At 37.5% G+C, this 144,179-nt stretch overlaps 1 protein-coding gene and 1 long non-coding RNA gene across 2 annotated transcripts; one reads left to right on the forward strand and one right to left on the reverse strand.

Annotated features, from left to right (window-relative positions):
* Nucleotides 1-5,385: 5,385 nt before the first annotated feature.
* Nucleotides 5,386-92,333, forward strand: LOC131050431 (serine carboxypeptidase 1). The gene is made up of 9 exons (XM_059211535.1): nt 5,386-5,448; nt 5,605-5,703; nt 6,182-6,259; nt 6,365-6,616; nt 7,212-7,280; nt 91,316-91,437; nt 91,538-91,651; nt 91,897-91,942; nt 92,086-92,333. The coding sequence occupies exons 1-9, from the start codon at nt 5,386-5,388 to the stop codon at nt 92,179-92,181; spliced, it is 939 nt and encodes a 312-aa protein (XP_059067518.1). The 3' UTR covers nt 92,182-92,333.
* LOC131876123 (uncharacterized) lies at nt 63,858-73,911 on the reverse strand. Its single transcript, XR_009372489.1, has 2 exons — nt 73,364-73,911; nt 63,858-64,113 (listed from the first exon to the last, which is right to left on the reverse strand). It is a non-coding gene; the product is annotated as an uncharacterized LOC131876123 (long non-coding RNA).
* Nucleotides 92,334-144,179: the final 51,846 nt, after the last annotated feature.

The following is a 144,179-nucleotide window of genomic DNA, read 5'->3' on the forward strand; positions in this document are numbered from 1 at the left end:
TATCCCGGATTCCTTCAAATTCAGTTGTGGTCCTCTGCGCCAATGCCGTTGGGGGAATATGGGATTCAGAGGGGTTGTGTAGTGGCCGTAGGAGCTTATCGATGTATCCCTCGGCTTGTTCAGCACGGGCTCGATACATGTCCTTTTCAGCCGTGATTTCCTCGAGCTGTCTGAGTATGTTTTGTACCGAGTCCTTAAATTCCTCTTTTTCTTGCTCTTTTGTAGCTCGTCCGATGGGGACAGTCGTAATGCTATAATCTGCCAGGGTTATTTGATCTGCTAGCTTGTTTACGGGCGGGGTAGCAATATGAAGAGTGCGGTTCCTTTGCCCATCCTTGGTTATCTTAGAGTATGTTCTCGGTTTCTTCTTCCCTTTTGCTTTTGTTTGATCCATTCGCGAGAAGATGTCTTCAAGGTCGATGGGCGCCTTGGTGGCGGCCCTACGCTGAGCCCTGGCGATCAGCCACTCTTGAGGCACCGTCTGGGTTGAGGATAGGGTTAAGTTAGCACCTTGTGCTCCCATACTTTCAACTGGCTGATCACAAATTAACAGCTGTCCCGCCATCGGAGGGGTGGAAGAAGGAGGAAGCTCTTTGTTTGCATCTGAGTTCTCCCCTATCTCACTGAATAATTGTCTGATATCTTCCTGTGATGGTGGCTCCTTGGTTCCCTCGAGCTCATGGATCTTGTCTGTTCTTTGTTCCCCTTCGACAGTTGAGTCGTCCTTGGCTGCATGGAGGAGTAGTAATTCATGGCGGCTCTGCTGGGTAGGTTCATGCACTTCGATCCCCTGGGTGGATGGGATTTCTCCTTCCTCTATCTGGTCACCCGGCTTGGTCGAATTGGGGCCCTTTTGCTCGGTGTCCGGCATATCTGGAGCAGGAGGATCATTGGCTTGGAATGCCTCTATGTCGCTCTGGGAAGGCGGAGCAGGTATGCAATCCAAATCTATGGCACCATCGGGCGAACTGGGGTCTGAAGATGAAGCGGTCTCTGGCCTTCTTATGGGAATCTTCTCCCTCCTTGTTCTCTTGGACGTCCGAGTCCCTCTGCAAGCCTTAGTTTTCTTCCTTTTCTCTGGTTTTTCAGCTGATGTCCTTTCATCTTCGGAAGACTGAGAGTCGAAATTGCCCATCAGATGGTAAGTAAACTGGACCCCTTCATGGACTAGCCTCTCGATCTGGTGTTGTAACCATTGATCTGTGTATCTCGCCGGGGCTGTCATGACTGCTTCGAAATCCGTGATTGGGTCTCGAGACCAATCGACGCCTGGCAAGAGATGCCTCACTGCTTCGAATTCCCGGACTTGGAGACAATTCCCCGAGTCTGTGAGCTGATCCGGGACCCGACGGTACTCAAAGAGTCGCATTTGCTGCACACTCAATCTAGAATATTCCCGTCGCCTGACTTCGTAGTCATCGGAGCAATTTTTCCAGTAATCTTCAATTGACTCCTTTGCTCTGTAGCGCCTACCGTAAGCTCTCTTTGCCAAATTGTCATGATCAAAACATTTTCTTGGGAAATGTTCCTGTAGGCCATAAGAGGCTAGCTCTGCAAGGGACTCTTCTGCTAGGGTGGGAGTTCTCAATTGGACATCATGGTTGCCTATGATCATTGGAAATGCGAATCCAGCCTGCTTGCTTTCTCGTAATAATATGCCGGCAGGGCGTGATTGCCTTGGCACTTCCATGAGGACTACTTTATCGGTTGGGTACCGCGGAAGTCGAAGGGGGGCACCTTCGAAGCCAGCAATTCGGATGTAGGAGAATCTTGGGAACTGAATAAACCAGGCCCCATACCTCTGCACTAAAATGGTAGCTTGCTCCGAGAGCCTTATGTGTAACCCTCCCTGCATTAGCCTGACTAGGCGCATTGTGAAGGCGTCGTTGACACGTTCGTACTGTCCAACTGCGTAAGCCGGGCTGCTCTTTTCCCTTTGAGCTATATCCTGGTAGTGCAGCTGCGGGTAGCAATCATAAACCTTTACCTGACCAGGCCCATTCCCGATCTCACCTTTCATTATTAATCCTGGCAGTGGCTGGTTCTTTGCGAACATATAGACCAAATAGGAGGTCATGGTGAAATACTTCTTTGTCTCAAGCTCAATCAGCTGAGCATGGATGTTATCACTTATGATCTGAGCCCAGTCAAACTTAGACTTTCCGGCAAAGACCTGTTCTGTAAAATAGAACATCCATTCTTCAAAGTAGTTGGACTTAGGGAGTCCCATGACTCGGCTAAGTAAGGTGACCATATCGCCATGTTCATTATGAAAGTCACTTCTGGGGGTCTTTTTCACAATCCTGGTGCTTGAAGCCCTTTTTTCTTTGAACCATTCTTCGTTAATTAGTGCCCTACATCGAGCTGGGTTCATATCATACGCCCCCTGTGCCTCGTCCATTGTTGTAGCTATGGGATTATTTGGAAAGGGGATATCAAATGCATCGCCGATAGCCTCAGGGGAGAAGTCGGCAATAGTGATATCTTCCAGAAGCACTAATCTGGACTTTGGCTCGTAATGCCGAGCAGCTTCCACTACTAATTCATAGTTCTGGATTGCTGGAGGAAAACCTGCTGCTTGGGCGATGCCACTTTCCAGCATTTGCCTAGGCCTGCCATATGCATTGGGTGAGAAGACCCGATCCCTGAAATCCTGAATATCAATGTGGCCAAGGTCGGTGTCACCAATGTTGTCCCAGATACTCTGGACCTTTGACTCTCTTAACCCTCCCCTCTGATACTGATACTTCATTCTTTCAACTTTCCGTGGGATGTCTGATTTGGATGCTCGTGAGGTTTCTGCTGCAGCGGGTGTTTTTGATGATTCTGCCGCTGATTTAGGCATTTATCCTGCACAGCCAGACACGGATTACAAGGTGACACGAGAATGACGATGCGGGTTAGAAAATAACAGAAGTGTTTCAACAGACCGAGATTAGCTTAAATGTCACTCTGGGCTAACAATCTGATTAACTTCTACAGCATCATATTCCTGAAGATTTATGACTAAGCATTCTTACTCTCGAATTTTTTGGATTAATTTTAACAAAGGCAGAACATGAGAATTTTGAAAAGAGATGCAGTTTTCGGCCAAACTCCGGGAATAAGTCCTAAATTTTGGATGCTCGAATGATGGAGATGCAGACTCTAAGCATTTCAAATTTTGCGTATTTGCGTATTTGATTCACACATTTTAAATGACCGTACGCGATAAGGCGTACTTACCTGATCGGAGCGAATGATGGGTGATTGCCCGACCTTGTTGCGCGGGGCGAGCGGATGATCCTCCTTGTTTTCGGATTTAAGAGTTCCTTTCGAATTTTGAATTGGAGGTTCTCGAATCTAACCTTCGCGGGTGTGCTCGTCCTGACCTCCGCGTTACACACTGTGCCTTCTGCGTTTAATGTTTTGCTTGCTTTTTGGACTTCGTTTTTAAACTTTCATCTTGGAATTTCGGACGCTTAGGGTCCGAAAACGCTGCTTGCCCGACCTTGTTGAAGCTCGAACGCAGGGGTCCGAAATGGATGCTGCGCTATGTTTTTAAAACTTTATTTGCCTTTGTTGAAGTTCGGACGCGGGGGTCCGAAATGCGCGTCGTTCGCACTATGTTTTAAAACTTAACTTCGCCTTGGTTTAAGTTCGGACGCGGGGGTCCGAAATGCGCGTTTTGTTATGTTTAAAAAAACCAACTTTGCCTTTTTCGGAGCTTAGGGTCCGAAGCGCGTGTTTAATATGGTTGCTTTTAAAGCCTTGCTTCGCCCCTTTTATTCGGAGCTTGGGGTCCGAAGTATGCGTTTTGTTGTGCGTTTTTGCTTTTTAAAACTTACTTCGCCCTTTTCAGAGCTTAGGGTCCGAAGTATGTATGGTGTGCGTTTTTGCTTTTTAAAACTTATTTCGCCCTTTTCAGAGCTTAGGGTCCGAAAACGGTGTTTATGTAGCTTTTTTAAAAAAACTTTAACTTTGTCATTTAGGGTCCGAAATGCGATGTTTGCACAATGTTTTAAAACTTCACTTTGTTGAAGTTCGGACCTAAGGTCCGAAATGGATGCGCAGCGTTACGTTTTAACTTGATTTTGGATATTTCGGACCTGGGGTCCGAAAATGGATGCGCAGCGTTACGTTTTAACTTGATTTTGGATATTTCGGACCTGGGGTCCGAAAATGGATGCGCAGCGTTACGTTTTAACTTGATTTTGGACATTTCGGACCTGGGGTCCGAAAATGGAATTCCACCTTACGCTTTTAAATTTTGAATTTTCACTTTCGGACACTTAAATCCAAAAAGAGGAGCGCATAACGTTTTTTTACCTTAACTTGACTTTCGCCAAGTTCGGACCTGGGGTCCGAAAAGGAGATGCATTATGTTAAGTTTTGAAATTTTGGAACAAACTCTCGGTATTTACGCCCGAAAGCCAGATCAGTCAAAAGGGCTCATTGGTTCACTACTCCAACGTTGATCAGCTTACGGACTGATCACGAACTCGCTCGAGGAGATACGAGAAACTCTGATTCAATTCTCGGGATGACGATCAAAAAACTCAAAACTGGAAAGGGGGACCCTGTCGGCGACAGGGGGCGTGTGCAACGCACAACAACTTCCCACCAAACATTCAAACTGTCACAAAGACTTCAAAACATATTCTTCAGCAAGAAGGGGAGGAGCACATGATGGCTCTAATACCACATCAAAAAATATGATAATAGTAAAAAAACAGAGAATGAAACTGTTGTATGATTCATTTCATTTTATTAATTAACATATGTACATATTTATATTTCCAATAAACCCAACAACTTTCCTATAAAAGCTAATATATATGACAACTAACTCGTGTATTCAACAACAAAATATAAACTGATGACATCAAATTGTGATTATTGACAACAACCAGAGAAGACTAGTGATGGTAACAAGCTTAACCAACACCTCTACAAATCTTTATTGACACGCACACAACACTATTATAATTCAGTTTTGAGATGTTCTCTAACACTTGCTTCCTCTTACATTTCTAAAACATGCTCAACAAGGATCACCTATGAAATAATCACTTCAAAATGCCTATCATGCCAAGATGCCACTTGGGGAGGTTATTTAGCTTTTTATTTTATCTTTAATTAAAAAAAATCTAGAAAATACTTAAAATAATGAATTAGCGAGGAATGGCTTAGTTGAATTTACATGTAAAAGATTTAGTGTAGGACATAAATACGAAGTTCTGGGCTGGGATGTCCCATCAGTATTGTATTTTGGAGAAATATGAGATCATGAATGGTGTATTAGTTGTGTATAACATTGTTTATGTTGCCAACATAGCTTTATTCAGTAAGAGAAAATTTGTTGCATTTTTTTTTCGATTTATATTTACATGCTTGCATTCTACCATGTATTTCCTTTTCTTTGTGACAGGTATTGAAGTCGGTGCAAAGCCAATCCTAAATATTAAGGTCAAATTATTTGATAGAATTAAGTGAAGGCCAAAGTTCTTTTGTTCAGTACCTCCAATTGTGTTTTTGGCTGTGGACCAACTATTTTTCTTGCATTACCACTTCTTCAAGATTAGATGGTTTCATAGACTGATGTCTTTAATTGATATATTTCAGGGCTATCTGATTGGTAATGGGATGACAGATAAAATATTTGACAATGCACAGGTGCCCTTTGCACATGGAATGGCCATCATACCAAATGAAATATACGAGGTTTCTATACATGAGATCCATTGAAAGCTTAAAAGCTGTCTGTAATTTATACATTCTTCATGCACAAATGCTAATTACAAGGCAATTTTGTGGTACAAAATGAATATTATTTTGAAATGGACTTTTTTGGATAAAGATATATTGTATCATTTATTTGCTTTTGGATTTGATTGTGTGAATTTTTTTGCATCAATGTTTCGGATCACACTCCATTATCCATCATCACGATGATAGAGAGTGCGAGGAGATATATAATTGTAAGTGACCAATAATACATCTCCTAGCACTATCTATCATCTTGATGATGGATCATGGAGTGTGATCCGAAAAATTGATGAAATCAAATCTAAAAGCAGCTAAATGATACAGATATGAATTGTGAAAATATGATAAATTTAAAGATATATTGTAATGCCTCAAATATTTCAATCATTTATTATTCTAGGAAATACTTGATATGACATTTCTGACATGGCAGGCAACCAAGGGGGCTTGCAATGGTAATTTTTCATCCCCAAATTCTTCATGTCAATCCAAAATACGCTCAATATTTGAGGTGAAGTTCACAACCCCTACCTTACTTCTATGACTACTACATTTTAGTAATCCAAATTTCCTGGTATCTTTCTAAAACTTGTTTTAATATTTTGTTTTGAAACAGCAATTTCTTTCTCATCTCAATGAAGCTAATATCCTCAACCCATCTTGTTACGCCATTTCCATGAAGCAAGAAAATGTAAGTGGTCAGAAAAAACCAGCGAAGAGATACGAGAAGTTGGAAGTACTAGATCAACTTGAAGAAGGAAGGAGAAGAATGTTTTCCCAAGTTTGGTCCACAAGGTTTGCAGCTCAAGATGGATCTCTCCAAATTCCCCTTCAACTTGGTTATGATGACAAGCCTTGCCCTCCTCTGGTAAATCAAAATCATCCTTCTTTGATACATAAAACTGGAAGCTTGAATAATAACTGTAAATGGTTTAATGCATCTTTGCAACACTTATATTGTCAACAACTTTGAGAATACATATTATAACCTGCAATGAAGGTGGAAACTTACATATTGGAATCCAATAACATGGTGCCTTCATTTATTTATTCTAGAAGCACTAGGAGATCTAAGAAAGCAAAATCCTTGTTTGAACAAATTTTCAACCTATTGCATAGTGCACATTGCACTCAGGCATATATTTCAAGCATATTGTATTTGCAATGTTGCAAGAATTTTGATCTCCAGTTTTATTTTGTGCTTCTTGTATAGCTATCCAATACAAGAAGAATCTAATCTTTGTATACACTTACTTTTCCCATATATGTAACCTTCAGACTGTAGTTGTTAGTTTTTCATAAAGATATCCTTAACAGAATTGTTTTTTTTGGTTTGGAATGATAAACAAAATGGAATTTTTTATCCACTTGCCATATTGATAGGAATTGTTTCTGCTAGATGTTTAATTACAACCAAATATTGTATACATTCTATTAATATAATGCTTCATATTGTGAAACAGGACAAATATAACCTTTCAGATATCTGGGCAAAAAGTCCTTTCGTCAGAAAAACAATTCATGCCCTACCGGTAGTCTCTTTAACTCACTTCCTCCCTTGACAGATGAACCAAATTTAATTTCCTTATTTCCACATTGTTAGAATTATAGGATTCTAATACCCTTGTGAATTATTATTTAATATGTTGAGTTATGATATAAAATGCAGGAAAAATTATTTTAAAAAAAATCTAATCTACAATGTGTACAACAAAAATATATAAAAAATTATTGCTAATTATTCATAAATACAAAGAAATCATGCAAATGTTTATATATAGGCATTACATTTTTTGTAAAACTTCTCAAACTACCCTACGAGAAACTAATTCCCAACTGATTATTGTTGACATGGCTACAATCGTATTGCTACAACTCTATCCGGCCAACACAGAATAGAATTTACTCGCTGAGTATCCTATCCCCTCTTGTATAAGGAATCCCTAATGCTGTTTTAGTTGATCAAAGGGGACAACCTCAAGGTTCCAAATGTCAAGTCATGACTGTGGGATAACTCAATAGTTGATGTGTTTTGCTGGGAGCACAAGGGGCCTTACATTTGTGTAATGTCCCCATTTGGCATTTCCCTTAATCTAATCCTGAACTTAATAACAGTTCTAAATTGATCTGCTGCTCTTATTGAGTGCTTTCCTATGGAGTAAGAACCTCCATCTTTGATCCATGTCCCCAATCGTATTACTTCTATATATTCATATAGATTACTCCGGTCCATAATTGTTCTTATCACTTTAATAGTAATGATTCGTTTGACTATGTATAGATCTTCACTAGTCTGCATCAAATAGTAACTACAATACATTCTCCTGGGTTGTAATCGACCACTCCTTGAGCATTGTAATTGCTATTATCCCTTATTGACCGCTGCTTTTGGTCAATGATACCACCATTCTAGTTTCTGATGTTATTCATATATTCCTCCTTTCGCCACTCCCCACTCTTGCGATATGACATAGAAACGTATTGCCATTATTAGGTGTCCCACCTATAGTGACTCATTTAAGAATCGCAGTAGCATATAGATCTCATCCTTTGTAAAGATAATCATTTGATTGGTCATATGATCCATTTCATTGGATCTTCCTGGTTCAATTCCGGTATTCATTAATTAACAAATTCTATCAACTCTGCTCAACAGCATGTATTCTTGTTTGTGGTACTAACGTGTCGATGTCTTCCATGGAGCTATATTTATATCGGTGGTTATGATGTGCCTTCCTCCTACCGACATCCCCAATGGTCAATGCTTACCAAAGATCTAATAAGGCGATGTATATGTCATAAATTTCCCCTTCTTTGCAAATGGATTCCGGATGTATTAATATAATTTCATGCCTCCTTTGAAGATGTGGGAACTCATCATTCCATAGGTCGTGCCTCTTCTTCTTGACAAGTCCGTTGCAATTCTATTACTTATTCAATCACGATCTTAACTATGATCGTATCTTTTCACATAAGAGGTCGATTTGTTATCTTTTCATAATTGATATAATAATGAGTGTTACTAAACCATAACCGATATTATAATGAGACCTTTATGAATAATGTTTATTATCTTAGCGGATAACATATGTCTTGTGCGTGCGATGGGTGTCCCATGGGATGGTGTCTCGGCTCTCAGCTTAATGTTCTATAGGATTATCTCCACCGATGCCTTGTTGACTGCGAATAAAAATCGGATCAGCTTGTAATCATCTGTGTTCAGGTATATATTTAGTCTTCGCCCATGAGTGATCTATCTATCAGCATAATGGTATTCATGTCTAATCTTGAGAATATGGATGATGGACTGGTAACGGTCTTGATGGTTATGTGATATCATGCTTGTTCTTTTAATAATAAGTTTAAATCTTTAATTAAAACTTATTCAATCATATATTGAGTCTTATTGTTCTGAGGTCTTGAATGGGGACATGACAGTTTGCAACAAGCTGGTCTACTGCGATTCTCAAGCTGGGAAATAAAAGCAAAGGAGAAGGGTTAAGAGACCTAAAAATTAACAAGAACTAAAACATCCTGACTTCGCACACTAATGCTGGGAAAAGCAAACATACCCCTACAAAAAATGACAAGGAGACAACCCCTTCCAAAAGGACACCTACACTACGGAAAGCAAACTAACTAAAGCAAAAAAACAGGGAAACTAAGCTAAGAACAAAAAACAAACTACTCTAAAAACAGAAAAGAAAACCTAAACTAGCTATGTATAAGGAGAAACTGACTTATAAAAGGTGGACTATATGAATGCTTTCCCGACCCAAGATGATCTCTCAATACGTGCAGCAGTAACAGGGTAGCGGGGCTAGTTCTTAGTTTGGCTAGTTTGTCTTTATATTCTGAAAAGAAAAATTTCAGTTGGCCACTCTCGGGTTTAACCAGGATGTCGGGTAGTATTATCAGTTGGGGAAGTTCATTAGGTCTGTGGTTAATCCATTTACAGGTTGTTTTCCCAGAATACTCAAAATTAAACTGAAATTTTTTAGAATTAATAGTAGGAGGGAAAGAAACAACATGGTGTGTATCTGAGTCATGCGGGTGTTGTGCGGTGGAAAAGCTTCAGCAACTTCAGGAGGTCGCCATTGGTGGTGCAACATCCCACTTGCGTCCGGCTCGTGCAAATCAACATCAAATTCTTCAGCAGTTTGCACAGGCTGAAAACCAGTCTCAAATTCAAATTCAAGAAAGTGGAATGCATCATCCACTGGTGTATCTTCGGGTTGCATGAACCATGCGGTCTTATGTGTTTCTGTCAACATATCTTCAAACAACAGGGACTCTTCAATAGCTTGGTCCTCAAAAATACCTTCAACTAGATCGCGGACTATATCCTCCATTGGTAGGGCTGTTGCAAACTATTCTTCAGCTTGTGGCAGATCCACGGGGTGCACTTGATTATCCTCTTCAGCACTATCTTCCTCAGGTGCAAGGACAACACACTCATATGATGCCATAGTGCAATTGACAAGTTCATTTTGGTCAGCACTTGGCAACTCCGTCCTTTCATCCTCAACAAGTGTGGTGTTGCAACAATTTTGCATCCTTCGGTACTCGTCTGCAGCATGGTAGGCACTCCACACTTTGCTGGTGATAGGCTCCTCCGATTCTTCCGGCAATCTATACTGGGCTTTGACTTGGTTGATTACCTCCATGCATAATGAGAAGTAAATTCTAAGTGTGGGTTGTGATGAATTCTGCACCACCAAGGTGATAGCACGCTCTCCAAGCACAATTCTTCATTGAGACCAAACTGGTTCTCAATCCAGTCCTTAAATCATGTAAACTCCTCGATGCTTGATGGAGGACTAGGGATATTCGGTTGTATGAACTCCTCCGGTTTGGGAATATCCCAAAAGAATATCTACCCCTGCAATGCTAACTCGACTCTAGACAGAAATGTCAAGCAATTCAACTCCTCGTGCTCTGTCGTGCCATGAATTCTACAGTGACCTATAGATGCGAACTCGGATAGCTGCCTGGGATATAGCTGCAAACTCAACCTTTGCTGGAATTGGAAAATGTCAGTGTGTGGACAGTCTTCATGAAGTGGCAGTTCGACATTTTGACTCGAAATTTTTTTGTATTTTTCAGATTTTTTGGTTTTTCTGGTTTAACATGGATCTAGCATATCCCAACTATAACATTGAAAAGGTCTAATAGACTCAACTTGCTACAAGGAACCTAACAGGGGGCCCTCCTTCTAGCGCCAATTCTGTTGAGCACGGAGGAGGGTCAAAGAAAAAGGCTATAAGGTTACTCCTCACAAATATGGATTGAGATGATTTGGGTTTAGCTGTTTAGACATTCATCATATCATGCCCTCTTTCCAGCGCCAATTCTGTTGACGTGGCTAAAATCGTATTGCTACAACTCTATCTAGCCAACGCAAAATAGAATTTACTCGCTGAGTATCCTATCCCCTCTTGTATAAGGAATCCCTAATGTTGTTTTAGTTGATCAAAGGGGACAACCTCAAGGTTCCAAATGTCAGGTCATGACTGCAGGATAACTCAATGGTTGATGTCTTTTGCTGGGAGCACAAGGGGCCTTACGTTTGCAACAAGCTGGTTTGCTGCGATTCTCAAGCTGGGAAATAAAAGCAAAGGAGAAGGGCTAAGAGACCTAAAAATTAACAAGACTGGTATGCAGGTAGACAGATTCGAGATAACCAATCCTTGCTTGGCCAGAATAAATCACAACCTCACAAGAACAGTGCAATCTTCAAGGGGACTTAGAAGATTTTCAGATTGCGGGTGCATGCCTAAACACCCAATTCAAGCGCAGCTCAGGCGGACACCTGCAATTGAACTAAACACAATTTTAAAGGTTCAGACTAACCATACACAGGGACACACAATCAGCATATCCCCAATGGTATGAACTCGAATCCATCAAATACCTGCACACCAAAAATAATCTATCTAAACCCGTTGAAAGAAACCATGCAAACAGAATAAAACCAAGATGATAAACACCAAATCAATGTCCATTATATTGATTTTAGTTGCTATTACAACAATTTCTGTAGCAGTTCTACTCTATTCCTAACTACTAAAATCTAACTTTCTACAAAAACTCTAACCATCTAACTAGAATCTAACAATCTAACCCTAAAAATCTAAACCTTTACAAGAGAAAGGCCTCTGCCTTTTATAGATTTTACAATTTGAATCGAGGGTCAGGATTGACTGCATCGAAGGGCCCTGATCTGCTCTCTAGAAGCTTGGTAGCTTTAACCCATGCCCATTCAATCCTCAGTTATCCTCCCAACCATATTTCCAACTACCTACAAACGTTTGGCTTTAACCTGGTCAATCAGGTAATTGGACATAACTGATCTGTGTCCCTTTGTTTGAATACATTAGGTAGGGCCCACAGGCAGTTGTCTTTTTACAATAAACAATTTCAGTTTTAAAACTGATTTTTTGGAATTTCTTCCAGCAGTGCATTTTTCTGAGAATGCACATTTTGTAGCATTTTGTGTTCTTGGTCTTCAATCTCGCTGGTGGACTTCAACTTGTCGTCCGGTGGTGCGCTTCCCCGTACTTTGCCGCTTCGACCTTGCACCCTGCAACACGTTCCTCATTCTTGCTTATTGGCATCGCTTGCAATCATGTCTCCAATTTACGCTTCAGGTTTATGCTTTAGTTCTTCCCGACATCATCTTGCAAACAATGAATTCCACTTTTAATAATCATTTTGAAAAATTAAATAAATTAATTTAACAATCATATTAAATTTTAAATGATGTCGGACTTCTTCGTTTTGATGAAGACAAAAGATGCTTCAATTTAAAATCTCCCCTTGCATTTCGAACATTTGGCTAAAATGCAAGATTTTATTATCTTAAGTTAAAATGCCCCTTAGAACTTGTGACAAAAATCGGCCATTGTGGTCAGAATGTGTGAACTTTACCCTTGATGAAATGTGTGATTAAGTTCTTTTTAATTGATTTTCGGCTTGTGAGGATCATTTGTGTGATGTTAAACTCTTGACCTTATTTCAGCTAAATGACCCTATTTGTGCACTTTGGCCCCCTTTCACATTTTCGGCCCTTTAAACGATTTTGCGAACTTGTTATTTCTTTTGAGTAATAAGCCATTTTTGAGAGCCTTACCTCACATTTCGGCCTTTTAGGCCGAATTGTGAGCTCTATTTCACATTTCGGCCTTTATGAGGTTTTTGTGTGAATTTAGACTTTTTGGCCATCTCGAGTATTGAAGTTAAAATGCAAGATTATGAACTTTCGACTAAATGGCTCCATTCATGCGACTTAAGATTTCATTTTAGCAATTTGGTCTTTACGATTTTCGGCTCATGGAGGCCAATTGTGCGACTTCATGTCTCTTTCCCTCATCTCGGCTCAAGAGCCCAAATTGCATATTTTAAGCTCTTGACTTGAGGCTCATTGAGCACGACAAAGTCTTTTTTATAGTATTTTCGGCCAAATGATCCCTTTTGTGCGAGTTGGTTCTCATTTTTGGGTTAAGAAGTCATTTTGTGCGATTTTTATTTCATGACTTCGGGCTTTCCAAGGCAACTACGCGATTTAGTTCATTTTGTTCATTCTCGGCTAAAATGGGGGTTTGAAATGCGACCTTTTTCACTTGATTTTGTCATGATTTTTTAGATTTTCGGCTTACCAAGCCGAATTGCATGACTAGAGCTCCTTTGTCATTTTCGGCCAATGAAGACTTACTGCGCGAACTTGGGTTTAGCATGTTATGCTCTGCATGAGGGCCTCTTTTTCTTTGCCAATGAAAGTCATTGACTTAGGCTTAGATGATACTCGGGTTTAGCAAGGAGAATGTGTGATTTTTCTGAAAGCGTTTGACTTGCGATTTTTATTTGCCCTCTCTGCACACCAAACTCGGAGCTTTAGGAAAGAATGTGAGTTCGGGGTTTACTTCGGCTTTGCAAGGCAATTAGAAAGGCATTTTGAATTTCCTTGGGGCTTTCTCTCATTCATCGAGCAGACTTAAAAAAAACGACGGGGGTCCCCTGGAACAGGGGTGGGGTGTGCATAACGCACAACAATTACTAACTTAAGTCACTACTGTGACTTTATTAAAATGTAAACTTCAAGTTTTCCAATACCCCCATCCCCCCTTAAGGTTTACAACATTACAAAACATAATAATTTAAAAAACACAAATACATATTCTTTGGAAGTTTTTTTTTGAAAAAAATTGTTGGACCAGGTAGAACTCCATCAAGTTGCCTCGTAACTCTCATAAAGGTTTAGCTCAAAGGTTAATTTCCAAGTTCTCTGGTTACCAACCTCCCAAAACTCTAGAATCATAGATCTCCCAAATTATTGTCCACAACAATCCATGTTGAGCTACATCCATAGTTCTCTGTTAATTTGTTTCATAACTCTTGTCAAGATCTATGATTCCCGAGATCCTTAGTCTTTTGAACTATTTGGGCAACAATACATGTTCATTTAATCCTAGACTCCTTACTATCTTCAAAATATAAACTTCATAATAGATTAATTCTTCAATACTATTAGCATCAAAAAATAAAAATAAAACATATGCTTCCAAGTTCTAACAAGCACCATCTTTGAGCAAGAAGCTAGCTTGAGATGATGAGACTCATGTAGCGTCTAGTGCCCCCAACCTCCTATTTGGCACTTGTTAGTCTTTACCCTCCAAAGGTAGCACCAGAGGTAGTATTACAATATTTGAAAGCCCAGTCAACACAATCCATATTTTCAAACATGTTTGTAAAGCTTATAATAGAATAGGATGTTGGGTTCAATTGAAAATGTTTCTATACAATGACTATGTTTCCAACAAGGAAAAAAATAACCTCACAAATGATCTTTACAATACATTTTAAAATGACAAAAAGATAAACCTTATATCTTCAAAGAAAATAAGCCTTCACCTATTTCAATGATGCAACTACACCCTTATTTCTCAAAATAAATAATATTTATAAAAACAAAACATGCCACTTCAATTTAAAAATAAAAATAACTCTCTTACCAAAACCTCCACATTTCCACATAGGCATCCATCATAGACATGAGATGAAAACACTTAAATGTAAAAACAAAATTTACCACCAGCCTCTAAACCTAGTAATAGGACCTCCCATGTGCTCCTCTGTAATGTCCCCTTCTCCGCAGTGATTAGTTCAGTGGTCCATTAGCCTATTCTGGAGACCCATAGGCTATTTGGAAAGGAAAATTAGGGTTTCCAACTTTTGTGGAGTTCTGCACGATATTTTTAGGGTTTACCAGGAGGGAATTCTTCAATTCTATCTATGGTTTCCTTTTGGGTTTTTCATGAGCTCCAAGGTGGCATAACATCCATTTGATTCTTTGGTGAAGTGAGAAATTACTATTTTTAGTAAGTTAGGGTTTGGCTGTTTGGATGATGCTATCTTACTGAGCTTTCCAAGCTTTTTCTCCGGGTGCGAAGATCATGTTTTTCGGAGGAATATTTCATGACTTACTATTTCTAGTAAGTGGCAGTATTGAGCAATCATATTTTTTAACAGTTTGGATAGGGTCCTGATCCTATAGCAGTTCAGTGGTCTTCATTGCTCAACTTCATCCTGGTTTTTGTTGATAATCAGTATTGGAATCATAAGTGATTTAATTAAATATTATTTCCTTATCCTAAGGTTTAATATTTAATTATTTTATTACTGATTAATGTTATATTGGGTGACTTAGGAAAAGATATATTTATATCTACTATCAATGTTATTTTTTCCTAAGTTAGGCGTTGAAATTTGAAGAATGCATTAAGTTATTGTTGAAGACTTAGGCAAGTTCGAACTTGTTTAATTATTGGATAAAATGCAACTTGGGCGCCCACCTTGGGAAATTAAATGAAACGTCATTTGGATGCCATGTGATAGTGAAATGAAATATTGGAGATGTGAATTTGGGAGCATTTATATTTGAATTTTAGAGGGAAAAAACTATAAATACAGGTGCTTGGACTCCCATTTGGATATCTTATGAAATTGCATTGTTATGCTACTGGTTTGGCGATTGAAAATTTGAGCTTCGAAGTGTGGCTTCCTAGCTAAGTCTCAGTTTTGTACTTGGAAGATAATACCTAGCTAGCTGTGTTCCTGTAATTCCAGTGTTGTCCGTGAGTGTTTTGGTGTTTCCGGTAGTGGCTGGATAGTGTGTTTTTCTAGCTTGCAGAATTAGAACAGCAGTAGTGTTCAAGTGTAGTGTGATTTTGATAGTGGATTGTTTGAGATCAACATTAAGCTTCTTATCTTATCTCATATCTTTATTTTGTACGATTGTTTCAGTAGTACTGATCAATCATTCTAGCTGTTCTTATTTGTAATTCCCACTGCATAAGTGGAAGAGGCTGGCTTAGCCGCCTTCTTGCTTTGTAACTCAATTTATGTACTCAATCCTCCCACTGCATAAGTGGTTGAGTGATAAGTTTTATGCAATTGTCCTCCTGCTGAAATATGCGGTAGAGTGATAGCTTAATGTAATGTCCTCCCACTGAAATATGCGGTAGAGTAATTGAGTTTCAATTCTTGTTATTTCCTTTGGCTGGTTTACCGCCAAGAGTTCAGTTTCTATCCTGTTGGATAAGCAGAAGGGGCTGGCTTGCCGCCCATGCATTGTAATTTCAGTTTGATTTATGGTGCTAACGATCCCCGGAACACTGTATGCTCTCACCCTCCCAGATTGGGCTCTCAGTGAACAAAAGGTGGAAGGGTTCCCTTTCAGCAGTTTGGATTATTTCTCTAACCTTAACGGGTTATGGTGTTTGCTTGTAACTCTTATTGCTAAAAAACAAAAAAAAATTAAGGGGAATATTACATCCTCATGGTTATTAATTGAAAAGGTTGACTACATTTGAATTGACTGAGAATTCACCACTCAACGCCTCTTACCAGCAACAAATTAATTGTTTTCAACATTTGAGTCGTTATTAATGCCTCTATAGAAACTTAAACACAGCTATAGAAAATAAAAAATGTCAAGTCATTTTAATTGTAGCCTCTAACATAATATAAGAGCAAGAAAAAAAATTAGAAGTTCAACACTACTACCTATGCACTCATAAAAATGAGTTGAACAACAATATAGAAGAGAGGATTTTTTTGGAAAACAATAACTAAAATAAAAACGATTTATTATAGTCATTCTGCCTATTACATTCGTTAGATTGGCTTTATAAAGCCATTATTTTCCTGTTTGAGGAACAACTCCCTACTTTACTAAAAAACTAACTAACTAGATTCTTAAATGTAAACCTTATTTCCTATCAACTCCCTTTAAGGTTTACATTATAAAAAATAAAAATAAAAACAAAAAAAAAACTGTATCATTAATTACCTAAACTTCTCAGTCTAGGCAAATGGCCCGATTATCCAACTCTACATCAACATTAACCCAAACTTCTTTGTCTAGGAAAACTTCTTGACTATCTAACTCTACATCAACATCAACCCAAACTCCTCATGTCTAGGCAAATATTTTGATTATCCTACTCAACATCAATATCAACCCAAACTCCTCATGTGATGCAAGAGCACCCATGGTGTAAGGGCTATCCTTGTCAACCAAAACTATGTTTTATTTTTAATTTCCTATAGTTTAGTTGAATAAATGTTTTAGGTGAATAATTTGAAGCAATAAGGCCAAATATTTTTAAAAATATTTTGGTCACATACTAACGTTGCAGTCTTATTATAATTTGAATTCATTTTGCAAGCAATTTTAAGGCAAATATTCAAAAATGCCTTTCTTGGTGCGGATTCCGAGAGTTACAACTTGCCACATCTCACATATTTTTTCCTTTATGGATAGACATTTAAAATAGGCACCCAAGAATGAGTGGGTCTTGTTTTTCTATTTTGGGGTCTTGGTGAGTTAAGTGGGTGTCATAGTTGACTGAAATAAACCCCCTTTTTTTTTCAAATTTTAATACAACATTCAACACCCGTTAGCATTAGCAAAATAACATTTACAAATGAAGAGTTTGAGCTTTATATAGAGAGCCCATTACAATGAACCACTAACTATTCCTTCTATTCTATTACTATTCTATTAACCTTTACAAATGAAGAGCTTGAGCTTTATATAGAGAACTCATTACAATGAACAGCCAGGATTGAATCTCCATCAATGGCCAAGATTTTACAATGAAATCCCTAATTAAGGTTTGTTACAACAAACTTTATTCTGGCCAATGAAATATTTACATTCAGATTCAATACTGAATGTGAACCAATAGAAAACGGGGGTAGATGCCTCAAAGTTTGTGCCTCCATATGATGAGCTTGGTTCATTGAATCTGGACATGCTGATGTGAGACCTTCTGATTGTTGGAATGGTGACAAGGATGCCACCTCAATTTGCTTGTAGACTTGGTAGATCATCATGAAGGGATGTTGATCCTCTAAGTAATATCTCTTGATAATCAACATCTCAAGCTTCAGCAGTGATGATGATGAACGCACACTCCCAAATTATATCATGTTGTTCAAACCGATCTTCTAACTTTGATTAACTCTTCTGACTTGATCACACCTGCATTTCCATCCTCTTGTTCGAGAATCCTAAACTAGTTCACTTCTTGATAAGTTCAGTTCCAAATTGTTTTGAAATCCTTTACCTTAGAGTACTAACAATGATTCTTGGGTTTCCGGAGGAAATCCAAAATTGCAAACATTTTCCTCTCATCTCCATTGTGTATTTGAAGAATGCTGGAGTGTTCATTTTGTGGAGCAATCTAATTCCGTGTCCTGTATAATATTTTGAAACCTTCCCCTTTGAGCAGCTTCCTTGTAGGTTTGTAGCTGTGGAATATCCTTCTCTATTACTCGTTCATCAATCCACAATCCTCCTTTGCAATGGTAAATTCCATAATGCTGCCTGAGTTTGATGTTCCACTTCTTGTCTTAGACCTACAAGCAAAAAGATACTGAATTAAAACATTGTGAAATGAACAAAAGGAAGAGCACATAGCAAATCATACATCTTAAACCGTTAGTATGAAATAAGAACTCAGAAAAAATCTGGTCTTTCGTTTTGAATTTGTGTTCCTTTCCAGATGTGATTCAGTTTCTAATCTTTATTGATCGAAATTCTACTCTAAAATCTTCCTATCTGAGGCAATAATCTGCTCTGATTTTATTTCTGCCCCTTCGTTTTGCACTCCAATCTACTCCTTGAATTACTTTAAAATGAATTTGTGTGATAATTGAATGATGCTTAACACCCTCTATTATATATGTGCATCCTTTAATTCCATACCCCGATTCATGGTGATGGCCGACCTTGTCTTGAAATGTTTTATTTTGTTTTAAAAAACTGAATTTTCACTTCTTTAAACTTTAATACGATGTTCCTTGTTTAGGTCCACGTAGGCATTTCTTTCCTTGTTAGCTGACTTTCTATATTGGTCTTAATTCTTTTCCATCCTTATCGGGTGCTTTGGGGTCAAAGTGTGATCCGCCTTATTTTTAAAATAGAACATTTCTTTATTAATATGTGGGCCCCAGTATACATCCTTGCTGGCACCTCATTACTTTTCATTGCTTGGCATAATCAAAGGAAGTGGGGATCGCTCTCCTAAGAGGGCAAAGGAAGTACTTTTCGCTCTCTTTAGAGAGCAAAGGAAGTACTTTTCGCTCTCTTAAGGAGGCAAAGGAAGTATCTCAAAGAAATTCTCTCCAATTCTTAAGCAATGGAAATGCATCAAACATAATTCGCTCCAAATCAGAAGCAAAGGAAAGAACCTTAATAGGAAATCGCTCCAAATTGATGGCAAAGGAAGTGGCTTGAAGATCGCTCTTCAACTTGGTTTAATCATCTTATACCTTAAGTTTCTTGTCCTCCATGCATAAAAGCTATCAACTCACCTTCAATAAATGCCTTTGGAAGTGATCTCGCTCCAATTTCATGGCAATGGAAATATAATTTAAGAGGATCGCTCAAATTTTAGAGCAATGGAAGTACCATCCAGCAAAGATCGCTCAGATTGGGAGGCAATAGAAATGGTCTAAAAAGCATCGCTCAAAAACATGAGCAATGGAAATGCTCTCTCAAAGGCATCGCTCTGATTTGAAGGCAAAGGAAGTGCCTCAAGATGGTATCGCTAAAATTATGCATTTCAAGAAGTTCGCTCCAACTTGGGAGCAATGGAAGTTCTTCATCACATAACCAAGCTTTTCTCCATGCAACTCTCCTCTTTATGAGATGCAATCAATTCCATCTGATGGCATAAGAAGAAATTCGCTCCAAAATGGGAGCAAAGGAAATACACACTAAAATAATTCGCTCCAAATTGGTAGCAAAGGAAGTCTTTTTCGCTCCCATGAAGGAGCAAAGGAAATAATTTTCGCTCCTATTAAGGAGCAAAGGAAATGATTCACCTCTTGCAATGCCTTGGAAAATTTGATTTACATTCATTATTTAATTGGTGGGACCCAAGCAAGGCTACGGTGGCAAAGGAAATTAGAGGAAATGCTATGCCTTGAAACAAACTTTTAAATCTCCATTTCAAATTTTATGGGGCCCAGCAGGTATGAGAGGAATGCGAGGCGGAAGGAATGTGAGGGAAGTGGTAAGGGGAGCTGCTACGTGGGGAAAGAGGAGGAATAAGATGTTGAAGGAAAGGGAGACATAAGGGATATGGATGTAGGGAAATGAGGAGTAAAGTGAGTGCTACGGTGGAGTAAGGTTGATTTAGGATGTGGGAGGTATAAGGGGTAGTGGAAGGGGTTAGGATAGAATAGGGATAGGGGTAAGGTGGAAAGGGAGTGTGGGTAATGTAGGAGATGGGATAGGATAGAAGGTAGGAGATGGGATTAGATATGGGGAGGGATGGAAGGGTATGTTTAAGATAAATAGAGGGTGCTTTAGGATAGGGTGTAGTCTAGGAAAAAGGTAATTAGGGATAAAGATGGGAAATGGAAATAGTTAGGTGGGGTAGGCTAGGATGGAATGAGGGTTGCGTAGGGTGGAAAGGGAAGTAGAGCGGTAAAGGGGTGTGAGATCAAGGGTAAAGGATGTAGGTGTAGGTAGAAGTAGGTGTAAGTGTAGGTGTGGGTGAGGGCACGAAGTAGAAGGGTGGAAGGGTAGGGAAGTGAAGGAAGTTAAGGGGTAAGGGTATGAAAGAAGGATAGGAGGTATGGTGGTAGGGGAATAAGATAGTGGATGGGTAGGATAAGGGAGAGGTAGTGGGTAAGGAAATAAAGGGAGGTCTAGAGAATGTGGGTGAAGGTAGAGGTAGGTGGAAATGTAGGTGAAGGGTAGTGAATGAGTATACTAGGATGGGAAGAGGGTTAGGTAGGTGAGGGCATAGGTGAAGGTAGGGAGGTATAGGAAGTGGAAGGAGATGGAAGCTAAAAGAGACGAGAGTGAATGAGGGAAGATGGAAATGAAAGGGGAGATGGAGGATAGGAGAATGTGGTGAAGGTGAGGGATAGAAATGCGAATGAATAGGTTTGGGCACCCACTGGCAATGTTGGGAGAGGAGGAAGTGATTATGCTTTGGTTGGACAAAGGAAGTGTTGAACCTCACTTCATCCTCAAGAGAGAGACTTGATCAGTTCCTGAGCAACTACAAACAAAAGGTTAATAGCAAAGACTCGAGAACAACCAACAACTAAGCTAAGACAACCACCCTAGAAAGCGAAAAAGTGGGGGTCCCCATTTGCAATGAGGCGATGTGTGAAAACATCACAACACACCTGTGTTAGCCTACGAGGGTCGGGAATAGGCTAAACCGACTAAAAATGAGATCATGCTAAAAAGGGGACATTACAAGACTATTGATGGGAATGGAATCCAAACAGATCCTCATATGACAAGACAGGAACCTCACGTCTTTGTCAAAATATGCGAATATGGATTCTCTTGATTCTAGATGTCATGCAGTTTTGCATCATGTGCATGACCACCGCCAATCCCCTATATTGCCACAAATGGATCTGGCCACAATTAATACAAATCACTTGGTAAGCCAATTTAAATGATACTTTGATATGTCGACTTACTTCTGCTTCCTTTTTCTGCTCACATCCAAGATGGTAGTGATTTCTAGATTCAATGCACCTACAAATATCTATCACCCAAAGAGATGTTTGTTTGGTACCTTGCAAATACCTATTTTTGATATTTCTCTTCAAGGGTGATTGCCCCACAAGTTCTCACCGCATAAAATATTAATGAGGCAAAAACAAATATTGGATTTATACTTTGATTGAGCAGATAGGCAAGCACCTTGCAAATCATATATAGATCCTTTTATTAAAGGCAATGACTAATATGGAACAAATTCATCATAGAATAATATCGAACTTGAATATCTACAAATGTCTCATTTCTACAAATTTATCTCCAATGGAGACTTCACAAATTTGCTCGATAGTACTTGCCGCCTTACAAACACTCGATGAGAAGGATGGGTTTTTGTCCACTCCTTCAACTTCTAGGGTTTTCATCCTCAGAAGTCCATCAAATATCCAATCCAAAAGCATTTGAACCTCCCCAATACAATGCAAACCCTTCCTTATAAAGAACTCCATGAAATTTCTAGAAGATTAGGGCAACTTAACAATAGGAGAAATTTATTTAATAATTTGACATTAATAATATTTTATTATATAATAGTCATCATTTGAATATTTAATTCATTTTTTACAACTTAATAACAATCAATTTAAATAATTGTCAATTTAATAATTGGAGACATTACAATCCTCCTTGCCCAAATATTGCTTGTCGTCAAGCAATTCTCTATTGCACCACCAAGATCCCAAACCAGTCGCATGAAGAGCACTATATTACCCCGTTGTGCTACTCTAATATAAATGCCAAAACACCACAAATTGTGAAACAAACTGTTGTGACCATTTCACACATCGCCCCATCAAAATGGGGACCCCCCTTTTTTTGCTCAAGTTCTAGTCTCTTAGTCTAATGTCTCCCTTTCACAAGTGAGATGAGTGAGTTTGTTAGCCTCTAGTAATGTCTAGATCACATGAAAAGTCAACCCCATCATGAGTTCAACCAAAGAATGGATGAGAGATAGCTAGTTAAGGATGCTTCAAGTGCCCCTCTCTTAGAGTGAATTTCACTCTTGTTGCCTCAGGTTGAAGGTGAAATCATATTCAAAGTGAGTTTTGAGGTCTTATAGTATATAGAGGCATAAACTAAGGCATGAAGTAGTGAGATGCAACTTAAGAGTGCGTTTTCAAGTTACTTCAAGTGCTCAAGGTCAAGGGCGAAAAACTTCAAGTGCTCTTCTTGAGGAGCGAAATTCACTACAAATGCCCTTAGTTGAGAGTGAAAATGTTTCTAGAACGCACTATGACCGTAGTATCAACAAGCTTGAATGAATAGAATGAAGGAGAGTAAGCGAGAAATCATTGAGTGTCAAGTTTCAATCTACTTCAGGTGCACCTCTCTTAGAGCGAACTTCATGTGCACCCTTAGTGGAGTGAACTTCATGTGTCTCTCTCTTTGAGCGAAATTCTTCCTAGAGACCTCATGTTGAGCATGCTATGACACATTAGAGTTGAGAAAATGAGTGTGAGTGAGCGAAGGAAAGTTTAGAATGTTGATTTGAAAGCCACTTCAAGTGCGGTGCTCCTCCTCAGGAGCAAATTTCAACTTCATGTGCTCTTTGATAGGAGCGAATTTTCCTTTTAGGCCTTCTATGAGGTGAGTTTGACATGTTTTCATGATTGTGTGTTCGAAAAACCTAAGGTTTGAATTGATGAAGCAAAGTAAGATGATTAAGAGCAAGTTCATTTTTTATTCGAAATTCACTTCAAGTGCATGGAAATTGGAGCGAACTTCAAGTGCATGACCACAGGAGCGAACTTCAAGTGCATGTAAGTTGGAGTGAACTTCAAGTGCATGACCACATGAGCGAACTTCAAGTGTATGTAAGTTGGAGCGAACTTCAAGTGCATGGATCATGGAGTGAACTCAACTTCATGTGCTCTTAATTGAGAGTGAATTTCCCTCATTTGCCCAAGAGATGATGTGAGATTGCTTATAAAATCATCGCTATGAGCCGATTTGATGCTTAGAAAAGAATAATTTTGAGTTAAGGAAAGGCAAGTTTTGAAGGTCACTTCATGTGCATCCAAATTGGAGCGAACTTCATGTGCACACCATTTGGAGTGAACTTCATGTGCTCACTGTTGAGAGCGAAATGCATTCATTTGCTCATGAAAAGGAATAAATTGTGTTTGAATGCACTTGCATGCTTATGAAGAGTAATTCAAACACATTTGGCGCCAAAATACAAAATTCAAATTTCAACAAAAATGTGTTTAATTGTCAAAGTCGGCCAGCATTCAAAGTTAATAAAAAAAATTTCTTTTTGCTAAACCAAGTCGGTCTTCACCTCAAAAGACACAACTTTTGCCCTAAGCGCCTATAAGAATGTATTCAAACAATCATTCAAACATCAAATCAAAACATTTTCTTCCTCTCTAAGCAGCGAATTTCATCAGCAAGTAGCGAATTTCATCAGCAAGCAGCGAATTTCATCATCATCAAGAGCGAATTTTAGCATTGAGATTGCAGATTCAAGGGCGAACTTCATCATTGAACAACGAAATTCATCTAGAAAGAAACGAATTTCATCTGCCAGAAGGAATATCACCAACAGATTTGTCCTAAGGAGCAACGAATTCATCTCTACAAGGGCGAATTTATTCACTCACACTCAGCAACAGCAGGTTCCTCAATCACATCATTGGATCAATAGCACTCATATCAGGTTGAATCATCAAAAATCAGGGGTGAAGAATGGCGGCACCTAAACCTAGTGGAACTGTGAACCGTCAAGCACTCATCAAGGAAGACTCAAGGAGTGGTGCATTAGAAACCAAGATCACGTCTCATTGGAGCAAATTAGGAGACACCAATCTTGATAATTTCGACACCAAGAAGTTCTAGAGCCCGTTGTACACAAGTGAGCCTACTGCTACTACAAAGAAGATGATGGATAGCAGGATTATGAATGCAGCTAGCTTCCCTCCTGCAGTGTGATGCTACAAGTTAATTGTCGAATGTGCCAAACACTACAATTCCACTCAAGAAGAATAGTGGAGAAGGATGGAAGAGTACTTGCATATCTCTCAGAGATAGCCATTAGTGAAGCATTTCATTTACCTGAGCCTAAGGACATGATCTACATGAGTATAGAAGGAGCTAAGTCAGCCCATGATGATGATCCAGAAGCTTGTGTAAGGATCATCGACAAATTTTGGTTATCAAAGAGTAGAGGTGGTAAGAGCAGAATGCCCGACAAATTACATAGAATGGACTTCAAAGATGAATTTAGAAACTTCATCACCTTACTTCATCATGTGGTTGGTGCACCTGAGGCTTCAAATTTTGAGGACTGGATGTTTTTCTTCATAGAGACAGTCACTCATGGCAAGAACGCAATCAATTGGGCGAGACTCATCAGCAACAATATCGATGTGCAGCTAAGAAGACTGATGTGCACTCAGACATTCTACATGAGTTCATATGTTATATACTCTCTTGCAAGGAACAACGAGTATCCTAGATTGGTGTATAGAGGCATAGTCGAAAGAGGACTAGGAGAAACAAAAGTGTATGAGTGCTATACACAGCTTCATCATCTGACTAAACAACACTACAGGAGAGTGAATGATACATTCACTATGCAAGTCACGAGGTCGCTTCAAGGTGCACTTCATCAAGGACTCTCTCCAAAAGCACAAGCATTGGTTCAACAGTATGGTGCACGGTTCATCCAATTCCCAAAATTCACTTATTTCAGAGTTCAAGGATGTCCTTCTCCTCCCTACACGTTACCACACTACCCAATAGACAAAATAGCGCTACTGGAGGTGGTGAGACAATTAGTGGCATATGTCAAGGTATATAGGCACAAGCACAGGACCAGTATCTCTTTTCCTATTTCACTTGAAGACTCTATTGAAGCGTGTCTTTCTCTTCAAGCAGCTGAGAACGCCAAAGGAGAGTTAGCCCCACTATTCACTCAAGCCATTCACTCCTAGAGATCACTTTGATCCATATGACAATATAAAAGAGATTATGGGAAAGAAGTATAGACACCAGTGGCAACTAGAAGACTATTGGATGAACATTCAAGATGATTTAGAAGTGAAGGAAAAGATGTATCCCAGGCTACCTCTCGATTTCATTAGGAAGTGTAAGTTGTTTAGTGTTGCTGATCAAGTGTAGGATAGTGGCAAATATATTGTAATATCCCGGATAATTTTTTTTGTTTTTTAAGACCAATAAGAATCATCAACCAACATATACCCGTTAAGGTTAGAAAGCATAAACTCAAAGCTTGCTGAAAAAGCAACCCTTCCTCTTTCTGATCACCAAGTGCCCAATGTGGGAAGGTGAGAACATACAGTAAAGATGGGATCGTTAGATCACAAATCTGCTGAAATGATATAGGTAATACAATACTGGGCGGCAAGCCAGCCCCTTCCGCCAGCGGGAAAGCAAGAGACTTGGTGGTGAACCAGCCAAGAGAACCATACAGCAAACACAAATCACTCAACTACAGTATTTCAGTGGGAAAACTGAATTACAAATACTCAATTCGATCACTTATGCAGCAGAAGGAACATTACAACCAATCATCACTCGACCGCTTATGCAGCGGGAGGACTGAATTACATTTAAACTGATGTAGGCGGCAAGCTAGCCTTTTCCACTTTTCAGCAGGATGAGAGATTACAAGCCAGAATGGGTTAGTAGTACTACTACTTAACCTTACAATAACAGAGAGAGTGAGAGTAGAAGAATAATGCTGAACAAAAAAGATAATAAGCATGAAACTCTGCTAACATCAAAACTGCAGGCTGGAAATGCATAACCAACAGCCTATAAACCCACTAAATCACTCATATCTCTCTCAATACTCACTCAAAATCAATCCTAAACCAACGCTAGACCAGCACCGATGAAAACAAACCAAAGGTAAGCTATCAAAACCCCCCCACATTATTTGGCATGCATCCCAATGCACCTTCAAAACCCCATGCCTAGCTAAGGAATTTCGATTTGCTTTAATAAATTCAATACTCAATAAAAGGTGCCACAAACTTACAGTGTGAATCGCCAGTAGCAGGAAGGATGAATGAAATGGTACCCAGAATGGCTAGACACTCGGGCAGAGAGGTGTGATAAAAAATGTGCTTCAGCCACAGGTAAACCAGCAACTCCAAAAATCGCTCCAAACACCAAAAAGACTAAGATATGCACTGAAAGTGTGGTAGATTACAGCACACAGCTGGGTACTATTTTTCAAGTACGAAACTGGAAAGCAATAGGGAGCCGCACTCCAAAGCCTCAAAGTTCTGACGTCGATTCAGCAGCATCTGCATAACAATGCAAATTTTCAAGATCTCCAGAATGAGAGCCCAAGGCTCATATTTATAACTCCACGCCTTCCCAAATGCAAATGCAAATGGCGCCAAACTTCTTTCAAATTCAACTTCATTTCACCTTATGTCTCCCCACTAACTTGGCACCCACTTACCTTTCTTAGGTAAGTTCGAACTTCCTCATGGGGGTGTCATTTTTGCAAAAATAACATTAGACCAAAGATGTTTTAATCCTCTAAATGGCCACCACAAATTTACCCTCTAACTTAGGAGATAATCAAATGAATATTACTTAATTATATTTTCCTAAGTCATCTCCACAATTAATCAGTAACTGCAAATATTTAAATATTAAATCTTTGACAAGGATATAATATTTAATTAAATTACTTATGACTCCCATACTGATCATTAACAGAAACTACGATGAAGAGGAGTGAAGAAGACCAAAGAACTGCTGCAAGACTAGGACCCTGCCCACTGCCAAAATTAGAAATACTCCATACTGCCACTTACTAAAAATAGCAAGTCATGAACTACTACATCATCAAGAAGGGGGCATTACAGTCCGCCCTCCCCAAAATTGCTTGTCCCCAACCAACTGTAAGGCTAGATGCAGTAAAATCTCCTCATTTTCCCATGCACATCCTCTGCTGGCAAATTTTTCCATTTGATCAAATAATCCTTGAGCACCCTTCTCCTCAAAGAACGTTCCCTGGAATTAAGGATAGCTTCAGGAACCAAAACTAGCTCTCCCTCCTCATCAAGCGGGGGTAACTCAGCTAAAGCAACAACATTGTGTCCCACAACCTTCTTGAGGCGTGACACATGAAATACATTATGAATCCTGCTGCTTGCCGGTAATTCTAGCTCATACGCCACTTCTCCAATTCTTTTGTTGACTCTGAAGGGCCCATAGAATCGTGGCTTCAATTTCTCAACCCCACTCTTCTTGAGAGTAGACTGTCTGTAGGGTTGGAGCCTCAAGTACACCATGTTGCCCACCTCAAAGGTGCGCTCTATTCGCTGTTGATCAACATACAACTTCTACTGATTTTGTGCATGCTGGAGATTGTCTCTCAGAATCCTCAGAATATCCTGACTCTGTTGCATCATATCCTTCGCCTGAGGGGTTCTTCTATCACCAAATACTAAGTCAGCGAAGCTAGGAGCTTCATAACCATATAGTGCCATGAATGGTGACATCCGGATGGACATGTGATAGGAAGAATTGTAGCAATACTCTCCGAGGTGAAGCCATCTCACCCATGCATTCTGCTGCTCCAAGACATAGTTTCTAAGATATCCTTCCAACCACTTATTCACTATCTCAGTCTGCCCATCAGTTTGTGGGTGATAACCTGTGCTTGGAGTTAGCACAGTACCACATAATTTGAAAATCTCTTGCCAAAACGCACTTAGGAACTTGTTGTCCCTATCACTCACAATGTTCTTCGATAACCCATGTAACCTGAACACCTCCCGAAAGAACACTTCAGGAACCTGAGCTACTGTAAAAGAGCTGGTGATGGCAAAAAAATGAGCAAACTTAGTCAGTCTCTCCACCACCACATAGATACTGTCCTTCCCTTGGGCCCGTGGCAACCCAGTGATGAAGTCCATGGAAAAAATTTCCCATTTTTGACCAGGAATGGGCAAGGGTTGTAACAAACCGGCTGGCAGAGTGTGCTCATCTTTATTTCTCTGGCATGTGTGACACTCCTTGATGTACTTCAAGACATCGTTTTTAAGTCCCTTCCAAGAAAATCTCTCTCGGATCTGCCTGTATGTTTTGAAGTAACCTTGGTGACCAGAAAGGGGAATATCATGGAAAGTCTTCAAAATCTTCTCCTTCAACTTAGATTCAGCCACAATGAAGATCCTTCCTTTGTATAGGATCAACCCCTCAACCAATTTGTACCTTTCATCATGAAAAGTACCTTCTATAATGCTGGTTGCATGATTTTTGGCATAATCGGCAAGCAACAACTCCCTCCAATCAGCAGTAAGCTTGCATAGTGAGCCCAAATGGGGTCTTCTGGACAAGGCATCAACCACAACATTGCTTTTTCCCTTAATGTACTCAATATCAAAGTCGTAGGCCTGTAGCTTACTCACCCACTTTTGTTGTCTTTCATTCAAATCCTTCTGATGCATGAAGTGTTTAAGACTATTATGATCAGTCTTAACAATGAACTTACTCCCCACCAGATACTACCTGAACTTCGCAAGGGCATGCATTATGGCAAGCATTTCCTTGTCATATATCAAATACAGCCTTTCAGGTCCTTTCAACTTCCTACTTTCGAAGACTATAGGATGCATATCCTGCATGAGGACAGCACCAACACCTTCTCCAGATGCATTGCACTGCAGTTCAAAAGGTTTGGTGAAATCAGGTAAAGCCAAAACGGGGTAGGAACTCATGATCCCCTTAAACTGATCAAAAATTGTTTGTGCCTTTTCGGACCATTCAAAAGCTCCTTTCCTTGTAAGATTTGTGAGGGGGGTAGCCAACTGAGAGTATCCCTTCACAAATCTTTGATAAAAACCACACAGACCCAAAAATCCCTTCAAGTGTGTTATGTTTTTAGGAGGAGGCCAATCAATGATGGCTCTAATATTTTCAGGGTCTACCTTCACACCACCTGCACTAATAATGTGACCAAGGTAGAGCAATTCTTCCATTCCAAATTCACATTTGGACTCCTTGGCAAACAAAGATTCGGATTCTAGTATGCTTAGCACTTCATCCAAGTGTTGTAAATGCTCCTTCCAAGATTTGTTGAATATGAGTATGTCATCAAAGAATATCAATACGAACTTCCTCAGCTGTTTTTGGAAGATTTTGTTCATGCATGACTGAAATGTGGCAGATGCATTCGTCAAGCCAAAGGGCATGACTAGGAACTCAAAATGCCCAAAGTGGCATCTGAAAGAGGTCTTCTCCACATCTGAAGCTCTCATCCTAATCTGATGATACCCTGACCTGAGGTCAATCTTAGAGATGAACACTGCACCATGTAGCTCATCAATTCTCGGGATAGGATACCGATTCTTGATAGTTTTCTGATTCAGGGCCCTGTAATCCACGCACATGCGCATGGTCCCATCCTTCTTTCTCGCCAAAACAACAGCCGAAGCAAAGGGGCTTTTGCTTGGCTGTATGTAACCCATGTCAAGCAATTCCTGGATTGCTTTCTCAATCTCATCTTTCTACTTCTTAGGATATCGATAAGGAGTAGTTATAACTGGCTTAGCTCCTTCTTCAAGCTCAATGATGTGTTTTGCACCTCTCTCAGGGGGTCTGCCAGGAGGTGGGTTCTCAAACACCTTACTTCTCGTGGTTATCAAGGCTTGAAGAACTTCAGGATAGTTCTGATTCTTTTTTAGTGGTTCTGAGGGCATGACCAAGACCTTACTCCCATCCGTGATCAATGCTTGAATGTCTGTGGAATAGCTGCCCTTATCTACCAATGGATTTGAAGGCATTATCAAACACTTTGCTTCCCACTCCACCTAGTTATGGCGGATCAGCCTCTCCATCCTTTTCAAAGATACAACTCTAAGTCCACCATGCGACATTCCTCTCAATACTACCTTCTTCCCCTCAAACATGAATTTCAGCTCCATGGTTTGCAAGTTTAATGTAATCTCACCAAGAGATCTCAGCCATTGAATCCCGAGGACTGCATCATCAGTCCCACCAATGCTAACCACAAAGAAATCATCTTTGATTTCATGATTCCCCAACTTCAGAGACATGTTGAAAATCATCCGGTTGCAGGATATAGTGGAGCCATCTGCTACCATGACTTTGAAGCCCTCAATTTCCTCTGCCACTAGTCACCTCTTAGCAACAATCCTTTTATCAATGAAATTGTGAGTCGCTCCTATGTCAATGAGAGCAATGACATGATGCTCTCCAATCACACCCCGAACTCTAAAGGACTCATTCTTGTGAATGCTCGAGAGTTGAGCAACCACTCCTTTGTCTTTTGACCCAATTTCAGGCCCTTTAGGAGCCTCTTCATACTCATTGTCCTCGACTTCAGTTTGTTGTTCCGAAATTTCAGAATCTGATCCATCTGCAGAAGAGCACTCCATCTGATGCAAATTGCCCTTTCCGTGACAATTATGTCCTGGGGCCCAAGGTTCTTTGCAAGAATAACAAAGATTCTTCCTTCGAAGCTCTTGATGGAGCTCATCATCCATTCGCGAAGCGAACCTCTTGGCCTGATTTGTGAATTTTTTTTTATCCTTTCTGAAAGGAAAAAGCTTGGACTGAATTTTGTTCATTGGGGCAGCCAACTCCATGCTTCGAGATTTCTTAATAGCTTCTACCAAGGTGGGCGGATGAAATGCTTTAACCCAACCTCTCAAAGGTTTCTCAAGTCCTTCAGTGAAAAGGACAACTAACCGCTTCTCAGAGATGCTACTTACCATAACTGATAGATTTTGGAATTCAGTTACGTAAGTGTCCAATGAACCTTGCTGTTTGAGTTGAGCAAGTTCTCTAAATTTCACCTCTGGATCCTTGGTGTCGAATCTCTCAATCAGCTTGTTGGTGAAATCAGCATAGGTGGTGATCAAGTTATGACCTAGAGTGACCAATCCATGGTACCACTATTCGTGGGCCACTCCATCCAGGTGCAAGGTAGCAAACTTGATGGCATCTTCTTCCGACATAGGCCTCAAGGACAAGTAATTGTCCAACTTCTGCACCCATGCTCTAGTTGTGCTCTCAGTGCTTCCATCAAAGTGTGCTGAAGTCACTCTTCCAAGAGCTTGCTGATAATCTCTTGGGGCAGAAAATCTATTGTCATTCCTCCTTCCTCTCTTCATTTTCTGATTCATAAATTGATCCAAAGTGAGGATATCTCGGATCTCACGAGGGAGAGAAGCATACTCCATGTAGTTGTTCCTTATTTCATCAGTTGTAGGTATCTCCATTTCAGCTTGTTGTGCTTCTCTTGGCAGGAATATAGGTTGTAGAGGTCTTGGTGCTGAACCTCCACTATTAATCCTGTTGTTACTCCCATTTCCATTGCCTACAAGAGCATTAGAAGTGTTGGCTTCCGATCCATTGTTGGGTTGGTTAGGGGTCCCAACAACATTCTAGTTAAGTTTGGCTAGCAGTAGAGACATCATGTCCATCATGGCATTGAATTGTCTCTCAGCCTTCTTATCAGGTGCCACATTCTGTTTTGTAGCCTTGTCTGCCATTGAATCCACTGAATCTGCAGAGTCCAAATCCTTCCCTCTGTTTCTCAGTACATCTGAAAATGTATCCTCTTCCGGCACTACCTGAATCTGAAACTGTTGTCTCTTCTATTCTCGGTTGTAGTATTGGACATCTTTGTCACTCATGGAGAATTCTGAATCCTCTGAAACTCACAGGCTGGCAGGAAAACCAGCTCTGATACCACTATAATATCCCAGATATTTTGTTTTTGTTTTTTAAGACCAATAAGAATCATCAACCTACATATACCCGTTAAGGTTAGAAAGCATAAACTCAAAGCTTGCTGAAAAAGCAACCCTTCCACTTTCTAATCACCAAGTGCCCAATGTGGGAAGGTGAGAGCATACGGTGAAGAGGGGATCGTTAGATCACAAATCTTCTGAAATGATAAAGTAAATACAATACTGGGCGACAAGCCAACCCCTTCCGCTTATCCAGCGGGAAAGCAAGAGACTTGGCGGTGAACCAGCCAAGAGAACCATACAGCAAACACAAATCACTCAACCGCAATATTTCAGAGGGAGGACTGAATTACAAATACTCAACTCGATCGCTTATGCAGCAGGAGGACCATTACAACCAATCATCACTTGACCACTTATGCTCTGAGAGGACTGAATTACAATTAAACTGATGTAGGCGGCAAGCCAGCCTCTTCCACTTTTCAGCGGGATGAGAGATTACAAGCCAGAATGGGTTAGTAGTACTACTACTTAACCTTACAATAACAGAGAGAGTGAGAGTAGAAGAATAATGCTGAACATAAAAGATAATAAGCATGAAACTCTGCTAACATCAAAACTGCGGGCTGGAAATGCATAACCAGCAGCCTATAAACCCACTAAATCACTCATATCTCTCTCAATACTCACCCAATTCACCCAAAATCAATCCTAAACCAACGCTAGACCAGCAGCAACGAAAAAAAACCAAAGGTAAGCTATCAAAACCCCCCACATTATTTGGCATGCATCCCAATGCACCTTCAAAACCCCATGCCTAACTAAGGAATTTCGATTTGCTTTAATAAATTCAATACTCAATAAAAGGTGCCACAAACTTACAATGTGAATCGCCAACAGCAGGAAGGATGAATGACCCGGTACCCAGAATGGCCAGACACTCAGGCAGAGAGGTGTGATCAAAAATGTGCTTCAGCCATAGGTAAACCAGCAACTCCAAAAATCGCTCCAAACACCAAAAAGACTAAGATATGCACTAAAAGTGTGGTAGATTACAGCACACAGATAGGTACTATATTTCAAGTATGAAACTAGAAAGCACTAGGGAGCCGCACTCCGAAGCCTCAAAATTCTGACGCCAATCCGACAGCATTTGCATAACAATGCAAATTTTCAAGATCTTCAAAATGAGAGCCCAAGGCTCATATTTATAACTCCACGCCTTCCCAAATGCAAATGTAAATGGCGCCAAACTTCTTTCAAATTCAACTTCATTTCCCCTTATGTCTCCCCACTAACTTGGCGCCCACTTACCTTTCCTAGGTAAGTTCGAACTTCCTCATGGTGGCATCATTTTTGCAAAAATAACATTAGACCAAAGATGTTTTAATCCTCTAAATGGCCACCACAAATTCGCCCTCTGACTTAGGAGATAATCAAATGAATATTACTTAATTATATTTTCCTAAGTCATCTCCACAATTAATCAGTAGCTGCAAATATTTAAATATTAAATCTTTGACAAGGATATAATATTTAATTAAATTACTTATGACTCCCATACTGATCATTAACAGAAACCAGGAGGAAGCGGAGTGAAGAAGACCAAAGAATTGCTGCAAGACCAAGACCCTGTCCACTACCAAAATTAGAAATACTCCATACTGCCACTTACTAAAAATAGTAAGTCATGAACTACTGCTCCGAAAAGCATGATCTTCGCACCCAGTGACAAAGCATGGAAAGCTCAGTAGGACAGTATCATCAAAACAGCCAACTCCTAACTTACTAAAAATAGTAAGTTCTCGCCTCATCAATGTTTGAAACCCTAATTCTTCATTCCACATAGCCTACGGGTCTCAAGAATAGGCCAATGTTCCACTGGAAGTACATCATTGAGAAGGGGACATTACAGTCCGCCCTCCCCAAAATTGCTTGTCCTCAACCAACTGTAAGGTTGGATGCAGTAAAATCTCCTTATTTTCCCATGGAGCATCCTCTGCTGGCAAATTATTCCATTTGATCAAATATTCCTTGATCACCCTTCTCCTCAAAGAACGTTCCCTGAAATCAAGGATAGCTTCAGGAACCAAAACAAGCTCTCCCTCCTCATTAAGCGGGGTTAACTCAGCTGAAGCAACAACATTGTGTCCCAGAGCCTACTTGAGGCATGACACATGAAACACATTATGAATCTTGTTGCTTGCGGGTAATTCCAGCTCATACGCCACTTCTCCAATTCTTTTGTTGACTCTGGAAGGCCCATAGAATCGGGGCTTCAATTTCTCAACCCCACTCTTCTTGAGCATAGACTATCTGTAGGGTTGGAGCCTCAAGTAAACCATGTCGCCCACCTCAAAGGTGCGCTCTATTCGCTGCTAATCAACATACAACTTCTGCTGATTTTGTGCATGCTAGAGATTATCTCTCAGAATCCTCAGAATATCCTGACTTTGGTGCATCATATCCTTCGCCTGAGGGGTTCTGCTATCACCAAATACTAATTACATCATCGAGAAGGGGACATTACATATATCCAATCCGCATATGCCAAAGAAAGCAAGGAGACCCAGATCAATTGGGTTGACTTGGAGGTCACGGATTTGAAGGAGTTGATAAAACAAGTCTTGGAATACACTCGCATATGGATAGACATCCAACATCAGAAATTTAAAGAGAAAAATATAACAATGACATTCCATTCAGAAGCAAGGAAAGGCAATGAAGATGATGCAAGCGCTAGTGGAAGTGCTTCCCAATCATCTCACTCAAGAGGTTTGAAAAGAAAAGATGATCATGGAGAAAAGGAGTCATCAAGGAAGAAGCCTAAATCCAATTCCTATCATCCTTCGAGTAATTCCTCCAGGCGTGAAGAAGAGTTGAATCAAGATGAAAGACATGAAGAACAAAGGGTAGATAAGGAATTGAGTCAAGGAGGAAATGAATCAATGGAATCTATAGTTCAAAATGATAAAGGCATCACAAGAACAAAAGGATCTCATTCCTCACATTCAAGAGATTGATGAAGATGAAGAGGAAGACAATGATGAGACCACTTCCCCACCTAGAGAAGAGCAAATGCTTGAAGAAACACAAGTTAAAGAAGGGAGATCATCTATTCCTGAATGGCTCAAAGAAGGGCTAGCCAGAGAAGTGAAAGTAGTTGATGAAGAACCAACATATGACTTAGAGAGCCTTCTAAGTTGGACTCAAGTAAAAACCGAGAAAAAGAAAGCTACGAAGATGTCTAAGGTGATCAGAGATGATTCAAGTCCTCGAAAGTTACAAATAGCTACTCCAAATGTTGACAAGTATGAAGATGAAATCACAGCAAATGAATATGATATGGAGACTATTGATTTGGGTCCACTCACCTCCGAGCAAGCCATAGGTGATGCGAATGATTCATTAAAGGCAGTTAATGATGTGCTTAAAGAGGAAGTAGAGAAGAATAAAAGGTTAGAGAAGGAGAGAAGTGCATGGAGAAACTACTTCCAACAATTCCAAGAACCATTGAGACAGTAGAATCTAGTAGCTACACCTCCACCTTTGCTTCTTGCAGAATCAATTGATCATATGGAGAAGATGAGGAATTCAGCACAATTGATAGACTCATGGATAGAAGACTCTTATACCAAAGTTAGCAAGTTCATGAAAGGTATAATGATGAAACTTGATACAGTCATAAAAGTCCTTGGAAGGACTCGTGTTCTCATAGAAGCCTTTGAAGCATTTGCTCATACCAAAGATGTTATCATTTCAGTCTTGCAAGTAATAAGGAAAACACCCAAGGAAGTCTTAACAATATTTCTACATTGGAGTAGTCTACTTCGCACAAAGAAGATTGTTTTTGAAGATATTGGAAACAGATGCAATCAAGTTCAAGATGATATGCATCTTATTCATGATAAGATAGTGGAAGTAGCACAGATCGTCTTGGAGAGGAAGATTGATCCTGGAATGATTATAGAAGCCAAAGAATTGGAGGAAAGAATAAGAGTAATCTTTCATGGAACTGATGGAATGATCACCGAGAGACAATTGGATGATATGATTGCACTCGTAGTCTTAGCCAGCAAAACACAAGAGCTTGAACCTGAATGGGAGAATGCTATTGTCAAGGCCTTCGAGGAAGTCATGCACATGGAAGAACAATTGAAAACTCTACCCAAAGTTCCGATGACTGAGATAGAGGGCATAACGACCAGATTCATTGAATATGCCAAAAGGGAAAGAGGGAAAGGAAACAAGATTCTAGAACGTTTGTTATGATCCTACTTGGAAACTCATTTTCTCATTGGAGGATGCTTCCTCGATTTTTGTGCCAGCACATGTTATTTTCTCATTGGTTGATTTCATGATAATGTTTATCTAGATAGGGTTTCATTTGTATCAAACCCTAATTAGGGTTTAGGTGGCAAAATCTTGGCCCTTGATCTTCATTTGATCTTGGTCCTTCATTGTATTTGGGAGTGATATATAAACTCCACTTATTTCATTTTGTAAGAGTTAGAGAGATGTTGGTTGATTTCATGATAATGTTTACCTAGATAGGGTTTCATTTGTATCAAACCCTAATTAGGGTTTAGGTGGCAAAATCTTGGCCCTTGATCTTCATTTGATCTTGGTCCTTCATTGTATTTGGGAGTGATATATAAACTCCACTCATTTCATTTTGTAAGTGTTAGAGAGATCAAAAAGAGATTAGTGATATTAGACATTAGAATTCAAGAGAGATAAGAGGACTTGGAGAATTGTTGTTACTTTGCTTTTGGATTAATAAAACATTGAAGTTATGGTGTTTCTATTCAATCCTTGAAGCTTCTTGCATGTTTTTTCATCCTCTCAAGTCAATCTTTGATATTAGTTTAAGTATTTAGATTGAATGATGGAATGTTGTACTGTATTTATTGTGAAGCTCTTAATCTATACCACTAGCCTCCTGTTGATTGTAAGTGCGCCTTGCGTAGTCAACTGGAATTATTGAAAGTGCTTAAGTTCAGTTGTTGCTTAATTATGGATATGCATCCAAGTGATGGTGTCTATGCTTAGTAGTGATTTGAAAATCTTCAAATGTCCTTAGAAGATTGCACTAGTTTTGGTGGAGTTGTTCTTGTATGGCAATACTAAGACTAGTAGAGTTTCACCTAGATCGTCCATCATCCATCCATTCTTAGGGTAGCTTAGTATCCCTCAACCCTCATCTTTTGCAACTTTTTTGGATAAACATTTAGTAGTAATAGGAAAGAACTTCATCGCATATCATCCGTAAAGCACTTCATAAAGTCTTCTCATGTGTAAGGTCCCTTGATGAAACAACAACCACTCGTTCTTATCCACACATCGTGACCCAACATATCAGAACCTTGGAGTTATCTCAAGTGATCCTTATGCGAATCTTCAACATTTGAGTAACTTTGTTCAAGAGAGGATAAGATACTTTTGGGTATTTTATTTTATGTTCACATGTGCATAAAAAACACATCAACACAACCCTTTAGGATCCATGTGTAATAATACACCATACATAACAACACCTAGATCCCAAACCAATCAGTCCATCCTACCATATGGGATGAAAAAGAAATATCCCATCAAGTCACCATGAATCACTCGTCCATGAAAGCTGACCAACAAGAAAATGTAAAAATGAACTCCCACGTGCCAATGAAACAACACAAACAGCCATCCAACATTGCTATTATAACTCAGACCAGGAACATGAATTATGTCATAGGTGTCAACATACCAATCCAAACCAGAGAAATCCATCCCATACTCGATGTCCATCAAGTAGGTATGGCCCCACACACTCTCGTGCCACTGAATAGCTGATGTAGACCATGCAATTTCAGAAAATGTAATGTAATTCCAAATGGGACAACCACTAACCCTTGAGGAATCAATGAAGATTAAGTCACCAATCGATGAATAGATATTTGCCATAACATAATAAATGGGTGGCAAACCCAAAGATGTAGTGTAGATGCCCACATTGCTCACAACTTGAACGCCAACATGGAAAGACTCAATAGTACCATCATCCTCATGTGAAAGAGTTGTTACCTCATGATGATGTAAAGAAATATGACTGCTGTTGTAAAAATCAGAATTGTTATTATACATTTGTGTTATGTCTTCGAGCACCTCTTCATGGAAACTTTATGGCCAACACTTGCACTTTCAGTGCCAACACTTGTAGACTCCTCTTCATTAGTTATTCCATGTGTAAAGGCTGCAAGCTCCTGCGAATGTGAAGGTAAAACTGCTGTCCCAAATCAGAATTTTGGGCTCCTCTATACTTTTTTCTCTAGGAATAAGTGATTGAAGGTAAGTTTCTCTTTGTCGCCTTGCTTGATCTATGTTATTGCAGCATTCCTTGACCTCTGGTAAGTGTTGTTTTGTTTGGGCAGCCAATAACTTAGCCTCCTTAGCTTTCTTATTCCATCGATCACATAGACTTTGGGTCTTCAATACATCATCCATGCTGTGATAGATTATATCAAACCCCTTGTAGATTGAATCTAGATTAAAAACATCATGTCTAACTCTTGAATATTGAGAGCCATCATTGGGAGACTCGGTAACATGCATAGGAGTTTCATGGAAGCATCAAGATGATTCATTTCTTCAAATGGCTTATCAACCATGACCTCTAGGTCACCCACCAAGAAACTCTTGCACTCCCTACTTTTACCAACAATTGATTCTTTCATTATCTGAACACTACCGTACCCATCTGTGATAGGAGGAGGACATGAAGGAGACACTTCATTTTCAGATTTTTCAATTTGATGGGCAGCAAAGAATTCATCTTTACTGATAGAAGCACTTGCAAACTTAGCTTCCATCCTATGTGCTGACACTACTCTAGACTCGCCAACTGATAAAGCCTTCAACACTATCTTCTTCCCATTAGCTAAGAACTCCAACTGAATCTTGCGGTGATCTAATATGTATCTACCAATTGTTTGTAACCACTACATGCCTAGAATCACATCAAGTTGTTCTAGCTTGATCACATAGAAATCATTAGTCAATGTGCAGTCTCCCAACTGAATGCTAAGTTGAGGAACTCTCATAGTGCAACTCAAGGTAGTGTTGTGCTTTGCCCACATCCCCATCTCTGACAAGGACCCCTGTTGCCTCCAGCTTGCTGTTCGCGTGAGAGAGTGAAAGAGAGGGAGCTTTGAGTATGTAAAATCAAGCTTTCTTTTCCCTTCCAATTACTTGGGAAACACCGAGGTCTCACTTTGAAACGATGAAGGGTCGAAACACTTAATGAAGGAAAGTTCGGCATTCTTATGTGCAATGCCCTTGCCAAAGGCATGTAAAACACCAAAATTGCGTTGGCACTTAACATTTAAGCAATGCAAATAAAGTTTGGTCTTTTTGTAAGTCATCGCTTCATTTCCCTCTTAATATTGCCAATAAAAATGACTTGGTGTGATGGCATTTTTAATAGCTAAAATTGACTTGTTCTATCACGTGGCCTTGATGTTTATTGATGCTATTGTTTTCAACGAACATAACCCTGATTTTTGTTCAGCTCTTTTTCAAGTAAAGTCCGAACTCAAAATTTTGTATTTTCAAACCAATAAGATGAAACATTCTATTCCTAAAATGATCGTAAATACCAAAAAGGCACCAAAGTTTTAAAATAGAGCCAAAGTTCAGCACTGAAATAAAATCATTTCTTTTAACACCCTTGAAATGGCTAAGAATAATGCCGAAGTTTTGTTTCAAACATTTAAAAGTTGAGTTTTAGCATAACATGCCTCCAAGCTTTGGTGTTTGCAAAAGCAAAATGAGCTGTTTTCCTTTTTGATCCCTCTAAGATGAGATAAATGCAGAGCTTTATTTAAAAGAAAACCAAGTTCAGATGACATCACTGCAAACCTCGGCTTTCTCTTTTGTGATGCAACAAAATGCGCATGGTTTTGAAAGATGTTTAAAGCAAACAAAGGCAGATCATGTATCTTGGACCTAAGGGAGGACGATTTGCAACAAAGGAAAGAAGCGTTACACAACAATCCAATCACGCCAAAGTGAAAGGAAATGGACATAATGCAAAATACCATTTGTCAATGCCAATGATCTTCAGTCCTCTTGGTTCAGAGTAATTGGGCCCAAGTGGCTGGGCCGTTTTCTTTACTCGGTACTTTTGGAAAATTAAACCTAGGTGGTAATTTGTTCTTTTACAAAGGCGGCCTTGAAATGTCTTTATGAAGCATTCTTTTGGTCCGTCCTATTTTGTGGTAGGTATTGGGAAGATAATGGTCGGTTACAATTGAGTGCTCTGGCTAGTAGTAATTCCCATGGGTTTCATTTGAGAGATGCAATTAAACTCTTCTAGCCAAATTTTAAAAGAATCAAAGATGCTAAGGCTCGTTAAAAAACAAAAAAACAAGGCTTGGCTCGATGGAATAAAGGGGGAGTGGCAAATTTCAAAAGAGAGCATAACCTCAACAGATGTCACTAAGCTAAGCTTTTGGAAGTATAAATTCTTTAATGAGTAAAAGCTAGAGCTATCGTGAGCGCAATCATTATGACCCGAATTCCCTAGCACGTGTACACTAATGAAATCTTGTGACCTGTGTTAAGTGAAAATTGTGCACAATTTTGCACTTGGGAGGTTCCATTTTGTGATTTTGATGATTTGGATTATGATAGTGCGCATGATATTAGCTCTAATTATTTAAATACTCCAAGGTAATTGATTTAGGTTGAACTTATTCTTGCAAATTAATACCACTAAGGAGAGCTAGGAGGAAGGGATCATCTTTAGAAGAGTGAATGATTTGTTCACAAAATGACTCTAATGGTGGGTTCATAAATTTGCCAATGAAGAGCGTGCTACAAGGTTGAAGGCAAAGTATGACAATGGCGAGGAACAATTTGATCAAAAGAGAGAGACAACCACAACCTAGAAGGGACAAAGTGATGCCATTCCAAATCTCTAGAAGGCAGCAGAACACATAGAATGCTAGGAGACGTGCAAAAACAAAAAATGAACAGCTGGAAATAACAAAAAATGAATTGGTTTGTAAAAGCAATTGCTTTATTGTAAGATGACTACTTTTGGGCCCTGTTTAATGTAATTCAAAAAAGAGGACACAAGTTAGTTATTTCCTAGCTACCAAATTTACCCTTCTGGTGCCTCGAACCCAATGCACCTCTGTCTTCTAGTAAGGTTAATTTTAAATAGTTGCATGTAGCTGAAAAGATAGTTGGAGGTGGTTGAAGTCATTAACCAAAAAGATGTCAGAGCTTCTAGATGGTAAATTAGAGCCATTGGATGGATTAATCCTGGTCACTGATTCAAAATGATCTATAAAAGGCCAGTTACTCTCTAATTATAAGGAGTTGGAATAGTTAGATAGTTAGGATTATAGGCCAGTAGTTAGAATTAGGAGTATAAGTAGAATGGAGTATAAGTAGAATACAGTAGAAGCTGCTGGACAGAAATTATTGTAATGGCATTTGAAGCAAGTGAATAAACATTGAAGCATGGTGTTTTGCCATTTGTTTTCTCCTATTGGCATGGTTTATTTTCATCAAATTAGCTAATGTTTAGTGATTTTAATGGTGAAATGTGTTAATTTTAAGCAATCAGATGTTAATCTTAAATAATCAGGTTATAACAGAACAGTAATAGCAATAAAAACACAAAACAAGACACACCAATACCCTGGGAAAACCTCCCTCTTGGAGGTGAAAAACCCAACCACAAAGTACAATGTGTATTATCTCAAATGTAGGCAATTACAAGGCAAGTGTGCTTATCTCAGATTGATGTTCAACCAGCAAGATAGTAGATCTGAATTCCTCTTTATATGATAATGGAGATTGCAGCCCTTATCATCAGCATCAAATTCACTCAATGCAAGTCTTCATTAGCTTCGCAAGATCTTGATAGCATCACCTAACAGCCAGCCTTCACACAATGGATGAGGAGCAAGTTCACACAAGAGAGAGAGAGAGAGATCGCCAAATGTTGGAGAGCAGATTACATGTGTTGACAACCTTAAGAATGATTCACCTTGTATGTGAATTGATTCATTATGTTGTGCAAATGACTTGCTTATATACTTGATTTGTGCTGTCAAGTCTCAAGTCGGCCTGCCTTGTTAATTTAATAATAATATTATTTAGATTGTCCAAATAGGTCTTGACCTATTAAGACGTTATTGCTTGATTGCCTTTACCACACGCTACATGAGTTTGGGCCCAGCCCAATTACATAATCGCTCAAAATACATATTGGGCCTACCCTATCTACAAGTTACATTCAATATAGGACCACAAGTTACTATTAAAGCCCAAAAGTGCACCCAAAACTAAGCTATTAAAACCTAGCACTTTGGGTAAACATGGGGACAATCACAAGTCTATGGGTAAACTATTACTATGATTGAACCTCCGGATAGGCCGGTTCCTGATAATGATGGATCACTTACTCTAACAAGACCTTAAGAAAACCTTAGGGGAAAAGGGAGAGGAAAAAAAAAGGAAAAATTACAACTTAAATAAGGTGATACACCATACAATCTGAAAAATGACAGGATAACTCCTTTAAATCCACCTGTTTTACACATATGACATCTTTGAATTCATATCACATAAGTATTTCATGCAAAAGACCATTGCAAAAAAAATTTGAAAGGAAATGACTTTCACAAACAATTTAATTAATAAACCACAATGCATCACCTGTGATTCATGCATGAGACAGAAAATTCAAGAAAGGTTATTTCACAAATAACACAAAAATGAAAAAAATTGCTCTCAATCACACATGAAAAATAATTCAAAAATGAGAAAAGGCATAAACTGATATCTATATTGAAGTTTACTGTCAGAACTGCAAAAATACCAGGGTCAATACCAAGGTAATAGGCAACCATATCAGAACAATAATGCTGCTGGAAATAGGCAGAATGTCAATCAAAGACCTTATAGGCCTTATGCACCTACACCTTTGAATGTAGTCAGAGATATCGTCCCTACTCAAAACAATCTAGCCACAGAATTTGACTAGTGCTATCCTTGCAATCAGCCTCACAATCAATCTACGTGTTCAAATGGAATTATAAATAAGGGTCTAATGGTTCAAGGTACTTCAACTTCACAGTATGTGCCTGAGACTGAACCTGAGCAACAACAGGATATAATCCCAGCTGATGCTACTTACATAAATTGGCAAGGAGATGAGTTATGTGCTATAGGCAAAGATGATCCTCCTGTTGTTGTATACAACAGAGCTAAGAAAAGAGCCTTAGATGATGATTATGCACACAAAAATAAAGATACAACAACTGTAGACTCATCTGTGCCTAGAGTACAACATATTCTACAAAAAACTCATCCCGTGACAACTCATGAGCAGCAACAACAGCAATTACACCCTGCTGTTGCTAAGGTCCAACCAAAGGTACACGCTACTGTTCCGTTCAATATAGTTGAAAATATGAAAAAAATGGATGTGACTGTCTATGTGGGATTCTTTAGCTATTCCGGGGCAGACTAACTTGTTGAAGCAAACCTTATCTGATGAGGTAGGTTCTAAACAAGTTGCAAATGAACCCCGCAAGGTAGTGTTGACCAATCAAGAAGCTACACCTTAGAACAGTGACAAGAAAGGGAGTAAAATACAAGGTAAAGATGTGAAACCTCCTCCATTTTATGTCTCTTTGATCATTGGGGATAAGCTGGTTCATAATTGTATGGTTGATAGTGGAGCTACAAGCTCAGTAATGCCAAAAAAGGTAGCAGATCAGTTAGGATTAGAATATGAACCTCTTGAGAAAGGAGTAGTGCAATTAGATGGCTCATCTGTTAATACAGTTGGTCTCATAAAAGGAGCAAGTTTAACCCTTCATGCTTGCCCCAATTTCTCCATATCTCAAGACATTTATATGATTGATTTACCCCCATACTTTGCTCTTTGTTTATCAAGGGAATTCACAGCTAAAATTGGGGGATATCTTTTGTCAGACTAGTCTCATATGCTTTTTTGAACCAGATATGGTACAAAGGTCACTATAAAATCTGAGGTTCTTGCTAAGGATAATATTGAACCTTATGTGCCCAACCCAATTAATGCTAACTGTTTAGCCTTTGAACATGATGATCTTCCTGCATCGTCTCCTAATACACAGATTGATGGTATTCCAGACATCCTTTTGGATGAATGGGTAGCTGAAGATGCTCATAATGCACAAAACAGCAAGGTGGAAGATGCTGGTTTTGGGATTTATATGATTTGTGAACCAGATTCTATAATGCCAAATCTTGTAAAAGATACAAGTGAATTTTCAGAACAACATAATCAAGTTTGGCAGTTGTTCTTTGATGGATCAAAAATAAAAAATGGGGCAGGTGGAGGTGCAATGCTTGTATCTCCACAAGGTGAGAAAAATTTTTCAGCCAGGAAAAGGCAAATCAAGTGTTTGCAGGTCTTTGGTGATAGTGAGTTAATTGTCAATCAAGTCAGAGGTTTGCAAACTGTTAAGAATGATGTTTTAAAGTTATACAAGAATAGGGTTTGGGATATTATTGAAGAATTTGATGCATTTAATCTTATATCCATCCCTAGAAGCCTAAATCAGTATGTTGATAGACTTGTTGCTGTAGGTGCACAATTCAATATTCTAGAGAGTATGGAAAATATGCAACATCATGTAAAAGTTGTTGTTAGGCCATCAATTCCTGATAACAAGTTTAATTGGCAAGTTTTTGACAGTGATGAGCAGATTTTGAATTTCCTCATGGAAGAGGATGTGTTTTCAGTTGCTGATCAGAACAAGTTGAATCAGCAATTCAGCGATCAGATTATACAATTGAAATCGAATAAGTTGCGTAGAGGATTGGTCACTTTGGAAACAATCTTTAATCCATATGACCAAGCAAAAAGGAATAAAACCAGCATACTGATCAAGGAGGAGCACTATGAAGAGATTGAAATATTCAAAAATAAACTCCTCAAAATTGGTAAGATTTACTCTCATAAAGAAAGAGAAGCTTGCATTGCTTTATTTCAAGAATTTAATGATGTATTTGCTTGGGATTATTCTGACTTAAAAGGATTTGATCCTCAACTTACCCAGCATACCATTGAGTTAGAGCCAAATGCCAAGCCAATTAGGCAAAAGCAGAGACCCATTAATCTGTAATATCCCACTAATTTTTTATTTTTTTTTCAGGCCAATAGCAATTCATCCACAACAATTAACCCGTTAAGGTTAGAGTAATAAGCAAAACAACTGAAAGGGAACCCTTCCACCTTTTGTTCACCGAGAGCCCAGACTGGGAGGGTGAGAGCATACGGTGTTCCGAGGATCGTCAGCATCAATAAACAAATTGAAAATTACAATTGCATCGGCGGCAAGCCATCCCCTTCTGCTTATCCAGCAGGATAGAAACTAAACTTCTTGGTGGTGAACCGACCAAGGAAAAGATTACAAGAAACAGAAGTTCAATCACTCTACCGCGTATTTCAGTGGGAGGACATTACATTAACAATCACTCTACCGCATATTTCAGCGGGAGGACCAAAAACATTGAACTTATCACTCGACCACTTATTCAGCGGGAGGACTGAAAATTACAAATTATTGCATATCAGGCGGCAAGCCAGCCTCTTCCACTTATTCAGCGGGATGAGAATTACAAAGAGAGAACTGGTTAGTAGTACTACTATCTAACCTTACAATAATAGAAATGATAGAAGGAGAGTAATGCAGATTTCTATAGTAAGATATAAATTTCTGTTACAACCAAATCTGCAGGCTGGGAAAACAAACCAGCAGCCCAGATAAATGCCAAAATATTCATATCTCCCTCATTTTACATCTGATTTAGCTCAAACCAGTCCCAAACCCACCGTACAACATATGCAATGCTAACCAATCAAAACAACACCCCAAAAAAGACCCTTATTTATTTTGCACGCATCCCAATGCAAGGTAGAAAACCCACGCCTAGACTAGGAATTTCGATTTTGCATAATTAATTCAAAACTCAAACAAATGTGCTAAAAACTTACAAACTTATTCGCAAGTGCTGGGAAGGAAGATAGGATTGATACCCATAACTGTCAGACGCTCCAGCAAAGAGATGTGAGCAAAAATATGCTTCAGCCATAGGCAAAACCAGCAAGTACAGAATCGTTGCAACACCAAGATGTCAATGGCAAAGCTCTGAAAACAGTAGAGGAATACAAGGCACAGCTAGGTACTGTATTTCAAGTACGAAACTGGGTAGCACTAGGGAGACGCACTCCGAAACCTCAAGTTCTGTCGCCAATCCGGTAGCATAACATTACAGATTTTCAAGATCATCCAAATGGAAACCCAAGCCTCATATTTATAACTTCATTCATCAAATTCAAATGACATCCTTCCAAATTTCACACTTGCATTTGAATTTCATTTCCACTTACATGTGGACCCAAGTGTAGCGCCCATTCTCCTAAGTCAAAACTCACGCCCAAGAAGGGGGAGGACCCACGTTGGACACTTAGGCACAAAATGGCGATGTAAAGTGAAATAATATCCCTTTTAAAAATATTTCACATCCCATAAAACAACTGAATTTCGCTCAAACTTAGGATTAAATAGGCATTAATCCCAAATTTAATAAACCAGTAGCCAATAAATAGATTAATTAAATATTAACCTTAGGAAAGAAAATAATATTTAATTATGTTGCAAATGTCTCCCGCACTGATTATTATCACCTCCAAGATGAAACTGAGCCCAGATGACCACAGACTGCTGCAAAATTCAGACCCCTGTCTACTGCCAAAAATAGAAATGTGCCACCCGGCCACTTACTAAAAATAGTAAGTCAAGAATTAATGCTCAGAAAAATATGATCATCGCGTCCAGAGGCAAAGCAAGGAGTGCTCAGTCGGGCAATGGCACCAGAACGGTCATCCCCTAACTTACTAAAAATAGTAAGTCCTCGTTTCATCGATGCTAGACCCTGATTACTCATTCCACGTAGCCTACGGGTCTTAGGAATAGGCTAATGGACCACTGAAAGAACATCAGTGAGAAGGGGACATTACAGTCCGCCCTCCCCAAAGTTGCTTGTCCTCAAGCAACTGTAAGGCTGGATGCAATAGAATCTCCTCATTCTCCCACGTAGCATCCTCTGCTGGTAGATTCTTCCATTTGATCAAGTATTCCCTGATCACTCTTCTCCTCAAAGTTCGCTCCCTAAATTCAAGGACAGCTTCCGGAACCAAAACCAACTCTCCCTCCTCATCAAGTGGAGGTAGCTCAACTGAAGCAACTACATTATGTCCCAAAGCCTTCTTAAGGCGAGACACATGAAACACATTATGGATCCTGCTGCTTGCTGGTAATTCCAACTCATAAGCCACTTCTCCAACCCTCCTGCTGACTCTGAAAGGCCCATAGAATCGAGGTTTCAATTTCTCAACCCCGCTCTTCTTGAGAGTAGACTGCCTATAAGGCTGGAGCCTCAAATAAACCATGTCGCCCACCTCAAAGGTGCGCTCAATACACTGCTGATCAGCATACAACTTCTGCTGATTCTGTGCATGTTGTAGATTGTCCCTCAAGATTCTCAGAATATCCTGACTTTGTTGCATCATATCTTTCTCCTGAGGGGTTCTGCTATCACCAAATACCAAGTCTGCGAAGCTAGGAGCTTCATAACCATATAGTGCCATGAATGGTGACATCCGGATGGACATGTGATAGGAAGAATTGTAACAATACTCCCCTAGGTGAAGCCACCTCACCCAAGTATTTTGTTGTTTCGAGACATAGTTTCTGAGATAACCTTCCACCCACTTATTCACTATCTCGGTTTGTCCATCAGTTTGGGGGTGATAACTAGTGCTTGGAGTGAGCACAGTACCACACAATCTGAAAATTTCCTGCCAAAAGGCACTTAGGAACTTGTTGTCCTTATCACTCACAATGTTCTTCGGTAAACCATGCAATCTGAATACCTCTCGGAAGAACACTTCAGCAACTTGTGCTGCTGTAAAAGAGCTAGTAATGGCGAAGAAATGAGCAAACTTTTAAGTCTGTCCACCACTACATAAATACTATCTTTTCCTTGAGCCCGAGGCAGCCCCGTGATGAAATCCATGGAAATACTTTCCCATTTTTGACCGAGAATAGGCAAGGGTTGTAACAAACCAACAAGTAGAGTGTGCTCATCCTTGTTCTTCTGACATGTATGACACTCTTTAATGTACTTCAAAACATCATTTTTAAGCCCCTTCCAAGAGAATCTCTCCCGGATCTGCCTGTATGTCTTGAAATAACCTTGGTGACCAGCAAGGGGAATGTCATGGAAGGTCTGCAAAATCTTCTCTTTTAACTTAGATTCAGGTACTATGAAGATTCTTCCCTTGTACAGTATCAATCCTTCAACCAATTTGTACCTTTCATCATGAAAAGTACCCTCTACAAGACTGATTGCAAACTGATTTTTGGCATAATCAGCAAGCAATAACTCTTTCCAACCAGCAGTAAGCTCGCAGAGTGAGCTCAAATGGGGCCTCCGTGATAAGGCATCTACTACCACATTGTTTTTCCCTTTTACATACTCAATATCGAAGTCGTAAGCTTGTAGCTTACTCACCCATTTCTGCTGTCTCTCATTCAGATCCTTCTGGTGCATGAAGTGCTTAAGACTGTTGTGGTCAATCTTGACAATGAACTTACTTCCCACCAAATATTGTCTGAATTTTGCAAGTGCATGCATTATGGCAAGCATTTCCTTGTCATAAATGGAGTATAGTCTCTCAGGACCTCTCAACTTTCTGCTCTCAAAAACTATAGGGTGCTTATCCTGCATGAGGACCGCACCAACACCTTCTCCAGACGCATCACATTATAGTTCAAATGGCTTGGTAAAATTGGGCAATGCTAAAACTGGGCAGGAGCTCATGATCCTCTTAAACTGCTCAAATGTTGTCTGTGCCTTCTCGGACCACTCAAAGGCCCCTTTCTTGGTAAGATCTATAAGGGGGGCAGCCAACTGAGAGTATCCCTTTACAAATCTTCGATAGAACCCACACAATCCCAAAAATCCTCTCAGATGTGTTATGTTTTCTGGAGTAGGCCAATCGATGATAGCCCTAATCTTTTCAGGGTCTACCTTCACACCACCTGCACTGATGATGTGACCCAGGTAGAGCAACTCTTCCATCCCAAATTCGCACTTGGATTCCTTGGCGAATAGGGATTCAGATTCTAGTATGCCCAACACTTCATCCAACTGTTGAAGATGCTCTTTCCATGATCTGCTGAAAATCAGGATGTCGTCAAAAAATATCAACACAAACTTCCTCAACTGTTCGTCGAAGATCCTGTTCATGCATGACTGGAATGTAACAGGAGCATTCGTCAAACCAAAGGGCATGACTAAGAACTCAAAGTGCCCAAAGTGGCAACTGAAAGCAGTCTTCTCCACATCTGAAGCTCTCATCCTAATCTGATGGTACCCCAATCTGAGGTCAATTTTGGAAAAGAACACTGCCCCATGTAGCTCATCAATCCCCGGAATAGGATACCGATTCTTGATGGTCTTCTGATTCAGCAATCTATAATCCACACACATGCGCATGGTCCCATCCTTCTTTCTCACCAGAACAACAACCGAAGCAAAGGGACTTTTGCTAGGCCGGATGTAACCCATGTCAAGCAATTCCTAAATTGCTTTCTCGATCTCATCTTTCTGCTTTTTGGGGTATCGGTAAGGAGTAGTCATGACTGGCTTAGCTCCTTCCTCAAGCTCAATAATGTGTTCAACACCTCTTTCAGGAGGTCTGCCAAGAGGTGGCTTTTCGAACACCTTGCTTCTCTTAGTTATCAAAGCTTGAATGTCTTCAGGATACTTTCTGTGCTCTTGTTGTGGTTCTGAAGGTATCACCACAATATTGCTCTTATCTTTGACCATTGCTGAAATGTCTGAGGAATAATTGCCCTTATCCACCAATGGATTGGAAGGCATTATCAAACACTCCGCTGCCCACTCCACCTGATTATGGCGGATCAGCCTTTCCATTCTTTTCAAGGATACAACCTTAAGTCCCCCATGCGACATTCCCCTCAAAACTACCTTTTTCCCTTCAAACATGAATTTCAGCTCCATGGTTTGTAGGTTTAGTGTGATCTCACCAAGAGATCTCAGCCATTGAATCCCGAGGACTGCATCATCAGTCCCTCCAATGCTTACCACAAAGAAATCATCTCTGATTTCATGATTTCCCAACTTCAGAGACATGTTGGAAATCATTCTATTACAGGATATAGTGGAGCCATCTGCTACCATGACTTTGAAGCCCTCAACTTCCTCTGCCACTAGTCCCTTTTTTGCAACAATTCTTTCATCAATGAAGTTGTGTGTTGCACCTGTGTCAATGAGAGCTATGACACGATGCTCTCCAATCACACCCCGAACTCTAAAAGACTCATTCTTGTGAATGCTCGAGAGTTGAGCAACCACTCCTCTATCTTCTGACCCAAATTCGGACCCTTCAGGAGCCTCTTCATACTCGCTATCCTCAACTTCAGTCTGCTGTTCTGAAATTTCAGAATCTGATCCATCTCCAGAATAGCCTTCCATTTGATGTAAATTCCCCTTTCCATGGCACCTATGCCCGGGAACCCAAGGTTCTCTGCAAGAATAGCATAGATTCTTTCTCTGGAGCTCTTGACGGAGCCCATCATCCATTCGCGGAGGGAACCTCTTGGTCTGATTAGTGAACTTCTTCTTATCCTTTTTGAAAGGGAAAGGCTTGGACTGAATTTTACTCTTAGGGGCAGCCAACTCCATACTTCTGGATTTTTTTATAGCTTCTGCCAGTGTGGGCGGATCAAAAGCTTTGACCCATCCTCTCAATGGTTCTTCAAGTCCTTCAGTGAAAAGGACAACCAGTCGCTTCCTTGAGATGCTACTCACCATGACTGACAGGTTTTGGAATTCAGTCACGTAAGTGTCCAAGGAACCTTGCTGCCTCAATTGTGCAAGTTCTCTAAACTTCACCTCTGGATCCCTGGTGTCAAATCTCTCAATTAGCTTGTTGGTGAAATCAGCATAGGTGGTGACTAAGTTGTGACCAAGGGTGACCAACCCATGGTACCACCATTCGTGGGCCACTCCATCCAAGTGCAAGGTAGCAAACTTGATGGCATCCTCCTCCGGCATCGGTCTCAAGGACAAGTAATTGTCCAACTTCTGTACCCATGCTCTAGCAGTACCCTTAGTGCTCCCATCAAAGTGTGCTAAGGTCACTCTTCCAAGAGCTTGCTGGAAATCTCTTGGGGTAGCAGACTTGTAGTCATTCCTCCATCCTCTTTTCATTTTCTAATTCATGAATTGATCCAGAGTTAGGATATCTCGGATCTCACCAGGAAGGGAAGCATACTCCATGTAGCTATTTCTTATCTCATCAGCTGTGGGTATCTCTGTTTCAGCTTGTTGTACTTCTTTGGGCAAAAAGACAGGTTGTAAAGGCCTTGGGGCTGAACCTCCATTGTTCCTCCCGTTATTGCTCCCATTTCCATTGCTTACAGGAATGTTAGAAGTGCTGGCTTCCGGTCCATTGTTGGGCTGATTAGGGGTCCCAACAACGTTCTGGTTGAGCTTTGACAGCAGTAAAGACATCATGTCCATCATGGCATTGAATTGCCTCTCTGCCTTCTTGTTGGGTGCCTCATTTGTTTCTGTAATCTTATCTGCCATTGAATCCACTGAATCTGAGGTATCTAAATTCTTCCCTCTGTTTCTCAGTACTTCTGAAAATGTGTCCTCTTCGGGCACTATAGGAATCTGAAACTGTTGTCTCTTCTATTCTTTGTTGTAGTGTCTGACGTCTCTGTCACTCATGGAGACTTCTAAACCCACTGACTCTCACAGGCTGGCAAGAAAACTAGCTCTGATACCACTGTAATATCCCACTAATTTTTTTTTGTTTTTTTTAGGCCAATAGCAATTCATCCACAACAATTAACCCGTTAAGGTTAGAGTAATAAGCAAAACAACTGAAAGGGAACCCTTCCACCTTTTGTTCACCGAGAGCCCAGACTGGGAGGGTGAGAGCATACGGTGTTCCGAGGATCATCAGCATCAATAAACAAACTGAAAATTACAATTGCATGGGCAGCAAGCCATCCCCTTCTACTTATCCAGCAGGATAGAAACTAAACTTCTTGGCGGCGAACCGACCAAGGGAAAGATTACAAGAAACAGAAGTTCAATCACTCTACCGCGTATTTCAGCAGGAGGACATTACATTAACAATCACTCTACCGCATATTTCAGCAGAAGGACCAAAAACATTGAACTTATCACTCGACCACTTATTCAGCGGGAGGACTGAAAATTACAAATTATTGCATATCAGGCAGCAAGCCAGCCTCTTCCACTTATTCAGCGGGATGAGAATTACAAAGAGAGAACTAGTTAGTAGTACTACTACCTAATCTTACAATAATAGAAATGATAGAAGGAGAGTAATGCAGATTTCTATAGTAAGATATAAATTTCTATTACAACCAAATCTGCAGGCTGGGAAAACAGACCAGCAGCCCAGATAAATGCCAAAATATTCATATCTCCCTCATTTTACATCCGATTTAGCTCAAACGAGTCCCAAACCCACTGTACAACATATGCAATGCTAACCAATCAAAACAACACCCCAAAAAAGACCCTTATTTATTTTGCACGCATCCCAATGCAAGGCAGAAAACCCACGCCTAGACTAGGAATTTCAATTTTGCATAATTAATTCAAAACTCAAACAAATGTGCTAAAAACTTACAAACTTATTCGCCAGTGCTGGGAAGGAAGATAGGATTGATACCCATAACTGTCAGACGCTCCAGCAGAGAGATGTGAGCAAAAATATGCTTCAGCCACAGGCAAAACCAGCAAGTACAAAATCGTTGCAACACCAAGATGTCAATGGCAAAGCTCTGAAAACGGTAGAGGAATACAAGGCACAGCTAGGTACTGTATTTCAAGTACGAAACCGGGTAGCACTAGGGAGACGCACTTCGAAGCCTCAAGTTCTGTCGCCAATCCGGCAGCATAACATTGCAGATTTTCAAGATCATCCAAATGGAAACCTGTTGTGACGTTTTCACACATCGCCCCATTGCAAGTGGGGACCCATATTTTTTGCTTTTTAGGGTTTGTTTTTTTGGTCTTTTAGGGTTTTGTTAGTTAGCCTTTGCATTTTGAGTGCTATCGGGGAGATCAATAGGATAGCAAGTCCGGCTTGAGTGATGTCCTAATCCTGAAATTTGGCTAAGTCTGGAATGTCCTGATCCTGAAATTTGACTAAGTCTGGAAACTGAAAAACCTCAAAAAACTAGATTTTGCAATATAACTCCTGGAGGTCTGAAACCACTCTCAAACATCCTGAAAGTATATATGGAATATAACTTAAAGTATAAGAAATTTCTTTCTTATACTTAAATGTTATATTCCATAAAAATTATCCTAATAGAGAGTTCAAAAAGTCAAATTTCGCTTCTGTCCTTCATTGAGGATCCAGAGCGAATTTCGCTCCTGTCCCTCTCCCAGGGACCAAGGCAAAGCGCTCCTGTCCCTCACCAAGGGTCCAGGGCGAAAAGGCTTATTTGAGTCATTCCTGACCTTGTTTGGTCAAATTTAAACATCAAAGACACAATGAAGGACGAAATGAGCATGATAGAGCATCCAGACTTGACAATGATGATGAAGTTTTTTGCCTAGAAGGTCAAATTCGCTCTTGTCCCTCACTGAAGGACCAGAGCGCTTTTCTTTATATGCACAATTTTAGACCTTTTTTGGACATTAACTTTTATTCATAGCATGAAGTAAGGTGAAATCTTCCCTAGCAAAGGAAATTTGAGATGAAAATTGTAGTGATTTGGCCTTGAGGACAAAAATCGCTCCTGTCCCTCACTGAAGGACCGGAGCTTGAATTCCGAATTTGCATTATCCTCGCAAGATTTAAGTGATTTCGCGATTTGAAGAGGTCAAAAGAAGTATGTTTTGCCCGTTGAATATAACTTGAATAGGCCACAAAGGAGAGAATCAACCCAAGTTGCACTAGGCGCTCCTGTCCCTCTCCAAGGGACCAAAGCGATTTTCTCACAAGACAAACTTCGGGCAAAGGACGAAGCAAGTTTCATGTTTGAGATGAATGAAGGAGGCATAATCGACCCATTGAAGATAATTTTGAAAGTTTGCAAAGCATAGGAGAGCTCATAATTGCCAAGGCGCTCTAGTCCCTCATTGAAGGACCGGAGCTTGAATTTCAAATTTGCACTGTTCTTGCAGGATCAAGACAATTTTATGATTTGAAGAGACCAAGGAAAACATGATTTATCCATTGAATATAATTTGGAAGGCTAACAAAGGACAGATAAGCTTGGATTTGCAAAATCGCCCCTGTCCCTCTCCAAGGGACCAAGGCAAAACGCTCCTGTCCCTCACCAAGGGACCAGGGCGAAAAACACATTAACAAGCCTTCCTCCCCAAATTGGGACGAATCCAGGTCAAGGCACAAGATTGGAGTGATATTTAAAAATGCTTCAAGGAAGAATGGAGTTGCAAGGACCACAAAATTTGATGAAAATGGGCTAAGGCACTCCTGTCCCTCACCAAGGGACCAGAGCGAAGTTAGTGGCATTCACATTTGGGCTTTAATATCTTCCAAATCGTATTAGATGCTAGAATTGCCAAACTTCGAAATATTTGAAAAGGAAAAATTAATTAAATTGGCTTTCAATAAAAAACACATTGGCATTTAATAAATTAATTTTGAGCCTTAGAGAATCGATTTTTTTTTTATTATTATTAAGGCATTTAAAATTAATTTTTATTAAATTAAAATTAAAAAAGAGAGCGCTTGAGGTATCATTTTTATTATTTTATTAAGTCGGCCTTTTCCTTTTTTAGTTTTATTTATTTTTTGGCCTATTTTCATCAAGTCGGCCTATGGGGAGGTGAAATGGTGAGCGCTCTATATATTTGGGGTGTGTTTTTCATTATTCAAATCATTTGCTCATTGTTTCAAGTGCGATTTGGAGAAGCAAGGAAGGAGGTGCGAAATCTAGCTTGTGTGGAGCAAATTTCTACCAAGTGTGGAGACTAAGGAGGGCGAAATTCATATTGAAGGCTATTGGAGAGGAGAATTTCTTGCTAGATTGGAGGATAATTTCCAGATTTTTTGAAGAGATATTGAATGCTATTGGAGAGGAGAATTTCTTGCTAGATTGGAGGATAATTTTCAGATTTTTTGAAGACATTTGAAGGCGAATTTCCAGATCTTGAAGAAGCTAGTGGAAGATGGAGTCCTTTTCCAAGCTAAAGGGGCGCATTTTGCTAAAGGGAGTCTTGATCTACATTTTGCCTAGCGAATTCTCCTATTTTTGCATCATTTTTTAGAATTAATTCCCAAGTGAAGGTATGGCGTAATCACCTTAGCACCATTTTTGAAGATTTAAATTTTGCTTTGAAAATCCTAAATTAGGAAATGATAACTCAAGATTTATCATGAAGTTTCCTAATTAAAATCTTGAATCTTCCTTTTAAAGTTTAATTTTTAGATTTCAAGATATATTATTAATTGTGAAATGTTGTGTAGGTATCAAGATGGCGACTCCAAGCTCGAAAGATCTACAAGTCGGAAGACTCTCCTCAAGGAAAATCAAGCCAGATCAAGGACGATCAAGCAAGGACAAGGACGACCTTCTTCGATCCAGCCTAGCATTATCAAGGGCGACTTCTCCAATCCAGTATTCCAAGGCGAGGTACATCAATCATCCTGCACATCAAGGACACAAGAAGTTAGAACAAGGGTTCGTTGAAGAAGCAAATAGTACCAGATGAATTAATTAAAGCTAGCTTCTCAACAACATCAGGTTGAATATCTACCAAGTTACAAGTGTCAGACGAGGTGGCATCCTAGTCATCACTTCTCCAGTCAGTGTGGTCCACCTCAACATTTCCAGATTCAATGTACCTAACTCATGGAAGGTGGCACAAACTCCGATGTACCTACCCCAGCTATCCATTGGTTGAATTTTCTAGAGAGGACATGTGTCCAAGCAATACAATTTTATCATTGGTCAAGCATTAAATGTTATGTAATGGTTGTAACAAACCCTAATTAGGGTTTTCATTGTTGAATCTTGGCCATTGATCTCGAATTGATCTAAGCCATCGAATTGTATTGAGGGCACTATATAAGCCCTGGCATTTCATTTTGTAAAGGGAGTTAGAATATAGTTGGAAGCAGTTAGAAGACAGATAGAGAGTAGTTAGAAGGTGATTAGCTAGTTGATAGAATAGCAACTAGAGTAGAGTAGAGAGAGAAGGCAAAGATTGTTGCCAAGATGTTGTTGTAAAAGACTTGTAACTTCATTGAAGAAATGGTGAAATTTATGGGTCGATTCGACAATTTGCATGGTCTTTATACTTCTCATGTTTGATTTCATGTTATTAGATGAATGGAAGAAATGTGCTTGATTGATGGTGGAATTCGTATATCCATACTACTAGCAGTTTGTTGATTGCAAACTTGCCTTGGGTAGTCAACTGGAATCATTTAGCTTAAGCTTAACTTCAATTGTCAATTCTTCATTGATATGCATCAACCTGATGGTGTCTATGCCTGCAGTGATGATTTGAACATCATAAAGCTTTCCTTCGAAGATCGCACTAACCTTGTGGAGATGTTCCTGTGATGTCAAAACAAGACTTAATTAGAATTCCATCAAAGATCATTCATTGCTCTTACATTCTTAGTGTTAGGATTAGATCCTTTCCTCTCCCTCTTCTTTTTTCCTTTTTTCAGGTCTAAAGCTAGTAAGAGCCTGTGTTCCAGCAAATATTCAAAGCAGATCAGACGTTCAATCATCAAATGTAAGTCCCCTTGTGATTCCAGCAAATCACATCATACCACAGAGAGCTTATCCACACGTAGAGACCCTACATACAAGAACCTTGAAGTCATCCCGATTGATCCTTTTCGCGACATCTTCAGCATTCGGAGGCTTTACTCAAGAGAGGATAAGGTACCTTTAGGTATTTTATTCTGTGTTTGATAGTGTACAAAATACACGTCAACAAAACCCAAGCCTCATATTTATAACTTCATTCATCAAATTCAAATGACATCCCTCCAAATTCCACGCTTGCATTTGAATTTCATTTCCACTTACATGTGGACCCAAGTGTAGCGCCCATTCTCCTAAGTCAAAACTCACGCCCAAGAAGGGGGAGGACCCACGTTGGACACTTAGGCACAAAATGGCGATGTAAAGTGAAATAATATCCCTTTTAAAAATATTTCACATCCCATAAAACAACTGAATTTCGCTCAAACTTAGGATTAAACAGGCATTAATCCCAAATTTAATAAACCAGTAGCCAATAAATAGATTAATTAAATATTAACCTTAGGAAAGGAAATAATATTTAATTATGTTGCAAATGTCTCCCACACTGATTATTATCACCTCCAAGATGAAACTGAGCCCAAACGACCACAAACTGCTGCAGAATTCAAACCCCTATCTACTGCCAAAAATAGAAAAATATGATCATCGCGTCCAGAGGCAAAGCAAGGAGTGCTCAATCGGACAATGGCACCAGAACGGTCATCCCCTGACTTACTAAAAATAGTAAGTCCTCATTTCATCGATGCTAGACCCTGATTACTCATTCCACGTAGCCTACGGGTCTCAGGAATAGGCTAATGGACCACTGAAAGAACATCAGTGAGAAGGGGACATTACATAATCCCAGATTAGAACCCCTTATGCTTAAAGAATTGAATAAACTCTTGAATAATGGCATTATTTTTCCTATCAAACACACTTCATGGGTTTCTAATTTAGTTCCAGTTAGGAAAAAGAATGGAGAACTCCGCCTTTGTGTGGATTTTAGAGATCTAAACAGGGCTTCTCTGAAAGATAGACACCCATTGCCTTCCATGGAACAAATCTTGCAGTTTGTTTCTGGATCTGAAAGGTTTTCCTTGTTAGATGGCTATTTAGGCTATAACCAAGTCCTAGTAAAGGATGAAGATCAATTCAAGACTGTCTTCACTACCAAGTGGGGCACTATGGCTTATAGAAGAATGCCTTTTGGGCTGTCAAATGCTAGTGCTACATTCCAAAAGGCTATGGATATGGCTTTTTATAATCTTATGTATAAATTTGTGCTAGTTTATTTTGATGACATTACTATTTACAGCAAGCAAGCTGATTGTCACATTGATCATCTCAAATAAGTTCTTCAAAGATGCAGAGAGTTTGGTATTTCTCTAAATCCTAAAAAGTCTATATTTGTTGTTCATGAAGGGAGACTTTTGGGATACCAGGTCTCCAAATATGGTACTACAGTTGATTCTGAGAGAATTCAAGCTATTTTGGATCTGCCTTTACCAAGCCATAAGAAAGGGTTACAAAGTTTTATTGGCAGAATTAATTTTGTAAGGCGTTTTATACTAGATATTGCTGACTTGTTGAAACCTTTGACAGCAATGTTAAAAAAGAATGCTATTTTCAGGTGGTCTAAAGAGGGAAGAAGTACTTTTGAAGAAATCAAGAAGGCCTTATCTGCTGCCCCTACATTGGTAAATCCTAATTTTTCAAAAGATTTCATTTTATATGCTTATGGAGGACTTGATACTATTTCTGCTATGTTGGTTCAAAAAAATGATGATGAACTTGAACAGCCCATTGCTTTTTTTAGTAAAGGACTAGAAGAGTATGAACAAAGGTACAGTTTTGTTGAAAAGCATGTACTAGCAGTTGTTAAAAGTCTTAAGAAATTCAGACATTTGGTCTCTAACAACAAAATTCATTTAATGGTTACCCACCCAAGTGTCAAATATTTCTTACTAAGCAGGGATTTAAATGAAAAGAGGGCAGGCTGGATCACTAAAGTAATGGAGTATGATGTCAGTTTTCATGTTACTAAGCTGGTAAGAGGAAAAGGTTTATGTATGCAGTTGACTGATGGGGAAGGTTCGAATGCAGAAACTGATAAGGAAGTTGTCTTGGTTCAAGATGATCCTGTTGATCAGAATCAATCAGCAAGTTGGGTAACTGATATGACCAATTTCCTTCAGACTAGAGAGTGTCCAGCTGGCCTTGACAGAGTAAAGAGAAGGTATTTCCGTCTCCAATCTTTTCCTTATGTTTTAATCAATGGAAATTTATTCAAGAAAGATTATAGTGGAATGCTTTTTAAGTGTATTGATACTGCTGAAACTCAAAAGATTTTATTTGAATTCCATGATGGATCTTCCGGGGGTCACTTTAATCCAAGAACCACAGCTTGGAAAATTAGAAGGGCTGGTTTTTATTGGCCAACATTATTCAAAGACACCCACTCTTGGGTTAGGAAATGTGGAAAATGTGCTATGTTTGCAGGAAAAAGATTGGTTGCATTCCCTTTGCAGCCTATTTTAGTTGAACAGCCATTTGCAAGATGGGGTATTGATTTTATAGGCCCCATTAACCCAAATTCTAGTGCTGGTCATAAATGGATTTTGATAGCAACAAACTATTTCACCCGTTGGACTGAAGCTATAGCACTTAGGGAGGCTAATGAGTTTGTTGTCCTAAACTTTTATGAAGATATCATAACCAGATTTGGTATACCTGAGTCAATCATATCAGATAATGCCTTCACATTCATTGGTTCAAAAATCACTAAATGGGCTTTAAAAAATGGTATTGTTTTGAATACTTCTTCTAACTATTACCCACAGGGTAACGGGTTAGCCGAATCAACCAATAAGAACCTAATCAGGATTATTAAAAGGACATTACAAGAGAACCAAAGAGATTGGCATGCTAAGCTTAAATTTGCCCTATGGTTTGACAGAATTACTCCTAAGCAGATTATAGGTAATTCTCCTTATATGTTGGTATATGGAAAAGAAGCAAGACTACCTATTTCAACTGAGTTTCCAGCACTAGACCTTGCTAACCAGCTTGTTTTGTTTGAAGAAGGAGATCCCTTGCAACAAAGATACACACGATTGCTTCAACTTGAGGAAGAAAGAGAAAAGTCCTTCAGAACAATGGAGTATCATCAACTCTAGACAAAGAGAGCCTTTGACAAAAAGGCAAATTTCATAAGCTTTAAAAAGGGGGTTCTAGATTTTTTCTCAAGCCTAGCTGAGTTTTGTATCTTGTAACCCATTTTGCAGTTCTGACAAAAAATTTCAATACAAATATCAGTTTATGCCTTTCTCATTTTCTGAGTTATTTTCTCATTGTGTGATTGAGAGCAATTTTCATTTTTGTGTTATTTATGAAATAACCTTTCTTGAATTTTCTATCTCATGCATGAATCACAGGTCATGCATTGTGGTTTATCAAAATAATTGTTTGTGAAAGTCATTTCCTTTCAATTTTTTGAGCAATGATCATTTGCATGAAACACTTTTGTGATATGAATTCAGAGATGTCATATGTGTAGAACAGGTGCATTTAAAGGAGTTTTCCTGTCATTTTTTCAGATCATATGGTGCATCACCTTATTTAAGTTGTTAGTTATCCTTTTTCTTATTCCCTCTCCCTTTTCCTCAAAGGTTTTTCCTAAGGTCTTGTTAGAGTAATTGATCCATCAGTATCAGGAACCGGCCTATCCAGAGGTCCAATCATAATAACAGTTCACCCACAGACTCATGATTGTTCCCATGTTAACCCAAAGTGCTAGGTTTTAATAGCTTAGTTATCGGGATGCCTTTTGGGCTTTAACAGTTACATCGCCCAATTAGGGTCAGACCAAATTACAAGTTACATTTATAGGTCCTGTCCTATCCACAAGTTACATTATATGTAGGCTTTGCCCAAGCAAGACATAATTATAAGTTACATTATATATAGGCTTTGCCCAAGCAAGACATAATTACAAGTTACATGTATTTGGGCCCAGCCCTAAGTTTGATTTACATAATACCTATCTATTGTATTTTAATTTGTCATTGACAACATTAAAATACAATAGATAGGTATCCGAGCTAGCTACTATTTCAACACTCCCTCTTAGCTAGGGAGGATATCTACCACTTGTCATGATCCATTCATGACTTTCATCTTGCATTGCCCACAAGAATGAATGTATAAGCTTCATAGAGTATACCTGCAATAAAACACATAAATATCATGAACTCATTTCATGATTTCCATCTTGCATTGCCCACAGAGGATGGATCCACCTTACATTGCTCGCAGAGGGTGGAAGAGGTCTTACACCTCAGCCTTCTCCCAGAGAAAAATACAATGTCACCTTGCATCGCCCACAGAGGCTGACTCCACCTTGCATTGCCCACAGAGCGTGGAAGAGGTTTTACACGTCAGCCTTCTCCCAGAGAAGAATACAACGTCACCTTGCATTGCCCGCAGAAGGTGACCCCACCTTGCATTGTCTGCATAGGGTGGGAGATGCAAACTAAATTGCATCACTAGGATTGAGACTCCCTCTCAATCAATACTGTGTTCTCCACAATTCCAAGCTTCTCTCTGAAGTACTCAAACTTCACTCGAGGTAGAGGCTTGGTGAGAACATCTGATACCTGTTCAACAGTGCTGATATATTTCAACTGGATGGCACCTCTTTGTGCCATATCACAAACATAGTGAATGAGTTTCCACGTGTTTTGACCAGCCATGAAACACGGGATTATTAGACATTTAATACAACTCTGATTATCATAATAAATAACAGTGGATTCCCAAGATTGTCCAAACAACCCAACAAGAAGCTTGTGAAGCCAAACTGCTTCTCTAGTTGCCACACTTGAAGCAATGTATTTACTTCTGCAGTAAACAATGCAACTGAGGACTGTTTCCTATTGGCCCGAGAGATCATAGCGGAACCCAAGCTGAAACAGATTCCTGAAGTGCTTTTCCTGTCAGTAACACTTCTGGCCCAATCAAAATCAGAGTAGCCTTCCAAATTGATTACTGAGTTGATTGGATACTTCAGTCCATAGCCAATTGTTCCATGCAAGTATATCAGGATGTGCTTGGCTGCCACAAGGTGAACATGCTTTGGCTGGTTCATGAATTGGCTAAGTGCACTCACTGCATAGCAAATTAGTATTGACTAGATACATCTAGGATCCAATCAACTACCTGTACTCTGAAGGATCTGCAAAATCAGAGTTAGCTGCAGAAATACTCAACTTCTTCAAGTTAGTTTCCATAGGAGTAGACATAGGTTTACAATCCATCATACCAAATCTTTTCAATATATCAATAGTATATTTTCCTTGACTTAGAATAATTTCATTAGGTCTTTGTCACGCTTCTAACCCTAGAAAGTAATGCATTAGACCTAGATTCTTCATTTCAAATTCAGTAGCTAATTCTTTCTTACACCTAATGATGAGACTATCTTCACCAGTTAGAAATAAATCATCCACATATAAAACCAGAATTAACATATCACCATTAAATACTTTAAAGTAAATGTTAGGATCAACATCATTCTTATAAAACCCTAAACTAACTAAGTACTTATCAATTCTTTCATACCAAGCCCTAGGAGCTTGTTTGAGAATGTAAAGAGCTTTCTTAAGTCTGCACACATGAGTTTCTGTATTATGAATCTCATAACCTTCAGGTTGTTCAATATAAACAACATTAAGAAAATTGTCTTTATATCTAACTTCCAGCCTACAACATTAGCTATAATGGTTCTAATATTAGTATATCTAGCAGCAAGAGCAAATGTTTCCTTCTAACTACATCTAGCTTCATATTTTCAAAAACTTCCATATGGAACTCTCTTTTGATTCTTAATATAAAATTGTGGTAATCAAGTCTCATGAAGATTGCATAAACTGAGAATCAATCAAGGAAGGCAACCATAAATCAAAGATGAGAAATGTCAATATTTTCCCTACTTCACTTTTACGAAATGGACCTATAGTACAATCATTATGATCAAGGCATACCTTCAAGTGAAGAAACCAAGCTCCCTCTTAAGCTTGAAGGCATGGTAATTCAAGAAACTCTTGAAGAGAAAATATCCCAATAGAATGAATTAACATGTAAAGTAACTTATCTAGACTTCCACCATTGACAACTGTTACCAGATTTTCACCTACAGGCTCAATCAGGTAGAGCCACTAAGTTTTTGAGCAAGTGGTATTTAATGGCCTCTCTATGATTGCATTTTATTACAAAAGAAATAACCTCAATATGCAGAAAGCAAAGATTGCAAAGAAAGCATTTCATTGATATAAATGACCAAGGCATAGAAAGATTAGGCAAGTCTTTCGGAAAGAATGTAATCTTTATTAAAATGATAGAATGCATGTCTCACACAATAAGCCATGAGACTGACCATGTTCATTCAATATGCATGATGCACATGAAAATTAAATTACACATGAATAAGTAAATGCTAAAAATGCATGTCTAGAGGGTGACCAGTCATTGCCTGAATGACTAGCGCTTGTTGGCTGATCCATAAATCTGCTGGTGTCGTCCTGCTCCTCCTTGCTTCCCAGGTCCTCAACGCTCCTTTTTCCTGCATGATCCAATAGGCAATGAGTTAGAACTATGTTCTAAGCAATGAAAGGTCATACACTATACATGAGCATTCACTTATACATGTATCAGTCAGTCCTGATGTGCAAAGAAAGGAGATGCATACTTTAAATATCAGATCGAAGGAAAATCACCATGAATATGCATATTATTGCTAACATGTTTGCTTCATGTGCAGGATTAAGAAAAGAACATCTTGCTGGTCATAAACTTCACAAATGAGTGGGGGTAAATGAGGCTCCCACAAGGGTTGAGCTCAGCTCATATAAAAGCAACAACAAACGTCCCATACAATCAAATTATAACAGAAATCTGTGGCAGCATATAAAGCAGTCGCCAAAGGGACCTAAGTGTATTGCTGTCACAAAAGATAGCAGTTAATTGTTACAGTCAAACAGCGGCAAGATGAAGAGGTTACCATGCAATGCAATAAGTGTAGCATCGAACAGCTCAATGACTTGAAAATTTCAGAAATTCATTCCTAATTAGATGAAATATGGACCATTCCATGCTTCCAGAACACCAATGCTGGAAGGTTCAAAGTTAAATGGTTTTACAAATCACTTGGAGCAATGGTATGTATTGGTAAGGTCCCACAAATGCTAGCTCTAGGAGGACTTAAGATCTCAATCCAAAAGGTAATATACAACGATGAATGACAGTGAGCTAGACCTGAGGGGGATGTGCATATAGATAATACTGAGAAATGAACAAAGGAGGACAGCTCAAGTATAAGTTTTAACAAGTCCTATAGCGTACATTGAAGGCATGACTTATATTGCAATCTTAGACCCTCTATGAGGAACAACTAGATGGGCCACAAAGAGCAGTGAAGGAAAGTTACAGTACTATTTCAAGGGTAACTTTAATCAAAGGGCTCCATTTATGATTGTTCATCACCACTGTGCAACTCACTTGCAAATAGCAAACTCAGTCATTAAGGTACGAATCAGCTGATATATAACAGTGAATAGTCACAGTCAAGTGCTTGTGAGCATATTGATTGAAGAGAGAGCTGGAAATGCAAGGGTATGCAGCAGCAAAGACCAAGTGTGCTTACAGGTTCACTATGAAATGACAAGCAGCGTCAAAGGAGTACGCGGTCATCACTTCAAGGAAAAGATTCATACTCAGTATGAATATAGCTCGTGTATAGTGCAGTCACTATCTTGTGAAGAGATCATCAAGAAGGTATTGACATTCAAAAGGTACCAAAATTCAATAGCTAAAGTAATGGCAAACACAATCATAATAGCATATAGGAGCCAAAGTTTTCGCTAGTGATCAATAATCAGCTACAAGGACAGTTGTAACAGTGATAGAACTATGATAAAGGGTCAAATCATAAACATTCAAGGAGCTTTCTATCATGCGAGAAGGTTCAGCTACATGTCACTGTCAAAGATATAGCAATATATGCCTAAAGGATCAGACTTTTGTTTTACCTTGCCTCATTAGTCATAGAGGTGATTACAAGTTGAGCAAGGAGCAGTATTATACATTAAATTAAAGCCACAGCAGTCAATTTAAATATTCCAGCAGCAGATATGCATTTTACATGACGGTCAGGCAGTTTACAAAAAACAATTATGAATAGCAGTATACACAAAGCAAGAAGGGCATGATACAGCTACCAAAAATTTTGATGAGAAGGAACTGAGTTACAACAGTTTTGTCTTTCAATATATTATGGTTTTTTATGCATATTTCCAGCAGGAGAGAGAGCTGAATTACAGTAGTTCTTGTCTTTCAAAAATGGAAAAGTTTGACAACAATAGGAGCGATATTCTTAATTTCAAGGCAAGATGCATGCATCAAAGGAGCATCTTTATCAAACATTTGACAATGGATGTCAAAGATATCAACAGCTACAGCTATATAAGACAGTGAACAATAAACAATGAAGGTGCAGTAAAAGCATAAGAAGACTAAAGTGCTGCATTTAAAAATGAGAGAATTACATGATGCATATTTACTGTCATTCTAAGGACAGGGAATTCACAATATATGCAGTCATAAATCACAAAGATTGCAGTAGCAAAATATTCCAATAGCAAATACGCAGAGGGTTTGCAAAAAATCACTGCTTACCTCATGGCGCTAAAGGCCAGTTTGAAGTAAAAATACAATAGCACGCAGGGAATGCAAAGGATTCGCCATGAACACCTGCAATATCTTCTAAAAATCCCATGGCGCCCAGCTTCTGAAAATCGCACCATAGCCAAAGGAAAATGGAGACATCAAAAAGCCACGCCCAGTTTTCAGAAAATGCAGAGAATATACAGGAAAATCTCCACGGCGGCCCCCCAAATTGTGCCCAAAATCGGCAAATGCAGAGAAAAGAGACACGCTGGCAACCTTAATGGCGGAAATCTGCAGGAAATCGTCACAAATGCCCTTCTTTTCGACCTCTAAACCCTCATGTCGGCCACCTTCAGTTTCCAACAAAAGAAGATATCGAATGAAGAGGATAATGAAGACTTTAGGTTTACGTTTTCTTCTTTATCATCGAATTGCCTTAAGGCATGTTTGCCTTGTGTTCTTTTTATTTTCTCCTCTCTATGCCACGCAAAATGCCTAAGGGGTCGATGAAATGTTTTTCATCCCCTTAATAAACTTTATTAAGTGATTTATTAATATCACTTAATATTTGTAATAAATGTTAAAATTTATTAAGTGATATTAATAAATCACTTAATAAATTTTATTTCTTTTATGAAGACTAAGCATAAGTTCTTAAATGTAAATAAATAAATATTTATTAAAGTTATCTAAAAATTTACTCCTTAATTAAACATTTGTTTCATCCCTTTTTTATATTTAAAGTATTAAAATATAATAAATATAATAAGAAAAATTATTTATTAAAGTGAATTAAGTTAAACACTTTATTAAATATATTTTTTGATTACATTTATTATTTAATAAATAAAGATAACGAAACTACTTATTAAAGTGATTTATTTTATCTATCACTTTAATAAATAATTTTATTATCTTTATGTTATTAAAATCTTTACTTTAAATATAAAAATAAAATTAAACAAATGTTCAAATTAGGTAATGATATTTTTTAAATCACTTTAACAGATATTTATTTTCATTTATTAGGAGGTCAAAGAAGATATTTGTTGATTTAATGAAGGCTTGCAAGCCTGTCAGGGATATTTATGGGTCATTTATTGTGCAATTAAGGGTTTTTATGGGAAGACATGGGGTGGCTTGACTTTTGGCTCAAGTGCATTCCCTTTCAAACATGTTTGGGGCCCTAAAAAGTGGGTTTTTTGAGTCTGCTCGACCCAAAAAGAGGAGGTGGAGTCCTTTTGACTACCTTTTGTAAAAGCATATATACTAGAAGGCTTCACTTTTGTAAGGGTTCTTCTTCATTCATCTTTTTAGCAGACTGTAATTTATGAGTTCTCTCTGCAGGAAGGAATGTTTTTGTAACACATTTTCAGGAATTATAAAGCTTGGTGATACCTTTTTGGCAGGGATAATAGCTTGGCTTACCTCTCTACTTCTCATTTTTTCTGTTATTGTGTCTTTAGTGTTAGTCAGTTCTTTGTGGTTGGCCTTTGCCCCCTTAAAATTGCACTTTCTGTTGATGCCTTATACAGAAATACATATGTTCTTGCAGGTCATAAGCTGTGTTTTTTAGTAATTATTAGTCTTAGGTTGTGAAAGGAGTTTTTTTCTCTTAGGACTGTGATTATCCAGCCTTCTTATGAAGTATTGATGCAAAGATTATGGGTTGTTGGTTAGTGTAAAAAAGCTTTATTATCACTATTATACTGTGTATCTTTTGCTTAGTTGAATTTCAACATATCATCTGGTGCAATCACCTTAGATTTAGATTTCAGTTTTACATGTTCTCCTCCTTACTCTTTTCCCTGAAGAAATTGTTAGTTTAGGTGAAGAATTTGAAAAGAACCAGCTTACTCTGGAGGTTCACTCCAAGTTTTAGGCAACCCACAGGCCTAGGAGGGTTCCCATGTGTCACAAGCCTACTGAATTGATAGCTTAGCAAACAGGGGTGCAGGTTCAAGTGATAACAACAACATATGCCAAGATTGCTCAAAAGGATATTGTCAGTCTATGAACAACTTCAACCATAGTGTAAAGCTACACAACATTCTAAAATTGTTTTCCATAGTTGAATAACAGAGAGTTAGCTTATATTAGAAAACTAAGGCAAGTGTATGACTTCAAAAAACATTTTACAAAATCCATAAGTAAGGTATATAAGCCTAATTGTCTTTCCAGCCAATGCGTAAAATCAGATATGAGTATCGACCACTCAAAAGGATACACATTGTAGTTGAGTACAAGCGTATGATCAAAAGCCAACTTCAATAAGTTAGATACCTCATTCATCTTAGGTTTCATCATCAAGAGAATACTTACTTCAAAGAATGTAATAGGCAATATGCTTAAATTGAAGAGATAGTGTCGCAATGAATATTATGTAAAGATTTTGAAAGCTATGACAGAAAATGCATTAGAGTTAAAGGCAATCCTCTACACAAGAGGAGTAGAGCAAGATTATAATAACAGCATAACAAAGAACATGAGAGCCTATTATGAAGAGCTGAAGAGAACCAAGTGTTACACAGTCACAGCCCTACATGACAACCTTATCCAAACATAAAACAAAACAGAAAATGAAGTCCATACGATGTTAAGAGATTTGATGCAAATCGAGAGACACACCATAAGAGTATATAATTCCAGAGCAGCAAGACTATTGAGCATTTCAAGACTTAGATAGAATATAGTGCATCAAAACTATGCAACAAGTATCATAAGGGATCAAATCATAATATGAAGATAGTAAGGTCAACATTGGGCATAGATACTAAGTAGGATGTCTATCACACCAATGACTGAGGTTCCATGTTTTTGAATCTCCTATAAATTTATTCATCTTCCTATTTGTGCTTGTTGTTATATCCATCATAATACTCCTAGATTTATATCTAAATACACATGCTGAAGTCTTAAGTACCAAGGATGTATTTAGATCAATGCATCAATTCGGATCACCACATCAAATAGGTTGAGAGCTAAACATACTTAAAATAGAGAGTAGGGCATAACTATCTTCAATAGTTCAAACTAGATTAGAACAAATTCTTAACACAAGAACAAGGCTCGAACTAGGGTGATTGTTCCAAACCTTAGGAAGAAAGTTAGGCAATACTAAGATCTGAAAACAAGTGCACAAACCAACATATGAAAGCACCCTCAGATGAAGTAGTTAACAAGCAAGAGAACCTTGTGCACTAGATAAGACACTAATAACAATAAGGTAATCAGATGCAAATCTCCAACCAGGTGGACCCTATTATTGAGAATAGAAGAATGAGAGCACCTGAAATCTTATTCTTGCTTTCGTCCCATCGATGCCTTTAATTTGTCAAGCAGACATTGTTGTTGAACTTTCTGATTCATGATAGACTTCTTGAATTGCTTTAGCTCATCTAGATCCGAAGGCTCAGTCAGATCCTTATCTTTCACAAACTGTAACGGACCTTCCATGGTGTAAAATTTAGGGCACCTTCAAGTTTGTCCTCGACTTTCAAACCTGTAACCATCTTGCAAAACTAACAACAAACTGAAAGCGAAGGACAACTAATAATCTGATTATTTAAAATGAACCTAAAGCTCTGATACCATGTTAATTTTAAGCAATCAGATGTTAATCTTAAATAATCAGGTTATAACAAAACGGTAACAGCAATAAAAACACAAAACAAGAGACACCAATACCCTGGGAAAACCTCCCTCTTGGAGGTGAAAAACCTAGCCACAAAGTACAATGTGTATTATCTCAAATGTAGGCAATTACAAGGCAAGTGTGTTTATCCCAGATTGATGTTCAACCAGCAAGATAGCAGATCTAAATTCCTCTTTATATGATAATGGAGATTGCAGCCCTTATCATCGGCATCAAATTCACTCAATGCAAGTTTTCATTAGCTTCGCAAGATCTTGATAGCATCACCTAACAGCTAGCCTTCACACAATGGATGAGGAGCAAGTTCGCACAAGAGAGAGAGAGAGAGAGAGATCGCCAAATGTTGGAGAGCAGATTACATGTGTTGACAACCTTAAGAATGATTCGCCTTGTATGTGAATTGATTCATTATGTTGTGCAAATGACTTGCTTATATACTTGACTTGTGCTGTCAAGTCTCAAGTCGGCCTGCCTTGTTAATTTAATAATAATATTATGTAGATCATCCAAATAGGTCTTGACCTTTTAAGATGTTATTGCTTGATTGCCTTTACCACACGCTACATGAGTTTGGGCCCAGCCCAATTACATAATCGCTCAAAATACATATTGGGCCTACCCTATCTACAAGTTACATTCAATATAGGACCACAAGTTACATCGCCCAATTAGGGTCAGACCAAATTACAAGTTACATTTATAGGTCCTATCCTATCCACAAGTTACATTATATATAGGCTTTGCCCAAGCAAGACATAATTACAGGTTACATGTATTTGGGCCCAGCCCTAAGTTCGATTTACATAATAGATAATACATGTGTATTTTAATTTGTCATTGACAACATTAAAATACAATAGATAGGTATCCGAGCTAGCTACTATTTCAACAAAATGTGAGGGTATTGGATCAATTTCAAGCTCATACCATTGGAGGCTACTGATTATAGGTCTTTGTGCATGGTTTAGTCTAAGCCTATTGTTTCTTGTAGTTCAACTATGAATGTTTGTTTCAAATTCTGCTAGAATTGGGTATCTAAATGAGTATTCATAGTTTGAAAATCCTTTTGTTTCCCTTGGAGTGTGCACTATTTCTGTGGAGTTGTGAGTATATCTCTGACTAAGCAGGAACTAATTTATTTGAAATCTCTCTACCCACAACACCAATTGTTACTATAATTGTCCTTACAATCCTTAAACCCTAATCCTTTTGTTATTTATTCCACTCGGTTCGAGAATCAAGACATCGCCAGATGTAGGCCAGCTTGTAAAATGCACTAGTCCCCTTGTGTTTACTAGCAAAAAACATTAACCGTTGAGTTATCCTAAGCAAGTCAAGACCTGACAGTTGGAACCTTGAGGTTATCCCCTTTGATCATTCAGAGTTGCATTAGGGATTTCCTTATTCAAGAGAGAATAGGATACACTCGGCATTCTATTCTATGTTGACTGAAAGCAACAGTTTTGGCCCATCAACAAGTAGAACCACTTGCAACTATCACACCAAAACTCAAGAATTTTTCAACTTGTAATCCACACTTCACAACCAACTGCTCATTAATGAAGTTGTGCATAGCACAAGAATCCACCAAACAAACCACTCGCTGCCCCATAAGTATTCCCTTTAATCAAAAGGGGAGGCCTTGACAATGTAGCAATGGTAACTCTATGCTGATCAGCTGCCTTGCCCTCATCCAAATCTAATTGTGGCTGCTCATGATGCTCATTAGCATCACTGTCCTCTGATTTTCTGTCATAAATTTGCTCATCTTCAACATTAGAGGTCACCTCTATGGAGTGTATTTAGCCCTTGGCAAGGCATCTATGCTTGGGTGTCCAAGGCTCTTTGCATGTGAAACATAATTTATTCCTCCTCAACTCATTTCTTGTTTCAAAATCCATCTTGGAAGGTGTATTCTTAAGCAGATCAAAAGATTTCATATTTGGTTTAGTGTCTTTAAAATCTCTTTTTGGTGGCTGATATGATGTAGGAATGGCGTCTAAATCAAGTGCAAGCTCTATGGCTTCATCCAAAGTTTTAGGCTTATGAGCCTTCGCCAACCCTCTCATTCTATCATGCAACCCCTCTACAAAGAGAATAGTAACTCTTTCCTCGGGCATTTTTGGAACCAAAACTACAATCTTTTGGAATTCATTGACAAAGGAGTCCACCCTACCAACTTGTTTTAATTGAGCCAATTCCCTATAATAGGCTTCCACATCCTTCCTATCAGACCCAGTAATGAGCTTTAGTGTGAACTCATCATATGAAGTGATCATGTCATGACACTATGAGACAAGTCCATGATGCCACCAATCATAAGCTATACCATCCAAATGCATAGTGGCAAATTGAATGGCCTTTTCCTCACTCATTGACTTTAGTGTAAGGAAAGTATCAATCTTATGTATCCATTCTCTAGCACTTATTCTACCACTGCCATAAAAGTTAGGTAAAGGGACTTTGTTCAATGCATCTTTGAATTTTTGTGTTCTTTTATAGTCTTCTTATTCATTTTAATTCTCCTCTTCTCCTTCCTTTGATTCATAAATTGATTCAGATTTAGGGCTGCCCTAACTTCTTTTGGAAGTATACAATACTCATCATAAGCAACCATGATATCATCAATGAGATCTGTGTCTTTTGCCTTTCTTTTGCAGATGATTTTTCTTCTCTTTTTGCTACAAAAGTAGGTCGAAAAGGTCTGTTTGAAACTGTTGCAGCTTCTCTACCGATATTACTATGCCCTCTACTACTCTCACTTCTTGACCTTCTTGATCTTTAATGACCCAATCTCATTTGACCCATGGTTGTAATCATACGGTCCTGAAACTGTTGTAGCCTTTCCTGTTGTTGTTGGGAAAAATTAGTCAACAAATCATTAAGCTAATTGTTCATGTCCCTTGGCAAGCTTTCATTTCTTCTCTCACCCATCCTACTAGCTGAACCAATCTCACTATGCAATGACCTTGCCGCTATATTCGTTGATAAAGTGTACTGCTCAGGATAAGATTTGGGCCACTGAAATTGTTTCTCTTTGTCCTTGCTATGTACCTTTTATACCTATCACTCGGTTGCATAAACATGACTTGGAAGAAACCCAAAGGATGGCAGGATCCAAGCTCTGATACCACTGTAGTATCCCCTGTCTTTACCATACAATGTCTTTGAAGGAAAGACCAACATTAACCAATCCCAAATATTTCTTACTGGCTGCTATAATTAACATAACAATGAAAGTTACCATATGCAGTGAGAATGGACACAAGGAAATTGCTTGATTACTGTATCATTCAATTTTGAGTAGCGATTGTTGTCTTGACAGTGATTACAATATTGAAATTCAATGTAAACCCAATTATAACTTACAGTCCATTCATTCAAAAATGTACAAGTTGACCTTTAATAGTAGCGGAAGCGAAGGCTTCAGAACTTGTATGACAATCTATAGTATATTAATTACCAACAACACTAAAAGCTCCACTCAACTTACCAAAGGTTCGTAGAGTACACCACATCCAAGGATTAGTGTCATCAACTTCGACAGGTAAGACAATCCCTCGATTAACAAGAGCAACCAATATTAAGGGATTAATCTCCAACGTTGGAAGTCACTAGGATTAATCGTTGGTTAAAAACTGACTTCTCCTGAATGTTTCGGCCACAACACTCTTGACGGGAGTGGAATCCAAACAAATCCTCATATGACAAGACAAGAACCTCACGTCTTTGTCAAAATATGTGAATATGGATTCTCTTGATTCTAGATGTCATACGGTTCTGCATCATGCGTGTGCATGACCACCGCTAATCCCCTATACCGTCGCAAATGGTTAAGGTCACGATTAATACAAATCACCTCGTAAGACAAATTAAATGATACTTTGATATGTTGGCTTACTTCCGCTTCCTTCTTTGGCTCGCGTCCAAGATGGTAATGATTTCTGAATTCAACAACAACTACAAATATCTATCGCCCAAAGAGACGTTTGTCTAGTACCTTGAGAATACCTACTTTCAATAATTCTCTTCGAGGGTGATCGCCCCACAAGTCCTCACAGCATGAAATATTAATGAGGCAACAACAAATAATGGATTTATACTTCGATTGAGAAGATAGGCGAGCACCTTGCTAATCATATATAGATCTTTTTATGAAAGACAATGAGTAATTTGGAACAAATTATCATAGAACAAGTGTCACATAGTGGTGAGTACTTTCTTAATAATTTTTAGTTTAATAATAATATTTGTTATAATTATTAGAAATATTTATTTATTGTAACTAATATTAGTCAATCATTTACAAGTAAAATAATTTTTGTAAATTATGAAGTTAAAAAACATGCATCTATATTATAGAAAAAAGATGAAAAATATAAAACAAAAGAAAATATTTTGTTTTCATTGGTATAAATAATTTTATTTAATAACCATTTAAACATGAGAAATGAATTTTCATAACATATTAAAAAAACCTCCCTTACTTAAAATGAAAGGTATGACTTTTTCATTTTAAAATAGGTTAACTTAAAAGAACTACCTATTACAACAAATAATGAAGTTAAAATTTAAGCACTTATTTTAGATTCACAAGATTGTGTCGTTTATAAGTTTTTAGAAACTCAAATTAAAAAAGGTAAATAATTTTAAAATGCGTGGTGATTCCTGAGATTATGCGTTGTTTTGAGAAACCCGCCTATAAGAGGCAAAACGATATTAGCCAATCATTTGCAGCAAAAAAAATTTTTGTAAATTATAATGTTAACAAATGTGCATCTATACTATAAAATAAATTTAAAAATTTAAAGAAAGAAAAATAATTGCTTTTCATTGGTCTAAATAAAAAATTTTAATAACCATATAAGCACAACAAATGAATTTTCATTACAATAGTATTGCCTAATGGCAAGTACTAATAATATTGAACCTGAAAATCTGCATATCTCTCATTTCTACAAATTTTTCTCCAATGGGGACTTCACGAATTTGCTTGATAGTGTGTACCGCCTTACAAACACTCCATGAGAAGGGATGGGTTTTTGTCCACTCCTTCAATTCCTAGGGTTTTCATCCTTAGAAGTTCATCAAATATCCAATCAGAAGGTATATGAACCTCCCCAATACAATGCAAACCTTTCCTTATAAATAACTCCATGAAACTTCTGGAAGATTATGGCAACTTAACAATTGGAGAACTTTATTTAATAAAGTGACATTAATAGTATTTTATTATTTAATTAATATTAAGTCGTCATTTGAATGTTTAATTCATTTTTGACAACTTATTAAAAATTAATTTAAATAATTGTCACTTTAATAATTGGGGACATTATTGATCAACTTAGTTGGAAGATTTGTTCCATACTTTTCAGAAACTACAAAGGCCATTTCTAAAATGCTGAAGAAAAATGAAAAGGTTTCTTTGGAGGATGTAATGTCCCTTCTCCCTACTATTCAGACGTTTGTGAAGTTGGTCTATTATTTGACCCTCGTAGGCCAAGGAGTTGATGAGAGGGTCGTTTTGGCAGTTACTTGTGGCTTCGTATATTGTTTTACATGGTTTTATGGTGAGATAATGAGTTCTCACGTATGATGTCACATGTGCACTTTATATTATAATAATATTTTAAGATTTCCTAAAGTGCAATTATTAATTATTTAAAAGGGGAGCAATTAAATATTATTTTATTATAAAGGAATCTTCTAAAAGGGAGGCCAATTCATGTATGAAAAAGAATAAATAGGGGAGAAGCCTCATGGATTGATGATTGGTTATTTGCCATCTCTTTTTTGTGACTAACTTGTGGAGTCGAAGGTTTCTGCGGTTGATCTATTTGTCTTTGGGAACAAAAACTCTCATTGATAGCATAACTGAGGTGGTGAAAGACACACTAAAGGGTTGCAGGTTGGGAAGGACAAATCAATCCTTTCATTTGAGCTTCATTGGTGGCCAAGGGCCAATTTCACTTAGGTTCATATTGGAGACATTTTGACATCGAGTTGTTAGACACAAGATACCACTGAGAGGGGGGTGAATCAGTGGTTTCCAATTTCTTCCATCTGATCTCCTAAGTATGTTTATCGGTTAATATCCTAATACTTAGTAGGTTTGTTGATAAGATAAACCAATACAATGCAATGCAAGCATACACAAGGGCACATCACATAACACCAGTATATACGAGGAAAACCCAAGATGGGAAAAACCCCAGTGAGAAATATTGTTGGAGTCTACTGCTCTAATCCAGCCTCGCAATAGAAATCTGATTACAATGTTTAGGGAACCAACCCAAGGAGCACCAACTCCAACACCGAGCTCCAACTCAGTGATCTTTAATAAACATAATCAATTACAAAAGTAATAGTCTTGTTACAAAAGGAACTTTGTAACTCTAATGCAAATCTCTCTACTGATTCTTCTCTCTTCAATCCTCTGTCGATTCTCTGCTCACCTCTCAGCTGCAACCCTCTCTCCTAATGCAACTTACTCTCTGTTGCACCCTTCATCAGTTCAGTTTCTTCTTCTTCTTTGTTGGTTCTACTCTCTGTCGATTCTCTACTTGCCTTCTCTGCAATCTTCTACAACTCTTCTTTGTCAGTTTGGTCACTATCAGTTTACTCCTCTATCAAACTCAATGGCTGACTTCTGGTTGCTTCATTGTTACCGGCTGAACTCTTCAACTCGATCATCTCTCTTTCTCAATCTCAGTCTCTTCTCTAATTGTCTTTTTGCACTTGACGGATTTTCTCTCACATGTAGCAGCAACACACTCTCATTCAATGGTAGCACTTTTGATCGATTTAGACTTGCATATTTATAAACAAGTCTTCCCACCAAAAACCAATTCAAACTTCAGGCGGTTAGGGTTTCTTCATCGGCCTCGAGGCAAACCAAATCCAATCAGATCTCATCATATCTGATCTCCTTGATTGATGAATTGCAACTCATCAATCAGCACCTCCATTGTCGTGCCTTCCAGAACACGTCTTCTATATTTAGCAACCTGCATTTAATCTGTCAGTAGATCTCTTGGTCGATCACCAAGAATGGTTTGGCGTTACCCTTCACCTACTTCGATCTGGTCAATCAGTCTGTCCTGGATCTCTGTTGTCCGTTTGACCTCAAGCCGCAAACCTCTGTTATGCATCCCATGAATCACGTAGTCGACATAAATGTCGACCTGCCACCATCTACCTCATCGCTTGACACTTTACCGACACACCATGTTGACATGTGCATGCATGCTTGCCACTTCAACTCCACGTGGCATCTTTGTTAGCATCCACCTTTGCTAGGTCATTTGTGTCAATCTAGATAAGATCACCGACTAACCCCATAATCGGGTTCATCAACCAGTTCATAGACCCTGTCGGTTATACCCTAACCGGACAACCTTCAACTCTGCACTTTGCTGCTCTACCAGTGGAACACCTTAACTGATCACCATACATGCCAATCCATCTTCATCAGACAAGAGCTCTTCACTTGTTGCTTTGTCAGTTTTACCGATGAACATACTTACCGTTAATCACCTTGATGACGCTATGTCATCAATCTTCAATTGTTTCCATCTGAGGCATCTACATACCAGTTGCACTCTCTATCTGCAATTGTTGCAATGCCTTTCTCCATCATCAGTCCAGTTGCACTTTTTGTTTGCAACTGCTCAACCTTTTGCCTTCTTCATTATTTGACCGGTTCTTCTCTTAGCCGGTTTGTCAAGGTGGCAGACTCATTTGTCTAAGTGACAAACCCTTCACTCTTCATCAGTCCCGGTAACTCATCATATCTTCCAAACTGATTTGGTGCTCATCCCTGATCTCATGCACCTAAGGCAACTTAGTGTTTCACCGGTTCATCCGTTGTGAGCCTTCAATCTCTTACCCTTGCTTCCTCCAACAGCCTTCTCTGAGAGCGATATGATGCATTTCATGTGTAATAGGATATAAACTCCACTGACCGGCTGGAGTGGATCCTTGTCATGTGCAACCTTCAAAACACCAATGTGGCATCCCTGTTTGACCAACATATCTTCAAACAGTCACATGTGATCCGGTTGGGGCACATTCACTATCAGTCATCCCTTCATCCAATGGGAGTCCTTCAGATTGACATCCAATAGCATGTCGGTGACTTGTACATACTTCTCCTCCAATGTTGATGTGATTCTTGATAACATTCCCCCTCTTCATCACAATCAACATCCAAGCATCTTGCTCACCCTTCTTGTACACTGGTCATAAGCTTGCCAGTTGGCAACCACTCACTTTGTTGATTTATCTTCTCCATGTTTATACACACTCACCACTAAGCAACCATACATTGTCAACACATCACTTACCAATTGACATCCTCTCCTTACCGGTGATAGACTATATCGGTAACCTGCTAGACTAGTTGACATCAATGATTGTGCATCAACTATTTTCCCATACCGGTTGTCCTTCTGTACCGGTAACATGCTATATCGGTTGACATCAATGTCAATACATTGTCAACACAGGTGTCTTCAACGATTTTTTCTATTTGGAGTTGATTGCAACTTCCATTCACTGAGTTCTTGTCTAAGTTAATTTTCAGAACTCATATCTATGAGAAGGTGCCATGATTTTGTTCATAGAAACCCACATTGGCATCAACTTCATTTCCTAATTGGAGCGCTCCACTCCTAGGGTGCCATTAATGTTTTTAAAGCAAGGAAGGGAATGTAAAGACTCTAATCTGTATTGGAGTCACTTTCTTATTTTTACAGCAGACCACGATTTTGCACATAGTCCCATTAATGCCACAACTTCACCTTCTAACTGGGGCACTTACTTCCTATGACGATATTGATGCATTTTGGTGATTGAAAGTGAACCTAGCAGCGGTGTATTATTTTCTATGGACTTAAGTAATTCAAAATAGGGGTGGCTAAGGGAGGAACACGATTTGAGCCTTGGAAGGGCATATTTCCTTAGTTATTGCTCGATTCTTCATCTACAGCAGTAGGCGATTTGGAGATTAGCTTCGATTTGGCTCAAGAATGACAGTTTGCTTTGGGTATTGATTGCTTCTTCATTTCAGCAGTGGGCAAGTTAATTACTAGGTTTTTATTTTTATTTTGTCATAGCTATATTGTCCATATAGTTGTTGGTGTGGCTGCCAAAAGTGAGCATTCATTAATCTAAGTATAGCATGAGAGTATCTGTATTTGCAAGCCTGGAGCTTGATGACTGTAATAAGGAATGCATTGAATAAATAATCAACTGTGAGCTTTACATGTGTTGTTATAAATTTAGTTTTTAATCCGAGGTTGCATGCCAAATGTTTGACAAAATGTCAACTAGATGATTATGATGTTTGTATGCTTAATTAGTTGATCAATCATCCCTTAAATTCATTGCAAGAAAAACCAAGGCAAACTGCATAACATGCAAGATTATACTAGCTGGCCAAAATTGTATAATATGTAGGTTATTCAGTGGAAAAACTAGAACAACAGGTTATCAGGCAATTGTTTGTTAATATTCCTAACACTTTCAGACATATAACAGTAAGGGATATTACAGAGGAAGAATTTGTTAATGCATTCAATGCAATTAAGGAAGCAATCAAACAACCTTTAGTACTGAAGTCACCAAATTTTTGTAAGCCTTTTCAAAAAAACTCATTTGCTTCTTTCCATACTATAGAAGTTGTTCTTTTGCTAAATAATGGTGAAGGTTTTGAGCAGCCCATTGCATTTTTTAGTAAATCATTACAAGAAGCAGAGCTAAAGTGAGACATCATAGAAAAACAAGCCGCAGAACTAAAGTGAGACATCAATGGGGCATAAATTTTAATGGGAAAATCATTAAGAATTCAAGTAGAGGTCATAAATCGATCCTTGTTGCTACTATTTATTTTACTAAATGCATTGAAGCAATCCCAACAAGAAAGGCTACAAGCAAAAAAGTAATGAATTTTCTCTTCGACAACATTATTGTCAAATTTGGAGTACCAATAAGGATTATCGTTGATAATGCTATGTGTTTCAAGTCTAATGAATTCACTTTTTTCTGCAGCAGTTATGGTATTTCTTTGTTATATTCATCACCATACCATCCCCAAGGAAATGGTTAAGCTGAATCAAACAATAAGAGTTTGATGAAAATCATGATGAGAATGTTGGGATGAAGCAAAAGATCATGTGACTCTAATCTCAAGATGGCACTAGGGGCTGACAGAGTTACCATCAAGAAGGCAACAAATAAATCCCCATTTGAATTAGTGTATGGTGCCACTACAAGGTTGCTAGTCTACAGATTTATTTAGGAGAATGATGATGACATCTCTAATCCCATGGAAGAAAGGTTTGACAAATTGGTTGAGTTGGACGAAATTCGACAATCAGCCCAAGATGTCAATGCGAAGAGACAACAACATGTCAAATACCTCCACTTGGTTCGACAAGGTTCTTGAAATCCCTCCATGTCTCAACTAGCATTTTTTTGCCTTTAAAATTCTAAGTCAACGACTTTTATTTGTGGTTTTGAAACCACCATCGAGCTCCAATGTGTCTCTTAAAACTAGTTTTTTTTTTTTAATAAAGCAAATAGAGAAGAAAAACTTAAGTCATGTTTCAGCCATGGAATTTGTTTTGAAAAATGGGTTCGGACTCTGACATGTTCTCATAACTTTGCAAGAATCCGACATAATTTCTAGACTTGAAGAAAAAGTGTTGGCGAAGAAATAAAATTAAGGGGCAACACGAATGAGTGGTTTTGAAACCGCCATCAAGTTCCAATGAAATTCTTGGAACCAATTGGTTTTCGGAAAGCAGAGGGGAAAGATTAGTTTAAACTTTTAAGTCAAGTTATGGTAAAGGTGGTAGTTTTGAAACTAGCTTCAAATGCTGACAAGGTTCAGACTCTGAAATCATTTCCACAATTGAATCAAAGAAGGGTGATAGCAAAGAAAGACAAAGGAAAAAGAAAGTTAGTCAAAAGGTAGAGTTCAAAGGATATCTTCAAACCTTTGTCAGACTTTGACAAGGTTTTGAGAACCAAACAGATGTTCAATTCCTTTATTCTACTAGGGATGACCACTTAGTGTAAACAGTTGATCTTATTTAAATCATTTTTGTGATTTAAATATTCTACATAGGGAAGCCATAGTAAATTCTATACAACACTATGTTTGAAAACTATTATTTTCACAATGCTAGTATTGACCTGAGTGTGCAGAGCATGATTTTTCTTGCAGGTTTGGCTCCAAAAGTGTTTTCCTTTGAACCGATGTATTCTTTAGTACATGGTCTCCCAATGTTTCTATGGTTTGTAACAAGGTGTGCAAAGGATATATGAGTGATTTTTGTAAATAGAATAAATGAATTTGTATTGTTAAAAGCATAATATTAAAATATGATCTTTTGGGATTTTATGAAGAATGAATTAAGTGCACAATTTGATCTACACTTCAATCGATCATATCACAACCGTCATTTTTTGCCCCAAGGAATGAAGTTAATGAGTCTTACCTTAAAAGTGTTAATTTAGCAGTTTTGAGAGTTCTAGCACCAAATGGAGGAATTAATATGTTCTAGGAGTTGTCAAGTAAATTAGATCAATTTTGGATCAAGCAACACACTTAGCAAATGATTCACTAGGTTGATTAATTTCTTCAACAATTTACAAAAGTGAGGAGGAATATTTTGTCTTTTTCTTAGGTTTGTAAAAGGTTTTTTTGTCTTGTAGTGGCCCCTAAGCAGTTACCTACCACTCTTAATTACGTCAAAGGTGTATTACACTCACATAATGAATGCACAAATATGTGTTAATAAAAACTAGAAGCATTACATTTGACATGTTTGTGACACAAAAGCATGAAAAGACAAAAAAATATTTTATTTATTTTCTCCTCTCAACTACCACTCCAAGTTTAACTATTAATCAATTCTATATATCTCCATCATACTAATAGTTAACTTCGTAATTATGTCAATCTAATATTATAATAATAATATAAAGATATGATGATATAAAAATAATAATAATTAGTCTTTTTACATATATATATATATATATATATGGTGAAGAGATAAATAGAAATATTAAAATATAGTAATATCTTAATAATAATTTAATATTAATTATTAAAAAAAAAATTAAGGAGAATAATGAACAAATATGATATTTTTCAGCGTACTATATACCTTTATTTCTTTAAAGATAGGTATGCTAGTGTTAATTATAGTATCATAATATTATGATAATAATTGAATATTAATTACAATTTAATAATATAAGAAATTTTTAGGTGAAATAATGAACAAATATGATATTTTCAGGGTACTTTATCTATATTCTTCTAAAGATAGGTATGCTAGTTGTAAGTGGTCTGAGTCTTGTATGCTCCGTTATTCTATAAAAGGGAAATCAAGGCCATATGTTCTGGGTTTTGATTTTTTATTAAGTCTAGTCGTCTATATCATGTTTATGTCTAAGTCTAGTTTTAGAGGCTTCAAGCTTGTAAATTTGAATATTAGTATATGTAAAGTTTTCATTCACAATGTGCAATGAAAATATACCAAGTCCTTGCAATCATCTCCCAAATATTGTATCTCAAATACTTTTGAAATATTAATGAAAATAGTTTCATTTTGTTTCAGTATCTCTATATTTGCCATGGTGTATGATTTATTATTTGCTTCTTTTCATAGTAAAAGATTAAATGTAGCTATGAATAAATTATAAGTATATGAGTGGAATGTTTGACATCTATAGGAAAGAATTGCAACTATATTTTAATCTGGAAGCATTACTACAAGGTGCTAGTGCTAAGTCCATTGTGACTTCGTATCCTTGGATAGGCACCTACCATAGTTTTCTAGCTTTGTCATGGCTGAATCACTTTATAATCTGAAGAACAAAATCATTTCATTTCCAATTTTATTAGAGTAGTTGGAATAGTTTTAAGTAGTTCATGCTCTCTGATCAAAGAATCAAAGTGTTAAGAATTATTACAAAAGTTGTTGAATATCTTATGGTTCTTGAGTCTATATGTGAGAGCACATCTATATAAGCAATACCTGCAAAGGTGCTAAAAATTAACTAGGGTATTGGTAAAGGGATTAGCCTTCAAGGTCTAATAGATTTTGAAGTGTAGAGGAATTAGGTTTAGGTCAACTAAACTTGTTTGTTGGCTATTTCTAGTATTAAACTTGAGCATTAGAATTGAAAATAGTTTGATATTTTTTTAATTTGGGAACCAATAGGAGGGAAAAAGAAATTTGAAATAATATAAAATAATTCATTTTCTCATAATAGACCTTTTAAAGTTATCAAATGACTTTTCATGTGTGAGTCCCCCTCACTTTTACTTAGGCATCCACTTTTGAGAGGGAAAATAAACACTTTATTAAAATATAACATTTAAGAAAATATTTTTAACACTAAGCATTAAAAACACTCAAGTTACTAAAAGCACTACCAAGTCTTTGGAATCCATTTCTAATGCCATAAAGTAACTAAAGTGGTCAAATGACGATTCATGCCAACTCAAAGGCTTACTACATATAGATGTGTTCTCCAGGAAGTTTGTAGAAAACCCCAAGAGTTTGAAAATGCTTCTAAAAGTGTCACCATGATACATAGTGCTAATTGAAATGAATGTCACAAATAAAAATCCTAAAATAATGAACATTCATTTTTCAAGAATTTTTGAATTCTCCCCATCACACGTAGAAGTTTACAAGGAAACTCAACTAGTCAGAAGTTCAAAAAACTATATTTCATAAAATGAGGACTTTATATATTCTTAGGAACCCCTTAAACTTTTGCATTCCACATGCTTGTTAAAATTTTACAAAGGATTATAAAGAAAGCTTCAACATAAATTCAATGCTCGAGAGGGCTTGTGGTAATTTGAAGGATTCTAGAACAGGGAAAAGGTTCTATAATATTCAATTACTACAAAATGTTTCTCAAGTCAAGATGAGAAAAGGCTAAGATGGGGTTTTCATGACCATGAGTACTTGATGTGGATTTAAAGGCATCTAGGATGGGCCAAAAGTTGTACAGTATATGAACATAGGCTAAATTTTTACAGCTTTATAACTTGCTCCAAATTCATCAAATTTGAAATGTGAGCACTCATTTGACCTAACTTTAAATTGTCATTGTCAATTGGCCAATAACTAACTGGAATTCTTCAAAAATGAATGATGAAATCCTACAAGAAAAACAAGGAAGGAAATAAACAAACCAAAAAATAAAAGTGTCCTTACCCCTTGGATTCTCTTGCAACACTTTTTTTTACTCAATACTACTCCATTTACACCATTTCTTTCATCATTATCCACTTTAAATACCTTATCAAAGTTTAGCAGTTCTTACACTATTTGTTTATCAACCTTATTTAACAATTCAAAACTTTTGTTTGTTTACTGTAATAGTATTTGAACTCCTATCTCGTCTCATTGTCTCAATCACTAGTACATATATTCAATTGAAATATCTATAAAAATTTACCCAGTCCAAAAAAAAATTGTAATCTCTAAAATACTCTTTCAGTGTAAGCCAATCAACAATTGTTTTCACCTTTTTCTAAATCCCATTTTTAAAACAACTGAAATATACAAACTAAAAATTTATCAATTCATCTTCATGGAACAATACTTTTTTATATTTCTCAACAATTCTCCTCTCAATATTTGCAATACTAATCTAATATGCTCCAAATGCTCAAGTCCTTAATTGTTAAAAATTAGATACCATCCAAGTAAAAAATCACAAATTTAGCAAATGTGACTTTAACCTCAGTCTCATAAATGTGCTTCATGCACTAGTCAACCCAATATGTATAATCAACTCATTATATTATAATTTTATTGTTTTAAATTGTATCTTCAATTCATCTCCATTTAGTATAATCTAGAGATATTTGCTTCAAATCTATACTTTTAGAATTTTGTGTTCCATTTAAACATTTCATCAGCTCATCCATTTTTGGCAATGGAAATGTATACCTTATTATAATATTATTTATTTCACTTGAATCTATGCACATTCCCCTTTCAATTCCTTTATTTGGTGCTAGAATGGTTGGTAATGCATAGGGGCTCAAAGTCTCTTTGATCAACATTTCTTCAATATTTTTTGGACTTGTCTATCGGAGTCTTCATTTTCTACTAATTTCATTCTACGTGCAAGTTAATTTGGTAAACTTGTTTCTAAAATCAAATCCATTTGATGACTGATACACCTCATTGGTTATAATCTATTTAGCATATTGTTCGATACTATCACTATACTTCTTTAACAATTGTAAAATTCATGTTTTTTTGGTCCTACTTCATCAATGCTATCATATATTCTTGGTGATAAATTTAAAACACGCCTTTTCACACTTTAGATCTATTAGAGTAAAAAATGGAAGGCCGCCTCCAAAAATAAAAATGCAAGAGTGTCCATATGGTAAGTGCTTCATCTCACCGAAATGCATGGGTAACCAGACACTACATCCACCTAGTACATAGGAACAAATACTGAATACAAGCTCATTCCAACACAAAACCAAGGAAGCATTAACACCAACAGTAGAAACCTCCCCATAATGCTGACAAGGGAGAGGTATGACAGGTACACTAAATCTGAAATCCATAATGTAGTGCATGAAGAAGAACCAAGAACATCTGACCATGTAGACATGAAAGTACAAGCAAATACAAAGGGTATGCAAACCAAGGCACACACACATGAGAAAAGGTATGAAGGAAAACAAAGGCAAACATCAAACCCCCATGGCACTTTATATCAGAGTGCGAGTATGCACAAAACTAATGTGCAAGATCCCATAATACAAGTGCCTCTGTATTGCACATGCATTATGGGATCTCGCACATCAGTTTTGTGCCTTATTGTACTCGCACTATGATATAAAGTGCCATAGGGGTTTGATGTTTGCCTTTGTTTGCCTTCATACCTTTCTCATGTGTGTGTGCCTTGGTTTGCACACCCTTTGTATTTGCTTGTACTTTCATGTCTGCATGGTCAGATGTTCTTGGTTCTTCTTCATGCACTACATTATGGATTTAAGATTCAGTGTACTTATCATACCTCTCCCTTGTCAGCATTATGTAGAGGTTTCTATTGTTGGTGCTAATGCTTCCTTGGTTTCGTGTTGGTGAGCTATGTATTCAATATTTGTTCCTATGTACTAGGCGGATGCACCAGCTGGTTACCCATGCACTTCAGTGAGATGGAGCACTTACCATATGGACACTCTTTCATTCCTATTTTTGGAGGCAACCTTCCATTTTTTCATTTGATCAGTTCTTCAGACTACTAGTACTTGTGCCATCTGTATCTTCGGGTTCCAGATGTTTTGCCTGTGTTTTCCATCTGATTCAGATTCGAGTAGTGTCATTGAGGGAACTCATACAGATTCATGTCTTCTTGATCCTAATCATCTTTTGTTTCAGAGGAGGTTCTTATTACAACATCTTAGCATTCATTCTACGAAAGTGTTTGCAGCTTCTTCATGCTTCAGTGATTCTTCATGCTCGTCTTTTGTTCCTATCTTTTTGGAACATTCTTGTTTGGAGGCTTCTTAGTCCTTCACTTGAGCTTTCATCTCTTCTTGGAAAGGAGTTTTGTTCCCACGGGATTTTCTCCCTTTTCTCCATTTTACAGAGATTTTATTGTACTTGGGTACCTCATCAAGCCTTGTTATCGGGACCCATTTTGGCTTTCTAGCATCTAGTCCTTAGTTTTTTTAGCTTCTCCCTAACTTCATCTTAAGGGGGGGTGTTAGAGTAAAAGGTATTAGTTTACTTAATTAATTAAATCATATTGATTTAATAATTAAGTCACATTTTCTCTATTTTACTTCAGCTAAATTTAGGAAGCTAAACTTAGGAATATTAATAATTAATTTATTATTAATTATTAATTGCTTTTAGGGTTTTCCCTTTTAGGTTTGATCTCATTTTATAAGGATTGATCCCTTTGTAATCCTTACCAACCAATCTGATTATTATTATTGCATATTCTTGCTCTGGGTTTTCAAAGCAATCTTTGTGTTTTGTGAATCTTCCATTGTTGTGATAGGTTATTTGCATACAGTTGTTCACTAGGTTCTGTGAGGTTGTATTTCACAACTTTAACAATATCATCTAAAAACTTTTTAACATCCAATAAACAAATTTGAGCATTACCATGTAACTATCCTTCCTTCTCTTTCAATGCAGTAATATGTTTTTCACCATCCTTTATCAAAGTGTAACTATTTTCTCTATCCTTTATTCCACCACATTTTCTTGACCAATTTCACAATGTTCAACCCTAATTGTCATCTTATAAAAATCTTTTGATGTAATCATTCATATTTTGAACTTTTAATCTCAACTTTAGCAATATTTATTGTACTTCTATTTCTTGTTAATTACACTTTTATCCACCATAATCCAACATGTCCAATTTTATTTTAACAAATAATATGTTTCCATATTTAAAATTTCATCATATTCAAAGTATTCTTCTTAGATCATTTTTCCAATCTATCAAATTCTTTACAATACAAAGTACAAAAATAGTTAAGAACTTCAATTTTAGGTCTCTTATCAATTTTTGAAATAGCTTTCATCATTTTTACTTGTTTCCCACCATTTTCTTAATGTTCTTTTGTAATTGGCTCAACAACTTGTTATTTTCCTCTTCTTTCATTTTCTTCTCCCATGCTCTTATCATTTCCAAAGTTATGATTTCTTGATCTATATTTTTTAGTAATATCTAATTCAATATATAAATTCCTCATCATCTCAAACATTTGTTCTATTCATCCAAAATTGTTAACATCATCTTGATCTCTATCCACACTCCTTGGAGGCATCTTGACTTACTAATTTAAGATGCAAATTACCTGAAATTTAGTAGTCTATTTTAACCAAATTCTCTTGATACCACCCAATATAGTATTAAAAGATATCTACTATCAATTTTATTCATTTTTTAAAACTCAATTTCTACTCCAATACTACTTTTGTAGTTATGAACAAAGTGTTCAATTAAGAACTACCAAACCATGTACCCTCAACATAAAACACTCACATGCTTCAACAATGAAATGTATACACACGAGATATGAATAGAACAATGATTTTATTGATTCACTGTTTGAAATACATCAAGTAAAAATTTACTACAAGGGCTCACAATTAGAATATGACCTGAGTCTCTGAAATACAATGAAATACAATTGCAATCCATATGTGATTCCTTATTTAAGTCTTCTAAGCTAATATTGTATAATATGGTGCTCTTTTCTCCTATTTGTTATGGATCTTGTCTATTGGAGTCTTCATTTTCTGCTAATTTCATTCTATGTGCAATTTAATTTAGTAAACTTGTTTCTAAAATCAAATCCATTTGATGATTGATTCACCTCATTGGTTATAATCTATTTAGCATGGTGTCTCACACTATCACCGTAATTTATTAACAACTGTAAAATTCATTATTTTTTTTGTCCTACTTCATCTATGCTATTATATATTATTGGCATCAATTTAAAACACACCTTTTTAGGCTTTAGATCATCTAAAAACTTTATACCATCCAATAAACAAACTCAAGCATTACCATGTAACTATCCTTCCTTCTCTTTCAATGTAGTAATATGTTTTTCACCATCCTTTATCAAAGTGTAAGTATTTTCTCTATCCTTTTCTCTATCAAATTCTTTACAATACAAAGTACAAAAATAATTAAGAACTTTAATTTTAGGTCTCTTATCAATTTTTGAAATAGCTTTCGTTGGTTTTACTTGTTCCCCACCATTTTCTTAATGTTCTTTTGTAATTGGCTCAACAACTTGTTCTTTTCCTCTTCTCTCATTTTCTTCTCCCATGCTCTTATCATTTCTAGAGTTATGATTTCTTAATCTATCTTTTTTAGTAATATCTAATTCAATCTGTACATTCCTCATCATCTCAAACATTTCTTCTATTTGTCCAAAATTATTAACATCTTGGTCTCTATCCACTCTCCTTGGAGGCATCTTGACTTACTAATTTAAGATGCAAATTTCTTGAAATTTAGCAATCTATGTTAACCAAATTTTCTTGATACCTTATACCCAACATAGTGTTAGAAGATATCTACTATCAATTTTCTTCATTTTTTAAGACTCAATTTCTAGTCTAATGCTACTCTTGTAGTTATGAATAGAGTGTTCCATTAATAACTGCCAAACCATGTAGCCTCAACATAAAACAATCACATGCTCCAACAGCGAAATGTAACACACAAGATATGAATTGAACAATGAATTTATTGATTCATTGTTTGAAATACATCTAGTAAAAAATTACTACAAGAGCTCACAATTAGAATATGACCTAACTCTCTAAAATACAATGAAATACAACTGCAATCCATATGTGATTCCTTAATATTAAGTCTTCTAAGCTAATATTGTATAATTTGGTGCTCTTTTCTCCTCTTTGTTATGGATCTGCTATTGAACTTCCCCGGGATAGTAATAAGGTAACTCCTTCCTATCTTGCAATGTAAAATGAATGATCATTTATAGCAAACAAGGATGAAATAACTTAGTGTTGACCAAAAATGTGGTATGGTACCTTCTTAGGGAATTATTTCATAAACTAATGGAATAGCACATGCATTCATAGGGCACTAATAATCACCTCTATTTTCATTTCTTTCATTCATATTAATGTTTTTGATACCCCTTTGCACACACTTATAAAATTAGAATACCTTTCTATTTTCACTACATATCTTATGTACGTATCTTTTTGTTACATTTTTATGTCCTCGTATTATTTCTACCCTATCAACTATTCTTATTGATCACACCTTCATCTAACTCAAAACTAGTTTTGATTTTCATCATATACATTAACTTCTTGATAAAAAAATATAGATGAACTCTAACAAATATGTCATCTTGTAGACAAACTTGATTTAAAAGTATTTATACATCTCAATCCCCAAGTCTTTGCCACACCAACTCTAATAGTGAATCCCCAATAAAAAATATTTTAATTTTATTATAAATAATCTAAATTATAATGAAAGTGTTCTAGAGATACAAGTGATTTTTTGGGTAGGTTCATGGTATTACCAAAAGATCTCAAATAATTGGTTTTAGGAAATTTAAATAGGATTGTATTGAAATTGAACAACTTTGATGTGGTCATTGTTTTCTTTGTTAATTGCATAGGAGTTGGGATTAAGTAGGAACACCTATGATTGCAAGGATTTAACATAATACATGATTAAGTGATGTAGAGAGAGATAGCTTCATTATCTTGGCAATATCAATATAATAAATGACATTTCATTTAATTGATCTAAGCAAAGTGACTAGTAGATTATTTAGAATGTCACTTATATATACTCCCCCCTCTTCAATTCATTCTTCCTAACCCCCAATACATACCCATATCACATTAATTAAATTATTCTCTTTCCCACTAATACCAAAGCAAAATATTGGGTCACATGTTGGTCATTTAAAAAACCGTGATAAATATGCACATGATAAGGTGTTGCTTTAGAGGTGAATCCCTTGAGACTACTCTGTACACAAGTAGTAGGAATCATGGGACCAATATTAGATGGTTTCAGCCTTGTTTGTCACAAGGGAATGTGTAGATGATCCTTGTTAAGATGAGTGCATTAAAATAAAAAAATTGGTCTTAACCATTAACCTCCTTGGGGCTAATAACCTTATGCATGAGATTAGGAATTGGTGCAAGATTCAAATATTTGATGCACAACTAAACTAGACCTTCCTTGAGTGAATTTGATTAGGCACATAGCATTAGCCAATGAGAAAAAAACCAATAATTATGCGGCCTTGTAGAATGCACCTCTTCAAATCTTTGGTATGAGTTTGAAAGTTTTGCAATGCAAATGTGATAGGACATAGTAAAAATAATTTTCTTAGGTTTGATGTGTGAATGTGGACTATAATAAGTACAAAACATTGTGATAATAATTGATTCAGGGTAAGCACAAGATGACAATGATATTTATTGGAGACCTAAAAAAACAAACATGAAAGAAAATATTTTTTTGTTAATGGAAGATTGTTCTTAAACGTTAGATGTTCCTATTAAAATTTCATAGAGACCCACAACTTATTCTACAAGCATCAAATGACCTAGGTTGGTTCAAGACTTAGTCTAGCAAGTTTGACAATCAAAAATTATAAGTTTACAGAAAATATACACAAATAAGGAAGCGAAAAATAGAAATATAAATACTATTAAAAAATCATATTCTCACAAATGTGTTAATTCACATTGCACATATGTTTTTTAGAGTGTTATTATTGTCTATCATTTTGTTAACTCTTCGTCTTTTATGAGTCATAATTGTATGTTCAAATCCTGCAAAGTAATGAAACTAATGGCCAATTGTTGCTTTCTCTCTGTTCATTTGCTTATAGGAAAACATAACAGGGGTATGGAAAAGATGCACGCCTCGTTTTATATATAAAACTAATGTCTTAAGTGTGATTAAATATCACAAAAATTTGACCATGAGAGGTTATCGTGCTTTGATCTATAGGTAAAGTGCTACTATACAAATACAATCGTTTTGCTTGCATGTCATATATCAGTATAAGCTCAATACTCACCACTGCATTTGATTGACTTTGATGTAACAGTGGCGATCATGATATGATTGTACCATACATTGGAACTGAGGCATGGATGAGATCATTAGGGTATTCAATGATTGTGGAATGGAGGACATGGTGTGTAGATGGACAAGTTGGTGGGTAAGGTTCTATACTGTTCCTTAACGATGGACTTAGTGTAATGTTAGTTGCTTTCTATTAAATATGACTGAAAGGATAGAATTAAGATTGTGGTGTCTAGAAATAATCCTTAATTATATCATATTTCTATTATCTATAATTTCGTTACTAATGTTGTTTTTTCTAGATTAGACTAAGTATATTTTGTGAGAAACAATGCTTATTTATAGAAAGAAATAATGACATTTGATGAATGTGGTTTCTAGATACACACGAACATATGATCACAACCTAACATTTGCAACTATGAAGGTGAAAGTTCTAATCCTAGTTTTAGTTAGTGTTCAGAGGTTTGTTTAATTATATATTTGAATAGAAAGTCCCAACTTTTTCTGAAACAAGGGATGGTTAATCTATCTATGATATTGAAGATCTTGAAACAATTTTTTTTATAGGGAGCTGGACATACAGCACCAGAATACAAGCCTAGAGAAGCATTTTCAATGTTCAAATCATGGATTTCTGGAAAGCCTTTCTGTACATTCAGTTAAGATATTATTATTGTCTTATTTAAAAATTCTTCATTTGAAGTATATTTATGAAAACAATGAGCTCTAACCTCCTTCCTCAAAATGTGGAACTGTGGAACTTTGGAAAGCTTTTGTGAACATTCAATTAAGATATTATTATGGTCTTACTCTTCTATGTGTTTTTTAAGCTTGTTTCAAAATTCTTCATTCGAAAAATGTTTATGGAAATAATGATGTCTAATCTCCTCTCTCGAACTATGGAACACTGAAAAGCTTTTGTGAACATACAATTAAGATATTATTATTTCTTACTGCTCTATATGGTTTTTAAGCTTTTTAAAAAATTCTCCACTTGAAATATATTTGTATAAATAATGAGGTCTAAACTCCTTTCTCTCATAAAGATGTATCTTCTAAACCTAATAAATTAGGAAGAAGATCAAGATATAGAAATTTATTCAAATTTATTTATTTTTTTGTTTTTGATTTTTTTGATGAATAGGTGTTTATATTACTTTATAAAATAGATTTACAAATGTTTAAAAAAAAGTGATGGAAAGAGTCACATCCAAGAGTTGAAATAGAACAACAATCTATAAAAATAAAAAAAATCAACCTAAGATACCAGATTCTCCTAGGGCCCCTCGGAATTAGAGTCATGTTTGAGCTTGGTCTAAGTTCGAGCTTTGTCTACCCCTGGGTTATTGATTGTAAACACCCTCACACATCTACACACACTCATTTGATGGCTCACACCCACACACCTATGCTATAATTTTTAGACAATTGCAAGTTTCTACAAACTTCTTGTCAAAATAGTGACGAGAATAACAGTAAATAACTGAAATCTGTAACAAAACATGGTGGGTGATAGGAACTTTGAGTAAACCAGTAAATATAGAGAGAAACACAAATGTCATTTTTGAGACAAATATCACAATGAATACTTTATTTCTATAACACGTCAAGATGATTACAACTAGATGATATAACATTCTCCATCACTGTGCAGGCCTTAAACCTATTCAACCTCACTACTTCCTATTACTTATATCACACTTCAACTCCTTCTACTTCATTTAGCTCGAACCCTCGTCCTTCCTTCATTAATCATCTAAACTCTAATCGCTTCCATCCTCACCAAATGATCATGCTAGGCTTCTTCTATTTGAGTGTCCGCATCCTTCCATTCACTCTCACACATTTGGCCTTCATCTAGTTGACCTTCTTCTATGATTCGGCCTCCATGAAGGCTAAGTCATTGTCTATCCTTCCTCGCAGCCGGTCTCCCTTTGTTTGACCCTTTTTTCGTTCTTCTTCAATTTTAGCCACCACCTCTATAGCGCCTGCCCAAGACCTCTTTATAACTAATTCTCTTTTTTTAACTATTCCTTTATCACCAAACTTTTCCATTTCACCTTTGCTGACCATTAATCTTCCAATTGTTCATTTCTAACCATCTTCAACTATTCACCTTCCATTGTTGTAGGCAACTAATTGTTCTAATGGATTGTCCAACTACCTATCCATGTGGCGATAGAATTTGTATTGTCAAAACTGAATTCCCGCCAATCAAAATTAAAAATAACACCAAAACAAAATAGGATAACTCAATGCTCTTGCATTATACTCCCAAGGGAACAAAAGAAATCATGTGCTCCTACACATCATGCTATCAATCCAAAATTAGCCCACTCTTGCTCTTTTCTTTCCCTTCTTCCGTAATCATTCTGGAACCATTATCCAAAATTGTTGTGCTATTTCCATTGATGCATAGATAGCCATCCTTCTCCAAAGTTTCCTTGCCCCTTCAACCACATATAAATCAATACAAATGATTATTTGAAAATTAAAGATTTCCATGTCTACAAATTCATTCATCTCGTCCATTTGTAAGTCAATGTCATCAAAATCTGTGTCATATAAATCTGCACTTACCATGTTAGATTTACCTTCTATAGCTTCATACATCATTATTTCCAATCTTTCTTCCTCGATGGGCAAAATTTCCTCTAGTAACTCTTTTTCCCTCTCACCATTCGCATCTATCTCCACAATATCATTACTAAACTCTTCATACACTATCCCATACTTCATCTTTTCTACAACAACTTATTTATCCTCAACTGTAACCTTCATCTTTGCATCCTTCGTTGTCTCAACCATCTTTATGCCTTCAAGTTTCTCTATCCACTCATTTTTATCCCTGAAAATCGTACTCACAAATTGTCCTCTACATCATTATTGGTTGCACTACTTTCCAATTCCTTCGCTACAATTTCTTCTTCAAGCTTTTGTGTGCCTTCGTCCACTTTAATCACTATTGCTTCTCCATATTCTATTGTACCTTCTATTTGCTCTTATTTTTTCATGTCAACATTATACCATGCCTCATTTGTCCACTTTTTATTTTCATTAATCTTATCCAACTTGTTTTTTGAATCCACTCCACAATCATAATTATTCTTTTTGAACCTTTCAATATGCTTTTGTTTGTTTTCCTTCTTCTTTTCATACTTTCTCCTTCTTATTCCTTTCTCATCTACAAGCCTCCATAGCCTCCTTTCCCATTCATATATGTCATCTTCATTACTTGGTACCACATTCTTCTCATCTTCTTCCTTTAAACATTTCCTTTCCAACAACTTATTCAAGGAATCAAAAACATTATCATTGTTTAAAAATTAAAATATTATGTCTTTATCTTCAACACTTTCGACAACCTTTGTCTTTGTTGCAATCTTCTCTACCAATTTTTTACTATCATTTCCATTCTCTCCTCTAGGATCTTTGCCAACCACAAGACCTCCACAAGTCCCTGTAATTTCTTCAACCACTGCAACTACATCAATCTCATGATTTGCACCCTCATTTTCAGCCACTAATACCTTTATCTTTTCATCTTCATTTGTTTCTTTCATGTTCTCTAGAAGACATGTTCTTTTTGCAAATTATTTCTCTTCTTCAGCCGCAAACTCATTCTTCTCTTCACATATTCCATTTGTTTGAAGTTTTCTATCTTGACCTTGTTTGGCAATACCAACTTCATCTATTATTGTCTTGCACTTAACCAACCACGCCCTGTTTTCCTTAGCCTCATGCGGATGTCTATTTATTGTTGCACTCATTCTACTCAATGCATGATATTTTCCCTACCTACAAACACCTTCTCTATTGCTGAATAATACTATAATTTGTTTCATTAATATAGTTAAGAGTGAATACTATAATTTTTAATTATTTTTTTGTGATTTTTCAAAGTGGAAGCATCCTGAAAATTGCAATAGTTTTTAATTATTTTTTGTGATTTTTCAAAATGGAAGCATCCTGAAAATCACAACATTGAGCATGCATGTAACATAATTTGCCATAAAATTATATGTATATATATTATTTTTTTATTTTTTTTGGTGATTTCTCAAAGTGGAAGCATCCTGAAAATTGTAACATTGAGTATGCATGTAACATAACTTGCACTAAAATGCATACATACATACATACATATACATACATACATACATACATGCATACATACATACATGCATGCATGCATGCATACATATACATATACATATATATAATAATAATACAAAAAAATCGGTACATGTGTATCTAAGGAATATGAAACATTAGTAAAATAAATTAAAAATATCTATGTTAATATTTATATGTGAAAAAAATCATATGATTATAAAATTAAGAATAAGCTTAAAATTTCGGTGGTAAATTATTACATATCATCAAACAAATGTTCAAACATGATGAGAGAAATGTTGAAAAACTCCATTGAAGGTCAAAAACATATGGAATGGGGAAAATCAACAATCCAAGGCTTAAGGTTGTTTTTTTTTTGTCGGTAATATTGATTTTTTATTGATTATAATATGAAAGTATTCAATTACAATTCAAGAGGGGCCTATCATATGCCCATAGTATACCATACAACCTATAAATTTATTTGCCTATCCCTAAGCATTACAGTAGTATTACAAACAAGGCTGAAAAATAAACCCCTATGAAGGCTTGGGTCATACAAAACAAACCATGGATCCCCATCCACCGCTTCAAAATCTGGCCAAAACCAGTTCATTTCATCAAAAACTGGAAACAACAAAAAAAACATGTTCCCTTCATATCGAGTTCAAACTGGCCAATAACCGGTTCCCTTCATCAAAAAACTAGAAACCGCAATAACCGGTTCACTTCATAGACACAAAAGTGTAGGTGGGTTAAAACTGGTTCCCTTCATCAAAAACTGGAAACTACATAAAACAGGTTCACTTCGTAGACACAAAAAACTTGCAGGTGGGATAAAACCGGTTCACTGGGGTGGTCGACATCTTGCACTTCGTCGTTTCCTCGGGATGACACTTAAAAACCATGGCCTCCGCCTCTCCTGCTCATTCTGATAAGTTTTGATTGCTTCCATTAGAGAGTTGCACTCCGCCCTTATGTGACTTAGATAAAGTCTTTGGTTCACCATATTCGGCCATCGGACAAACGGCAAGAACCCCAACACTTCCATTGCGATTTGACTCTTGAAGCACTCACTGAAATTAAAGTCATATCCGGAGTGCACCCATTCAAAAACAGAGTCCATCCCAGTTATTAGTTCCTTTTCAAAAAGAGAGTTCATAACCTAGCAGAGATCCTCCTGGGCAATCCCCAATTCCAGGCCCCATGCCAAAATCATGGCAGCTATATCCACATTGCATTTCGACTGGTGTGTGGCTTGCGGGAAGAAAAATCCTAACATCCCCTGCACCGCTCTTATAACTTCCTCTGAAGGGCATTTGAGCAATATTCTCCGTCTTCAATCTTCGACCGGTCCGTAAAGAGATTTCTATTGTTTCTTAGTTTGGAAGGTGAATGTAGCCTCCATCCCGTTGCCAAACAAACCTGCACACGAAAAAACACATACACCAGCTAGCAGAAGAAAGATAAAATGCATTACATTTGGCTTCTTTAAAAAGGAAGTCAGCTCGTGCGAGTAGTTAATCACATTGCTGCCATGGCCTTTGATCATTATTACTTGATGTTGTGTGTATCACGTCATCACCCATCCACATAGATGTAAATATCATAGATTAAATCTTATTGTAAGGAAGCACATGTAACGATTCACATCATTGCCTTCATTGCTATCATTCACATGCGCAAAATAAAAGAGCCAAAGAGAAACACACTTTAGCTTCTAATCATTACAAAGCAAGAGTTAATGACCACCTAAGTTGTGATTCACACACATCATATATGTACTTTGGTAGATAGAAATCATCATATGTTATTTGAGCGCATGATATGACCCTATCATGTTGTCATTTAGAGTTTGAGTTTTAGCCCATCTTATACTGAGTCTAACTTGCCATCAAAGACTTCAAAAATGGAATCCTCAATCTGATTAAAGGACAATGCCCATTTAGACAATTTATTTGCAACTATGCTGCCCTCCCATTTGATGTGAGTAATAATGACTTCTTCAAAAAGTTTCAAATCCTCTAGAATTAGTGAGATGAAGTTTTGTAGGTGCCATGCTTTGATTTGGCCATTTTTTATGGCCTAGATTATGATTAATGAGTCCCCTTCCAGATGCAGTTTTTTAATCCCCATTGTCCTAGCACATCTTATTGCTAGCCACGCTGCATAAATTTCCGCCTCATTGTTAGTGCCATGTTTGATGCATTGTGCTCCCAATTTTATAATGTTGCCACTGTGATTTCAAAAAACCACTCCCACCCCTTATAGACCCCCTCCTCGCTGAGCTACCCCATCAAAATTGGCTTTGATCCACCCCGACTAGGGTGGAGTCCATACTGTGGGTGAGTTACATTTTTTACTCGTCTGCCTAGAAAGCGAGGCCCCATGCCTTATTTTGATGTTGGGCCATGCTTTTTGTATTTTCATGTCCTCTATGGTAAAAGGGTTTTTTCATTGAATCCATCTAGGAAGCTGCAGCCCCTAAAGTTTCCTCCACTGCCTGATGAATTCTGCTACAAAGCCTTCTACTATCCTCAGCCCTTTTTTGGAAAATCCTATGTTTTCTTTTCTTCCATATTTCGCATATTACAAGTGATGGGCATATGTTCCATATGCTTGAGAAAGTTGATTTCTTATTTTGCCTTGGCCAACTATCAAACACATCTTTGAGTGTATTTGGCAATGGGCTTTGCCATTGCAATTTACCTTTCACCAAGTCCCAACATTTTTGCGCTAGCTTGCATTGTAGCAGGAGGTGGTCAATATCCTCTTCAACTTCCCCACACATAAAGAACTTGGTCGGTCCTGCCAATCCAATCCTTTTCCTCCTCTCACCAGTTATAATTCTCCCTTTCAGGGCCAACCATGCAAATGCCCCTGCTTTAGGTAGAAAATGCTTATGCCATATTAAATCATTAGTTGTCTTGCATTCCCCTACCATGCCTTCCAGAAACCTATAACCTAATTTAACTGAGTAGTTCCCATCTTTTGAACCACACCAAATTACTTTTTCTTGGCCTTTTGTGAGGTAAATATTTCGTTGATCCAAGACTTGTTTTAACAACCTTTGTTGTTGATCCGATAGCCCTACATCTAATAGGTCTTTCCAGCACCAAACCTCTCCCAGGTGGATTTGTTTGCATACCAAATAGTCAATGACCTTGTCACCCTAAATTCTGCATAAAAGAGATTTTGTTTCGGAAAAATCGGCCATGTGTTTTTTGACTGGGTACGCCGCCCAAGAATCATCCCAGAATTTAATTGACTTTCTATTACCAATATGCCATGAAAGATGTTTAGTGAGTACTTACCTGCTACTCACTATGAAGTTCCAAATTGCAGATCCCCTGGGTGGGTTTTTGATTGTGAAGATTCTGTGATTCTCCATTGTGTTCAGGTATTTAGCCCTCATTACCTTTACCCATAATTGATTTGATTTAGTCTAAATGCTCCAAGAGAGTTTAGCTCCCAGAGATTCATTCACAAGTTGTCAGTTCCTAAGTCCAGCACCACCCTTCACTTTCGAATTGCAAACTTTTTCCCAAGCCAATAGAGGGATTTTATCTTGTTCATTAGCTCCATTCCAAAAGAATTTTCTCATTTTCTATTTGATCACATTGATGATTTTGTTGGGAATTTTTAGGCATGTCATTGAGAAGATGGGGATGGTTGAGACAATTGTTTTTAACATCAGAATTATGCCTACCAAAGTTAACCATTTACTTTTCCATCCCTCCAATCTATTGAAATAACTTTCAACCAATTTTTTCCAAATTGTTGACTTACTAGCGCCTCCAAATAAGGGAACACCTAAAAACTTACTTGGTAGAGTTCTCAGCTTCATGCCAAGAATTTTGCTAATTTCCCTTTGTTTAGGAAGTGGGGTGTAGAAGAAAAAAATCTCAGATTTGAGCCAGTTCACTTTTTGTCCTGACACTTGTTCATAATTATCAATCACCTATTTTATAGTTCGAGCTTCCCTTGTTGAGGCCTTTCCAGCCAGGAAAGTATCATCAGTGAATTGCAGATGAGTCAGAGGATCCACCCCTACAGCAATCCTTATACCCTTCCACCGGCCAACTCTACATTCTTTCAAAATCAAACGCCCCAACACTTCTGCCATAATAATGAAGAGAAAAGGGAATAGTGGGTCCCCCTGTCTTAAACCCTTGTTGGAAGAGAAGAAACCCTGAGGGCTCCCATTGATAAGGATTGAGAACCTAGGGGATTTAATACAACTTTCTATTCAGGCTATCCAGACTGGGTCAAAACCAAATTTTGCAAGAACCTTTAGTAGAAAATCTCTATTAACCTCATCATAGGCTTTCCTGATATCCACTTTTATCATCATATTCTCCTTTTTTAGAAAGATGGATAGAATGAATTGCCTCATGTGCAAGGATAATACCTTCATAAATCAATCTACCGGGGGAAAAACCACTCTGTTTTGGGGAAATAACATCTTCCAGAATACATTTTAGCCTGTTGGCTATCACTTTAGAGATCACTTTGTAGATTGTGTTGCACATAGAAATGGGTCTGAAGTCATGGAAGGTAGATATGTTTTCCTGTTTTGGGATCAGTGATATGAAGGTATTGTTAAAGTCCTTAAAAATGAAACCACCTGTTCTAGACTCCTCCATAACTACCCATAAATCATTTGCTAGAATGTCCCAAAAATGTTGAAAGAAAAGAGCTAGGAACCCATCCGGTCCTGGACCTTTGTCATCTCCCATGTCAAAAACTGCAGTCTTTACTTCCTTCATCGACACAACCCTAAGTAACATCTTGTTGTGCTACTCCTTCACACAGGAGGGTAAGATATCCATAATAGATCACACTTCTTGGTCTGCCCTTGCCTCCCCATTGAAAGGACTCAAGAAGAAGTTCACCGCCTCACTGTTGATGGAATCTTGATCGGTTAATAGCTCCCCCGTCATATTATGTATAGAGAAAATTTTGCTATAGTTCCTCCTGACCTTTGTAGAGGTGTGGAAGAATTTAGTATTTTTGTTACCTTCCTTCAGCCATGTCTCATAAGATTTTTGTCTCCAGAAGGTCTCTTCTCTTGCTAGGACTTCCGAATACACCTTATTAAGTTGTTTCTCTCTCAAGAATGTCAATTCATCCATGCCTTGAAGAATAATTTGTTCGTGTAGTTTTTAATTCTTCCTCTAGACTCAATTTCTCATTAAAGATGTCTTTTAAAGACTCTCTATTCCACTTTTTGAGTTGTTCTTTTACAAATTGATTTTTTTTGAAGAACATAAAAGCCTTATTACCTAGTTTTTCGGGGGGTAGATTCCACCATGTCTCCACCAAAGATCTTAAATTGTTATCCCTTAGCCACATAGCTTCAAATTTGAAAGGGCATCTATAAGGGGCTCTTTCGTCCTGTATTTGGGTACCAATGGGGTAATGGTCTAACCCCATGAATGGTAAAATATCAGCACTACACATCCACTGATGAGAGGACCAGTCACCAGCTACAAAGAATCTGTCCAGTCTTTCTGCTATGTTTAAAAAACCACTTCTTCTGTTTGTCCAAGTGAATTCCCCGGTTTTGAAGGGGATTTCAATTAATCCTGACTCTGTGATGAAAGAGCCAAAATCTAAGTTACTTTGCCTCATCCAACCATTACCACCCATTTTGTTTGATGGTTGAATCAAAGCATTGAAGTCACCCCCTATTAGAAAAGGAGTTACAGTGTCCTGTCTTAGACATCCTAAGATATCATTCCACAACTATTTTTTTAAAGAGGGGTTGTTTGGGCCATAGACATTAATTAAGAACAGTTGCAGCTGAAGTTGCTTCGATTGAATTTGCACCCATTGCCACCAGTGTCCCTGGCTAATAATGCTAACATCCACAAGGGACTCATTCCATAAGATGGCTAAGCCACCCAAGGCTCCTTGAGCCTCAACTAAGACACATTTCCATTTTTTTAATCTCTTATAAAAAGTTTCAAAATCTTCAGACTTAATTTTGGTTTCCTGTAGGCAAACAAGATCTGGGCGAAACTGATCAAGGCATCTCTTAATCAGCCTAACCTTGTTAGGGGTATTGCAGCCCCTGACATTCCACGAAAGGAACCTCATTGCTTCCGGGAAGAGACCATGTCCCTTCCCAATCTAAGTCTGAGTTTGCTTTGGCTAGCATCATTACCTGCAATCTCTAATCTAACTCTATTGGATTTAGGTCCTCTTTTCTTACTCTCGCAAGTCTTTACCTTAGCATTTTGAGCTAAAGTCATTTCCAGGGTTCTCTTATCCGAAACCCCTCCTATGGCAAGAAGTCCCATGTCATCCTCTCCCGTCGGATTATCAGATAGTTCTCCCTCGGATTCTAACAATATCAGGTCACCTCCACTGTCTTTCACCCCTTCAAAGGATGCATCTAGGTTTCTAATGGGATAAATTTGGATATCCTGAAAGATCGTTTCCTCCACAATCTGTTCAATTCTTAGAGGTGTCAATGGGAGTTTTTCCTCTTCTAAGTGTGTCCTTTCTTGATGCCCCTCATTGTGTTCTTTAGGCAAATCATCCATTTGAGTCTCAGGGACTACAGTCTCTTCCTCTTCTGCCATGTAACCAACTTGAAAAATATGAGGGGCCACATTGCTTTCCTCTTCAATGTGATCATCATTCTGCTTATGATTCTCTGAATAAATTAGATCCATAGCACTTAAACCAGTGGTTGGGGCCCAAATGTTTCCCACTGCATCCATCCCCTTACTCTGCAATTGAGGATCACTATATTGATTTTGGATTGTTACAGAATCTGATCCGACAGTGTTTTTTAGTGTTACCCGATCTTTTGCAAATGCCTCTGATGCAAATAGATCGTCAAACAGGGCTTTACTAGAACAAAGAGATGTTATTTTGTTCAGATCTGGCTCATAACACATCATAGAATGTTGCAAAAAATTCCAATCCAAAGATTCCCAATGATGTTCCCAGTCCTTTTATTCTAAAAGTCTGATTATATCCTCTGCTAGTTCATCTTGGACTTTAGTCTTTCCTTGTCTCCGATTTTGCAGTCCCCTTTAGCATGGGCAAAAGAGTTGCAATCCGAGCATGTTGCCATCCTTTCTTCCATGACCACCTTTTGTGCCCAGATCCCCGAACCAGTTTTGATTTCTATTGTGTCCGGTAAGGTATGCATCGAGTCCCAATCAATGCATATCCGTGAGACCATACTGAAATCCGTAGGGTCTACAAATTCCTCAGCTTTTCTGAAAGAGCCTAGGTTTTCTCCTTTTTTTTTTAGGGTTTCTGTGTTCTTGTATTCTTGAGGCAATCGTGGAAATTTAATCCATATTGGCACCCTATTGATAGTTTATGTTTTTGGATTGAAATTTGTCTTCCATTTGAGAATGCTAAAGCCTTTTCCATCCATAAAGAAAGGTCCATTGTTAAGAATCCAATCCCTATCCATATCAGTAGGGCATATAACTAGGAAAAAGCCATTTTCTATTGTTTTTAGTTCTACACCCTCCCCCCAAATAGCGTCACACCATGCTCTGATTTTTGATAGAGACAGTCACGAACCCCCCCATTTCAGGAAAAGAGCATGTGCATTAAGAAAATTGATATTGTCACCCCATTCACCATTCAAAATTTCAATGTTCAGAACTCTATTATAGGTAGAGTTAGGGCATACCTCTAACACTTTCGCAGCGTCCCTTGAAGGTTTCTGCTTCCAAAATTTCTCTTACACCTTCTTGAAAGTGACCTTCTTACGGTTGCTTAGGGCCTCATATCCTCTGAAACTGTCGGTGATCATTCATCTGTTGTTACTCTTAAAACCACCTGCTATCGTCCTCCTTTGTTGCACATTCTCCGAACCCTTCCATGACCAAGACTGGTCTCAGAATACTACATGGGTATCTCTGAAATGGCCACGGTTTCCATTCCTATTCCTCGGCCATTTTCCATTGAAGCCTCCACTGTATCTGAAACCCTCATGGCGTCTGAAGCCCTGCCAGGGTCGATCTGCCATTTTTTAGAAGGGTTTATTTTTAGGATTGAATAATCATTTTTGTTAAGGCTTAAGGTTGTTATCCTTTATAGTTTTTTAAAATTTTGATAAGCAAGTCAAAATTTATAAACAAAAATCGGTACATATGTATCTAAGGAATATAGAAACATTAGTAAAATAAATTTGTAGACACCTAAAACTTGCACAACTAATCAAAATGAATTTTATTCATTTAATCATCATTTATTCGCCTATTAATTAGTGCTCTTCCAAGTGAGGGCCACCTTGAATCTTAAAGATCCTTGGAGATAGCGGACCATGAGACAATTTTGAGCAATTTGATTTGATCAACGGGTTTTCTTCATTCAGATTTCTCCATATAATATTTCATGGGTGCATTTGATGTTTGCTTGTTGTCTTGCAGCCTTCCAACAAACCAGGTGCACATTTTTACTAATATCGACATCAATTTCATATCAGTCTCATATCGAAACCAGCTTCATATTGACTTTTCATATCAAATCAATTTTTCATATGTAGGGTTTCATATCGACAATTGTGACGACAACACCATATCAAGAATTATGGCGACATATCGAACATTTTTCTTTGAATCAACATGTGGTCACACGTCGCTTCAAAGAGGGGCAAAATGTAGACTCCTAAAACTTGCACAACGAATTAAATGAATTTTATTCATTTAATCATCATTTATTCACCTATTAATTAGAATAAGGTTTAATTAATATCCCTATTCTTTCAATCAGCCTATTAATAAAATTAAAGATTTCATTAAAATCCATCTCTTCTAGCTTAATCTATTATTTAAACTAAGGTTTGATTAAGTACCCTTTAGACATTTAACTAAATAAATCTTATTTATTTAATTAAAACCCCTTTTCCCTTTTAATCAAATTTACATTTGAATAAAAATCCCTTTGCATTTAAATAAATCATTATTTATTTGTGAATAGTCCCCCCACTTGCAAAATCCTACAAATGCTTGGTTTCATCCCTATTGGCTAAAATAAATCTTTTATTTTATCTAAACATACCTATTTTGCTCCACATGCATTCTCCTACATTTTTCATTAGCGTGCTAATATTCTTCTAGAACCCCTCTAACCCCTCATTAATTAGCCTAATTCCTCTAATCATGTCACATCTCTAAATTTGGGGGAGTCACTTCTCCAAATTTGGAAGAAAGTCTTCTAAATGTGTTGAAGACGCTACCTTCTTCAACAAGTTAACTTGTTGAGTCTTCCAAACTTGTAAGGTTATCTAACTTTCAACAAGTTAACCTCCAAAGTCTTCAAAGAGCATTTAATGTCTCTTACAAGACATCATCCTAGCCCATGATGGTTGTCCCTTTGGCCATCCCTCAACTTTGCACAAGAGTTTACCTCTTGGACAATATAATTCTCCCTTGGATAATGGCATTATCCAATGATGTCATCTCTTGAGGTTACCCCTAATGCTTACTTAGCATCTAATGCTTTCTTAGCATCCTCTCAAGCCATCTCAAGGTGACATTTGTCAACTTGGGATTGGATTGAATCCCCCTCATGGATTGATAACTTTAAATCCTAGCCCTTGTTGAGATTACTCAATCTCAACCATCCATTTCTCTATTTTCTATATAAATAGAGCCCCTTCCTTCACTCTTTATCCATCCATCTTCTTTTGCATCCATATTATAGTTATTTTATTGTGTAGGTTATCAAGGAGCTCCAATTGTTCATCTTCAAGCATCTAGGCCATCTTAATTGCATTATAGTTTAGATTATATCATGCTTTAGATTATCATTTAGTTTAATTTCATATCAGTTTCATAGCATTCTCATATCTCATCTTCATCTTAGCTTAATTAGATCACTTAATCTTTCAATTTGGAAATACACTTCCATTTTGTATATCATATCAATAGCTTTTCATCTCATCACTAGGATCTTAGTTGCATCCATTTTGATCCTAGATCATATCTTTTAATCTCATTCTTTAGGTTGTCATCTTAAAGATCCAATGCTCCTCCAAGTGAGGGCCACCTTGAATCTTGAAGATCCTTGGAGATAGAGGACCATGAGATGGTTTTGAGCAATTTGATTTGATGAATATGTTTTCTTCATTTAGATTTCTCCATATAATGTTTCATGGGAATTAGATGTTTTCTTGTTGTCTTGCAGGCTCCCAACAAACCAGGTGCACATTTTTGGTGCCCATTGTGGGGTTCAACCCTTGAATTTATCAAATTTTTAACGTTTTTGTGCAGGTTCAGCCCAGAAAATTTCTAGCATACTTTAGCGCATTTGGAGTACAATTTAGTGCAATTTTCCTCTATTTTAGTGCATTTGTTCACTATTCTAACGCGTTTGTTCACTATTCTAGCATGTTTGGAGTACATCGTAATGCTTTTACCTTCGGTTTTAGCACATTTACACCTTCTGTATTTTTCTAGCTTTTGACCGTTTAGTGCATACGCAGTTTCTTTTAGCACGTTTGTAGTACATTTTAGCATGTTTGTCCACTGTTTTAGCGCATTTACACTCCGTTTTAACACATTTATCACAAAGGAAAAAACTTTGAAATTTGTTTGGAAAATTAGGCTTGTCTAGCCCACCAAGTGACTAAAATTTTCATTGACTCTTTTTTTTTACAGGTTTCTAACAAATTCTTGTAGGTTGGAGGAGTTAAAATTAGGATTTTGATTTTCTTTTTAACTTTTTTAAAGTTGGTTAAAAAGAACTCATTTTCCTTTAGGTAAAAATAACCTCACAACTTTATTTTGGTGTTTTAAAATGAATCAAACTTGTTTTGGGGTTTGAAAAGAACCACACTTGCAAAGGACAAAAAAAACCACATACTCAAAATTCTCAATCTTGCAAGTTAGGAACAAAACACTTCAAATTTGGGCTTAAAAAGAATAAATCTTTCATTTCTTGCAAAGCTAAAATTCACAGTCAACATCTTTATTTGCAAGTTAAAAAGAACAATCAACTTGTCCCTTTTTGGCAAATCGATTTACTTTATAGCACCGTGCTTTTATTTTGTTGACCAGGATCTCAATTTCCTAGTTAGAAAACAATTGCTATGTGGGACTAAAATAAACACCATGTTTGATTAAAGCAACATCTCCAATTAGGACTTAGAAAATAATTGCTTCAAAAGGTAAAAAGAACTTTGTGTGCTTTGTCTTGAGTGGTAGGTATATTCTCTCCCCTTACTTGGGTGACCAAAAAGCTAAACCCACTCTTTTAATGCTTTATTTACTTTCAATCATTTAGAACCTTTAGAGGGCCTACCTTCCCGAATCCTTGAGAGGGCTAGTGAAAAGGGTACGACCCAAGAGGGTAATGGCTAAAGCCAAGTTTACCAACCCACTATAATCAAATGTGGAGACTAATGAAAATCCCCTCCAACGATAGTGTGTATTTGATAGTCTTCCCCTAGTATCCTTGTGATGTGAAAAGCCTTTGTTCTAAAGGTTGGGAAGCCTCTTAATTGAGTTTATCTTTTGTCACGTCGAACGAAACCTTTACTATGAACCTTAGAAGTAGAAACTTTGAGCCGAGTCAGTTGTCATACATTGGAAATATCATAGTGCAAGAGTGGGAAAGAATCTGCCCCTACGATCACTCACCATACATCTCCCAAGATAACTACCCAATTAAGAAGCAATCCTCTTTGGGTTAATTTCTGGAAAAAAGGCAAAAAAATGGGTGTCCTTTAGGGGGTGACACAGTTTTTTGAGATGCAGGAGTATCGAGTTGTGGGCTATGATATTGTCAATGACCCTTGAATAAAGAGTCTACTTGGTGAGTCTTATTTGTATCCAAACCTGTGAAAACATTAGGGATTTGAACGCATCCTCAAAAGAACATACACTAAATATTTAGCATTAGGATGACCATTGTCTTCATGGGTGCTATGTATTCTTGTCACAAATGTTAAAACATCTTACAAAATATCAATCAATCAACTCAAAAATCAATTCAAACAAGGAGAAATCACAAGTGGAAGAGATTTTTAAATCCAACAAAGCACCTTTTGAGGTGGTTATCAACTTTTCAACTATCTTTAAGCAAATAATTTCATCCAACAAGATTAGAGGAGTATAAAACCAAGTGATCAAAATTTATTATCCAACTATCTCAACAACATCACCTAGCTAGGTATTCAAGTTTCCATATTAGGAGACTTTATCCATATCATTTGATGTACTTTTTCATAGAGGCCTATCAAAAAAACCCTCTATTTGGACTAGTAAGTTTGAGTATCAAAATGAAGTATCCATATCAACCAGCAATATCAACTTTTTGATCATTTGTATGACCACTCCACGTATTTTGAGAAGAAGTCTTTGTCAAAAGACTAAGTTGAAAAAGAGACAACCTAGTCCTAGGGAGCTTATCAAGAGGAGAAAGTTTCTCTACATTAATAATCAACTCTTTATGTCACATTGCATCTTCTTTCATCACATGTGATTATATCTTCAAGTAAAATCTAACAAATTTGATGAAGAGCCTTTGAGAAGTAGGGCTTTTACTCAGAAGTCAGCATTCAACCAAAGTCTCAACAAAGGGGGAAAAGTCAATCCCGCCTTCTTTCCAAAAATTTGCATCACCGACAATGAAGCTTGACCTGAACCACCAACTCCACCAAGAACCCCACTAGCAGAAGAGGAAATCACTCCTTTAGAAGTATATTGATGCCCATCGTCACTCGATCTCAAAAAAACAAAGAGTGGGATCCACATCCAGAATCAAGCATGAGTCATAGGGAGTCCAACCCTTTTGATGAATAAGCACATATGGGGGAAGAAGAGATCACTGAGGAGCTCATCCAACAATGCCAACAAAGTGCCACCTTCCAAAAACTCATGCAAAGGCTTATAGAATCAAATAAACAAAAATACCTCCTCATGCTAAATAGTAAAGGAGTCAAGATTTATGAGGATTTTGACATGGAGAATCCAAGGAATACCAATGAAAGGATCCCAAGAACAAGGAAAAGAACCTACACATATCAAGAGCACTTGGGAGGAGATGACACCCATGACCAAGACAACACCCACGATCGAGACAATATTCATAATTATGACAATGTTAGTGAACAAGGGGATACCCATCATCGAAGGTTCAATGAATAAAATGTTCCCTTGGACAACATCACATGACAACTCCAAGCACTCCAACGATAGATGTGGGATATGCAACAAGGCTCTACGACAAGGTATTCTTTGGAGGACATTTGTCCTTATCCTTTTGATAGAAGGATAAACATCATACCCTTCCCACCAAATTCGAATATACCAAAGTATGACAAATACAATGATAAGAGTGATCCCCATGATCATGTTAGGGAATTTTGCACTATGAGCTTGGAGTTTGTCCATAACGACACTTACATGATGAGGATATTTCCAAGAAGTTTGGGAGGACAAACAATGGAGTGGTTTTCAAAACTTACACCTCCTATTAGGTCATTTTATGAGTTGGTGAAAAAATTCATTTCACAATACTCCTATAATATCCAACATGAGGTCACCATGCTTAAAATATTCAATACAAAACAAAAGAACAATGAAACTTTCTTGGTTTTCTTACAAAGATGGAGGCGCATGGTCTCAAGGTACCCACGCGATGTACATGAAAGGGAGAAAATGTAAATTTTCATAGACAACTTGAATGATGAAATGAGTTATCAACTCAAATTACAATGTCTACTTACTTTCCAAAAGTTAATTGAGAATGGAATTCAAGTGGAAGAAGCCTCAATCAAGAAGGGAACCATAAAATTCTCTAAGGAAGGTGCTAGTTCATCAAACAACAACATCTATAACAATCAATACAACAACTTGGACAAGTCCAAGTTTTGGACTAGGAACAAGAATGTTGTTAATGATGGTGTGGTTGATGCCAACAATGTCAAATCCAAGAAACCAGTGCTAAATTTGTCAGGTGGGACACCACCCAACAACAATCAAAGAAATACCAATCGAGACAATAACAACTATCAGCGCACTACTTATTGAGGGAACAACAACAATCAAGGGAGTAACACCAACACTCCGCCTCCCCAATATTGAAGAACATTTACACCATTGGGAGAAACCCTAGAATCTGCATTTCAAGAACTCTTGGCAAACAAACTCATCACATTGCCAAACATAGGCAATTTTGAACCCCAAGTCAAACCACCATGGTGGAATGACACACTATTGTGACTATCATCGAAACAAGGGGCATTGCACAAATGATTGCCTAAGGTTGAAAAAACTAGTTCAAGACATGATAGACAAGGGGTATATAACAATTGATAGCCATAAGACCAATGGTGACCACAAAGCATTCAAAAATCCTCTTCCTAACTATGACAGGGGAGGAGCATAAACATCCAACAACAAGGGAGATCGCATAAACCATATCTATGACAATGTCATTAATCACATATCGGCATATGACAACCAAGTGAATGTCATAAAAATCAAGGATAAACAAGAACATGCGCCAGTGAATGTGACAACAAGGGCACAAAAATATGTCTTGAAGGGGAGCACATCTAAAGCAACAACTCTTCCTAAGAATCAATATAGCTTGGTAGACCAATTGCAAAAGATACTGGCTCAAATATCGATATTAGAGTTGCTCAAAATCTCACCAAAATACAAGAACATTTTGGAACAAGCTCATACAGATACTACGGTTCCAAAAAACTTTGACATCGATCGATTCCAAGCCATGGTGGTGCATATGATGGTGCCTCATAACCTATCCTTCTCAAAGCATGATGATGTCTCTTTGAGTCATCCAAACAACGCCCCACTCCATATCAAAGTTCTTGTCTACAAACACCGGGTAAAACATGTGCTAATAGATGGAGGAGCTGGCCTAAATATATGTACCTTAAAACTTATCTATGCATTGGGCTTCTCAAAGAAAGTTGTTGATCCCAAGAAGAAAATCACTATCAAGGCATATGATGATGAAGAAAGGTCATCAGAAGGAATAGTGGTGCTACGTATTGAGGTAGAACCTATGCAGAAGGACACAATTTGCCAAGTCTTAGACATAGACTTGACATATAACATACTCTTGGGTCATCCATGGATCCATGAAATGGAAGCTGTACCTTCCACATATCATTAATGTCTCAAGTTCCCGTACAATGGATAGGAGATCACAATGTCGGCGGATAGCAAACCCTTTCAGTATTGCAACATTATGAGGGTGGCACAAAATTTTCTAGTACCACATAACAAGGAGGCCCAAGCTTCCCTGTCATCCAATAATCAAGAAAAACTCAAGTCTTTGTCCATAGACTTTGAAAAGAAGATGAAGATAAAGGACCAAGGCATGGGGGAGTACTCTTTTGAACCTCTATGTCTATCAAAGTTACCGACTTCACCAAGGTCCCATAGACAACCTTCAATGTCAAGGCACAAAGCAGCACAACCCATCAAAAATTTTGATCATAAATTTATCCAAGTAGGCACACTTTCAGAAGAATCAAAAGACAATGATATCGTCAACTGGCTATACAAGGATGAGGAAGAAACAAGAGTCGTTGCTCTAGAAGTTGTCATCCCCACACAACAATATGGTAATGGATTCAAAATCATGCAACAAATGGGATACAAAGGAAAGGGACATATTGGCAAGCATCAAGAAGGTATCACAGAAGCAATTCAACCCCATTTACAACTTACTAAAGATAAATCTGGACTTGGGTATGACCAGTGTATTCAATCTATACAAAAACAAGATCATCAAAATCTCTGATGGAGAAGAAATGCAACATATAATGAGGAATCATGGCAAGAAGTGATATACCAAGCAGCTAAGAAGATAAACAAATATCAAGAGGATGAAGAATATGAAAAACAACAAGAGGAACTCACTATTCAAAGAGAGGAGGCTTCCTATAAATAGGTACATCATGTGCAAGCAATAACAGGACCGGATCAAGCTATAAAGGAGCAACAACAAGAAAAAATTGCTAGTCGAAGGGAGGAGACTATTTATGAACAAGTCCAAAGAGTACAAACAAGCACAAAACTTGAATCAACACAAGTGTCAAAACTTGTGTCAATTATCAGTGAGCTCTTCTCGCCATACAATATTCCTGTCAGATACAGTGGTATAACCTTGGATAGTGATTCTGAAATAGACTCATATAAATATGAATGGGATACTTTCTCAGATGTCACTGAAGACATTGAGGTGGATGCAATCCAAACATATACACCCATACCCTCTGAGGGACAAGGTTTGAGGCCTAGATCATTTGAATTTGGACCACTACATATCTATCAGGCTAGTGAGAGCGAGAAATGTTAGTACAAAACAAGCAACATCGAAGAGAGTACCATCAAAAACCTTGATACTATCATAGACTTTGATACATCCAATGACAACTATGATAATGTCTCCATCATGACTCTTACATCAATAGATATTGACCCATCAAATGATTCCCTACCTCTCATATATCCTGAACTTATAGACTGGGAACAACCTGAACACATTGAGATACCAACCTTTCAAAAAAATGATGCCATTATCCAATACCTTTGCTCAATCAACTCAGAAACATGCTCCACCAACGAATCCCATAACGATGTCTACAATCAGGGGAGTGCCAAGTCTCTTAGTCACAAAATGAACAAAAGACAAAATCGATCTAATGGTGAAAACCATTTAATGGAAATGTTAGATCATAAAAAAATAAAAACAAAGGATGTATCCGATGGTGAAAACCTCTTTGAGGTGCCTAAGGATGAGAGACTTGACACTCTTCCTAAACATTATCAAGAAAGATCCCCAATTTTGATTGAGCCAACTCAATCAATCAACATCGGCACTAAAGCAGCAACAAGAACCATACATCTAGCAGAATCACTAACAGAACAAGAAAGACCCGACTTCATCAAATTCTTCAAAGAGAAGCAAATCAACTTTGCTTGGTCTTATGCCAACATGCTAGGGGTAGATCTGGATCTCATTATGCATCACTTATCAATCGCTCTAGGAGCTAAGCTTGTTAAACAAAAGCTCAAAAAGATGAATCCACATGTGGCATTGCTAGTCAAAGTTGAAATCAAGAAACTACTAGATGTCAGCTTTATCCGACCTATAGACTATGTCGAATGGATTTCTAACATTGTACCGGTCTCCAAGTCAGACAAAAGCATTTGAATCTGCACTGACTTTAGGGATCTCAACAAGGCTTGTCCAAAAGATGATTTTCCTCTACCAAGCATTGATACAATTGTGGATCTCATGGTAGGGCACACGATGCTATCACTCATGGATGATTTTTCAGGCTACAATCAAATCAAGATAACTCCAGAAGATCAAGATAAAATGGCATTCACATGTCTATGGGGTACATACTATTGGAATGCCATGCATTTTAGTTTGAAAAATGTTGGTGCAACCTATCAAAGAGCAATGACAACAATCTTCCACGACATGATGCATACTTTCATGGAGGATTATGTAGTTGACTTTCTAGCCAAATCATTCACAAGAGAGGGACACCTGGACTTTCTTGATAAAATATTGCAGAGACTACATAAATTCAATGTCAGGTTAAACCCTAAAAAAGTGTGTTTTTGGGGTCACATCCGAAAAACTCCTGGGCTACATTGTATCAAAAAAAGGCAACGAGGTGGATCCTGCAAAGGTTCAGGCTATCATGGAGATGCCACCTCCAAGGAACATTAGTCACCTACGATCTCTTCAAGGCAGGCTACAATCTATCAGAAGGTTCATCGCTCAATGGGCGAACAAATGTCTCCCATTCAACCATCTACTTCATAATGTATCTTTTCAAATGGGAAGACAAGTGTGCAGAATCATTCTATCAGCTGAAGCAATATCTCATGAATCCACCTATTTTGGTGCCACCAATAGCGGGCAATTCAGTCATTCTCTACATATGAGCAACGAAAGTGTCACTAGGGGCATTACTAGCACAAGAAGACTCAACAGGAAAGAAAAGAGCCATCTATTACATTAGTAGGACATTGAATGACTATAAACTCATTTACACCTTCATCAAAAAGGCTTGTTTAGCTGTGGTGTTTGCTTCCCAAAAGTTGTGACACTATATGTTGGCTCATACTATCAAGCTAGTGGCAAAGATCGACCCACTAAAATACTTACTCAGCAAAAAAGCTCTCACGGGGAGGTTAGCAAAATGGGTCATGATCCTAAGCAAGTTTGACATTCAGTACATAGAAGGGAGGGATATCAAAGGACAAGCAATAGTAGATCAACTGGTCAAAGCACCACTACCAAACAAACACCCACTACAGGTGGAATTTCTAGATATAGATGTGCTCACTATTACACCAAAGCAATGGATCCTATACACAACATGGATTAGGTGTCAGCATCTTTTTCGTCACTCCAGAAGGGCACACAATTCCAAGATCCTACAGATTGATGTTCCCATAACATCATTGAGTACGAAGCTCTAGTGACAGGCATCAAAGTAGTCGTGGAGTGGAAAATCACATAATTGAAAGTCTATGGGGACTCTCAATTAGTTATCAATCAGATTAATGATGACTATCAGATGAAGGATGATAAGTTGATGCCCTACAAATGCATGGCGGATGATTTTAAGAAATACTTTGTACACATCACATTTGAGCAGATTCTAAGGCTAGACAACAAAGTTGCTGACACAATGGCCACCACTTCCTCGCTCCTACAAATTCCAGACAAACATAATCCTTATGAATTCTTGGTGGAGCAATTTTTTTCCCTTGCCTATGATAATTCAGAATCCCAAGTCATTTGTTCCCTAAACGGTTTTGATTCCCCCCTATACCAAAAGATCTACACCTATCTAAAAGACAATACCCTTCCACCAGACCCATCTCATAACCAAAAATAAAACTTCATTCGCCAAGCAGCCCACTATATCTTAAACGCTGATATGCTTTATCGCCAAGGTTTTGATGATACTCTTCTTCAATGCCTCGATCATAACGAAACTGACTCCGCTTTACATGAGCTCCATCAAGGTATTTGTGGCACACATTCAAGTGGTCCTACTATTGCCAAAAAACTTCTAAGGATGGGATATTATTGGCCGACAATGGAAAATGAGTCCTACCAGTTTGCTAGGAAATGTCCTGAGTGCCAGATTCATGGCAATCTCATACAAGCACTAGCGTAGGAGCTGCAACTATTCACTACATCATGGCCTTTTTGTCAATGGGGACTCAACCTCATGGGAAATATTCATCCTTCCTCATCAAATGGACACAAGTTTATCATCACAACCACTGAGTAATTCACAAAGTGGATTGAGGCAGTTCTGTTGACTATAGTCACTGGCAAGCTAATAACTTCCTTCATTTTGAACTACCTCATATGTCAGTACAACATTCCTAGTTCTATTACCATAGATAATGGATGACATTTCAAGAATCAAGATGTACAAGAAATTTGTGAACAATTCCATATCCAACATCGCTTTTCAACACCATATTATCCACAAGGGAATGGCCAAGTAGAGGCCTCAAACAAAACGATCCTGGAGATCCTCAAGAAGATAGTAAATGATGTTGGTAAAGATTGGCATGTCTAGCTTAATCCTGCACTCTGGCATACAAAACAAGTATCTGTACACCCATAGGAGCTACGCTATACTCATTGGTGTATGGATCAAAAACTATCCTACCTATTGAGGTGGAAATTCCATCACTTAGGGTATCATTGAAAGGCCTCATTCCATATGAGGAGTATCAAGTCAACAAATTGCAAGAGCTAGAGCTCCTAGATGAACACTGACAATGTTCCTTTGATCATCTTAAGGCATATCAACAACAAATGTGTCAAAGCTACAATCACAAAGTCATACCAAGGGCATTCAAAATTGGTGATCTTGTACTAAAAAAAATCCTCAGAATCAACAAGATCAAGAAAAGAAGGGGAAATTTGAACCCAAATGGTTGGGACCCTTTGTCATCATATCAGCTTATGGATCAAGAGCATATTAGTTATCAAATTCAGAAGGGGATGTGCTTGATGAACCAGCCAACAACATCCATCTGAAGAAATTATACACTTGAGTCGTCTAATGCATGAATCAAGCAAAAAGGCAAAAAAAAATATATCAAGAAATCGTCACTTGGGTGAAAACCTGGTAAACAAGTACCCTATGACACAAAATAAATAAAAAATCAAGAAAAATACAAAAAAATGAAAAACAAATTAAGAAGTATAATAAAAACAAATGGTTAAAACCTGGCAACAAGCACTATTTGTGATAGAATAGCTCTCTATCTATTAGTACTCGTAGCATATCTTTGGCTCCATCTGATCTAATCCCATAACCATCACATAACACTTATACACGCAACATTATCTTGGACATACTTAGCGTAGTCACTGTCCTTGATTATCTAAATCATTTATCTGAATCATATCCTACCATGGTTTGGTGATCAATGTACATATCCATATCGAAGTAGTATCGGCAGGAAGGGGCAACATCCTGACCTCGCTGGGGGAATTTCTCCTTGTGGGTTTAGACAACAAACCAAATATATAGTAAGACAACAAAGATTAGAACAACCAACAATGACCATAGCATCGTGAGAGCGCAATAGTCAAGGATAGACATCAAGGGCTTGAACTGATTTCAACTGAACAAAAGATCTATTTTCAAGATGTTTTACCTTACAAGAATACATTTTGGATAGCATGCATGCTTACTCATGGTTGTTGATTTTTTCTTATCATATCTCCTAAGCAACTCAAGGATGTATCCAAGACTAGAGAAGCAAGGAAGGAATGTGATGTTTTCTTTGTCTGATGTTTGGGAGTGAAGCCTTTTACTATGCAAAGTTGTTCTATGATGTGATCCAGTGGCATATCACTGAGGACATTTCAGATTTGTATAGGACCAAGGTTAACTCTTGTCTATTTTACGCAAACAACACTCAGGTCATCTTGATTCAATTATACCTTGACCCTTGTGTCGTCTTGCAATATCAAAATCCATGTAAGTGATACTCAGGTCATTATGATTCAATTATACCATGGCACTTGTATCAACTTTCAACAAATCAAGGCTTGATGATGAAAAAAAGGGGAAGTACTATCAATTTGATCAAAATAGATGACAACATTAAGAATGAGCATGCATTTGAAGCTTTGCATTTAGCTGCATTATCATTATCATTTTCACATCATGTTAAGCTTTGCATTAGCTTCATTATCATTATCATTTTCATATCATGTTAAGGTTGCATTTAACTGCATTATCATTATCATTTTTATTTCATGATAAATTTGCATTAGATTGCATTATCATTGCATTCCCATAGCCCATTTCATGTTCCAATCACATTTAGTTACGTTTTCATATCATTTTATGAGTGCATTAGTTGCATTATCCTATTAAGCATTGCATCATTATCATTTTACATCTTATTTTCAAGATACATCTCATATCATTATCATTTCTCATCTCATTTTCAAGATACGTCTCATATCATTATCATTTTGCATCTCATTTTCAAGATACATCTCCTATCATTGTTATTATCATATCATGTCTGTTAGTTAACAGATTGGATTTCCCAAAATTTATTAACAAATACTCATGTTCGCCTAGTAGGAAACCAATGAAAAACCAACAATTGGGTAAATTATGTTAATTTACCCTCTGCATAAGGGTACAAATCCCCATATGATGTTCAATGAATTTTGACCAAATTTAATCATATAATTCACTTTTAACCAGAAAGCAAAGAAAGGCTTTAACATTCACTTGTCAACACAAAATGAATGCCTCACAAAGATTATTAGAATGCATAACAAAAAATTAAACTTCAAATAATGATTAACCTATATGAAGTGATCAAAATGTTTGAACTCTGATTGATACTCGCTCATGCCTCATAGGACAAAGGGAATCAGAATATTCAAATTCTTTCAGCTAATTTCATTCATCAGATTGATTCACAGACTTAATATTTGATAAAAATCAGAGGAGGAAATCCAATACATGAACAAATAAATATCCCAACAGAAATCTTTTATATATTCAAACGCACAGTTATCAAAAATTGTATTAGACATTCCATTCCATTCAAAGATGGAATATTTCACTGAAATTAACATGTAAATAGTCTGCTATCTTAATTTTTACAAAATGAATCCGCACCCAAACATCCATTCCTAATATTTATAGCCACCAGGCTAACCTAATAGCTAAACACAAAGCTTCAAGAAACAACCATTCGTAACTAAAATTAACTTAAAAAAAATGGCCAAGAGCCGTAAACAGAGCTATAATTGCAGAACAGGAAACGGTTCTTGATTTTTCTTATTGGTGTGTTGTGCCGCGTATATTTCGCCACTCCATATGAGTCGCTGTAAATTTGTGAACAACCTGATAATGTGGGAGCCCAATGTGCAAGATGTGTTCCTTCCAGACCTCTTTGTCCATACTCACTTCCATAACTTTAGTTTTGTGCATTTCCAAGTGATCAGAACAGACAACCAACTTAGATTCAATTCTGGCAACTCTTGGGAAGTCATCTTTGGTTAAAGATTTTGATTCTTTAACTAGTTTCATCTTTCCTTTGAAATTCTCCACCATATCCGCTGTCTGCTTGATGGTTTGTCTGTCTTCCTTGAGAAGTTGTACATCAATGCACTTCAAATCTTTCTGCATTACAGCAATGAGTTCTTTTAATTCTTTCAACAACTTAATGGATTCTTCGTGGCCTTGCTTGATGATTGAATTTCTCCATTCAATATTTTCTTTTGCCACATACAATATCTTTTCATCCAAATCTTTAACCGCCTTTTCAGCGAGAAATTTCATGACACCATATTTTTGCACATCTTTCATTTGAATCAACACTACCGCCCATTTGTTCCTTTCTTTTTCCCACGCTATCACCTTTGTTTCAAGCTCCTGAGTTACAGTTACAACATCCTCGTATACCCTAATCAAATTAGCAATATATCCTGCTCCCTGTTGAATTATGGATTCAAGCCACTCATCGACGGTTTTCGCCATCATACGATTCCTCTGAACCTTATCTAACAAATTTTGGTTCATTGGCAATTTAGGATTAAAACACAGAGAAATTTGTGACAGGGGTTGCGGACCGGGATGATGTATGGCATTGATGTATTATGCCATCTGTTTAACAACCTGTTTTAGTTCCCGCTTGTCCTTCTCATCCTTCCATGTTCTAGATAACATCCTTTTAGTGGAGGACTCTAAATGTTTCGCATCAGCAACCCTGGAAGCAGTTCCTAAATCAATCTTTTCAATGGAAAAGTCCTTCTCAGTAGCATTTTTTGGATCTTTATCTGAAATTGGCTTAGCCATTTCAACTACCCAATGCCCTGTATTCTCATCTACCTCCAACATGGCCTCTGCTTTTAGCCTCTTAGACTTAGACATTTTTTTGAGGCATCTACTCACCATATCTTCTATTGGAACGCTAATAGGAACCACATTTCATTTCTTGCTGATTGAGGCTCCCAACCAACTAGAAACATTTGGAGATTCCTTTGCTGGCGACATCTGATACTCTGATTAATCCATGATAGCCAAAGTGGCCACCTGATTGAGATTATCCTCAGGTTGTTCCTTTTGTTTATCTACATCTTGAGTTGCAAGGATATCTGCTACTGGTTCACCCATAATTACTTGTGCTTCTTCACTATCAAGAATTATGATGGCTTCTTCCCTTGTAGGTTCTTTACTCTTCTTCTTATTTCTGGAATGGGTGACTTGAACTGATGAAGAGCCAAATAGTGATTCCTTGAACCTCTTAGTTTGAAACTTCTCACTCTTCGTATCAGTAGCACCTGCAATATCAACAACTATGTCAGAGGAAGAAATGAGTGTATGTGCAGCAGTATGGGGTTGCTCAACTAATTTCTCAACTAAGGTAGTGGTCAGTCTCATTCCAGATTTACGGTTTCTCAACCACTTTTCTATTCTCCTTATAACATTAAAGGTTCTGGATTGGATATTTTCTTCTTCTCTCCTATCCCAGTCAATTTCAGGAATAGGTTGCTTATGAATTCTTTTATTGAACTCCGGGTCCAATACATCTTCACCTTCCTCTTCATGTACTCCTGCTATGTTCATTGATAATTTCATAGTAATGATTTGTCGTAAAGTGAACCTTGACCATAATCTTCTTCGGACTTCAAATTCATCACAGAAATCTTCCCAGTAGTCTTCTAACTGGGGTATAGGTGAAAAGTTGACATCAACATTCAAATGTTCTATTGCATATCCTTTACTGTCAAACCCCTGCCGAGCAACATAAGGCTACAGATTCATTTTCTTGAGCTCCACTTCTAAATTCAATAGATCAGAGGTAGTTTTGCAACTATAATATCCAAGTTCAATTGGGAAAATTGCTCCAGACTCACTTTTCATCCCTAATTTCTTGTCAACGTGAGCTAACTGCTGGCAGACTTCCAGGAGTACATAACTATCAAGAGTATACCGGGGAAATTTGAAAGGTTCATCTTCAAAGCCTCCAATTCTAATATAAGTGAACCTAGGAAACTAAATAAAACAACTCCCATAAGTGCTAATCAATTTTAATGCTTCAGATGACATTCTCTTATTCATATTTCCCTACAGTTCAAAAGTTAATCTTCCTACAAAGACATCACTCCATCTCAAGAAGTTTTCTGTATACCTCTGTCTCTGCAAGTGTGGATAGAACTCATAGACTTTCATTCCATCAACCCATGGTTCTTGATATAATCGTGGCCATTCTCTGATGCAGGCTAAAATATAAAACAGGTAGGAAGACATGAAAATTGGCTATTCCAACAGAATTACTCAAACCCTCATGCAATCTCTCTGCAATTACTTGTGCCCAATCAAGGTATTTCTCGCCAGATAATAACACCTGAATGTAAAAATACATCCATTCTTCCCAATAGAAGGCATTTGAATTCCCCTTGAGCCTGTTCAAAAGAATTACAATATCCCTCACTTCTATAATAAAATGCTCCCTTGTCAAGGGTTTAGGTAGCCTAGAACCTCCCTTCTGCATTTTAAGGAGCCAATTTCTAGCAATGACACTCCGATAAACACTTTTGTTCTCAGAGAAAAATGCATATGAGGTTCCTATGGACCAATCTTCGCACGACTCTTTGTGAGGGATACCAATTGCAGCCATTACTATTTCTCTGTCAATCCACACTAAAATGTCTCCATCACTGGCCCTAATACACCTGTTACTAGCATCATATTTGCTCATGCATACATACACTAATTCTGGGCAAGGAGCAACGATTGGGAAAGCAGCGGCTTCAACTAGACCGTTGTGAACTATCTTTTCCATCATGGAATTGGCCTCTGGATTCTTAGCCCTTTCTAGAAAATTCTCTAACTCATCCTGAACTAAAGCTGTGTCATCTAATTCTGGAAGGGTACTAATTAAGCATGATGTTTGACCCAAGTTCGGAAGAATTGGTCTCATGTTTGCTTAAAATTGCATCAATCAAACAGCATTCAACCCGAGGCAAAGAATTTACACTAACCAATTTTAGAGCTAAAACAGAGCAGGGGAGGTTAGAGACTAAACTCACCTGTCTTCACCATCAAACTGTGTAACCCTCGGAAAAACTGAGCTAAATTACCTTCTGCATCCTTACTCTTTGCCAGCAGCAACAATGATTTTCTTACCTAAATAGCATCATATTTAAGGACGGAAAACACTGAAAAGTACCAAAGCATGCTTTGCCCCAACTCATTTATCCGTGTAAAACTTCCCATGATTCGATATAGTTCTGACATGCTCATTAATTAAAAATCAATTCCACACAGTCGACATGCTTTCTCATGATTGCTTTCCATAATTACAGTTTGAAAACACGGAAAACAAGGAATATTCTATTCCCTTCGCACCGCCTTTATCTCCCAAACACCATCGGGCTGATTTGAAACAACGCTTTGAACCTTGAACTATTTCAAAAGAAGTTCATTGGTTCAAAGTTCAAAGACAAAAGATCGACACTTGTGGCAAGGAAGAAGTAAACAAAAAAAATTTTCAATGATGCAAAAATGAACCTTGAACCTTGAACCATTCCAAGAGTGGTTCAACGGTTCAAGTTCAAGATGACCACAAGGACTGGCATTAAAGGGACAGCCGCAATACATAAGACAAAAAGACCAATTGAACCTTGAACCTTGAACCGGAAAGGTTCAAAGTTCAAGTTCAACGACTATGCTAATGAAGACTTAGAACTTAATAGACCACATTTCCTTTGAACCAAAATTTTGAACTTTATAAAGGGTTCAACAGACGAGTACAAAACTCAAATTGATGAAGACTTCAACTTTGTGATACTCAATAAAATAACGACCCCTAACTGATAAGCTATAAGCGGATAAATAAGGGGTAACAATATCCTAATCAAATTGCATTCAAATACATCATCATAACATCTCATATCAAAGCACATTCATATACATGAGCATTACCATACCATATCAAAAACATGTTAAAAGATTCATCCATGTACATCCATGCATTAAGCATGATCATCAAAACATCATAAGAATATCACCTACAAACCATATGGTTAAGCATGATAAATCATAGCATCACATCATCACACACATTACATAGGAAATCATATGCATCATCAAAGAAAAAGTCATATAGATCATGCATATCATATAGCTCATCAAATAAAGTCATCCATAACATGTAGAAGCATATCTAGTATCATATCATCATGCACATGTGTGACCCATGCTGATCCAAAGAAAAAATTAGAGATATAAGTTAGAATGAATCATTAATGAAACAATAAATGTCCAAAGTCCTTGGATATCAGATCAATAACAAAGTCTATGAATCAAGAGACATCAACATCTATCAATGAATCAATGTGTATCATATCAAAGAGATCAATCAAAATACAATAGTGTACATCTCGAGACACAATGATCAATAAAATGCATTAGAGGTACATAATCATGGAGGAGGCTAGGAGTGGCTATCTCTCAAATCTGACTGTCTAGCACCTGCACTTGCACCGCCGCTAGGAGGATCTCTCCTAGGAACCATCACACCCTCACTGCCTTCTCATCTCTGGGAGCCCCCACGCTGAGAATTGGAAGCATAACTAGGAGCACATCTCTCTAGAGACACAACTTGAAGGTACAGTCCTATAGTATGCAGCTCACTCTATCTGATCAATGAGACTCCTGATAGTGTCCCCTATGACACCTTGTGCGGCTACCTGCTACAATGTATGTACTATCTCCTCTGTGCGACCTCGTCTCTCTATCTCTGTATCCCTCTTAGTGGTCAATTGTGCTACCTATGCTTGCAACTGTGTGATTTGTCCCTATACCTGTACTAACTGCGTTTGGAGTCTTTGCACTAAGGACTACAATCTTGCTATCTATGCCTGTTGTTGGTATGAGGGCATTGTGATCTGAACTGAGGGAAGTTGTGGTGCCCGTGGGACATGTGTTGCCAATTTCTGTGATGAGCTCACCTTTCCTATGGCTGGTGGGGGCATCTCTAACCTCCTTTGACGTACCAAGGGTTGGAAATCCTCCTCTTTCTCCTCAGCAAATCCCATGCCGCCCAATCCTACTCTCCCACCATCCGAATTCTCTGACTCTGTCTCCTCATCGGATCCATCGTCAGAGCTCTCCTCCTCATCACCACCCCTAATTGCTGCCATGGCCTCTAGATAAACAAGCCCTCCTCGACCTAGTATTTTTCTCCATCCACCACCCCTACCCCTCACCCCCTAAACGCCAAATGCTCCTCCTTTACTATCTTCATCATCCCCACTGCCACCCCCACTTTGGCCCAACTGTCCTCTACCTCGGCCTACTCCCCAATCTCCCACTTGGCCTCTCCTCCCTCTCTCCACACGACTATCCCATCGGCCCCCTCATTGTCCTCCATAATCACCATCATCATCATCATCATCATCAATCTCCTCTAAAGGTGGTACCGGCTCTCCTGACCCTGTCAATCTCAAGAACCGGTGACTTGTCATATATAGGGCATAATCCTGGTGCATGCCTACATCAATCACTGTCGGTCTCATATCCCACACAATGAAAGGAAGAGATTAGAATTTTGCATGGGTTGTCATGTAATCCAATGGTGGCCCCCACTCTCCTCTCTCCTTGTACACTCTTATGTACAAGGTTGTCCCATGTGGCATCGGTTATGGCCGCCCAAACTGTCGATATACTCAGGACAATAATAATCTCTCTACCGCATAAGGAATCCACCCAATCAGATACCTACTCTATAGTAACATTGGGACCTCTGTGGCATCCTCTCGCCATGGATCACAATCCAAATATGGGCGCTAGACCACTGCATCCATATCATCTAAAATGTGCATCAATTACTCTATCTTCCCTAGCATGGGCTGAGAAGCTTCCTATCTGTACATATAGAGATAAGGATAGCCCACTGATCAAGATTTTTGTACAATAAGGTGTGTAATGGCTATATGTTCCCAAGCCCAAATCTGAAGCAATGTACACCCTGCTGCTAGACTAGACCCCTGATCTCTATCATATATGATCTAATGTAGCTAATGATATAGGTGGGACAAAACACATATACCCAATGCATAGCGGGTCCTCTCTCGTACCATTCGTCAAAGCACACAACCTTATTGAACTGACAATCCATGTGATCTCCTATCAAGAAGGAGGAAACCACCAACCAATCTAGCTAGAACTGATGTAAGTGGGGCGTATCTATCTACCATCTCCTACTAGCCCACTGAATATCCAACAATATGGAGATCTCCAAAAATCTCCCATAGTGCGTTTGTCCCTCCAATCTCCTCCACATCATAGATAACCAACTCGCTTGCGATTGGAATTCGTAGAATCCGATAGACATCCTCAGGAGTAATTGTGATCTCTCTTGTCGGAAAGTGAAAGGTATTATGCTCACTATGCCATCGCTCAGCTAAGGCCATCAAAAGTTCTCTATTCTTCTGATAGGAAGGCATGAGCAATAGGTGTATCAGTCTGCACGCCTTGAGCATTGCTCGATCATCATCTGTCAATCGACTACGCAGGGAGAGTGTCTTCGAGTATCACTCCCGAAGTTGTATAACACCTAGGTCCGCCTATATCAATACATGAGTACCATATCAGTTTCACCTATTCTAAGAAATCAAGCATAAACTTTCAATCAAACAGGGGCACCTATCAAAGTGACGACAGTCATGATATCACACAAAGAGTACCAAATTAGACACTCTTGACAACTAGGTTGGTTCAACTTAACCTATCTATCAAAATCAAGACTCATATCAAAATCATGACTCATATCGCAATCAAGACTCATATCAAAATCAGGGCTCATATCGAAATCAAGACTCGTATCAAAATCAAGTCTCATATCGAAATCAAGACTCATATTGAAATCAAGACTCATATCGCAATCAAGTCTCATATTGCATTCAAGAATCATATCAACAATCAATCTGACCTATATCGATCTTTAACCCATATCAACAATCAGTTTGACCCATATCAAATTAGTTGACCCATATTGACCTTTGATTCATATTGACCTTTAACCCATATCGAATCAGTTGACCCATATCGACCTTTGAACCATATCGATTCTAGACAGACTTTTCATCACACATCTCAAAGAACGCAATCAACGCCTATCAACACATCAAACAAGTGCAAAACATCCTAACGAACCTAAAAAATAAAATTTGCATGTATTAAAAATTTTAAAATTTTCAAAAAACTCAAAACTGTGGTAAATGCGCTATAACAGTTGACGAATGCGCTAAATCAAATGCGCAGTACGAATTAACAAATGCACTAAATGAAACAACAAATGCGCTATGCCGTACGAAGTATGCGCTTCGAAATTAAACAAATGCACTACGTCATACGAAGTATGCGCTTCGAAATTAAACAAATGTGCTAAAATATTTCAAAAATTAAAAAATGGAAAAAAAACTACCGTACATGCAAAAAATTTAAAAAATCTAGCCTAAAAACATTAAAATCGAGCGAAAAATTCACAAAAGAGGGTTAGAATTTCGAACTTACTGGTGGGTCGTACTCCGCTAGTCTCTGATAGCGTTGAACGCGCTCGAATCGTTGTTTGTGGTAGGGGGCTCCATTTCTTCTCTCCTCTCAAAGCTCCAATCCCCAAACGCCAAGTGCACAAATGAGGTGGAAATGGGCCCCTTGAGGGTTTATATAGCCCATGCTAATGCAGGCGATTGTGTTGCCTTGGTGGACGTGTGGGGCATGTACGCACTATGCCCACATTAATTCTTCACCATTTTTCACTATTCTTTTTTTTAATAAAATTTATCGGCATATAAATATAAAAAAAAATTAAAAATTCCAAAAAAACAAAAAAATTAAAAAAATTGTCGTGCATCGCATCACTACCCCGAAAAACGTATTTTTTCTCAATTTATCTCCCAAGGGGGCATATAGACATCAATTTCATATCAGTCTCATATTGACACCAGCTTCATATCGTTTTCACATCGAATCAATTTTTCATATCGAGGGCTTCATATCAACAATTGGGACGGCAACACCATATCGAGAATTTTGTTGACATATCAAGTGTTTTTCTTTGAATCAACATGTGGTCCCACGTCGCTTAAAAGAGGGGCAAAATGTAGACAACTAAAAGTTGCACAAATAATTAAGTAAATTTTATTCATTTAATCATCATTTATTCGCCTATTAATTAGACTAAGGTTTAATTAATATCCCCATTCTTCCAATCAGCCTATTAATCAAATTAAAGATTTCATTAAAATCCATCTCTTCTAGCCTAATTTATTAATTAAACTAAGGTTTGATTAAGTATCCTTTAGCCATTTAATTAAATAAATCTTATTTATTTAATTAAAACTCCTTTTCCATTTCAATCAAATTTACATTTGATTAAAAATCCCTTTGCATTTAAAAAAATCATTATTAATTTATGAATAGTCCCCCCACTTGCAAAATCCTACAAATGCAAGTTGCATCCCTTTTGACTAGAATAAATCTTTTATTTAATTTAAAAATATCTATTTTCCTCCACTTTCATTATCCTACATTTTTCATTAGCATGCTAATATTCTTCTAGAACCCCTCTAACCCCTCATTAATTAGCCTAATTCCTCTAATCATGTCACATCTCTAAATTTGTGGGAGTCACTTCCCCAAATTTGGAAGAAAGTCTTCTAAATGTGTTGAAGACTCTACCTTCTTCAACAAGTTAGCTTGTTGAGTCTTCCAAACTTGTAAGGTTATCTAACTTTCAACAAGTTAACCTCCAAAGTCTTCAAAGAATATTTAATGCCTCTTACAAGACATCATCCTAGCCCATGATGGTTGTCCCTTTGGCCATCCCTCAACTTTGCACAAGAGTTTACCTCTTGGACAATATAATGCTCCTTTGGATAATGGAATTATCCAATGATGTCATCTCTTGAGGTTACCCTTAATGCTTACTTAGCATCTAATGCTTTCTTAGCATCCTCTCAAGCCATCTCAAGGTGACATTTGTCAACTTGGGATTGGATTGAATCCCCCTCATGGATTGATAACTTTCAATCCTAGCCCTTGTTGATATTACTCAATCTCAACCATCCATTTCTCTATTTTCTATATAAATAGAGCCCCTTCCTTCACTCTTTATCCATCTATCTTCTTTTGCATCCATATTATAGTTATTTTGTTGTGCAGGTTATCAAGGAGCTCCAATTGTTTATCTTCAAGCATATAGGCCATCTTAATTACATTATACTTTAGATTATATCATGCTTTTGATTATCATTTAGCTTAATTTCATATCTGTTGGCATTTTGCATATAGATTGCATTAATGATATGTTGTCATTGATGTCAATTGAACCGGTGAATGGTATTCATGATATTGCTGATGTTATTGTTGTTATTGTTATTGTCTTGTAACCGGTATGATAAATTTTGAGGAAAATGTTGTAAACTGGTATATGGTAGTTTGTAAGTTGAACCAGTGTAAAGGGTTAAACCTTTCTATGTTTTGTAATCGGTAAACCCTACCGTTTGTTTGTGATAAACCCTAACCAATCAAGTTTGTTGGTTTATGATCTAATATTGAGCGGTAATGATAGAGACACGTGTGATCATTGTATGAGGATAAGTTCAAATTGTTTTGGCGTGTTTGTTGTCTTGGAAAGGAGCAAAGTGGATTGCATCAAATGCATATCACGTGATGAGTTACAAGTCCGATGAAGTAGTGATCATGGAGAGGTTGGAATTTTCTTGAAGAATGTGAAGAGATTGTTATGATTTCTAACAATCAAGATTGTACCGACTTGTTTGTAATCTCAATGATGAGAATTAGGTTTTTGTTGTGTTACCAACCTAGTTGATTTGTATTTAAGGTCGATGATATTATTTTGTTAAGTGTTGGAAAAGTTGGCAAGATTGGGAGAAAATCAGTTGAGTGTGTGGTTTCCAAACCGGTGGATGGATCTGCAGTTTGAGTAAAGGCAGATTGAAGCTTAAGAAGGATTTGATCGAGTAGATGTAGTGCTATTCAGATAGATCAAGAAAACCTATTGTTTTCTAACAATTACAACAGAAATTGAAATCCCCTAACCAGGTAAGCTCTAACAAGCTTGGTTACTTTCTAAATCCTCTAACAAGATGGTCCATTAGTTTGGATTCTCAAACCCTCCAGCGAGGTTACTCTTACCAAGGTATTGTGCTTTTCATCAAGGCATATTTGTAAATCCCCTAACCAAGTGATTCATAACCAGAATCAGTTCTTAATAGGACTTATTGTAAAAGCTTTAACAAGCTTGGCTCCTAACAGGGCGAACTTCAAAAAATTCAGATAGCTATCCTTGTGAGTCTCATCTCACCATGGATTTTACCTATTTGGGTTTTCCACGTATAAATATTTGTGTCAAGTGGTGAATGCTTTTGTGGTTATGATCTTATTTGTTGATTTGATTAACTACTTAACTATTTTGATAAGGCATGATAACTGGAAGCATTGAGAGATGAATATATTGACATATGATTAAGCATTTTTTATGTTTACAAGATTGAAGTTGTTTACTGTTAAGTTGTCATAACAGTCAAACCGATTGATGTTGGTAATCTTTGAGATATTATCTTGACAGAGTTATTTGTTGATAAGTTTATTTTTAGTTTGGGAGTTTGTATCAGTTTTTTAGTATACTGATTCACCCCCCCCACCCCCTCAGTATTCTACCAGATACTTATTCTTTCATCATACCATCAATTGGTATCAGAGCGTCTTAGGTCCTCTTTAATCGAAAGTCTAACAGTTTGAGGAAAAGATCTTGTAGATCATGATGAAGAAAGAAGGTCCAAAGTTCAACAAAGATAACTATAGGATATGGAGCGACAGAATGAAGATTTACATTAAGAGTCTCAGAAGTCAGTATTGGGATCATGTAGAAACCAAGTATATTGCACCTATTGGAACCCTGACTGATTATCAGAAGAAAGAACAACAAGAGAATCATCAAGCATTAGAGTTTATTATAAGTTCCCTATCTAATGTTGAATATGTAGATGTTCATGGTCTTAAAAATGCATATGAAGTATGGAAAAAACTTGAAGAGATTTATAGCGGTGATGAACATGCTAAGATTGCTAAAGAGGAGAGTTTAAGAGGAAATTTTGATGACATGAGAATGTCTGAAGGTGAGAATATCTAGCTGTATGGTCAAAGGATAAAAGAGATGATGAAATAAAGAGTGCAGAAGGGAAAGTGGAAGATGCCACAATAATCAGTAAGGTACTGAGAACCCTGCTACAGGTCTATGCTATCTGAGTTGCAGCTATTCAGGAGCTGAAATCCTTTGACAAAACTAAGGTAACTCTTGACTCTATCATTGGCAAACTTACTGCTTTTGACCTAAATGGCTATGATGATAGTGTACAAAAATTAGAATCTACATTCAGAGCTTCTATCTCTAACCCATCTGTGAGAAGAACTAGAGATACCGACCATAGCTATGAATCTAGATCCAACAGAGATGTTGATGATGAAGACTATTTAGTGGAGCTTGAAGCATTGTTGGCAAAACAATTGCCTAGAGGTACTGGGAAATACAGAGGTAAGCTACCCTTGAAATTTTTTGCTTGCAATAAGATTGGTCATATAGCAACTAATTGCCCTAATGGTGAAAATGAATACAAGAGAGACAAATTCAAGAAGTATAAGGGTAAAGGCAAGAGAGATTGTCTTGTAGCTATTAACAGTGGTATTACTGATGATGAATTTGATGATGATGCTAGTGAAGATATTGTGTTTGTGAGTATTAAGGAAGAGATGTCAGACCAGAAGGCATTAGTATCCAGGATGGATAACTTTGATGATTGGATCATTGATAGTGGTTGTTCACATCACATGACTGGTGATCGGAGCAAATTTCTTTCCTTGAAGGAATTTGATGGTGGTGTTGTCAGATTTGGCAATGACTCACCCTGTATGGTTAAAGGTAAGGTAGTTATTTCTCTTAATGAGAAGAGCAGTGTTGACGATGTCTATTGGGTTGAAGGTCTTAAGCACAATCTTCTGAGTGTGGCACAATGTAATGACATAGGATACCCGCTAGAGTTTAGAAATGGTATGTGCAAAATCTTTGACAACAAAGGTGAATTGATTGCAACCAGAAAACAGACCAGAGGTAATCTATTTCATCTTAATCCTAAAGTTAGCAACTGTTTGATTGCAAAGATAAATGATAGCTAGATTTGGCATAGACTATTTTGTCATATAAATTTTGACAATATTGTTAAAGTGAGCAAGTCTTTAAGACAGTAAGAGGTCTACCTCAAATAGACAAACTGGTTAATGCTCTCTATAAAGAATGTCAGTTAGGAAAGATGACTTCTTCAACTTTCAAGAGAAAGTCCTTCTCAGCAGAGCATTTGTTAGATTTGGTTCATACAGATCTATGTGGACCAATAAGAACTAGAATCATTTCAGGTGATAGATATTTCATGATCTTCACTGATGATTGTTCAAGGATGATGTGGGTCACATTATTGAAGGATAAGAATGAAGCTTTTGGTAAATTCAAGGCATTCAGAATCTTAGCTGAGAAAGAGAGTGGCAAAAAGATAAAATGTTTGAGAATAGATCAAGGCGGTGAATTTACTTATGAGGAATTCACTAAGCAATGTGATGAGAATGGTATCGAGCGGCAACTTTCTGCACCAAGGACACCACAACAGAATGGTATAGTAGAAGGAACAACCGGTTAGTAGTTGAAGCAGCTAGAACTATGTTGATACAAGGAGGTATGGTGAAAACATTTTGGAGAGAAGTTGTAAGTACAATGGTCTACACAATGAACCGAGTTTTGGTGAAAAGAGGTAAGGACAAGACACCTTATGAGTACTGGTATGGAAGATTACCTGATGTTAGCTATTTTATGATCTTTGGTAGTAAATGTTTTATCAAAAGAGGTGATTACATAAGCAAGTTTGAAGCTACGAGTGATGAAGGTATATTTATTGGCTATTCCACCAAGAGTAAGGCCTATAAATGCTTCAACAACTAGACACAGAGAATTGTTGAGAGTGCTGATGTTTGTGTAATGAATGTCCTGAAATTTCAGAAGTAACCAGTTCATAGAGAAAAGATGAAGATCCTTGCATTTTTCTTTTGGAACTTGAAACTATTAAATCAGAAACTGGTAAAGCAAATCCTGATGTACTTGTTCAACCAGAACAAATAAATTTAGAGGAAGAAGACAATGAAGAAGCTGAACCTGAAGAGAATGATCATGTTATTCCTAGGTATTAGAGACTGAACCACAATCCTAAGCAAATTATTGAGGATAAGGATGTTGGAGTACTAACGAGAAGGAGAATTAGAGAGAACTCTTGCCTGATATCCACCATTGAACCTAGAAGTGCTAAGGAGGCATTTGGTGATGATCATTGGGTGAAAGCAATGGAAGAGGAATTGGATCAAATTGAGAAGAACAACACTTGGACCCTGGTACCCCGACCAGTAAACAAGAATGTCATAGGTACTAAATGGGTGTTCAGAAACAAGTTAAATGAAGATGGTGTTGTAGTTCGCAACAAGGCAAGATTAGTTTGCAAGGGTTATGCACAAGAAGAAGGAGAAGATTATGGAGAAAATTTTGCACCAATAGCAAGACTGGAAGGAGTTAGAACATTACTTGCATTTGCAGCCCATAAGAAGTTCAAGGTATACTAGATGGATGTTAAGTCTACATTTTTGAATGGGATATTGGAAGAAGAGGTTTATATAGAGCAGCCTGATGGTTATGCATTGACAGCTAAGGAAGACATGGTATGCAGATTACATAAAGCTTTATATGGATTAAAGCAGGCACCCAGAGCATGGTATGAAAGGCTTCATACACATCTGATGAAGATAGGCTTTGCAAGAACCAATGATGACAACAACATTTATCTTAAGTATGAAGGAGATGAAATACTGGTCAGTGAAGTATTTGTTGATGATATTATATTTGGAGGTAATGATGTCATGAGCAACAATTTTGCAGATGAAATGAAGAATGAGTTTGAGATGTCATTAGCAGGAGAAATAAAAAATTTCATAGGTTTGCAGATACAATAGATGAAGAATGGTATTTTCATTACTCAATCTAAGTATGTGAAAGAAGTTTTGAAGACTTTTGGCATGAGTGACTGTAAACCAATTGGAACTCCAAAGGTTACAGGTTGTAAATTGTCCAAGGAAGATGCATCTAAGTCTGTAGATGAAAAGGAATACAGGTCAATGATTGGAAAATTACTCTATGTTGTTCACAGTCAACTGGATATTGCCCATGGAGTTGGTATAGTTGCTAGATTCCAGAAAAATCCAAAAGAAGCACATCTGATAGCAACCAAGAGAATTTTTAGATATCTAAAAGGTATAGTTGACTATGGATTATGTTATCCATATGGAGGAAATTTTGATTTCAAGGCATACATAGATGTTGATTGGGTAGCAAATATTGATGACCGGAAGAGTACTACCAGTGGAGCATTCTTTCTAGGAGGAAGGCTAGTTTCATGGAGTAGTAAAAAGTAGAGTTGCGCTTCACAATCTACTGCTGAAGCTGAGTATGTAGCAACTTATATGAATTGCACACAAGCTATTTGGTTGAGGAACATTTTGAAAGGTTTTAAGATGAATATCTCAGAACCTATAAAGATTTTGTGTGATAATACAAGTGCAATTAATATTTCTAAGAATCCTGTTTTGCACGCAAGGACTAAGCACATTGAATTGAAGTATCACTTTTTGAGGGAAAAAGTTCAAAGTAAAGATGTTATCTTCGAGCATGTTTCTACCCAGGAGCAACTTGCAGATATCTTTACCAAACCTCTACCTAAGACCACTTTTGAGTATCGTAGAAGACAAATAGGGGTCGTACCCCTTCATGAGGTCAGTTGAATATGATGTTGATTGCATCACTCCCTGAGTTACTTGCAGAATCTTACATGGATTAATGTTTTTGGAGTGGATGTATTCCATAGGGGGAGCATCAAGTTGCAGTATGTTGATGTACTGTGAGAATTGGAATTACATGTTTTCCTTTCAATTTGGCATTGTCGTCAAAGGGGGAGAAGAATTATGTGTTTGATTAGGTGAGCTAGTGGCAGACTAAAGATAGACAGAGCATGGTGAATACTTGGTATTGTAAACCAGGATTCCTATTCACCAATCCACAACAGCAATTAGAGGCATTGATATTTGTATTTCCATCAATGCCAAAGGGGCAGATTGTTGGCATTTTGCATATAGATTGCATTAATAATATGTTGTCATTGATGTCAATTGAACTAGTGAATGGTATTCATGATATTGCTGATGTTATTTTTGTTATTGCTATTGTCTTGTAACCAGTATGATAAACTTTGAGGAAAATATTGTAAACCGGTATATGGTAGTTTGTAAGTTGAATCGGTGTAAAGGGTTAAACCTTTTTATGTTTTGTAACTGGTAAACCCTACTGTTTGTTTGTGATAAACCCTAACCGATCAAGTTTGTTGGTTTATGATCTAATGTTGAGCGGTAATGATGGAGACACGTGTGATCATTGTATGAGGATAAGTTCAAATTGTTTTGGCATGTTTGTTGTCTTGGAGAGGAGAAAAGTGGATTGCATCAAATGCATAGTGTGTGATGAGTTACAAGTTCGATGAAGCTATGATCATGGAGCGGTTGGAATTTTCTTGAAGAATGTGAAGAGATTGTTATGATTTCTAATAGTCAAGATTGTATCGACTTGTTTGTAATCTCGATGATGAGAATTGGGTTTTTGTTGTGTTATCGACCTAGTTGATTTGTATTTAAGGTCGATGATATTGTTTTGTTAAGTGCTGGCAAAGTTGGCAAGATTGGGAGAAAATCAGTTGAGTGTGTGGTTGCCGAACTGGTGGATGGATCTATAGTTTGAGTAAAGGTAGATTGAAGATTAAGAAGGATCTGATCAAGTAGATGTAGTGCTATTCAGATAGATTAAGAAAACCTATTGTTTTCTAACAATTACAACATAAATTGAAATCCCCTAACCAGGTAAGCTCTAACAAGCTTGGTTACTTTCTAAATCCTCTAACAAGGTGGTCCATTAGTTTGAATTCTCAAACCCTCTAGCGAGGTTACTCTTAACAGGGTATTATGCTTTTCATCAAGTTATATTTGCAAATCCCCTAATCGGGTGATTCCTAACCGGAATTAATTCTTAACAGGACTTATTGTAAAAGCTTTAACTAGCTTGGAATTTAACAGGGTGAACTTCAGAAGAGTTTAGATAGATATCCTTGCGAGTCTCATCTCACCATGGTTTTTACCTATTTGGGTTTTCTACTTATAAATATTCATGTCAAGTGGTGAATGCTTTTGTGGTTATAATCTTATTTGTTGATTTGATTAACTACTTAACTATTTTGATAAGGCATGATAACTGGAAGCATTGAGAGATGAATATGTTGACATATGATTAAGCATTTTTTATGTTTACAAGATTGAAGTTGTTTACTGTTAATTTGTCATAACAGTCAAATCGGTTGATGTTGGTTGATGTTGGTAATCTTTGAGATATTATCTTGACAGAGTTATTTGTTGATAAGTTTATTTTGAGTTTGGGAGTTTGTATCAGTTTTTCAGTACACTGATTCACCCCCCCTCTCAGTATTCTACCGGATACTTATTCTTTCATCATACGATCAATATCAATTTCATAGCATTCTCATATCTCATCTTCATCTTAGCTTAATTAGATAACTTAATCATTCAATTTGGAAATACACCTCCATTTTGCATATCATATCAATAGCTTTTCATCTCATCACTAGGATCTTAGTTGCATCTATTTTGATCCTAGATCATATCTTTTAATCTCATTCTTTAGGTTATCATCTTAAAGATCAAGTGCTCTTCCAAGTGAGGGCCACCTTGAATCTTGAAGATCCTTGGAGATTGATGACCATGAGATGGTTTTGAGCAATTTGATTTGATGAACATGTTTTCTTCATTCAGATTTCTCCATATAATGTTTCATGGGTGCATTTGATGTTTGCTTGTTGTCTTGCAGGCTCCCAACAAACCAGGTGCACAAAATTAAAAATATCTATGTAAAAAAATTATATGATTATAAAATTAAGAATAAGCTTAAAATTTTGGTGGTAAATTTTTAAATATCATTGAACAAATGTTCAAAAATGATGAGGGAAATGTTGAAAAACTTCATTGAAGGTCAAAAACATATGAAAATGGAGGAAAGTCAACAGTCCAAGGCTTAAGGTTTATCCAAACCTAAATTTTAAAGGGAAGAGGGTGAATTTTTTGGGCTAAAAACACAATCACAATTTTTAAAACATAAATTATGATCATGTTTCATGTTCCACGAAATGCGAGTGCATTTTGTAGAACATGAAACATGGTGTTTTATAGAATAAAAAATATGATTCCATTTTTTAAAAACTAAATTCTCACTCTCTCCCTTTGCGTCTCTCTCTAAATATATCCCCCTTTGCCCCCTCTCCCTCACCATATCTCTCTCCTCTCTCTCTTTCTCTATATTTCTCCCTCTTCCTCTCATTCTCTCCCTATCTATCCCACCCTCTATCCATATCACTCTAACTCTCTATTTCTCTATCTCGCCCCTTCCTATCTCTTTATTTCTCTCTCCCTCTCCTCTACTCTCCCTTTCTCTATCTCTCTATTCTCTCTATCTCCCTTCATCCCAAGATCTATCTTTCTATCCTCTCTCTCTCCCTCCTTCCCTATGCCCCCCCTCTCTCTATCTTTCCCTCTTTTTATCTTTCTTTAAACTCCCCCTATCTCCCCCTCTCCCTCTCCATCCATCTCTTTCTATCTATCTAGTGCCAATATCTAGACATCAACGTCTTTTGTACCTATTTAAGACCCATATTTATACATTTATGACATTTTCAATTGTCCAATGCCCATTTATAGAACCCTTGTTAAGATATCTATGCAATGCCCCTTTGTTGGATCTTATAATTACAAAGCCTAGATTTGACCAACTTTCTTCAATCTTCTAACTTTTATACAATAAATCACTCCTAGTTTGCATTAGTTTATTTTTTCCATTCCATCTAATTTATTTATTCTTCTACAAGCTTAACATATTAGGTTTTTTCCATTCATCTTTTCCATACAACTCAAGTTGCTAAGTTTAAATCCATACTAGATGCCTATGTCATTTGTATTTGCTTAGTGCTCCTACCTAGATACTTTTACCATATACATCACCCCTTTTATAGAGAGAACCTCTTGTAGATTCTAAATCTGGATAATCAAATGACATACGCTTTGTCAACTCATAAAGGTTGTAACTTTGGTGTCCCAATTGTACTTGATTTCTTTCCTTTATATTTTTATCTCTCCTAGTCCTAGTTCATGTTTGTTTTCTTCCATTTTCAAAATTTATGTTTTCAAGTTATGTCTCTTGGTATATTTTTAGACTCATCTTTAGTGTATGTCAACTTAGTTTTAGATTAGGCTAATTATAATGAGTCTAAAATGATTTAGTTTTTTGTATTTTAACAAATACACTACAAAAAACACCTACTTATAACCAATATTTCTTAATTAGCTCACTCAATTAGAATTATTTTTAGTTCTTTAATTTGGTGAAGCTAACATACCATGTATATATATATTTCTAATGTGAAGTGTTAGATTAGTTCACAATTTATTATTGTAGCATCCTAAATTATATCCCTATACAAGTTCGTCCTCACCTAGGCCTTACTTCGACATTTCAACCTTCCATTCCTTGACTTTACTTTGATTATGCTCACACAAACTCAAAATCAACATTTTCAACACCTTTTCGAGGTCGTGTCCAAATTTCAATCCTAATTGGCAGGACTAGGATACCCTGGGCACTTTGGTCCTTGGACTAGGACGCCCTGGGTGCCATGGTCCTCCCCAAAAGGGGCCCAAATTTGGACCCCGCAATAGTTATATTTTGGAGGTAAGAAAAAATTCTCTATGTCAATTTGCTTCAAAATTTAAATCACATTTGGTGTGATTAGGTATAAAAGAAAGCCTAACCCCCTCATTTTATCAATCTCTATACAAGTTTCGAATTGCACTTTTGCAAATTCAAGTGAGTGAACAATCAAGCATCATCAAAGCAGTGAAGGAGAGGTCAAGCTCAGATTTTAAGCATTCAAGATGGCATCCATGATCAAGACATTATGAAGACATTCTACATGACATCATTAACCTTTGCATGAATACTTCAAGGAAAGATTCATAAAGGTATCAAGTTCCAATTCAAGCATTTTAATTCAGATCTAGCCTTACCCTCTGAAGATCGAAATTAGTCAGTTCCATTACAAGTTCAATTTCAATTTCAATTCAAAGGTTAATTTCAAACTCAAGGTTTTACCTAGGTAAATCCCTATTAAAAACACTATTTTCCTTCTTTCTATGTGTAGGTGATAAATCCAAAAGCTACAAATGAAGAACACGATAGAGGAAATGATGACGATCAGATTTGACTTTTGTAGGAGCAATAAATGGAGGACCAGGTCACCCTAGGCATCTTGGTCCCACAAATTTCCAATGAACTTTTAAGAACAATTCTGAATGGCATTTTGATTCCAAAAATTTCCCATTTTCCCACATTTGGTAGCTAGAGGACCAAGTTGCCCCAAGCATCTCAATCTTGTACTTTAGGGTCGAATTTTATCACACAAGTGCCTCTCTATTCTCTCTTCTCAAATGAAACGCCCCGCGAAGAAACCCTAGGGAAATCAACTAATATTCTAGAAAAAGAATGAAAATATTTTTTTAAAACCAATAAATGAACGTTTTATAACATTTGAAGGATAAAATTAAACCATAATGCACAAGCATAAGAAAAGTACTAACCTTTCCCCTAAGGTTTCTCAACGTGTTACTAATCTAGACATACTACATTTGAAGAATTAAAACTAAACAAAGATAACATGGATGCATATAAGAGCTTGTTCCAAAGTAACAAGTAAAGTAGTCCATTAAAGCCATTCACTAAACCATACAATAACATTGCATCATAGAAATACTTTCTAAAACCACATTCATTGAAAACCATTAATGATTGTTTATTATAACACACAAGTAATGAATAATGAACATGAACATATTTATATATATAAGATAATTATTTCCATTAACTGATATAAAATCCTACCACCTAAGACTCATTCCACTTACATAAGATTACATCATCTATACAATAAGGTTACATCATTTTCCATGTGGGCATGCCCTTATATAGTTACATATAATAGACATAAGTACAATATGAAAAATGCATAAAATCTCCATCTGACTCACTAAGATGACCAAGACCAAGAGTAGAAATCTAGACTAGGAACAAAGGCAATCCATGCATAGATAGGTTCAAAATTCCTAATGGAAGAAGGCAACTACCACCCGACCATGTGGAACCTGAAGGACCACCACTCGTGCTAGGAGATAACATAAGGCCCTCAAATATATAAACAAGGAAATACAACACATGATCTACATACATCCCACCAGGTGAAGACACAATCAAGACGTACATAGATAAAACTCCAAAGGCTTCAAACACTTCAAGGTAGGATTCTAGTTCTCACAAGGGGAGAGTCATTGCATAGCTTGATATGGGTTATCTTGGAAATTCTCCATAGGCCTCAACCCCCATCTTGGCTTATCCTAGTAGCTTCTCCCGACCCCCGACCCCCATTCAAGTTTCATGCGGAACCAACATACCTTTCAAGAGGACAAGGTAGTTGATCACGCCATTCCAAGTCTTCCCACCTCATCTTGAGCCTAAAGGAGCACTCAAGCCATGAGTGGGGCACACTTAATCTTGTTTAATGTGTTTAACTACCCAACCCCCTAGATAATTAATTAGGTTATCAATTATTAAGCAAAACTTCCAATGGGTTATCCTGGCAGCCACTTTGGGCCTCAACCCCCACTTGGAAGTCACTCCCCCTTATGACACTAAGCCTACCGAAATCCAAATTCAAGCCAACAGATGAAACACCATCAAATAACTAATATAATGAGATCCAACCAAGCCCTGAATAATATCGCATCTCAACCACATTACCAACATATACAATAACTTCCATCAAAAGCACAACATGGCTCAATCCCAAAAAGAGGGCAATGTTATAATGCCAAGAAACTGATAAGCCACCATAGCCATCCATAAGTAAAGCCCACATAGAAATAAGAGCATCATATTACTGACAATAAAGATATAGCTCAAAGACCAACCTCCAGATCCCCAAAAAACATGCAGGCCAAGACAACATAAAAGTCACAAAACCCTGATACCCATTGGTTTAGGTTACTATAACATTAAAGGTCAAGGGTTTGGTTTAATTAAACATCAAAACAATTTCAAAGTCAAGAATATTAGCATCAAGGCATAAAGTAGCTTTGGCCAAAAAAATTCTCAAAAAAATCCAATACAAAAGTACCATTACACTAAGCCAAATTCATTCCCTTTCCAGGTAAAGCACACAAGAGATAACAAAACTGACTAATACAAGACAACTCACGTTTACAAAGCCACAGATGGAAAATGATGGAAAAACAACCACCGAGTACTGACATGTGTGCAAGCATCACTAACTAAAGTATTTCACATAAAAATAATAAAAATTTATTTCCTTAAAATCCATAAACATAATTTTATAAAACATTTGAACTCAAATTACACACATATACTCATTTGAAAGAATTTTTCCAAATCAATCTACAAATCGATAATTTAAGCCAAAATAGCCATTAAACCATAACTACAAAGTTTCCTTCATATTAATTTACAAAAAGATTAAATAAATAAATTATACAAAAACCAAACATATAAATATATCTTTATATATAAATACTCCATCAATTTCTATTTTAAAACACCACTATACATACATACATGTATATGTGTGTGTGTGTGTGTGTGTGTGTGTGTGTGTGTGTGTGTGTGTGTGTGTGCATATATATATTAACAAATAACATTATATTAAAAATAAAATAATAACCAAAATGTATTTTATTTGAGTCTTTCATTTTTATTTTTTCTCTGTAGTGGCATCCACCACCGTGGCAACTTCCCACGGCTAGTGGTGGAGTCACCCACCACTGTGGGTGTCCCCATGAAACCCCACGTAGCCCATAATGAAATCACAACAATTTTAAAAAAAAATCAAAACGATAATAAACTAATAAATTTAAAACCCCCAAAACGCATAAATTATTTTTAATCAAACTATAATTTTATTTAAAAATAAACTCATAATTAAAAATTTAAGAAATAAAAATTAAGAGCTAATGATAAACAAAAAATTAAAATGTAAAATCCATTAGATCTAAAATTTACAGACAACAGAGCTATAAAAACAATTTAATTAAAAAATATAAACTATAATCTCTAGCCAAAAAATCAATAATCAAAGATCAATTTTAAAATTTTAAAATTTTAAAATTTGGGGGATGACCCTTTGGTGAAATGGTGGGGCTTCTTGCCTGTAATGCCTACAACCTATGTTCAAACCCCCACGGGTTCGTCTCTACCGTGTAAAAAATGGAGTACCCTTACCCTGGGGAGAACCTTGGAGAAATAGTGGGGCTTCTTGCCTGTAGTGCTTGCATCCTTGGTTCAAACCCTTTTAGAATCCTTCAAGTACAATGGAGTGGAGGAAGAGGAGACTAGGGCTTCACCCGAGGGAATTTCAAAATTTCCAGGGTTTCCAGGGGTTTCGATCTCAGGAAGAGGGCTTTCAGAAGCAAAGATTTGCAGACAGGGGACCACCACAGAATTTCACACAGTCACAGACTGGAAAGCGACCTTGGCAAAACCCAAAAAAGGTGTGGGAGGATCGGGATAGGTTTTTCCATTCTCACGCGAAATGGGGGGATGAAGTTGTAGACATAAGTCCTAAATATGTGAGAAATGGGGGAATCAGAAACCAAGGACACTGCAAAATAGAGTATGGACCAAAAACAATTTGGCAGCACTGTCAAGAGAAAGAATGGCGTCCGAAAAGGAATGATCAGAAGCAGAGAAAGTCTCTAGATAGAATTGAATGCAGGAAAACGGAGAAAATAACTTTGATGATAGATAACAAAAGCTGGAATGACTTGGTTTCCTTTTTCCGGGAGAGGGGTTTGTTTGTCAAATGCTTTGGGGATTGGCCGGCGGTGGGAAAGATGCAGAGTTGGTGCACTGAAACCTGGAAATGTAATATCGAGCTTAAAACCCTTCCAAATGGTTTTTTCTTGGTAATTACAGAGGATAATAAGGATAAGCATGAAATATTGAATAATGGACCTTTTTTCATGGGTGGAAAGGGTTTGTACATTAGGGATTGGGAGCCAAATTTCAACCCAGTGCTGGCCCCAATAGAAATGGTACATGTCTGGCTCAGATTATATGATCTACCCAGAGAATACTGGAATGAGGAGTTTTTTCAAGCATTGGGTAATAAACTGGGGTTCTTCATTCGAGCAGATGAGGCCATTGAGACGAAAGACTTTAGCATGTATGCACAAATATGTATTGGATGGAAACCCCACTACCCACTTCCTGAACAAGTGGAGATCATTACAAACGCAGGACAGTGGCTTCAAAAAATAGAGATGGAGGAGTCAAGTGAAACTTGTCAGATTTGTAAAAAAGAAGGACATTCGAAGGAGACATGCCTAATAGGCCCAAAAGGGAAAGCGGTGGAGACAACGATAGAAGATGAGGTGAACTTTTTTGCAAGTAAGGGCAACACAAGCAAGGAAACGAGACCCTTGAAGGATGAGATCCAAGCCAATCAGAACCCTGTTTTGCAGGGGGAGGTTTCGAAGGCTCCCATCATCACCACCCTGGAAGTGGAAGAGATTGTTACTGAATATGATATACTCAATAAGCATAGGGAGGCCGCAGGATGGGTGGAAGAGGCCATTACAAGAGTTGAGAAAGCAGTGGATATTCTGGATGAGGTTAATGCTAGGACTATCTCTCCTATGGAAGTAGGTACCAATGTGAAGTTGAATCAGCCTTCGGAGAAGGAAATGAGCTCGAGGTTGGATTGTGAGGAAGTCAAAGATAACAGAGAGCTAGAGGGAACCAAGGAGGATGACGATTGGGGCTAGATGGACGAGGAGGACATTGTGGAAATGCGAACCATAGAGCAATCAGAACTGATTTGTACTAAGATACGAATAGGAGAAAAGAGATTGAGGGGCAGAAAGTCAAACCAATTCAAAATTGCAATGGCTGGTAGTGCGAAAGGCCAAAGTAAATTGACAATAGGGAAGGGAGTCACCCTTCCTGAAGGACAATGAAAATCATATCCTGGAATGTCAAGGGTTGTAATGCCCTTGATAAATGTCGATTGATCAAGCGAGGGTTGGATCAATTAAGGCCAGATGTTTTTTTTTTCAAGAAACAAAGATGGACAACGGGGAAGAGAAGTCTCTGCTAGGGTCATGGAAGCAGTGGTCGGGGGTTTTTGTGGATTCAGAAGGAGCCTTGGGAGGATCAGGCATCCTTTGGAATGCAAATATTCATAAGGTGGAGGAAGGTTTGGCCTCCAATATGTGGCAGGTATGTAAGTTACACTCTTACCCTTTAAATGTTGACTTCACAATAATCAATGTCTATGGATCATGTAAATCCGGGTTGCAAAAAGGTTTTTGGAGATCCTTGTCTTCCCTCATTCGAGAGCTGGACGGGGGTCTCTTGATCATCGGGGGGGACTTCAATGCTATTTTGGAACTAAGTGAGAAATTGGGGGGCAAGGGTGAAATTCCTGCGAATCTAGCACACTTTCAAAATTTTGTGACAGAAAATGGCCTCAGGGAAATCAAGTCCAAGGAAGGCCAGTTTACATGGTCAAATCAAAGGATCATTGGACAACATGTTCCAAAGAAGTTGGACAGGTTCTTCATAGGTGGGCCCTGGGCAGAAACTAATCTTCTATTCTCCTCAAATGTCCATCCAGTGGCTGCTTCCGACCACTTACCTGTGGAGCTATCTATAACTTTTGATGGTCCCCCCATCAGATGCCCCTTTAAATTTGAAAAAATGTGGTTGAGGGATCAAAGTTTGAGAGATTTAATAAATGATTGGTGGTCAGGGGCCCCAGAGGTGAGTGGAACTAAAACGTTTGTTTTGGTTAAGAAACTGCAATTCATCAAGTCTAAACTTAAAGAGTGGAACTGAGTGAAGTTTGGCAATATTTTTGCTATCAAAAGGGATCTCGAGGACAGATTAGCAAACTTACAAGAAGACATCATTCAAATGGGGATGACATCAGAGAAATTTTTGTAGGAACGAGAACTCAAAGGGCATTATAGTGAGGTGCTGTCCCGAGAGGAGGTTTTTTGGAGACAAAAATCGAGAGAGTGTTGGCTTAAGGAAGGGGATAGAAATACAAAATTCTTTCATAATTCGGTCAAGGCGAAAAGATCTAGGAACAAAATCACGACCATCCTCAATAGAGAGAATGTAGTTTTAGACAAAGTGGATGATATCAATAAAGAGGCGGTGGAGTTCTTTCAAACTCTATTATCTAAAGATAATGATCCAGATCTGGAGAAGTAGCAAGAAGGGCCGAATGTTATCCTGAAGCTGATAACAGATGCACAAAATCAGACACTGATGAAACCAATTCAATTTGAGGAGGTGAGAAAGGTGGTTTTTAGTATGGAAGGGGATAAAGCGCAAGGGCCGAACGGTTCCCCGGCCTTTTTCTTTCAAACTTTTTGGGAGGTTGTGGGTTTTGAGGTTTGGGAAGTTGTGGAGGAATCTCGGAATAGGGCGAGTGTGGCAAAGGAGTTTAACTACACACTCATTGCCCTTATTCCTAAGGTGGAGCACCCTGTCAGTTTCAGTGAGTTTCGACCAATTTCTTTATGCAACACCATCTACAAAATCATTTCTAAAGTGATGGCAAATAGATTGAAACCTTTATTAAACCTTATTATATCAGAAGAACAGAGTGGCTTTGTCTCGGGTAGATCGATT

Source organism: Cryptomeria japonica, chromosome 1 (assembly GCF_030272615.1).
Source record: "Cryptomeria japonica chromosome 1, Sugi_1.0, whole genome shotgun sequence".
NCBI lineage: Eukaryota > Viridiplantae > Streptophyta > Pinopsida > Cupressales > Cupressaceae > Cryptomeria > Cryptomeria japonica.

Coding starts and splice junctions, on each gene's coding strand:
- LOC131050431 (XM_059211535.1), top strand. CDS start 5,386: ATGTATTTCCTTTTCTTTGTGACAGGTATTGAAGTCGGTGCAAAGCCA. Junction 6,260..6,364: donor AAATACGCTCAATATTTGAG/GTGAAGTTCACA, acceptor GTTTTGAAACAG/CAATTTCTTTCTCATCTCAA. Junction 91,943..92,085: donor TAACATTTGCAACTATGAAG/GTGAAAGTTCTA, acceptor TTTTTTTTATAG/GGAGCTGGACATACAGCACC.